The 144,179-nt window shown below is 38.5% G+C and overlaps 4 protein-coding genes across 6 annotated transcripts in view; 1 reads left to right on the top strand and 3 right to left on the bottom strand.

Annotated features, from left to right (window-relative positions):
- Positions 1–9,380, bottom strand: part of DDX46 (DEAD-box helicase 46) — a 70,767-nt gene extending 61,387 nt beyond the window's left edge. Inside the window, exons 1-3 of one of the 2 annotated variants that reach the window (XM_049649201.1) lie at positions 9,170–9,380; positions 4,830–5,015; positions 2,189–2,356 (exon numbers count right to left, since the gene is read on the bottom strand). In XM_049649201.1, coding sequence (XP_049505158.1) covers positions 2,189–2,356; positions 4,830–5,015; positions 9,170–9,186 — 371 coding nt within the window. In that variant the 5' untranslated portion in view covers positions 9,187–9,380. The remainder of the gene's footprint in view (positions 1–2,188; positions 2,357–4,829; positions 5,016–9,169) is intronic. The other variant, XM_049649202.1, reaches the window with a different exon arrangement.
- A 3,886-nt stretch (positions 9,381–13,266) lies between these two features.
- CAMLG (calcium modulating ligand) lies at positions 13,267–23,085 on the bottom strand. The gene is made up of 4 exons (XM_049649212.1): positions 22,816–23,085; positions 20,668–21,125; positions 18,954–19,019; positions 13,267–13,881 (listed from the first exon to the last, which is right to left on the bottom strand). The coding sequence occupies exons 1-4, from the start codon at positions 22,997–22,999 to the stop codon at positions 13,690–13,692; spliced, it is 900 nt and encodes a 299-aa protein (XP_049505169.1). The 5' UTR covers positions 23,000–23,085; the 3' UTR covers positions 13,267–13,689.
- A 5,946-nt stretch (positions 23,086–29,031) lies between these two features.
- On the bottom strand, positions 29,032–100,529 carry SEC24A (SEC24 homolog A, COPII coat complex component). Its single transcript, XM_049649200.1, has 23 exons — positions 100,094–100,529; positions 79,242–79,730; positions 73,539–73,709; positions 71,803–71,880; positions 71,055–71,215; positions 70,574–70,746; positions 69,124–69,226; positions 67,762–67,888; positions 66,031–66,140; positions 61,849–61,961; positions 59,274–59,392; positions 54,121–54,176; positions 52,816–53,022; positions 51,386–51,506; positions 50,910–51,068; positions 48,304–48,477; positions 46,741–46,851; positions 42,773–42,948; positions 39,844–39,981; positions 36,878–36,982; positions 36,229–36,321; positions 32,754–32,857; positions 29,032–32,309 (listed from the first exon to the last, which is right to left on the bottom strand). Exons 1-23 carry the CDS (start codon positions 100,188–100,190, stop codon positions 32,195–32,197), a joined length of 3,300 nt encoding a protein of 1,099 aa, XP_049505157.1. The 5' UTR covers positions 100,191–100,529; the 3' UTR covers positions 29,032–32,194.
- Positions 100,530–100,570: 41 nt separating this feature from the next.
- SAR1B (secretion associated Ras related GTPase 1B) lies at positions 100,571–137,396 on the top strand. Of its 2 annotated transcripts, XM_049649214.1 has the most exons (9): positions 100,590–100,786; positions 108,351–108,777; positions 108,889–109,178; positions 119,565–119,641; positions 123,710–123,829; positions 128,094–128,159; positions 129,655–129,758; positions 130,947–131,078; positions 132,164–137,396. In XM_049649214.1, the coding sequence occupies exons 4-9, from the start codon at positions 119,584–119,586 to the stop codon at positions 132,278–132,280; spliced, it is 597 nt and encodes a 198-aa protein (XP_049505171.1). In that variant the 5' UTR covers positions 100,590–100,786; positions 108,351–108,777; positions 108,889–109,178; positions 119,565–119,583; the 3' UTR covers positions 132,281–137,396. The 2 variants fall into 2 exon arrangements, with proteins under 2 accessions (XP_049505170.1, XP_049505171.1); XM_049649213.1 differs by having other exon boundaries at positions 100,571–100,717; positions 108,351–109,178.
- Positions 137,397–144,179: the final 6,783 nt, after the last annotated feature.

Here is a 144,179-nt window from a genome sequence, read left to right as displayed (position 1 = left end):
GAATGGGGGAGGGGCAGAGAGAGAGGGAGACACAGAATCGGAAACAGGCTCCAGGCTCCGAGCCATCAGTCCAGAGCCTGAAGCGGGGCTCGAACTCACGGACCGCGAGATCGTGACCTGGCTGAAGTCGGACACTTAACCGACTGCGCCACCCAGGCGCCCCTCCTATGAATCAATTTTTAAAGAAAGAACCCAACAAGAAAATAAGCAAAAAGATTTTTAACATACTTCAGAAAAGAAGAAATTCAAATGACAAGCAAGCATATGAAAAGATGTTCAACCTCACTGGTAGTCAGAGAAATACAAATTAAAACCACAATGATATTGGTATAACATATCTAACCAGTTAACAAAAATTAGAAGGACTGACAATACCAAATACTAGGAAGGGTATGAGACAATACAATTATCATAATGTTTGTGGGAGTAGAATTAGTATAACCCCTCTGGAAAGCATGTGGGATCACCTAGTAAAAATGAAGGTATGTTAATTTTTTTTTTTTTTTTTTGAAGCTATGTTAATTCTATGGCCATGTAATTTCATTCGTATATACAGACTAGGGAAACTCATGCACATGTACACTAGGAAACACACATACAAATGTTCACAGGGCACCTGGGTGGTTCAGTCAGTTGAGCATCTAACTTCGGCTCAGGTCATGATCTCACAGTTCACAAGTTCGAGCCCCAGATCGGGCTCTGTGCTGACAGCTTAGAGCCTGGAGCCTGCTTCAGATTCTTTCTGTGTCTCCCTCTCTCTCCACCCCTCCCTCACTTGCTCTCTTTCTCTCTCTCTCTCCCCAAAATAAATGTAATAAACTTAAAAAAAAAAAAACATTCACAAGCACCTAAAAGTTAAAACAACCCAAACACATACCTCAGTAAAATGGATATATAGTGGTATATTTATGCCACAGAATAGTATTCAGCAATGAAAACGACCTACTGTTATATGTAACACAGATGAGTCTCAAACAATCACCAACACAGATACAAAAGAATATGTGATTTATTCAGGTAAAGTTAAAAAACATAAAAATCTAAACTATTCTTTTTCCAGATCCAAACACAGATGATAAATAAATAGAAAGAAGTTACTAGTACAAAAGTCAGGAATGGTTTTATCTAGGGTAGTAAAGAGCTAGGTTAGAGAACAGACATGGATGGCTTCTGGAGATACTGACAATGTTGTATTTCTAAACCTTGGTGGTGTTTACATGAGTATTGCTTTATAATTACTTAATAAACTGCATATTTATACTTCATTCACTTTTCTGAATTTATATTTTAACTTAAAATAGTCCTAATGGGCATTATTATATGGACCTCAGTAAAATAAAAATAACAAAATTAATGACAGGAAAAAAATCCTCACGACTAATATGAAGAAGGTACAGAAAACAGACACAAATTCATGTATTGACTATCCTTTGACACCACTTTTACAAACAGGAAAAGAATGAACCATTGACAAGAGAAATATAAAGAATAAACATAAATGACACAGATAAAAAAGTAAACATATTATGTCTAAAAGACATAACCAATAACTCAAAATTGAATGGTACTGGCATCTTAAGGAAACATGTATATTTAACTTAACACAAGCAAAGTTCACACCCATCCTGAACAGCAATTCAGTAATACATGTCATGATTTAAAAACCGTCAAATGGGATGCTTGGGTGGCTCAGTTAACCATCTGACTCTCGATTTCAGCTCAGGTCACAATCTCAAGGTTCATGAGTTTGAGCCCCATATCTGGTCCTGAGCTGTTAGCACAGAGCCTGCTTAAGATTCTCTCTCTCCCACTCTCTCTTCCCCCGTTCTGCTTCCGCTCTCTCTCTGTCTCAAAAATAAACGTTAAAAAAAAAGTTATCTGTCAAATCAATGTTAAAAATGTTAAAAACATACCTCAAAAGAAAAACAGAGTTCCTAGGAAGATGTTTATATAATATATTCCTGACTATTAAAAGTAGATACTAAAGAGAACAATGTATTGAGTGTTAAAACTAATCGAATCTAGTATTTTCCAATAATTTACAAGCTTTATAACCTATTAAAATTCAACCAACAGTTCATCATAGAAGCCAAAATCAGTGGGAAAAAAAAAAGAGAAAGAGAGAAAAGGAATAGTGAAGAGTCAGTTCCCAACCTGCAAGACAGATACAGTCCAATGATAACATTACCTATTCTCAGCTTTCTTGCTTTTATTGCCAGGACTTGAGGATCTGGATCGCCGGCCTCGGCTTCTACTCCTGGAGCGTCTCCTGTCTCGACTTCGAGATCTTCTTCGCTCTCGACTTCGATCTCTCTCTCTACTTCTGGAACGCCTGAAAGGACACTTTCCATTCATTCTATGACCAATTAGAGATTCTTTCAGAAAATGTTTCTGTGCCATGTTGAAAGAGCTTCTTAATTATTACCATTACTAAAGGCTGAGATTTCAATTAACCATCAAATCAGATATAAATAGGGAACAACTGGGGCACCTAGGTGGTTCAGTTGGTTAAGCGTCTGCCTCTTGGTTTTGGCTCAGGTCATCTCACAGTTGGTGAGTTCAAGCCCTGCATCAGATTCTGCACTGACAGTGTGGAGCGTGCTTAGGATTCTCTCTCCCTCTCTCTCTTCCCCTCCCCAGCTCTCTCTTTCTCTCTCTCAAAATAAATAAATTTTAAAAATAAATAGATAGATAGGGAACAAGTGGGGCGCCTAGGTAGCTCAGTTTGTTAAGGGTCTGACTCTTGGTTTGGGCTCAGGTCATGGTATCTGGATTAATGAGTTCAAGTCCCTCAATGGGCTCTGCACTGACAGCATGACAGCATGGAGCCTACTTTCAATTCTTTCTCCATTCCCCTCCCCTGCTGGTTCTCTCTCTCAAAATAAATAAGTAAACTTTAGTAAATAAACAGGCAACAAGTAAAGCCAATTCTTACAAATGGTCAACAAAAAACTGATACTAATTCCAAAATGATATTTGTTGAAAAACATAGCAAATCTGTAATAATAGCTTTTTGAAATCTACAGCCTATAGTAGAAAATCTAAAACCCCAAATCAGCCAAAACCTAAGTATAAGGGTAGGCACAATGGGGCTATGGGAAGATCACAGACATGAAGAGTAGGAAACAAAAATTTCTATTCTACAGCTGGCAGTCACATGACATATGGCAGATCAACTCTGTGGCTCAGTTTCCTTATCTATATGATATGGAGACTTTACTTACATAATCTCAAAATCCTTCTTGCTCTAAAACCTCATGATTCTTGTTTTTATTTTAAGTTTATTTATTTTTGAAAGAGCAAGAAAAAAAAGCACAAGTCAGGGAGGGGCAGAGAGAGGGAGACAGAGGATCCAAAGCGGGCTCGGCACTGACAGCAGAGAGCCCTATGCAGGGTTCAAACTCATGAACTGTGAAATCATGACCCGAGCCAAAGTTGGACGCTTAACTGACGGAGCCACCCAGATGCCCCTAAAACCTCGTGATTCACTCTCAAAAGTTAAAGACATTATCTTAAGTAATCAATTTCACTTAACACATACTTGACTGAATTATATGAAACTGTTCCTGGGACCACATAATACAAAACTGAAGAAATTGGACTATATGCATTCTAAAAGATGAATATTCTCCCTGACTACCTTTGCTAGTTCTCCTTCTAATGTTTGGAAAAAAATAGGTTTTTTTTTCTGTGATTAGTTCATAACACCTATACAACCCTGTCTTCTTTCCTATTTTAATAAAAAACTTATCAGAAATATTTTTTTGGTGTGGTGAAGATTTTTATTTAAAGACAATGTCTTTCACCTCTAGGAAGGTTATAGCTGCTTGATTCGTGTCTAGGAAAATGCAAGCACGTAAAATAAAAATTAGGGTGTTCTTTTGTTTAAATCTAAAATGGTTTTTAAAAATTGTGTCAAATGGGAGCGCCTGGATGGCTCAGTCAGTAGAGCAATCAACTCATAATTTTGGGTAAGTTTGAGCCCCACAATGGGTGTAGGGATTACTTGAAAATACAAATCCTTAAATTTTTTAAAGTGACAAACAGCAAGTAGGGCTTAGGTAGCTCTGTCCTTTTTCCTTCTCCTATCAGCTTTAGTGGCTGCTCTGAACATAGTGGTCAGCGTTCTTGGGACAGAATTAGAACAGAACCCCCTTGACAGCATATTACCTCATCTTTTACTGGCTTTTATTTTTTTTTTTTTATTTTTTTTTTTTATTTTTGGGACAGAGAGAGACAGAGCATGAACGGGGGAGGGGCAGAGAGAGAGGGAGACACAGAATCGGAAACAGGCTCCAGGCTCCGAGCCATCAGCCCAGAGCCCGACGCGGGGCTCGAACTCACGGACCGCGAGATCGTGACCTGGCTGAAGTCGGACGCTTAACCGACTGCGCCACCCAGGCGCCCCCTTTTACTGGCTTTTAAAACCTCCCTCAGGGGGCTCTGAAGGTTCTCTTTGGTTTGGTTTTGGTTTTGGTTTTGGTTTTTAAGTAGGCTCCACACCCAACATAAGGGTAAAACTCATAAACCAGCAATCAAGAATTGTATGCTCTACCCACTAAGCCCAGCTGGACACTGCCCACCCTTTCTTAATTTTTATTTATTTGGTTTTCTTTGGATTACAGGAAATAGAGCCAAACGTTTCCAAACTTAAAATACTGTTTGAAAGTCTTTGTTCCAGGCAAGTCACTTCTTGACCTAATCAAACAAGCTGGAGTTAAAACAGAGTGCCTATAAAGGGGCCACTAAAATCCAGTCCAAGTCACACTTTTGAAGAAGCTGAATTTAGCTGACAGAGACCAATTTATCATGAATCTTTAAATTCTTACCTCAGGCGCTTCCGGTCTCTTGACCGAGATCTTCTTTTATCCCTGCTACGAGACCTCTCTCTCCTTCTATCTCTATCTCTGCTCCTAGACCGCCTGTCATCTCCACGTTTACTTCTTTTGTCAGGTGAGCGACTTCTAGATCGACTTCCAGATCGCCCCCTTGATGCTGACCGCTTCCGATAATGGCTAGAAAGTAAGGTCAAGATTAAGTTTAGGAAACGCAGCTAGCTTGTATGATATTTTATTTAATCACATTTTCCCAAAATATCTCAGCACACAAATTAAACCATGAAAGGACTTTATTATTTTTTTTTTTAATGTTTATTTATTTTTGACAGAGAGAGAGAGAAACAGAGCATGAGTGGGGGAGGGGCAGAGAGAGAGGGAGACACAGAATCCGAAGCTGGTTCCAGGCTCCGAGCTGTCAGCAAAGAGCCCAACGCGGGGCTCGAACTCACAGACCGCGAGATCATGACCTGAGCCAAAGTCGGACGCTCAACTGACTGAGCCACCCAGGCGCCCCAACAATGAAAGGACTTTGTACACATAAACTCTTTTTTTTTAAGTTTATTTATTTAAGTAATCTCCACAACCAACATGGGGCTTGAAATCACAACCCTGAGATCAAGAGTCACATGCTCTTCTCACTGAGCCAGCCAGGAACCCCTACAATTCTTAAAATCAGAGGGAAGTAATGATTCCTTCATTTATAGTCCATGTAGAGAGGGAAAAAAAAAAAACTATCTTAAAAGGGAAACAAGGACAGTAAAAAGAACAGATCAAACTCCTGCCTCTGGGTCCCAAGCAACTTGCATTCTGGTAAAAAAAAAAAAAAAAAAAAAAAAAAAAAAAGATGACCAGTTAAGTAAAGAAAAAAATAAACAATACATCACCATCACGTGGTACTATGGAGAAAAACAGATTAGAGTAGATGAAAGAGAGAGGATGGGAGGTAGAAGATTTGCTATTTTACACTAGGTGACTAGAGAAAAATGTGCTAAGAGACATTTCAGAAGTTTGAGAAAAGTAAAAAGAACCGTGTAGATATATCGGGGAGAAACTTTTCAGGCACCACAAGTGCAAAGACCCTGAAGACAAAGCTTGACTGGTGTGTCCAAGGAACAGCAAGGAAGGCAGATGTGGCTAGGGCTGAATGACCAAGAAAGAGTACCATGAAACGAGGTCAGAGATACCATAGCGCAGCCAAACATGCACAGATTTGTAGAGCCTTATAGATCTGAGTAAGTTGAGGTTACTGGAAAATTTTAAGCACAGGAGCAACGTTACCTCAGTTTTTAAAGCATTAGTCTGGAGGTACCTGGGTGGCTCAGTTGGCTAAGCATCCGACTCTTGATTTCAGCTCAGGTCATGACTTCATGATTCCTGGGTTAGAGCCCCCACATCAGGCTCTGCACCAATAGCACAGAGACTGCTTAGGATGCTCTCTCCCTCTCTCTCTGCCCCTCCCCAACGAATGCATATGTGCATGCCCTCTCAAAATAAATAAACTTAAAAAAAAAAAAAATCTGGCTGCTGAGGGAAGAACAAACTGAAGGAAGCCAAGTGCAGAAGCAAGGAAAACAGGTAGAATGCTATAGCAATCACTGAAGTAAGAGAGTAGTGGCATGGATCAGAATGTCAGGTTCAGAGTTGCCATAGGAAGGGTCAAAATGTAGATATCGTGGAGCTAGAGCTGATTGTATTTAAGGACTAATTCAATGTCAAGTGGGACAGCAAGGGAGAAGTCACGAGTGTTGCTGAGATACTTGCGTGGACCAAGGAGAAAGACAAAGTTGCTGCGTATTAAGATAGGAAGCTTGAGGAGGAGTAGATGTGGGGGGAGAGTGGGAAATCAGGATATTAGGCATTCATATGGAGATGTACAGGAGGTAGTTGAAAATATGAGTCCAGGGTTCACCAAGGGAGTCATCAGTGTACAAAGGCTACTTAAAGCGATAAACGTGGATAAGATGGCTAGGGAATGAGTATACCTCGTTATCCCTTAAGCACGTGAAATTAAATGTACAGAAACCCAAGCTTATTTTTTAATGTTTATTCATTTTTGAGAGAGACAGACAGATAGACAGCATGAGCAGGGGATGCTCAGAGAGAGAGGGAGACACAAAATCGTAAGTAGGCTCCAGGCTCTGAGCTGTCAGCACAGAGCCCGATGCAGGGCTCAAACCCACAGACCATGAGATCATCATGACCTGAGCTGAAGTTGGGACGCTTAACTGACTGAGCCACCCAGGTGCCCCTAGAAACTCAAACTTACTGCCTTTCCCTCCCCAAACCATTTGTCATCCCAACCTTCAGTCAGTAGGCTCAAAGTATCAATTATCTTCAATATCTCATTCTACACAACCAATAAAACACCAAATATCACCAATTTCACCCCTGTGATTCTTTTCAATTTTATCACCTCCTCAGAGTTCTGTCATGACTCCATATCAAAGTTATGTAGTTAGGGCATTTTAGAAGACCTTCAGAAATCTTGCTTCTACCCTCCTTTCCCTTAAATCTGTTTTACTCATTGCTGCTAAGGTAATCTTCATAAAGCAGAATTCTGACCACATTATAAACATACACACTCATTTCTTACTTAAAATCTTCAAAGGCTCTCAATTAAAATCTTAACTTCGAAACTAAATCTACAATCCACCCACATTCTGGACCCAACTCCATTTCAGAACCTACCTCCTACCACTTTTCTTCAACCTTTCATGACACCTACATATGCAGGCTAACTGAGCTCTTCACTTATTTCTCTAACACCTTGATTTTCCCATCTCTGAACCTTTCATCAGTCCCTAAACTAACCTAGAAAACAAGCCAGGGAAGAAGGCTAAAGGGCTGGAAGAGACTTAATTGTGAAGGGCCCTGAAGGCGGGCTGAAGAGTGTGACTTCATCTTGAAAGAACCAAAACAGACAAAAAGAGAGGAATGACATAATCTTTATTTAAGAAGTGTCACTCTGGCTGCAGTGTGAGGAATCTATTAGAAGGGCAAGATCACAGGAAAATAATCAATTTGAGGCAAGTGTAGCAGTCTGAGCACTAAATAATTAGGCCTGAATTAAGTCATAGAGAGCAGGAATGGAGAGAGGATATAGAATCGTATTGGGTTGAGACAGTTAAGAGAGAAAAATGAATCAAATAAGTACACTTGCAGGTTTCTGCTCTGGGTAGCCAAATGAACAGCCAATGCCTTCAAGAAGATTTAAAAGACGCCCCAGGAATTTTGTGCAGATATAGAAATATTCTTTATCTTTATCTGGGTGATGTTTCCACAGTTTATGGATTGCTAAATTTCAGCAAGCTCTACCCTTAAGCTTTGTCTATTTCCCTGAATGTTAATTATATGTCAATAAACTATTAAGGGTCAACTGGGTGGCTCAGTCAGTTAAGCCTCCAACTTCAGTTCAGGTCATCATCTCACAGTTCATGAGTTCCAGCCACGCAGTTGAGCTCTGTGCTGACAGTTCAGAGCCTGGAGCCTGCTTTGAGTTCTGTGTCTCCCTCCCTCTAGGCCCCTCCCCCACTTGCACTCTGTCTCTCTCTCTCTCAAAAAATGAATAAACATTAAACAATTTTAACAAAAAATAAATTATTTATTATTTATATCCCAGATAAAAAGGATCTTTTAGTAACTGCTAAATACAAAGCAAATAAATACTCATCGCTGAGATAAAAACCTCAAGGTCCCAAACCAGGTAACAATCTAAAGTTTTGAAGAGATATCCTAATTCTAGTAAGACCTCCCAATGCACAGCTTTAAAAGGACAGAAAAACACGTAACAAAGAAATATGAAATCTATCTGCAAAACAAATCTCCATGCAACAATTACTGTAGCCCACTAAAAGCCTAGTCATGTACAATGTTGTAGGTGATGTAAAAATATTGGTCTCCACGCTCCTTTCAACTGACTTGGGAAAATACCACACAAAGAACTAAAATAGGCAGCAACAGGCGCCAAGGAAACGTGGCAAATGCGAATTGCAAGAAATTCAACTGGGATCACTACTGCCAGAGCGATCACGGTGGGCTCCATGGAAATGGCGGGATGTGGTACCCAATCACTGACGCCCTGGAGGGGTGGTCCCACTCCAGGGGCTGGAACCGGCGAAGGCAGTGCTGGGAACCCCGTGGCCGTCACCGCCTCAAATACAGCCACTCCCTCGGCCGGGGTCCCCCAGCCCCTCTAGTGGCCGAGGTCAGCGCTGGCCGCACGTGGGGCCGCCCGGGGTCAGGCCTGGCCCCGCTGGCACCTCAACTCCCGCCTCTTTCCCCCACTTCAAGGAAACCGCCCGCCCGCTCGCCCTCTCAGCGCGCCGCCTCACCGTGACTCCCGGCCCATGCTGCCGGCCGCGGGAAAAGCGGCGCCCTTCGGGACAATGCGCAGGGTAACCGGACAAAAGAAGAGGCCGCACCGCCCTCAGCTAGCCGAGCGAGGTGCAGCACTAAGAGAGAGCAGCAGCTCCAGCGGTGGCAGCCATCCGAGAGCAGCCAACGAAAACAGGACGTGCTGGCGCCGGTGGCAGAGAGAAGGGGAAAAGCGGGCCGGAAGCTGCTATCTCTCCACAGCGACTCCTTTCGGCTGGAGGCCGCACAACGCTGGCCGCGCCGCAAGACGCGTCCTTTGCCGGGTTTTCCCTGCAAGCCTCGGAAAGTTCGTGAGGTGAAGGAAGGCTCCTTGGCTTTGCAGGCCCTGGGAGGGTCTTTCCTGCAAGGGCCACCGAGACGCCATAGTCATCCCCGAGTTGTCTCAGGACTTGTACTGCAGTCCCCCTTAATCTGCGCTAAATGATGGTACAAACATCTCCATTCACAGATTCATTTATACATTCATTTGTATGTATTGTTATGCGTGCTGTATGTCCTAGATCCGAGGAGCTTACAATATAGTGGATACAGACATAACTAAAACCACAAGTAGATGTAAGAAAGAGATTACAGCAAAGGAGAGGGGTTCAAAAAGAGATCCCTGAAGATGTGACCTTTGAAGTAAGATGTGAAGACTGAGGAGTTAAGTTGGTGGAGAAGAGGATGAGAGCTAAAAATCTATTTGTAAGATTATAGTGGTTCTCAATATCGCCTGAGCTTGGAAGTTTTAAAAAAATACATGAATGGGGCACCTGGGTGGCTCACTGGGTGGAGCATGTGGCTCTTGATCTCCAGGTTGTGACTTGGAGCCCATATTGGGCATAGAGATTACTTAAAAATAAAATCTTAATAAAAAAAAAAAAATACATGGATGCATGAATACCATACCTGAATTCTGATTTAATTGGTCTGGAGTGCTTCTTGTGCATTTTTGAGCTTCTTTAGTGATTCTGAAGCACGCTCAAGGTTGAGAATGACTCACCTAGCATAAGCACTGTTTTAGCAGAAAGCTGTAATGCTAAAGTTGGAGAGAGGCTCTCATAGTTTACATGCCTCTTTACTTTTCTACTTTCTTATACCTAAGGATGACAGAAAAATTCTAGATTGTGACTGTGGCTGTTGACGCATGGATGTATACATTTGTCAAAACTCATTGAACTGCAAACCTTACTTTTTATTTTATTTTAAAGTTTATTTATTTTGAGAGAGACAGAGACAGTGCGAGTGCAGGAGGAGCAGAGGGAGACAGAGAATCCCAAGCAGTCTCCACACTGCCAGTGCAGAGCCCAACGGGGGACTCAGTCCCACGAACCTGAGATCATGACTTGAGCCAAAATCAAGAGTCAGGTGCTTAACCGACTAAGCCACCCAGCCACCCTTATTTTATTTTAAAGAGAGAGCACACACGGGGAAGGGCAGAGAGAGGAAGACAGAGGATCTGAAGCAGGCTCCACATTGACAGCAGAGAGCTTGATGTGGGGCTCCAAGTCATGAACTGTGAGATCAGAAGCAGACACGACCGACTGAGCCACCCAAGCACCCCGGAACTGTAAACTTTAAACTCGCATATTTAGGTGCACCTGGGTGGCTCAGTCCATTAAGCATCCGACTCTTGGTTTCAGCAGGTATTCCAGCCACTCTACATTGCTTGTATGTGGGTAACAAGTGTGGGTTTCAGTCTAGGAAAAACAGAAAACCACTAGTGACTTAAACATGGAAACCCTGAGAAGGGGTCAGATCCTGGATGTATTTGAGGCAGCTCTCCAAACACTAACTGATAAAGTGGATGTGAACTGTGAGGGAAAGGAAGGCATAAAGAGGACTATCAGGAGGTGCCTAGGTGGCTCAGTCGGTTAAGTGTCCAACTCTTGATACCAGCTCAGGTCATGATCTCACACTTGGATGGAGTCCCATGATGGGCTCTGCACGAACATGGAACCTGCTTGGGATTCTCTCCTCCCCTCCTCTCTCAAAATAAAAATTAAAAAAAAAGAGGACTCTCGGGTTTTGAACAGAATTACTGTGGGTCGTGGTGAACTTATAGAAACAAGAAAGGCATGGAAGCAGATTTGGCAGGGGAAGGAGAGGAAATCAGTGGATCTGCTACAGTAACATGTTGTTGGAGATGCCTACTAGACATCCAGGAGGTAATGGCCACATTAGGGGATACATGACTGTAGAGTTCAAGGGAGAAATAGAGGTTGTCTGAGAGATAGGGGTCATAAGCATTTAATAATGTATTTGAAGCCATGAAACTGGATGAGGCCATGCAGAAGTTAATGTTACAGCTGGAACAGATTTTTTAAATCATATACTTGAATTTCTTGATTTTAAGTGAGAAAACAGAGACTCAGGAAACAAACTTAATCCTAGGTCACTAATCTTTTTGGAATCTAAACTGGAACCAGAACCCATGCATCTGATACCCAGCCCAGAGCTCTTTTCAAGATAATGCATTTCTAAATCCCCTTTAAGAGAATATAATCATGTGACAATTCTGATGGCCTTTTTAAGTTCACAATATGTTTACGTTAAGTTCAAAGCAATTCTATGTCCCAGAAAAAATTCTTTTAACTATTAGGACAGGTAAAATAAGTAATTATAGTCCAGTATGTCTCCAATACATCACTTTTAACAAAATGCCCTGGCTTCCCAAACAGATTTTGATTCTAAGTTCATTTTTTTAAGTATCGTAATAGTTTTAAGTAATCTCTACACCCAACATGGGGCTTGAACTCACAACCCCAAGACCATGAGTCACATGTTCCTCTGACTGAGCCAGCAGGCACACCTAATTAACCAGCTCTAAGTGTCTCATAACCCTCTTATTTTTAGGACCAATGGTGGTGACACACATCCATTTATACAACTAATCTGGTCGAAGATGTCACTTTTCCATCTAGTTTTTACTCATATACATTTCGAGTCCTTGAAATTTCTGAAGTAAAAAATTCTGTATGATTCCCAACACTAAGAAACTACCATTTCTGTTTGACACTACTCAACAAACTTAAGCAAATAGTAAGGGAGATGCCAACTGGCTGAATAAAAAAAAAATGGCACTAACAGACACAGACATCTTATAGCCAACTCTTCCCTCTGAAATAAATTTGATAATGATCTATAATTATTAAAGCTTGGCATGTGTCAACCGACTGAATGGGGCTTTTTTTTTTTTTTAAAGACACAAAAGAAGTTAACACATACGATTGAAGGCCACTAGTGTCTTCCTAGGGATTGGGAGGAAGATGACAAATCTGAGGATGCTTTTTAATCTTCTTGATTCTAGATTCATTATGGAATCAGGAAGAACATGTGCTCATCATCTTATCCTAAGTCAGGGGATACACTTAAATTACTATATTCTCTATTATTCTAGTTCAAAGTAAAATGACAAAAAATGAAGACTTTGGGAGTAATGAAAAAAAAAAAAAAAGGTGTATTTTTTAGCGGTGCCTGAATGAGTCAGAGGGGCATGCAACTCTTGATCTTGAAGTCATGAGCTCAAGCCCCACACTGGATATAGTGATTACTTAAATAAATAAAACTTTAAAAAAAAAAAAGATATATATGCTCTTAATTAATATATATCCTTTCACAAGGATTAATCAAATAGACCATACAAAAATCTTTAAGGAAATGTGATAACAAGCAAAATTAACACCTAATGTTTTATAACCTTCCAAATATGACAGTTACCAAGTTAGTTAAAAGGGTATCTATGATAGTGGGTTGCATACCGCAATTTTCAAATTTCATTTTTATATATACTAATCATGCTGTTCTAGTTTGCTTTAAAACCTTAGTTGTAGAAAATGAAAACTCAAAAGTGAAAATTTCCAATTCTGAGTTTGGTAATAAAAAAATTTTCATAAATAAAAATTAAAATAAATATCCTCATAAATACCTTCTAAGTTCACATGTATGAATGTTAATCACTTCATCTATTACTCCATATTTAGGCTGAAGTAAAAATTAAGATACTCAACAAGATAAAATTGGCTACCTTATTCAGCTCTTATAAGTTAAAACGTGCAGACTTAACATTAGACAATTCAGTTTCTTTCATTTTATTAAGACAGCTCCATTTCTCAGGACAGAACAACACAAATACAAGTCGCAGCCTTTGGGGCTGGCTGAGACCGTGTGCATCTGCTCTCCTAAAAGCAGTAGCTCGGCTCCCAAAAGAGGAATTACAAATCTTAGAAGTTAGGGAAAGGTACAGACTAGGGATTCTAATCAAACAAGAAAAGTCAATTAGTGACCATGGTAGTATATTCTTCACATCAGTATTAATACAAACTTAACACTTTTAAATCAGGGAACCTGCCATTCCATTCCTAATCAAATGATTTTACAACCCTATAAAGTAAAAGAATGACATAAAGGTGTAAACTGATTTGCCTCTTTTAGAGACACTGCAATATAGATGAGAAGTTGCTTTTTTATAAGCTTCTCCTTCTGTGTTCTCCAAGCTTCATGGTACTTCAGAGCCCCAGTAATTGAGGAGTTCATGACAAAAGATAAAAGTGAAAAAGTAGACACAGAGATCTGTGAAAACTTCTCCCATTTTACTATAGGTATCCATTGATCGATTTATCACTTCAGCAGGAATTCCAGATAACAGAAGTGCAGCTGTTAGTACTGTTGTCTTTATCTTCTTTTCACCCTGTACACAGAAAGATTTAAATAAATCTTACAGCTTTCAGAAGACTACTTAAGCTCTATACATACATGATCAGTGCTGCTATTTTTGCCGAAATGATTCAAAACTATTACTGAAGTTTCAATACATCAATCAGTAATATATCAACCAACATTTACTAAGCATATAATGTGTAAAGCAGCAAATCGCTAGGCAATAATGGGAAAGACACCATTCATGCTATCAAAAGTGGAAAAAAAAAGCCTTAGAGGCAAGGCAAAAATAACAATTTAAGATATATACAACCGCACAAGACAAAAACAGGAAAAACATTACTACACAGGACATAAATAACTGCTAAATGAATGGCATGGATAATATATAGCATAGTGGCTCAAAGAAGATAGAAATTAGTCCACGGTTATATGCATAAAGAAAGCACAGTGAAGATCTTATTTCAAAAGGAAGTAGAATTGGAAATTGAAAACAGGCCTTCAAGAATGAGCAAGATTTAGCTGGATAAAAATGAGAGGAGAAATCTCATTGTAAGGTAAGTCTCACAACAACAAAAGCCTGAAGAGTGACAGCCATACTAAAGGACAGAGTTATTCGTGACAGAATCATCACAACATTCTGTAGAGCCCTATCTGCCATGCAAAGGAATTCACACTTGTTACACATGCAGTAGGATATCATGGAACATGTATCCCCTGATAAAATTTTCTCATCTAATTTTTAGACAGATTCAAGGCTGAATTTTTTTTTTTAAAGAGTACTATTATCTTTTTTTTTTAATCTTAATTTTTGAGAGAGAGAGAGAGGTCAGGGGAGGAGCAGGGAGAGAAGGAGACATAGAATTCGAAGCAGACTCCAGGCTCTGCGCTGTCAGCACAAAGCCCGATGCAGGGCTCCAACTCACAAACCATGATATTATGACATGAGCCGAAGTCGGATGCTTAACCAACTGAGCCACCCAGACGACCCAAGGCTGAATTTTTATTTATCACTTTGGTTATCAACAAACCCAGTTACATGATTAAAAAACTTTTTAAATATAAAAAGCAAAGGTTACCCAAGAGAAAATAGAGCCTATGTCTACAAAAGGATTCATAGAAATTGTCAGCTGCTTTAGACATAATAACCAAAAATTGGAAACAAGCAAGATGACCATCAAGAGGAGATGAGATCAACAAATGCATACAGTCATACAATGGAATATTACTAAGAAAAAAAGGGGGGTGTGGATGGCCTGATACACTCAAAAACATGGATGAAACTCAAAATTATGCAGGATAAAAGAAGCCTTGCACAAAAAAGTATGTACAAGAATGATTCCACATATATGAAATACTAAAACAGGAGCAGCGGGCTGGCTCTTGATCTCGGGGTTTTGAGTTTGAGCCCCACGCTGGGTATAGAGATTACTTAAAAATAAAATACTTAGGGGCACCTGGGTGGCTCAGTCGGTTAAGCATCCGACTCTCGATCTCAGTGCAGGTCATGATCTCCTACTTCATAAGCTGGAGCCTCACATCAGGCTCTGCACTGATGAGGCAGAGCCTGCTTGGGATTCTGTGTCTCTCTTCTCTCTGCCCCTTCCCCACTTGTGCGCACTCTCTCTCTCAAAATAAATAAACAAAAAAAAAATTTTTTTAATAAATGAAATCTTAAAAAAAAAAGGAAAGAAAGAAGTACTAACATAGGCAAAAACTAATCTATGGTGGGAAAAAAACAATCAGACCCTCAGGGTGTAAGGGGCTGAAAGCTGACTGAAAAGGGACACAGTGAAAATTCCTAACAGTCATGTTCTAAACCTTTAAAGGATTTGGGACTCACAGGCTGACAAAACTCACTAAAGATTTGAGCATTTTACTGTGTGAAAATTTTACCTTAATGAAAACAAGGATAACCATAAACAACCACTGAATTGTAGTTAATGACACCTGACCAGAACGTGTAGGGGTAAAGCATACTGATGTCAACATCTACAACATACTTTGAAACTCATCAAGGAAAAAAAAAAAGATGGACTGAAAATGGATAAATTGCATAAATCATGATAATATAACAAAATGTTACTTGTAGAATTTAGGTAATAAGTAGAAATGGGCGCTCACTGTACAATTCTTTAAACATTTCTGTCTGTTTAAAAACTGTTCCAGGGGCGCCTGGATGGCTCAGTCGGTTGAGCATCTGACTTTGGCTCAGGTCATGATCTCACAGCTTGTTGAGTTCAAGCCCGGCGTTGGGCTCTGTGCTGACAGCTCAGAGCCCGGAACCTGCTTCAGATTCTGTGTCTCCCTCTCTCTCTGACCCAAACCACTCACATTCTGTCTCTGTCTCTCTCAAAAATAAACATTAAAAAAAGAATTTTTTCTTAAGTGTTCCTAGAAGGGGCACCTGGCTGGCTCAGTCGGTAGAGCATGTTATTCTGGATCTCGGGATTATAAATTCAAGCCCCATGCTGGGTGTAGAGGTTTCTTAAAAATAAAATCTCTAAAAAAAAAAGGTGCCTGGGTGGCTCAGTTGGTTAAGCTCTTGGTTTTAGCTCACATCATGATCTCATGGCTCGTGGTTTTGGCCCTGTGACAGGCTCTGCGCTGGCAGCATGGAGCTTGCTTGGGATTTTCTGTCTCCCTCTCTCTCTGCCCTTCCCCCACTCACTTCTGTTCACATGCACTCTCTCTTCTCAAAAATAAGTGATAAACATGTAAAAAAAAGAAGGAAGGAAGGAAGGAAGGAAGGAAGGAAGGAAGGAAGGAAGGAAAAAAAGAAAGAAAGAAAAAGAAAGAAAGAAGAGAGGGAAAGAAAATAAAATGAAACAAAGGGGTACCTGGCTGGCTCAGCTGCTAATGCATGTGACTCTAGATCTCAGGGTGGTAAGTTCAAGCCCCATGTAGGTGTGGAGATTACTTAAAAAAATTGTTTTTTATCTTAAAAAGAAAAGTTACAGGGGCACCTGGGTGGCTCAGTTGGTTAAGTGTCCAACTCTTGATTTCAGGATCTCATGGTTTATGAGATCGAGCCTGGAGTCGGGCTCTGCACTGACAGCTTGGAGCTGCTTGGGATTCTCTTTCTCTCTCTCTCTCAAAATAAATACACTTAAAAAAAAAAAAAGACACATCCATAAAAAAATGTTTTGTTGAGAGAAAAGTACAAAGTATACAGTAATCTCCCTTCCTTTTCTCTCCCCCATTTACCTAGTAACCCCCACACATTCCTATCACAAATAACTGCTGTTAATAGTTTCATGTAACATTTTTCCAGAGTTTATGGGATTCCTGGCTGGCTCAGATTGTGCGAATCTTGTTATCAGGGTTGTAAGTTTGAGCCCTATGTTGGGTATAGAGATTACTTAAAACTAAAATCTTAAAAAAAAAAAAAAAAATCACAAAACTTCCAGTTTTTTCACACATACACAAGCAAAATCAAATATATATTATTCTCCTTTTTACGAAAAAAGCAATATACTATAGATCCTATGCTGCATTTTGTTTTCTTCTCTTAGTATTTCTTGGCGAGCTTACTAATATCTATACATCAGAGCTTCATCATTCTGAATGGATATGCCATAATTTAGTGAGTCTTTTTTTTTTTTTTTAATATTTAAAACATTTTTGGGGTGCTTGGGTGGCTCAGTCAGTTGAGCGACCGACTTCAGCTCAGGCCATGATCTCACAGTTTGTGAGTTCAAGCCCCGCGTCGGGCTCTGTGCTGACAACTCAGAGCCTGGAGCCTGCTTGGGATTCTGTGCCTCCCTCTCTCTCTGCCCCTCCCCCACGCATGTTCTGTCTCTGTCTCAGAAATAAACATTAAAAAAAAATTTTTTTTTTAAAAGAACATTTTTATTTTAAGTAGACGCCACACCCAACATGAGGCTCAAACTCTCGGCCCAGAGATTAAGAGTCATATACTCTATTGACAGAGCCAGCCAGGCGTCCCAATAGGTCATTTATTAGTAGACATCTTCGTTGTTTCCAAACTTTGCTATTGTAAAACTATAATCAGTGTTTAAAGAATTAATTTCTAAACAGACACTTTAATTAATTACTTTTCTTGGGGGTGAGAGGTCAATAAATATACATCTATATAATCAAAAAAACTAAATAAATTTTAAAATAAAATAAAATTACATTTCTTTCTTCTCTCTCTTACTTTATATATATGGCCTATTTGACTCTTCATAAATATAAATGTTTCAAACCCCATTCAAAATACACATGAGAGGGTGCCTAGGTGACTCAGTTGGTTAAGCTACCAACTTCCGCTCAGGGCATGATCTCACATTTCGTTGAATTCCAGCCCCAAGTCAGGCTCTGTACTGACAGCTCAGAGCCTGGAGTCTGCTTTGGATTCTGTGTGTGTGTCTCTCTCTCCCCGCCTCCCCCACTCATGCTCTGTCTCTCTCTCTCTCTCAAAAAATAAACACAAATAATAATAAATAACTAAGCAAATGACCAAGTACCTGTTTTTCAGTAAAAAACTCATACAAAACTCAATCACATAAGTGAGGTTATTTTCTCCACCACTCAAGTCCCATAAAACTGTGTATACATTTGTAAGTAACCCAACTAGGTAAACACGGACACTCTACATGATTCTGTAATGCAGTTTTGGCCAAATATTTCTTGAAAATACCAGGCCCTTGACATTAAGATAAACAGCACTGCTGTTAAGCATCTAGAAAGGAGCACAGTAAGATAAATGGCCCCCTCTTAAAGTTAATTTCCTTTATTACAGACATGCATCACTACATTCACTAAGTAATTAAACTCAATACTTTCTCAGACAAGTACTATTCAAATTCTGTAGTTAAGTTTTTCCACCAGTCTATGGTAGATCGACATATTTGTAAAATATGATAAAAATGTTATGGCAATTTCAAATTGCTAACAAGTTTCTAATCACTCCCTCCTGAACTTAACTCATTATAAATAGAAATGAAAGTTTTAAGATCAGCATTGGTGGGACAATGACACTCTTAGTAACACTGATTCAGACCATGAGTATGACTAATTTTTTTTAAGCTCTTAGAATTATCTAATCATTAATCGGTCTAAACACATCACCCCAATTTAGAAAAAATTTTAATTTACCTTAGGAAAGTATTTGTATAGTCCCATGTATGCAAGTTGTAAAGTAAGAAACGGAGCAAATATGGACTGTGAAGACAGAAGATAAAGTTATGTATTTCCAACATTATCATTCAAATCACAACAAATCAAACTAAACTAACAGCAGCTGTAAAATTCCAAGCAAAAACATGGTAAAAAAAAAAAACCAACAACTTAATTTTAGTGGCTGAAAGTAGTCTTGTTTCTGCAGAAGGGTGAAAAAACTAAAGGGACTAGATTTCCTTATTATAAAACTTATAATTAAGTTTATAAATAAGTTTATAATTAAGCTTATAATTAAGTCCTTATTAAAAAACATGCTTCTCAAGTCACATTATTTTGATGTCCCCCAAAATGTCTTCTCTCACAAAAATTTACTCTTTAAATGATTTAGAGTATTCAATGGTGATAGATGTGTAACACATTATGCAGTAACATCTCTCTCACCGAGAAGTAACTAACTGACAATTTCGAAGCACACATAAAGGCCCAGTACTCAAAAGATAACATGCATTCCCAGACTCTGGGGCAAGAAGTTGACTTATTAACTCTATCTCTGGCATCCAAATGACAAGCTATTCTTGTTATAGATAAAATGGCATGGTTTTCTTGCTTCTCACACAATATAATCAGAAAGATCAAAACAATAATTAATTTACATTTATTCCTAAACGTAAAAATATTATGGAGTGAACGAGCAAACAAACATCACCAGATGGAAGTACTTAGAAATAGCAGCTGAAAATCTCATAGCAAAAAGCCCCAGAAAACCAAAAAAACCTCATACAAAAATGAGGCATAAAAATAGGACCTAACTTTCAAATCATAAAAACACAGAGCCCTCTCAATAAGAGAAAGCAGCTACACATCTCACTAAATGCTGAAAGCTAGGACAATTTAACATCAGAAAAAAGTCTGTACAACAGATTCTCACTTAAGAAAAAATGCATAAAACTGATTTTAAGAAAGGTTTTTGCCGAGAAACCTAAACTTTAATAATCTGAAAAATTTGCTTATGTACCTGGTAGATATTCTTTAAATGTCTAGTGAATGGAAATACTTCGAAGAGCAAGACACTAAACTATGAGCTATGTCTTTCTTCAATTCTCCCGGCACGTTCTGGTACAATAAAGAGGAACTGCCATTATGATGATACTACCACATTATAAAATGCTGAGGTGCTTTCTGAACGACAGGAAAATTATGTGGTTCAGGATTATATTAAATTAAAGCTCCTGTTCAGGACCACAGCAACTGCATTTTAAGGTTTCAAATTATTTGAAAAGTGGTGATTAATCTATAGTACATGTAGATACTTTACCCTTTGGCTTTGGAAAGCAACTGCCCAGCTGTCACTTAGCGATGTGACCTTGGGCAAATGACTTAACCCCTGAGGCTTCATTCCTTCATCTATAAAACACAGAGTCAAGTGATACCTAGTTCAGGAGGATGAGGTTAAATGAATTAATACATGTAAAGCGCTTAGAATGCTGCCTAGAATACAGAAAGAGTTAAGCAATTATTACTGGGCTCTGTATTTAACCAGGACATTTCATCTATATCTAGGTGAACAGCAGTTTATACTATATCCCCAAACAGCCACATGAATCTGGTAAACAGTAATATTGGCAATCAGTCCCACGGATTAATAGTCCTCATCACATAACCAATTTGCATTTTCCATTATATTTCTTACCAAGTACTTGCAAACAAAAGCTCTGACTCCAAAGGCAAGAAGAGCACATCCCACCAATCTAAATATTCGAAAAGAGTCAAATTCTTCTGCTGTATTTCCATCTTCTTGATTGGGTTTCTCACTAATCAGCTGTTTCCGTAGCTTCATTGCTTCTTCAAATCTGGAGAGGTACTGTTCGAGGCCATGGCGAGAACCCCTCTGGACAGTGTCTGCTGTCAGGTCCCCTCTGTTCCGCTGCCGGAGCTCAAGGTTTACATCATTATTGCACTCAGGTGGTTTAATGAAAGAGTCCAATCTGTCTCCCAGCTGAGTCCCCTTTACCTCGGCCACATCACTTTGCTGGTCAGTAGTTCCTGTACCAACCGAATCGCCCAGCACTACTCGCTTTGAAACTGAAGGGATGGTGAGAGAGTTCAGTTTGTCACTGTCCTGCTTTGATTTTGTTTGACCTTCTTCTTCTGAGAAGAGAAATTTAGAAGCCTTATGTAGTGTATACTGGCAAACACCTTTCACATTAAGATTAAAAAATATGCTGCTACTGGTAGAACTCTGCAGTCTCTGAATCTAAATACTGGTTCCGCATGAAAAAATAAACTAGTTCCTTCCTCTACACGCTCAAAATACATCACTCCAGAAGAGTTTTCCTGCAAAGGACATAATCCAAATTTGGGGAGTAGAAGATAAGACTAGCAGACAAATTGGGAAAGATGGTCACGGATGGAGCAAGCCAAAAAGACCAGGTTTTCATGGATAATGTATCCCAGAAGTATGACTGCACTGCCTGCTCTAGCCTATCTGGTTAAAAATATAAAATGATTAAAGCTCTTTAAAACCTGTATTTTAATATTACAATTCTGAATCCAGAGTCCTGTCAGCATAGGGTGTGGCATATCCTACAGCTACTGTTTACGTAATCCTCCCACTGTAGTGCTGGAGCCATTAGTAAGTACTTAAGCAGTTTTAGGATGCTTTTCGGGTTTAAATACAAAATAAAGCCTTTAGTGACAGAATGTTCAAAGCAAAAGAACAAAATACAGAATGTACCTAGAGAAGGATAACAAATACATGTCTTGGGAAAGAATAAATACCCTGCTTTTAATTATTAAAGGGAGAAATGTGTTTTCTAGCTGCTGTTCTAGATGAATTTGAAAAAGCGCTTCTTACCTTTCCTAGTAGTTCTGGCTGCAAACCTGTGAACTATCTAAAAGTTCAGAGCTGTCTATCTAAAGCCCCGCAGAAATCACAAAGATTTAAGTAGCTTTGGAACAGTGACTAAGCGTCAATTACTACAGGCACTGAATGGAAACTTAGAGAACACTAGTTCATATTAAGTGTTCCATAAATAATCACATGAAAAAAAATTTTTAGGAACTCATTGTACATGCATTGGGGGAGAAATGAGGAACTCTCTTTAGGGTTAAATGCAGTTCCTGACATCAATCTCAGCACACTAAGAGAGAAGACCTCTGGTGGGCACGTCCCACTTGTTAGGGTACAAAGAATGGTCGCTCCAAATTTATTCTCCTGTTGTAGAAAGCCTGCAGATGACAGTGTTGAGGGCACTGAACACAGACACTACGATATGACCGTAAGGGTCCTAGATCCACGTAGGAAGGACTAGGGGGGCAGTTCAGTAAGCACAAGCTCCCCTGTGCCGACAGAGTAACAGCGAAAAGCAAAAGAAGGAAGCTAGATACTAGGGAAGGCACTAGAAGGGAAAGCATCTGGAACGGAAAGAAAACCAAGTATTCTTCCTGAAGGGCACAAGAGAGCAATGTAACCGGGGCGGAAAATGTACGCCCTTCAAAAGAGGGGAGGGCGTGGGGAAAGAAGGGGAACAAGGGGCTGTCTAGCATTACTGGGCAGAGGGCACCATGCCATAGGGCTCAGGAGCCAAGGTTTCACAACCTGGGGCGGGAACAAGGAAAATCTGAGAGCGAAACCTACGGAAAACTGAAGACAGGTACTAGAAACGTCCAGAGATTAAGAAGTGAGAACTTGAGACATCACCTAAAAAGCAGGGACAGAGGGGAGGTCAGAGAGCAGAGCTTTGTCAAAAAGATCAGCGGGGCATTGGAGGGAAAGCAAGAACGATCCTCAAGACTCAAAAAGGTGGGCGGGAGCTGAAGGGAGATGGGAGGTTCTCACCTGCGCCACTCCCGGGCCTGTGAAAGCCCATGATCCGATTGATGCGCTGTTCCGAGTTCATAAGCAGCTTCCTCCGCCGCAGCTCGGCCCGACGCTGGGAAGCCGACAGGCCTGAGCCCGCTGGAGCCCCCGGCCGGTCCCCGCTATCTGTCGCTACGGTCACAGGCTCCATCTTCCCCTCCATAGGTAGGGAAGGATGAACGTGGTGCTGCAGGTAGCAGAGGCAGCGCAGATGACTTCAGGCCAGGCCGCAGGGCGCGAGCCGCCCCCCCCCCCCCCCGCCTTCCCCGCCGTAGGCCCGCCCCTCCAGAACGCCAAGCCGGAGAGGCTGGCTAAGCATGCGCGCCACCCGACCGGACAAAGAGCGAGGCTCGCGCCGCCATTTTGAATGAGGGCAGAGTGGGCTGCCCTAGTTCCTCCTGCCTGTGTTAACTATCAATGTTCCTCTCCTCCGTCGACAGGGTTCTCTGCCCTTCACGAGGACATGAAGAAAAGCGAACCCCCAAACTAACGAGAGGTAAAGGAATACAAATGAGGCCCGGACGTAGCTTGGGCTTGTGCCCAAAAGCAAAATGGAGGTTGATGCGGCAGGCACTTGTTTCCAATGACCTTCTGCGACCTCGCTTATAGATTACGGAAAGACGTAACTCGAGGAGCGACGCTTTGGGGAGAGTTGCTTTTAGGATTTGTTTTTGTGGTTGAGACTTTCTCCTTAATGGTATTTTCCCCCCAAGTATATACCTGTCGTGTTCCAGGCTTTGTTCACATCTTCCTTCAAGGCTTGCCTAGTGATGCTTGTCCTGTCCATTCTGTTTAAATTGCCACCCTTCTCACTCCATAACGTTCTCCTTATTGTTTTTTCTTAACATTTGTAACCGATTCGCAAGATAAATGTACTTACTTTGTTTATGTCTGTTTCTCACCAGCTAGAATGTAGGCTCCAGCATTGTATATTGTTCGCAACTGCAACTCCTGGAACAATGTGAGCGCTCAGCGGGGCCCACTTACCTTAAAGCAATGTTGAGGTCCACAATAGTATTAGGAGCCTGAGAAAATGTCTTAATTTTAATTTATTTTAAAGTCAGAATAAAAGCATAATAATTAATATATAATAATCTGACCTGGATTATAGTCATCTTTTGCTAACACAGTCCTAAAATACGATTTAATAATGCCTCTATGGAGGAAGGAGCCCATGAAAGAAAAGTGTGTAGGACACACAAAAGTCATAACGCAGCCCTGCATTTGGTATGCAGCTGTTAATCATAAAGATAAAGTGAATGAGTAAAAGAACGAAGGAATCGAATCATCCGTCAACGCTTGCTGAGAGGGCCTTGTGGCCGATTCACACCTGAAGCTCCAGAGGGTGAGGCTATCTAGTGGGTCCCCTGCAATGAAACCAGAATGAGTCAAACTCATAGTCAAAATTAGGAAGCAGGTGAAATCCTCCCTAAACAGAAAGTAATGAAATACTGTATTTAACCATTAGTCACCTGACTCTGTTCCAAACAGACAAGAAATTTAAGAAAAAAAGTGTAAAAAAAAAAAAATCTAACAATTTATCTTCTGGATTCAATAACATGAGGAGCTGAGGTATAAACACGGATTTTGGGGGGTGTTTAGGCAGCTGAGTGGGTTAAGCATAGGACTCTTTTGGTTTTTGTTTGCTTGTTTGTTTTTTGAGAGAGAGCGCAAGCGCTCAAGCCGGGAAGATAAGAGAAAGAAGGAGACAGAAACTGGAAACTGAAGCAGATTCCAGGCTCTAGAACTGTCAGCATAGAGCCCAACACAGGGCTCAAACTCAGGAAGCACAAAATCATGACCCGAGCCAAAGTTCTAGGCTTAACCAACTGAGCCACCCAGGTGCCCTAGGACTCTTGCTTTCGGCTCAAGTTGTGATCTCATGGTTCTGGAGATTGAACCCCTCCTTGGGCTCTGTGCTCACTTCACAAAGCCTGCTTGGGATTCTCTCTGTCCCTCTCTGCCCCTCCCCTGCTGGCATCCATGCTCTCTTTCTCTCTCAAAATAAATAAACATTTATTTATTTGTTTGTTTGTTTGTTTAGAAATAGGGGTGCCTGGGTGGCTTAGTCAGTTGAGCATCTGACTTCAGCTCAGGTCGTGATCTTGCGGTTCAAGAGTTCAAGCCTCACATTGGGCTCAGTGCTGTCAGTGCAGAACCTGCTTCAGATCCTCTGCTCACCCGCTCTCTTTGCCCCTCCCCCACTCACACTCTCTCAAAAATAAATAAACATTAAAAAATAAAAATATAAATAAATGCGGATGTTCTCCCTTGATGGAATGAAAGCTAAGTCCCAAGAACATGCCCTGGTTAATAATTATAAAGCATTAGAAATGGTTCCCCTGCCTTTGTGTACAGACCTATATTTGAGTCCCCAATAGTGTCTTTAAAAAATTCTAAAACCGAAGTAATTGTTAAGTATAATAAATGTGCAGAACTTAATGAAGTATAGTTCTGATAAATTGAAACCAAATACAATTCTAGGATAAACAATATTTTTTTCATTTAAGAAGGCCCATAGAAAGCCAAATAAAAAATTTGTCTCCTTAGATGCATGATGGCCCCTTTAGTTAGATAAGAATTAGAAATGTGAAGATTTTATGTCACTTTCTCATTCCTGAGGAACCATTTATCTATGGGTTTCTGCAGTTTATTTGTTAAACTTCCTAGTACTTGTCAGTGGTATAAGTGATTCTTTGACAAATGATGTGCATACTTAAGATTTTTTTTAATTTATTTATTCTTGAGACAGAGAGAGAGTGGGGGAATGGCAGAGAGCAAGGGAGACAGAATGCCAAGCAGGTTCCTTGCTGTCAGTGCAGAGCCTGACATGGAGGTTGAACCCAGGAATGCAGAGATCATGACCCGAGCTGAAATCAAAAGTCAGAAACAGGGTACCTAGATGGCTCAGTGCCTGGGTGGCTCAGCCAGTTAAGCTTCTGACTTCAGCTCAGGTCATGATCTCATGCCTCATGAGTTCAAGCCCCACATTGGGCTCTCTGCTGTCAGGGCAGAGCCCCTTTGGATCCTTCTCCCTCTCTCTGCCCCTCCTATTTCATGCCCTCTCTCTCAGAAATGAATAAAAAAAATGTTTAAAAAAAAAAAAGAGTGGGACACTTAACCGACTGAGCCACCCACGTGCCTCACATACTTAAGATTCTTATATTAATTTCTATCTCCCTCACTATGGACTTTGCAAGGGCAAATCCATTCTTTAAAACTTTGCCATTTTGGGCGCTTTGGGTGACTGGGTTAAGCGTCTGCCTTGATTTTTTTCAGTGTTTGTGGATTGCAGCCCCATGTCGGGCTCTGTGCTGACAGCAAAGAGCCTGCTTGGGACTCTGTCTCTCCCTCTCTATGCCCCTCCTCCCACAATAATAAATTAACTTTAAAAAACTTACCACTTTGCCACAAATCTAGCACTGACAGCACTAGATTACACTTACGTGAATAGTTGCAGAAATTTTTCTTTTAGAGGAAGTGTCAAAAGAAGGCATTTAAAAAAATTTTTTTTTTAATCTTTATTTATTTTTGAGAGAGAGTGTGTGTGTGTGTGTCTGTGTGTGTGTCTGTGTGACTGGGGGAGGAACAGAGAGGGAGACACAGAATCTGAAGCAGGCTCCAGGCTCTGAGCTGTCAGCACAGAGCCCGATGTGGGGCTCGAACTCAAGCACCGAGAGTTCATGACCTGAGCTGAAGTCAGATGCTTAACCGACTGAGCCACCCAAGTGCCCCAAAACATGCCATTTTCAATGAGTCTTATGTATAATTTTTATTTGATGCTAGAAGCATTGTTTAGGCAGGCTACTAATAATACTTGATTGATAAAATGTAGATACACAGCTGAAAAGATTGAGTCATAAGTGATAAAACTTATTCAGTTTTATCTGAATAAGTTTCCGGAATTCAGTTTCCGGGGGATAAATTTAGGCAGTAAGTTGATCCTTGGACTCCTCTCTACTCCACACAGAAATAACAGCTAAAAATGTCAAGGGAGAAAAACAAATAACTAGACTCAAAAACAAGAGAAACAGGGGCACCTGGGTGGCTCAGTTGGTTGAGCGTCTGACTTCAGCTCAGGTCATGATCTCACAGCTCGTGAGTTCGAGCCCTGCGTCGGGCTCTGTGCTGACAGCTCAGAGCCTGGAGCCTGCTTCTGCTTCTGTATCTCCCTCTCTCTCTGCCCCTAACCCACTTGCATTCTGTCTCTGTCTCTGTCAAAAATAAATAAACATTAAAAAAAAAAAAAAACACAAGAGAAACAGCAGACCAAAATGCAACATTGCAGAGCTAACATTGGGCCTGTTGGGCAGCAGGTCCATGAGCAGGCAACGGTAGCACATCCTATGGGCTAAAAAGCACTGCAAGTGCTCCACATAACAAACACATAGGGACAAACAGGACTCACTGCTTGAGGTAAGCTTTCCCTCCAAAAATTATTCAAAATATCATTTGCTATTGACCCACATAGCCTTGAACTTGAGCTTTTAAGTTCAGCAGAAGAGAGGACAACAACTAGTCTTCCCACTGCTGGTGGGCGATAGCCCCAAATCATTGCAGGACACTACCATGACCCCTAGTCTTGGGGAAGGGGCCAGAAAATTCAACTAAAAAACCCCTTAGATGGGCAGGAAGGGATGGAGAACTTGGACAGAGATAAGCTAAAACAAAAACAAAAATTCTCCCACTCCAGTAACCTACAAACTCAAATTCTAACAAACATGAATAAATACTACATTTAAATTCTGCCAGCCAGGGGCACCTGGGTGGCTCAGTCAGTTACATGTCCAACTCAATCTTGGCTCAGATCACGATCTCACAGTTTGAAGGTTTGAGCCCCATGTTGGGCTCTGCGCTGATAGTGCAGAACCTTTTTCGGATTATCTCCCTCTCTTTTTGCTCCTCCTCTGCTCTCTCTCCCTCTCTCTCAAAATACATGAATTAATGAAAAAAATAAATTCTACCAACCAAATAAAAAATTGGAATTTGTGGGGGGTGAGGGTATAGGTGAAATAGGTGATGGGGACAAGGAGTGCACTTGTTGAGGGGCACCTGGCTGGCTCAGTCGGAAGAACATGGGACTCTCGATCTTGGGGTCTTGAGATGAAGCTCCACACTGGGGGCAGAGATTACTTAAAAAAATACTAATAAAAAATACTTTTTTAAAAAAAAAGGAGAAAAAGGAAGAGAAAGAGGAGGAGGAGAAGAGGAAGAGGAGGAAAAGGAGGGCACTTGTGATGAGCACTGGGTGATGTATGTAATTGTTGAATCACTGTATGGTGCACCTGAAACTAATATTATACTGTATGTTAAATAACTGGAATTAAAACTTAAAAAATTGCGAATTTCCCCAGAAAGAATTTTATAGAACAGTCTGAATACATTACTGAGCAAAAACAGGGAGAAACCAACCAAAACCATACGGGTATTAAAAAAATTAATCTTAGAAATGAAAAATACAGGTATGCAGATATAATATTCATGAGATGAGATGAAAAGTCCAACCTGGACATAGTCAAAAGAGGAATTAGTGAAAATATACATCTTGTATGAATTCTGAAGTAAAAAAGAATAGAGAAAATGACAAGCATATTTTTAAAAGAAAATAGCTTTATATGTCAATCATACCTCAATTAAAGAAATAGAGAATTTTTCATAAATCAAGATATACAAAGATTTTCAAATTAAAATGTGCTCTGAAAAATTAGCAAGATAAACAATACACTCAGAGTAGCCAAACTGAGGAATATTAAGGATAAAAGAAAAATCATGAAAGCTAACACTATCTTCAAAGTAACAATTAGACTGACAGTGGGCATTTTACTGATAACCAAAGGATCCAGAAGTCAATGGAGTAGTACTTGAAACCTGTCAAGAATTAAAAAAAAAAACAACACCAACTTTAAATCTATGAAGAGTGAGCATCAAGAATTAAGTTTATGGGGCGCCTGGGTGGCTCAGTTGGTTGAGCAGCCAACTTCGGCTCAGGTCATGATCTTGCACTCCGTGAGTTTGAGCCCCGCGTCGGGCTCTGTGCTGACAGCTCAGAGCCTGGAGCCTGTTTCAGATTCTGTGTCTCCCTCTCTCTCTGACCCTCCCCCGTTCATGCTCTGTCTCTCTCTGTCTCAAAAAAAATAAATAAACGTTAAAAAAAAAAAAGAATTAAGTTTATGACCACTCTATAATTTCTTTTTTAGTTTTTATTTATTTTTGAGAGAGACAGAGACAGAGCAAGCAGGGGAGGGGCAGAAATAGAGTGGGACACAGAATTGGAAACAGGCTCCAGGCTCTCACGACCTGAGCTGAGGTTGGTCACTTAACCAACTGAGACACCTGTTGGCTGCCCCTGGCTTATGACCACTGTAACACCAGATTAGATTCAAACCACTTTCAGCCATAGCCTTCCAATGACTTGGGGGTACAACATAACACAATTCAGTAACTGGCAAGTTATCCATATCCCTTTAAATGACGAGTCACTATATATAAGCTTTTTCAATAACTTTATTGAATAGCCAAATTGATAAGTTAGCACATTTCAAATGATTATTTGCATGGGTTACAAATGACTTTTTTTTTTTACAGGAATAAAACAGTGAAAATTACAAACTGTAAAAAGGAAGACAAATCTTGTCTCTAATATTTAAGAGATGCAAGATTTAACACAGCACATTGAAGATCAATACATATGTGAATTTGAGAACAAGAATTTAATGTTACAATATTATACACTACTTTACAAAATTAAAATTTCTATAGAAGGATTTTATTTGAAATAGTTAACAAAATCTTGAAATCACATTTGATGGTCCCCTAGATAATAGCTGTTATGCATCTTTAATTAGAAGAAATAAATCTTTAATTCTAATTATTGTAAAACAGTCTGTTAGACTCAATACATTACATTAAATTAAAACAATGAAATATATGCAAACTAAAATGGTACAGCTTGAGCGAATATTAGTATGTCATGTACAGAAATGTTATTTTAAAAATCCTAGAAATTAGAAAAATAGAGTACTTTTTGTGGTAGAATTGCCATGCTCAGATTTAAATACCAAGATTGCCCTTGTCTGTTACTTTAGTAGTTGTAGATCTGTAGAAAATTCAAGGATCTTTCATAATTTACAACTACAATAAAAAAAATATGGCATAGTGTAAATATTAGTTGCTTTACATCAAAAAGTAATACAAGATGAGATAGCAGGTACTGCTCTACTGCCAAAAAAAAAAAAAAAAATCAAACACATTCAGTACAGCAAAAAATAATTGCTTAAAATCAATATCTCCAAAAGGCTCATTCATTCCCTCATTATCCAGAGAACAAATATTGTGAATCTTAACTAAAGTTATGTTTTTATGACCTGCCTATTATAAAATTATTCTGGATTGCACATATTACACACTATCTAAAATAATTTTTAAAGTAAAATTTAAAAAGTAAATTTGTGAAATATACTAACAAAGCATGTGGCAATAACAAGTCATACCCACTTAGGGATGAAGTGAGGCACAAGGAAGATTACTGTCCCTAGAAGCACAAACTTTTCCCTCTGGAAGATTCTTCACTACTCTTAAGAAAGGACCTACAAATATCAACATTTACAATTCACATTAAGAAGAGAATTTTAGTTATTTTAAGAAACATCAGTGCACAAGGATGACTCTGTTTCTTGAAAAGAGGGGAAAATATAAATTTATCATAATTTGCTACAACATGACACTTGCTTCCTAATACATGAAGCAGTTTTTAAGAAAATTTCCAGTTCAATGTACCACTTGCATATTGAAGATAAACCTTAATACTGCTTAAGGGAGAGGATATTTTTATAAAACCCAATTACTCTGATCCAGCAGGCAAGCCGTAGTATATACTCTAATGGGGACCTGCTTCTTCCCTATCCCTTTAACTGAGTTAAAGTCAGCTCATACTGATGTAAACCTGAAAGTTACTATTTCATTGGTGATCATGAGACCAAGATTGTAAACACATTTTTCTAACCCATTAAAACAAAGAAACAAAAATCTTTTCATCAAGTATTACACATGAAGAACTTTTACTTTAAGAGGTTCATACAAGACAAGGTGAATCAGTGAAAAATGGGCCAAATCTTTTAAAGACATCCTATCACAGCACTTTAAATATACAAATGTATAATTTACCTATTTGTAAACAAAATTCACTTAATGGTTTTGACTATAATATTTCTCTGGCTCAATCAAAAAAGCAGTCTCTTGAGCATGTTGAGAAATCAAGTTTCTACCATAACTTCAATGTAGTGAATTTGTGTAATCTTAATATCCACCAAATCAAACAGCAGCATTCATGCTTTTAATAAGTTTTAATATCCAAGAATAAATATCTTACGAGCGGCTTCCAATTTAATTAAACTCCTTAGAAAAATGTTACTTAAGCATTTGAGACAGAATTTTTAAAAACCTTTAATTTCTTTTAATTCATCATTTCACCAATATAACACTTCTATTATACATCAGAGCAGAAATGTACCAAACAAAGCCTACTTAAAGGATCAAGACAACCAAAGTTTCTCATCTCCCTATTATCATTGTCAGTTTCAGTGTATTTATGAAGACAGCTGATTCTTTTCACTGCAGAATAGGATAGTGTGTCCACCCAAGTCTTCTGCAGTCAAATCGGAAAACCACTTAATTATAGATTTCACCTCAAAGTGACTTTGTTCTTCAAGCATAGAGAATACTGACAGATTTTAAAGCCTGACTGTATTATTTCATATTTTTTTCTCAAACTAGACTGGAGTTAGTTCACTCTAGTTTTACTTAACATGATGATCCTTTTTCTTCCTTTAAAAAAAAACAAAACAAAACAGGTGTGGGGATGGGTTCTAGTTCTATGTAGTATTTACTTCTGAAAAATTTTTTTGATGTTAAAAAGATCATTATCAATGGATTTATAATGTCCCTGCAACACTTAGTCTTGTGAAATTTTAAATGTAGCAGCCAAAATTTCAGGAAAAAATGAGAAAAATGTATTTGAAACACAGAAGTCTTTATTTTACAAAATTTACTTTACCTCTGCAATATTGTCTCATCTTATTTCAATCCACAACAACTCAAACATTATTGGCAGCAAAGGAAAAAAGTATCCAATCAAATATACGTAGATATATTTTGATTTGAAAAATACAGTATGTCAGAGTTGCATGTTTGATTCTCTGCTGTGGTCCTTTATTTTGCTATAGTTGGTTGAAATCACAGTGAGAACATATAATCATCACATTAGTCCACAAACCTAATAGAAAAGGAAGGTATTACACATTCTCAGGTGTTTGGCATTATCATGAATTTCCTTAAAAATAAGTCAAATATCTTCATTTGTTCATTTATTTACTTGTTGTTGTATATGCAAGAGGAATTCATAATATGATAATGCAGATTCTGTTCTGTCTTCTACCATGTTTTGAAGGAAGTTTGCTTTCATTGGACTCTCATCCCTTAGGAATAAAAGACAAAAATATATACATTAGATAAAATGTAATAGTAAAATAAACAGTGGATTTGTCGTGAGGCTTTTAACATACTTTTTAAAAAAAATATATTTATTTTAAAGAGTGAGAGCACGAGTGGGGGAGGGGCAGAGAGCCCAATGTGGGGCTCGAACGCACGAGCCTGAGCTCAGGATTCAGGTCCTAAGATCGTGACCTGAGCTGAAGTCAGACACTTAACCAACTTAACCAACTGAAACACCCAGGTGCCTCTTAACATACTTTTACTAGTAACTGGATATAAAGCATAATTTAGTAATATTTATTGAAAATTCTTTTTCTTTTCTAAAGGGTTTGCATAAGCAATAGGTCACATTTAACTATGATTCAAGACAGGTCCTTGCAAAGCTAAACACATTGTTTCACTATTAGTAAATGAAAAATTCAACTTACCTTATCACATAAAGTATGGGGAAAAATGGTCTCTGCTCTCTAAGCCAAGAGATGAATGCTATTATTCTGGCAGATTCTGGTGTATCAAGCTCCGGAAGGTCTGTCTATTAAACAAAAATCAGCAATATACAGTTTACTTGAGTCATATATCTAATGCATCTCAAAGTTTATCATGTATATGAATCACCTGTGCTGAATGGCACATATTGATTTAGGAAGTCTCAGGGAAGGGGTCTGGGAGTGTGTATACCACAATTTTCTAGTAGGAGCTAGGCAAACTTCTTTTTTTTTTCTTTTTTGTATTCTCATTTATTTTTTTAAAATTTACATCCAAGTGAGTTAGCATATAGTGCAACAATGATTTCAGGAGTAGATTCCTTAATGCCCCTTATCCATTTAGCCCATCCCCCCTCCCACAACCCCTCCAGTAGCCCTCTGTTTGTTCTCCATATTTAAGAATCTTTTATGTTTTGTCCCCCTCCCTGTTTTTATATTATTTTTGCTTCCCTTCCCTTATGTTCATCTGTTTTGTCTCTTAAAGTCTTCATATGAGTGAAGTCATATGATAGTTGTCTTTCTCTAATTTCGCTTAGCATAATACCCTCTAGTTCCATCCACGTAGTTGCAAATGGCAAGATTTCATTCTTTTTGATTGCCGAGTAATACTCCATTGTATAGATATACCACATCTTCTTTATCCATTCATCCATCCATGGACATTTGGGATCTTTCCATACTTTGGCTATTGTCGATAGTGCTGCTATAAACCTTGGGGTGCATGTGCCCCTTCGAAACAGCATACCTGTATCTCTTGGATACATACCTAGTAGTGCAATTGCTAGGTTGTAGGGTAGTTCTAATTTTAATTTTTTGAGGAAACTCCATACTGTTTTCCAGAGTGGCTGCATCGGCTTGCATTGCCACCAACAATGCAAAGAGATCCTCTTTCTCCTCATCCTCGCCAACATCTGTTGTTGCCTGAGTTGTTGATGTTAGCCATTCTGACAGGTGTGAGGTGGTATCTCATTGTGGTTTTGATTTGTATTTCAAAATGATGAGTGATGTTGAGCATTTTTTCACGTGTCGGTTGGCCATCTGGATGTCTTCTTTGGAGAAGTGTCTATTCATGTCTTTTGCCCATTTCTTCACTCGATTATTTGTTTTTTGGGTGTTGAGTTTGAGAAGTTCTTTACGGATGTTGGATACTAACCCTTTATCTAATAATGTTGTTTGCAAATATCTTTTCCCATTCCGTCAGTTGCTTTTTCGTTTTGCTGATTGTTTCCTTTGTGGTGTAGGAGCTTTTTATTTTGATGAGGTCCCAATAGTTCATGTTTGCTTTTGTTTCCCTTGCCTCCAGAGATGTGTTGAGTAAGAAGTTGCTGAGGCCGAGGTCAAAGAGGTTTTTGCCTGCTTTCTCCTCGAGGATTTTGATGGCTTCCTGCCTTACATTTAGTTCTTTCATCCATTTTGAGTTTATTTTTGTGTATGGTGTAAGGAAATGGCCCAGGTTCATTTTTCTGCATGTCGCTGTCCAGTTTTCCCAGCACCACTTGCTGAAGAGACTGTCTTTATTCCATTGGATATTCTTTCCTGCTTTGTCAAAGATGAGTTGGCCATACGTTTGTGGGTCCATTTCTGGGTTCTCTATTCTGTTCCATTGATCTGAGGGTCTGTTTTTGTGCCAGTACCATACTGTCTTGATGATTACAGCTTTCTAATACAGCTTGAAGTCCGGGATTGTGATGCTTCCTGCTTTGGTTTTCTTTTCGAAGATTGTTTTTGCTATTTGGGGTCTTTTCTGATTCCGCAAACTTTTTTTAATGTTTGTTTATTTTTTGAGAGAGAGAGACAGAGTCTAAACTGGGGAGGGGCAGAGAGAGAGGTACACACAAAATCCAAAGCAGGCTCCAGGTTCTGAGCTGTCAGCACAGAGTCTGATGTGGGGCTTTAACTCACAAACCGTGAGATCATGACCTGAGCTGAATTGGATGCTTAACTGACTGAGCACCCAGGCTCCCCTAGGGGTACACAAACTTCTTAAAGGGTCAGACAATAAATACTTTTGGCTTGCAGGTCATTTGGTCTCTTTTGCAATACACAACCCTACCAATGTTCCACTAAGTAGCCACAGACCATACATAAGTGAATGGACATAGCTATGTTCCAGTAAAACAAGAACAGGTGGCAGGCCCTCTTCGGCACACTTTATTGAGCCCTGATCCAGAAGAACATCCTACGTCCTCTCTTCATTTTATTATGGCATCTAGAATTAATTGATTCATTCAGGAGTTATTACAAATATGAAAATTTCTTTTTTTGTCAATGTTTTTTCTTTTTTTTTTTAATTGTGCCACCCAGGTGCCCCAATTTCTTATCTCTTCATTACCTAAAATGCCTAATCAACCAGAGCAGTAATTTTATTTAAAGCCTGAAAGCTAGAGCTTATCCCAGCATTAATTCTGAGAGATATTATCTTTTATTTTTTTTAATGTTTATTTATTTTTGAGAGAGAGCGCAACAGGGGAGGGGCAGAGAGAAAGGGGGGCAGAAGATTTGAAGCAGGCTCCGTGCTATCAGCACAGAACCCAATGTGGCGCTCAAATTCTCAAACCTCAAGATCATGACCTGAGCCGACGTCAGACACTTAACTGACTGAGCCACCTAGGCGCCCCAGACAGGTCTTTTAAATACATGAATCTCCCGATGACTTCTGTGAATGGAGTTAAACCCATAAATATGAAAAAGCACTGACATAAAATACATATTCCAAAGTTGGGACAAACAGATAGTAGGGTCTGAAAAATATGACACTAAATAATACCATGTTATGATTAATTCTAACTTTAAAACTGAAACTTATCCAAATGCTTTATAGCTTAACAAATGCTTTCTCATGGATCATTTCAGTTACTCCTCTATAGGCAACAATATTCTTACTTTACAGATAAGGCTGTTAGTGACTTGTCCAAGGTGACAGAGCTATTGACAGAGTTTATTGTTATTTTCTTCAATAGTAAATATTAATCCAACTGACACTGATCACAAGTTATTTGCTTGTGTGGCAATTAGATCAGTTCTTACTCTAAAGCAGCAGTTAAAAGGACCTTGTCATAGATCAATGAAATCACTTGCCAAAAACACAAAAACACAAAAACTACAACATTAACACTAATTCTAGAAAACTATTTCTTTTTTTTGGGGGGGGGGGGCATTAACTAAATTCATTACTTTCTTCCTAAAATAGTCTATTGTCATAGACACATAAGAACAACTAAGTCATTGATGCAAAATAATCCAAAGAATGTCTTTAAAACATAAAATGACTATTTTATGTTCCCAATTAGAAGGGAAACATAATCTGTGGCAGCATTTTATTTTCTGGAAAAACTTTGATTTAAAATGGGATGTTCATGATTTTGCCACATTTGAAATGCCCTTTAAGTCTACTATAATCACTCTAATAAATTCTTACCATAGTTGGTGGAATTAATGCATAGTTTTGAACTCCTAGAACTCGGCTGAGAAAATTTTGTCCACAATTTTTTCCAACCCAAAGCATCAATACCTGGGGACAGGAAGAAAATTATTTTGAGATGTGCATTTAACAGTCTGCTGCTGACTAACCTTTACCACTGAGTATACTTTTGTGTTTTTTTTTAAGTTTATTTATATATTTTGAGAGCAAGAGAGCATGAGCAGGGGAGGGACAGAGAGAGAGGGAGACAGAGAATCCTAAGCAGACTCTGTAGTCAGCACAGAGCCAGATGTGGGGCTGGAACTCAGGGAACTGTGAGATCATGACCTGAGCCAAAACCAAGCGTTGGAGGCTCAACCGACTGAGCCACCCAGGCACTCCCAGCACTGAGTATGATTTAAAAGATCAAAATAATAAATATGGTTAGTGAAATTGTACTGACTTCAAATGAACTAATAATAATCAGTTTTAAGCATGATGAGACATTTTATGGTTGGCATGAAAAGAGGCTATGAAGGGAGAATGTGGCTCACACAAAAATAGAGATTAAATAGCATATAATCTGCCCCCAAAAAGAAGATATTACAGGGAATGAATGTGTACTAGTACATGGAGGGAATGATCCAGATCAGTCAGACTAACTCACAGAGCCTGCATCCATGAGGAAAGCTCCATCCCTGCTCAGCTTCTCCACGGAAAGCTGAAGAATAGGCGGCTGAGGTATGGTGCGATCATTGATGTTGAGTGCTCCCTGAGAAATTAGACAGAAAAGTTAAAGCTTTTATTTTTTATTATTTAAAAGACTATTTTTTTACCATTTATTTATTTTTGAAAGAGAGAGAGAGAGAGAACGAGCAGAGGAGGGGCAGAGAAAGAGACACAGAATCCCAAGCGGGCTCCAGGCTCTGAGCTGGCAGCACAGAGCCCCATACGGGGCTTGAACTCTAGAGCCATGAGATCATGATCTGAGCCGACGTCAGATGCTTAACCAAATGAGCACCCCAGGTGCCCCCAAAAGTTAAAGCTTTTACTAAATAATAATTGAGAACAAAATACCCCAATAATTAGACAACGGCTAACAGACAAGATGGGTTCCTTCATGTCAAAGGAGAATAGCTAAAATTTTATTTTGTTTTATTAAAGTTTATTTATTTTGAGGGAGAGAGAGCACACAAAACCAAGAATCAGACACTTAACCGAATGAGCCACCCAAGCATCCCAGAAAAGCTAAAATTTTTATCAGGCCAAATGATCATTGAGGAACAAAACTAGTCAACACAGCCTGAGTTGACAAGCCCACATAAAATTCAGGAAAATTTGCTGACCCTGCCACAAATGTTATCACACCCTCCAGCAGCTGCCATATCCTGAAGCTGCTACCAGAAACACTAAATTGTATCCTGCTTGTCAACCTGCTCCTGAAGTCGCAGTTTGGGACCTCAGTCTGACCAACTCCTAATAAGAACCCAGAACTTGCAGTTTGTGCCTACGTAACCCTGAGCTGAAATCCTTCCTCCTTCAGAGTGTACTTCTGTTTGGAAGGCTGCATCTCCTGGTTTGTAAAGTGTTTAACACTAAAGCTTTCCCTGGCCTCTGACCAAACCTTTGAATTCCAAAAATTTTTGTTGACATGGTAATCTGGAGTCACAATTAAAATTTTAATTCCAATGTTAATTCCAAGACTTTGAAACTTACTTAGGTAAATCAGTTATTCGTATTTAAATATAAAGAAGATGAAGAAATATTTATCACTTATCTAAAAAAACCCCATTGTGAATTCCAATAAAACCAAATTAACTTCTGATTTTAACTATTATAAAATACAATAAATGCAACTAATATCTATGTATAATTAGTTAATAATAATGGCTGATTGTGTGGCTTAAGTCATGTGTACATAATGAGGGAGGATTAAAAGCCCAATGCAAATGATATCTTAATAGTTCTTTTCAGTTTGACATATCTTTTATTTATTAAGGCCAGAAATGGAAGTTTCTCATTTCTAATAGACATACTGTTATCTGAAAACACAAACACACCTTTAAATATTCATAACTTAATTTTTGACCCAAAAATTTTTAACCATTTAATCTAGGTACTTGATTAAACCTTAGAAGGAGGAAGTAAATAAAATACTGACCTACCAAGAGGTATTTCCCCTCTAGCCATGAGGCTTTAATTCTAACAGGGACTATTAACCATATTACCTTAAGACTTCTTGCCTTAGGGCATGTGAAAAGCAGGAGAAAGACCATGCACTGCCTCAATACAGCTTTTTAGAAATTTCTAGAGGTTTTCAAATATGAAAGAAAAAAATAATCTTGACTTTTTTCTGGTGGGAAAGAAAAGAAGCTATCAGTGGCTCTGTTTTCTAGTCTTCTAAGTAAAGGCCCATATAAAAGAATGAGGCAATGCAAAGACTCCTCAAATTTCATATGCAATTTGTCCTTTATATATGCAAGATCGTAAATTCTTTAAGCTTTGAAAGGTTTTTAACCAAAATATTGCTTCCTATACACACACACACACACACACATATACATATATATATACATGTATATACATATGTATATGTGTGTGTGTGTGTGTGTACATATATATATCCTAACTTGATCACAATTTTATTTATTTATTTTTTTAATTTTTTTTTCAACGTTTTTTATTTATTTTTGGGACAGAGAGAGACAGAGCATGAACGGGGGAGGGGCAGAGAGAGAGGGAGACACAGAATCGGAAACAGGCTCCAGGCTCCGAGTCATCAGCCCAGAGCCTGACGCGGGGCTCGAACTCACAGACCGCGAGATCGTGACCTGGCTGAAGTCGGACGCTTAATCGACTGCGCCACCCAGGCGCCCCGATCACAATTTTAGAAAGAAAGATTATGATTTGATATTTTCATGCATCTGACTTTAACTCAGGTAAATAATAATATCTCAGTGGGAACTTCAAAAGAAAGAAAGGGGAAAAAAAAGGACAAATAATGTTACAACTTAAATATTTTTTAAATCAATAATATTGCTGCACTAAACACTGACCTGGGGTTTTCAGATATAATTTTGCCCTCAGGACACTCCCTTCAGATCAATTTGTTTAAATAAGTAAATTAGATAGGCTTTACATTTAGAAGATTCGCTTTAGAGATTTGTCTTTTTTTTTTTTTAATTTTTAATGTTTATTTATTTTTGAGAGATAGAGCAGGAGGTGGAGAGGGGGGAGGGGGAGACAGCGAACAGAGAGAGAGGGAGACACAGACACAGAATCTGAAGCACACTCCAGGCTTCAAACTGTCAGCACAGAGCCCGACATGGGACTTGAAGTAAGGAACCGCAAGATCCTGACCTGAGCTGAAGTTTGACACTTAACCGACTTGAGCCACCCTGATGCCCCTTTACAGATTTGTCTTAAACAAACTTAAGGAAATTTATTACTTCAATATCTTAAATAATAATTTAGTAAGAAAAGAGATACTATCTCATGAGCTTCCCCAAACCAAAATTTCCTTACAAAGACTTAGCGAAGGAATAAAAACTTTCCTCATTTCTACAATGGACTCAATATAATTAGGCTTATAAACCTCCAAGAAAAAGCCACTAAAAAAGTAATCAATCTTACCTCATCTGAAAGATTGTCAACTCTATACAAACTGGGATGAGTTGTGAGCATAAGGTAGACCAATGGCTGATTTTTCACTTGACACATGGCAAAAATGCGTTCATCTAGACGTGCGTTTGTCCCAGTCTGAAACGATTTCTGTAACAAGAAACCACCCCCCATCCAAAAAATGGGTATTTAACAACAAATATAAACAAAGCTTTCCAACTCAGATGTTAAAAGAGTATCTTCAGACAGAATTAGCAAATTTACTGTTAATTATTCTTTTAAAAGTATCTTTTTTAATTTTTTTTTTTAACGTTTATTTATTTTTGAGACAGAGAGAGACAGAGTATGAACGGGGAGGGGCAGAGAGAGCGGGAGACACAGAATCGGAAGCAGGCTCCAGGCTCTGAGCCATCAGCCCAGAGCCCGATGCGGGGCTCGAACTCACGGACTCACAGACCGTGAGATCGTGACCTGAGCTGAAGTCGGACGCTTAACCGACTGAGCCACCCTGGCGCCCCTAAAAGTATCTTTTAAGAAGTCACGCAAATCTATTAAATTGTGGTTATAGCCCCACCTGGAAGAAATTAATTACCTGACCATGGCAAAGTCACTGGATCTCTCTGTTTCCTAATCAGTGAAATGGATCTAAACACTCTACCATAGAATGATGGTGACATAAAAATCTAAATAATACCATGAGAAGGGTAAGGTTATATTGCAGATGAAAAAATGAAAACACAAATGAAGGACCAAAGACCTGTGTTTTATAAATGCTGGGTGATGACTAATGGTGGTTAACTATCCTTGTTTCTCCTTCAGTTATATAAACAATACAATAAAGCTTACAAATCAATTAGGAAAAATAATAATACAATAATGCAAATGAGGACAGTTACTTAGCAAAATAAAGTTAATAAGTAATGAGTTTTAACTGTTTTTTGTTTTTGTTTTTTCCCACAGGTGATTTTATTAAAGCACGGGGACATGATCCATGGGCAGGAAGAACTGCTGAGTTGTAACTGGTTTTTATTGTAGTGAATTGTAACTGATCTATTAGCTTCATAGAGAATACTAAAAGTTTCGAGGTAAAGTTTTAAGCATTCCTGGGGTACCTGGCTGACTCAGTCAGTAGGAGCATGCAACTCTTGATCTCAGGATTCTAATTTCAAGCCCCAAATTGGGTGTAGCCATTACTTAAAAAAAATAAAATGTTTAAAAAAAAAAAAAAGGTTTTAAGCATTCCTATTGATGGAAAGTAGTAGAAAGAGGCAGAGAGCTAGGAGCAATGAGATTATGCCTTAAAACAAGTGTACTAACTATAAACAAAGGAAGCTGAAGATCAGAAAGGCTCTTAAGGCTTTTTGTTGTTGTTGTTGTTTAAGTAATCTCTACACCCAAAGTGTGTCTTCAACTCACAACCCCAAGATCAAAAGTCACATGCTCTACTGATCGAGCCAGCCTAGGCACTCCAAGGCTCTTAAGATTTTTTAAAGTAAGCTCTGTGTCCACTGTGGGGCTCATATCCATGAGACCAAGAGTTGCATACTCCGCCAACTAAGCCAGCCAGGCGCCTCAAGATTTTTTAAATTAGTATGTTGATAGTCACTAAGAAAGAAAAAAGAATATTATGGGAAATGGAAGAAGGAAATTTCATTTATTGATTCAATAACTACTGAGAGCCTGTTATGTACTAAGAACTGTTGTTCTAAGTGCTGAAACAAAGTGGTAAACTTTTCAAAAAAGATAAAAATCCCTGTCCTTATAACTAAAAAATCCTAGTAAGAGAAGAGTAAATAATAAATAAGCAAAATACTGATATGTCAGTGTTAAATGCTTTAGAGGAAAAATAAGGGAGGGAAGACAGATAAAGAATGTAGGTTAGAATGGTAACAGAGTGTTGCACACTAAATGGGGAGGTAAGGGAAGGCAGGCCTCAGCGAAAGGACAGCATTAAGGAAAGACCTGAAGAGGGAAAAGCTCAGATTTTTAAATGTTAAAATTTAAGTATTTATGTAATTTCTATGTATTTACATTATATTCAGAAGTAGAAATGCATAATTTGAGTTAAAGAAACTAGAAGCTGATCCAAAAGCCATCCTATTAGGGTAAGTGGGTTACCCTTCTCACCTAAGAAGAGATGACATACACCAGACAGGTAGATCCTGGAGTTCAGAAAAGTATACAAATTGACAAGATCCACAGTAGTTTTGATCAGTTTTGAAATCTGGGATGTAACCCTAAGTGATTTATTAACATGAGCTTTTTAATAAAACTTACAAGGGAAAGTTACAGGAAGTACATAAGCTTGGACATTGGATTTTGTACCCTGGAAAAATAAGTCTCCTCCACCAGCCCAGAGTTTCCTTTCTTTTTTGGAGAGCGGGGCAGGGGGAGCCAGTGGTATGGGTAAAGGGCAGGCAGGGGAGATCACTAAATAACAATATCAAATGAAAAACTCTACAGGACCATAGAAGGAAAGGCAACTGCTAGAGAGATAACATTTGAGCTCAAACACAGTAAGAGGAAAGTGCAATGCAGCCCATGGCACAGGTATGAGAAGGCATAGCTAAGATTTAGTAGTATGTGGCTGAGATACTGTAGGGAGCAAGAAAAAGCCAAAAGAAGAGTTTCATGTGTGACTTCTTGCTCTAGCAATAAAAGATTGTTTCGGAAAACTGATCATTACTTACATCACTTACATCTTTGATAACTTAAGTGAATACCTTGTGAACATCTCTTACAAATAAGGCACACCCTTTAAATCAGTATTTTTAAACTTTTTTGGGTTACAAATTTTTTCAAGGTTCCAATAAAAGCCAGGATCCCTGTGCTTAGAAAACTTAACTGGCTTAAAGTTATACATACAATGTTTAGTGGTTCACAGGATAAAAACTTGGGCTAATGACATTATTGTGTTAGTTTCTGGGTTTAACTCTCTTACCTGTTTAAGGAGAGCCAACACAAAGAGTGGGAAAAGCCGCAAAGAAAAAGGAACCATGAGTCCAGGCTGCTGGTTACTTAGGACTGAAGAACGATAAGCTGAAAGAGAGTCTATGACGGCATTCACTAGGGCATCCCGAGCATCACTCAGACTGGCAGTCACAGACCTGTCAACAGCTAACAGATGGAAGGCAGGAACAAACAAGAGAGAAGATAGAAGTTTAGCTATCCCATTTCTATCCCACTGTTACAGAAAGAAGAGATGTTTTTTTTTTTTTTATTATACAAATTCCCTCTCCAATGTATCACATACACAAGGAGACAAGCATAGTAGCTCAAAGCACATCGTCTGAAGAGTCAAATCAAAGTTGGCTGAAATGCTTCTCTATTTCCTAACTGTAAGACAAAATGGCAAAGAATCTAACCCTCATGAGTATGTTTCCTTACCTGTAAAATGGCAAAACTGTTCTTTGTTCAATCTAAGATGTTATTTTGAAATATTCTTTCTAAATAAGTTCTACTCACAATGTGGGGCTTGAACTCATAACCTGGAGATCAAGGGTTACAAACTCAACCAAGTGAGCCACCCAGGTACCCCAAATCTAAGATGTTATTAGTAGTAATCCACCATTTTATTTACCTACTACAGAAAAAGAAAAAAGTCTGCAACTAAAGCACATGCTTTCTTCACAGAGAATTTTACCCTATATTTATTGCAAGAGCTCTTAGCTACTTAGATGCCTCTCATCACCTGTCATGCCACTCTGTTTACATGCATTTCAGCATACTGGAAAAAAAATTTTTCCCCTGAAGAAAAATTTAAACACTAAAAGCACATAATTGTTTTAGAGAGTTCTTAAACTACAACTAAACTAAATTCATGGGGCACCTGGGTGGCTCAGTCAGTTAAATATCCGACTTCGGCTCAGGTCATGATCTCACGGCTGTGAGTTTGAGCCCTGCATCAGGCTCTGTGCTGACAGCTTGAAGTATGCTTCAGATTCTGGGCCTCCCTCTCTCTCTCTCTGCCCCTCCCCTGCTCATGTTCTGGCTCTCTCTCTCTCTCTGTCTCAAAAATAAACATTAAAAAAAGTTAAGGGGCATGTGGGTGGCTCAGTCGGTTGAGCGTCCAACTTCAGCTCAAGTCATGATCTTGTGGTCCCTGTGTCTGAAACCTGCATGAGGTTCTGTGCTGTTAGCTTGGGGCCTGGAGCCTGCTTTGGATTCTGTGTTTCCCTTTTTCTCTGCCCTTACCCTACTTACACTCTGTCTCTCTCAAAATTAAGTAAATAAACATTAAAAAATAATAAATTAATTAACTAACTAACTAACTAACTAAATTTATGTTGGGGCACCTGGGTGGATCAGTCGGTTAAGCATCTGACTCCTGATTTCGGCTTATGTCATGATCTCACGGTTCTTAAGATTGAGCCCTGCGTGGGGCTCTGTGCTGATGGCATGGAGCCTGCTTGGGATCCTCTCTTTCCCTCTCTCTCTCTCCCCCTACTCCTTGAGCTCTCTCTCCCTCAAAATAAATAAGCTTAAAAAAAAACACCTCAATTCATGTGATATCAAAAATACAATCAATACTGGGGTGTCTGGGTGGCTCAATTGGTTAAGCGTCCAACTTTGGCTCAGATCATGATCTCACGGTTCGTGGGTTCAAGCCCCACATCGGGCTCTGCCCTGACAGCAGAGAGCCTGCTTGGGATTCTTTCTCTACCTCTCTCTCTCTCTCTGCCCCTCCCCACTCCTGGCCTCTCTCCCTCTCTCTCAAAAATAAACATTAAAATACAATCAATAAAGTGATGTTATTAACTGCTATAACCAAATTTGTATATAGCCAAGAAAGAATAAAGACCACTGTCACCTGATCAACAGTTAACTCTTAAGACTTCAATTGAAGACATCCTGATTTTAAAGATTTTGATAAAATCTTTATCAAATGTGAAAAAAATTTATAAATTTTTTTAAAAAAATTTATAAAATGTGAAAAAATGTCCATAATGCTATCAACCAAATTTAGTAACAAAACCAATACTTTTTGTGAAGCAAACCATTGTGCAGATTTTTTCAAACCTACAAATACCACCTAATATATAGTTCTTGCTGATGATAATAAAGATAATACTGGTCATACTGTTAGTAAAAAGTATTAGTTGAACAAAATATAAAGGCAATGACCCTCAAATTCTTAGGTCACAATCTTTTAACTTTTTTTTTTTTTTTTTTAACGTTTATTTATTTTTGAGACAGAGAGAGACAGAGCATGAACGGGGGAGGGGCAGAGAGGGAGGGAGACACAGAATCGGAAGCAGGCTCCAGGCTCCGAGCCATCAGCCCAGAACCCGACGCGGGGCTCCAACTCATGGACCGCGAGATCATGACCTGAGCTGAAGTCGGATGCCCAACCGAATGAGCCACCCAGGCGCCCCCACAATCTTTAACTTTCAACAGCATATGAGACTAACTAAAATGGGGTTGGCCTTCATCAGGCTTCGTTAAAGAAAAAATTTGCTGGGGCACCTGGGTGGCTCAATCAGTTAAGCATACAATTCTTGATTTTGGCTCAGGTCATGATCTCACGGTTCATGAGCTAGAACCGTAAGATGGGCTCCTTGATAATGGTGTGGAGCCTGCTTGGGATTCTCTCTCCCTCTCTCTCTGCCCTTCCCTTGCTCATGCGTGCTCACTCTCTCTCTCTCAAAATAAACTTAAAAAAAAAAAAAAAGAATTTACCAATAGGAAATTAAAAAAAAAAGTAATCACCCTTATCATAGACAGATTTGAGTTTGAAGTAAATGGACCAAACGACATCTTTCCTCAAGGAGAAAAAAAGCAAAAACAACAACAAAAAATCAAGGAGGCAACTAAACTATGTCTGAGACAGAAGTAAAGAACTGAAGGTATGAATAAATAAATTCTAGCTCAGGTGATCTGGCCAAGAATGCAAACTTATGTGTGAAAAGTAAACTGGTTTTCAATCTCAAATTCCATGACTCCAAGAATAATGATCTTTACATAACTTCACTGTCTCTTGCAATCCAAGTTACAGACCTCATAAGAAAGCTATTAACCTTTAGTATTGAACATTTAGTAAAATATGGTTATTTAAATTCACCACAAGCAGATTATAAAACAGGAAGCAGTTTAGTAGTTGCCTAAAGCTGGTGAGGGATAAAAAGAGGATTATCAGCCATACTGCTGATGGGCATGAGGTTCTTTTTGGGATAAAAATGTTCTAAAATTAGATTGAGGTGATGGCCATACAATTCAGTAAATATATCATAGATAATAGAGTTACAGACTTAAAATAGGTTAAGCGATATGGCACATAAATTATATCTTAATAAAGCTGCTTAAATAAAAGAAAAAAAAAGTTCCTTTCATTCAAGTAGTTACTTAGGAGGCATACATAGAATCCAAAACAATGAAACCTTTAAAGTTAAGTATTTATTTTTTAATGTTTATTTATTTTTGAGAGAGAGACAAAGAGCATGAGCAGGGAAGGGGCAGAAAGAGAGGGAGGCACAGAATCCCAAGCAGGCTCCAGACTCTAAGTTGTCAGCACAGAGCCTGACGTAGGGCTTAAAGTCACTAGGCAGGAGATCATGACCTGAGCCGAAGTCGGACACTTAACTGACTGAGCCACACAGATGCCCCTAAAGCTAATTATTTCAAGAAAAATAAGGGGTGCCTGGGTGGCTTAGTCGGTTCAGCATCTGAATGCTGATTTTGACTCAAGTCATGACCCCAGGGTCATGAGATGAGCGCTGCACAGGGCTCCCTGCTGACTGTGGGGCCTGCTTGGGATTCTCTCTCTCTCCCTCTGTCACTCTCCACCACTTACGCTCACTCTCTCTCTCTAAAGGTAAATTTAAGAAAAAATTTAAAGCAAAATAAAACTCTCCAGATTTTTCTAATGTTATTATCTGTGAAGTATTTACAATAGGTGATAACAATTCTTACCCATATTGGCCAATAACCCTGCAATTGCTTGAACATCAGCTCCAAGAAACACTTCATTCAGAGTTGAAACTACAGGCAAACACAAAGTATGAACACGAATTCTTCTTTCACCTTTGGGGAAAACATATAAATGACAGTAAGGGACAACTTATATTTAAAAACTTGTATGCAAGTCTCTTGGAAAAATCACTTCTTTTCAATTTAGAACCAAAAAGATTATTTAATAAGCAGAAATAGTTTCAAAGCCTTAATGAGTAAAAACTCTATTAACTTTTATTTCTTTCATTTTTTGACTATAAAATTCTTTTTGTTCCAGTTATTACTGAAAAGGAACCATAAATTATGGTAACATGTTCGCTTCTTAAAAATTTCTTTTCTAAACCTTTTAGTTACTTTCTTTCTTTTTTTTTTTTAAGTTTATTTATTTTGAGAGAGAGAGCACAAGTGGGGAAGGGGCAGAGAGAGAGAGAGAGAGAGAGAGAGAGAGAGAGAATCCCAAGCAGGTTCCTCTCTGCCAGTGCAGAGCCCACTTCAGATTCTCTGTCCCCCCTTCATTTTTGCTCATGCTCTCTCTCTCTCTCTCTCTCCCAAAAATAAACTTAAAAAACACTACCTTCCACATGTATTCTAGAGTCTGTTTTGATATTTAAAGCCTAGAGAAATCTTATACTTTCCTCTTTAACCACAGAAAAAAATTTAAAAGAAATCGACTAATATATTTTTTTTTGGTAATTATTACCCACAATAATAAAAATCAATAAATACAGAAATAAAAATGAAAACCTTTTGGGAAGCATCAAATATCAAGCTAATTTTTAAAAATTTTCTAATCAGCAAGATCTGGAACACTAAAGTAAAAGAACAAATAAAAAAACTAGAGATGATATCCATATTACAGCCTATATGGACACATGAAGACCAATGAACAGGTACATATAAGGAGCTCATACAAATTACTTTTAGAAAGAAGAACTATCTGCAATAAAGGGTAACACTGTTTAGATTTTCTATTCTAGACCAGAATAATGATAGCCAAAAGAAAACATATAATGTTTAGCCTATCATATCAGCAACAATAACTAAACACACACACACCACACACACACACAAAGGCTAAAATGAAAAGGGCACTTGGTAAGACCACAGATTGGTAACATCTTTCTGAAAAGCAACGTGGAAATACCAAGATTTTTTCTAAACAGTAAGCCTTACACTAAGTAGACTCTCAATAAATATCTGTTAAATACGATTGGTTAAGGAAAATAAAAATCACACATCTTGGCTTTACCAAGGATAGCAACAAATCTCTTAAGATCAGAAATATATTCTTTTGGTTTAAGAGAAATGAGTACCTCCAAAAGTAAGGGAGATTATTCTAAGCCAATGAATATGTGACCAAATTTTAAAAATTTCCCTTTGCTGTAACACATTGTATTTATAGTTAACAATACTGGATTGTAGACCTAAAAATCTCTTAAAACATAGATCTCATGTTATATGCCTTTGCCACAAAAACAACAACAACAATCCACACCTCCCCCCACTCAAAACACCCCACCTTACCTTTGCTGGATGTATACAAGAGTGCAGACTGAAAGGAAACCAACTGAGTGTCAGTAAGACTCTCTTCCACTGACATCTGTACTGCATACCCAGCATCTGGGTTTACATTAGGCAAAGACAGTAAGTCTGTTGACCGAACAAAGAAGTTCCCATGGAAGGTATGAATGGAAAGACCTAGAAGAGAAAACTTTATCAAAATCGTTTATATATTTTCATTTTATCCCTGTCACTTATCAGACTGGCAGAGAGTAAATCTAAAGGTTTAGATGTGATACTGTGATTTATGATAAGAATATATACTTGATCTTTACCCATTTCTGGCAGAGAGCTCCTAAACTCTTAGAATTTCCTAAGTGGTGAGAGTCACAAAGGTGTCTCTTGCTATGTTGATGGAGTGACTTTTGGCAAGAACCTAGGTAACCTAAGGATGGGGGCTGGTTACCAGAGGATCCAACCATGTGATTAGAAAGCTGGAACTTTAAGTTCAACCCCTACCCCACCAACATCCTTCAGGGAGGGGAGAGGACCTAGAGGACGATACAGTCACCAACCGCCAATAAGCTAAGCAATCATGACTATGTAAATAAGCCTTCATAAAAACTCAAAAGGATGGGGTCCTTCGGAGAGCATCTGGATTGGTGCCCACATGGAGATCTGGGAGGAGTGGAACACTCAGAACATGGAAGCTGCAGAAGCTTCATGCCCTTTGCCTTCTCCATACCTTGCCCTGCACATCTCTTCCATTTGGCTGTTCCTGAGTTATATCCTTTTATAAAAAACCAGCAATCAAGTAAATAAAATGTTTCTCTGAGTTCTGTAAGCTGCTCTGTAGCAAATAAATTGAACCCAAAGAGAGGGTTTTAGGAACCTCCAATCTATAGCCAGCCAATCAGAGCACAAAAATAAACAGAAACCCAAAGAAGCTACTGTGGTAACTAACTGGTTATGAGTGACACTAATAGCTGAGTTGTTTGAAGACGTGTCAGCCTTATACAAGTGTTATTTGATACTTTACTTAAGATGTTACATATGTTTTATTACCAGTTGTTTCACTCAATCATTTTTTCTTTTTATTACAATGATAATAGAGAACTCCATTTGGCAAATGGTTTGACCAACAGATTTCAGTATCTATCTAGTGGACAGGTTGTGGATCTTTATCTTTTGATATCTTTTTTTTTTTCTTTTTGGCTACATATTTCATATAATCTTTCCACTGCAAAAAAAAAAAAAAAAAAAAAGATTGAGTCCAGGGTGACTCAGTCAGTTAAGCGTCTGACTCTGGTTCAGGTCATGATCAGGCTCTGTGCTGACAGCTCAGAGGCTGGAACCCGGTTTGGATTCTGTGTTTCTCTCTCTCTCTGCACCTCCCCCACTCACACTCTGTCTCTCTCTCTCAAAAATAAATAAACATTAAAAAAAATAAGTTAAAAAAATGATTGCTTCACACCTCTTAAAGAACAACATTATTTTAAAATTTGAATGAAAGATTAGAACCAGGTTGATAATGTGAAGGAATAAAATATCTGGAGTTATTTCCCATTTTCCTAAGAGAATAGGTATTATCATTTAGCAGCCACAGGCATTTATCCTGAAAAATACACTGGATTAAAGCATTCTGAAACTTGCAGACTATTTCCAAAGCAACACTGAGGCAAGGTTAGTAGCAGTGCAGATAGAGAAGAGCACAAATAAAAAGATCTCCTATTTGTAAGATCAATGGTGGGGATGGTGGCACAATAATGAAAATGTACTTCAAAACAAAACAAAACAAAACAAAACAACAAAAAAAGAAAATGTACTTAATGCCATTCAACTGTATACTTTTAAATGGTTAAATAATAAATTTTGTTATGAATATTTACTGTAATTAAAAAAATAATTGTTTTATTAAAAAAAACACCTTTCACTACTACTGTTTCTGTTCAAGACATGGAATAAAAATCCACGCCTATTTTTGGTGGGGCGTGGGGGAGAGGAGGGATATGATTTTTAAAAATTAGATATAATTCACATACCATAAAAATTACACATAGGGGTGCCTGGATGGCTTAAGATGGTTAAACCTCTAACTTCAGCTCATGTCATGATCTCACGCATTGTGAGTTTGAGCCCCACCTTGGGCTCTGTGCTAACAGCTCAGAGCCTGGAGCATGCTTCAGATTCTGTGTCTCCCTCTCTCTCTGCCCCTCTCCTACTCACAATCTCTCCCTCTCTCTCTCTCTCCCTCCCTCCCTCCCTCTCTCTCTCTCTCTCAAAAACAAACACTAAAAAATTTATAAAAATTACACATAAAGTGTACAATTCAGTGGCTTTTGGTATATTCAAAAGAGTCTCCATTTTATAATGTTTCTTCTCCATTCTTTTTTTTTTCACCTAGGTTCCACATCCAATGTTGGCTTGAATTCACAACCATGAGATCAAGAGTCTCATGGTCTACCAACTGAACAAGCAAGGCACCCCTTATCTGTTATTAACTGCATATTCCATCAGTGTAAGTAAAATATCTTAGAAGAGCAAACATGAAATAAGACTAGCTGAAAATGTGTATTTACTGGTATCAAAAGCAACATTTCTATGCATATGTTAAAAAATAAAAGTCCCACCTTTCGTGCACCGAATCCTCATGACTGCCTCAAAGCCAATCTTTCGAGTGAGGTATCTCTGTAGTTCCTTCTGTAATTTCTGTACTTGTACTGGGTTCTGCTGATGGTGGTAAGAGGGATAGTAATAGACACTACCTGCTGAATACCGAGAAATACAACCTGGAAGAGAACACACACTTTTAAAAAATCCTGCCATTAAGTGCTACGATTGCACCAAAAAAACTACTGGTATTTGAATCAATTCTTCCTTAGCCTTCCAAAGTATTATCAGAAAAGAAAATTTCATTCTTTTAAATAGTATAAAAACGTCTCTATTATAAATATTTAGAGTAGAAGACCAAAAGGTTTATAGTAGACTGATTAACTCTCCCAAAGGAATAAAAATCCCTTCACTTTGTCCTCTATTTGGAATATCATCATATAAATACCATTTTCACATTCATTTGAAAAAAAAATAGTCATGAGGAAGAACTTACCCAGAGAAGCCAAATCAGAATACTGTCCACTAAGAAGGAATAAGTCAACGGCTACCTGCTGACCAGAACAATCCAAGGCTAATTTCTTATAGAAGTCAGTGGATGGTGTCAAGTGAATTTCCTATTAATAATAAATTATATAAAGAAAAATTTTAAATTAAATTGTCATAAAATTTTTATGTTTTTTAAAACTTTATTTATTCATTTATTTTGAAAGGGAGAGCTCAAGGGAGCAGGGGAGGGGCAGAGAGAGAGGGACAGAGAATTCCAAGCAGGCTGCACAAGGTCAGCACAGAACCCAATGTGGGGCTTGAACCCACGCACAAACTGTGAGATCATGACCTAAGCTGAAATCAAGAGTAGGACACTTAACTGAATGAGCCACTCAGGTGCCTCTAAATTGTCATAAAATTTTAAAATCTATCTATATATACCAAGATGTTAACAGGTAGCCTTGGGGGTAGTCTAAAAAAATCCTTTATTTTTGTAATACTTTTTCACTTTTTCAGTAAAAAAACATGTACTGCTTAACTATTTTCTACTTTGTTTTACCTTTATTTTTTATCTTTTGAGAGAGAGCAAGTAAGCGAGCGAAAGTGAGCTGGGGAGGGGCAGAAAGAGAGGAGAGAGAAGATGGAAGTGGGCTCTATGCTGATAACGGAGAGCCCAACGCAGAGCTCGAACTCATAAACTATGAGATCATGACAGAGCTGAAGTCAGAAGCTTAACTGAGCCACCCAGGTGCCCCTATTTTGTTTTACTTTTAAAAAGAAATATACCTATTATGCTAATTTCGGTAATCGATTTAATGTTTACTATGCTGGAAACTGTTCTAAACAATTCATGTGTATTATCCATTCAGCCTTTTGAACTACTATAAGAAGCAGGTAACTACCATTATTTTCAATTTATAAATAAACATAAGGAAAGAGAAGGGCAAAGAAATTAACTACTCAAGTTCATACATCTAAAAAGCAGAATTTAGGGAGACAGACTCCAGGACTGACACCATAATTGTAGCACATGGCAACTCTCATCATCTTTTGAAAAATACTCATCTCAAATTAAGTTTATACATACAAGGTGTTAAAAGCAATTCTATGGCAATCAGTATACCAAACTATGACTACATTTTAGTGTTTATCCATGTTCTACTTTGTCCCTAGAAGGCATATTCCTTAGCTGCCAGACTTTCTCATCAAAGGCAGGCTGCATTGTGAGTAGCATGCTAAAGATCCAACAGTAAAGAGTCAATCAGGTAGAAAATGTAATAAAATGGAAATTATGACATAAAAGAGAAATGCTTTATCTATTTCCTTATACTCCCTACTCTCCACAACTGAAAAGTAAATGAGAAACAAGCTTTGTGGTCAAAGGGACAGAGCAGAACACCACCATGTACAGTAACATACATGTGATGACACCCTCACCTTAGCAGAAGACCTTTGGTTGGGCTCCTCTCGCGGTCTCAGGGCTCCCACTCCAAGAGTAGGAAGTTGTGTTTGAAAGACAGACATTCGACCACCAGTTGGGGACATCAGCTTAAAGGCAGCCTGAAGTGCAGGACCCAAGGCACTCTGCGTTTCCAGGGTCTTGGTGAACATTTGTGGCAAAGTTTTCAGTAAATCTTGAACAAGCTTGTAAAATAAAGCAAGAAAACTCAAAGGTGTTACAAGTAAAATTTTTTTCCACAAAAAATCAGTAACTAATACAGTAGACAAGACACCGAGTTGTGATGATGGTCAGAGAATCTACAGACAGTACAGTAAACAATGAAGTTGGTCAAATGACAAGAAAGCCATTTTAAGTCAACATTATAAATTGGCAAGCAAGACAAATCAAAATTGGGGCCTTACAGTTCTTGCACATGCAGTAGTCCAGCAAGACTATAAGTCCAAAATGTATCCAAAAGAACCATCACAGGTTAGAGATTTGTTTTATTTTAATGCCATGAAACATGGCCTTCTCAATCACCTCTACACACATTATTCTTTGCAGTTCCAAAGCAAGTTTAACTCTTCCCTATTGAAAAGTCTAAGATAGCCAGTAAATTTGCCAACTAGTAATACCACTACAAAAGAAAAACAAAATGAAAAACAACTACCTATTCAGGTTTATTGTACAAATAAGGAGAGTCAAAGGGAAAAAATGTACTTCACACTATGGTGAAGTCACTGTTGCCAACAGCTAAGACCATAGACTTGCTAGTTAAAATGTTACCCCTACGGCATATATGCATGTACAGGGTAGACAACATCCCCCCTTCAGACACATTCTGTTCACCTCTCACTGTATTATGTCATGGCAATTTCCAGGCAGGTAATAAGTTTCTTCTGAACTGACCCCAATGACACTCTGTGAATCAGAAAAGCAAAGGGCACTGAAAGCAGCCTAGCTAAAGTGCTTCTATGTAGTGACCAGAAGCTTATCTGAGCAACCCTCCCAATTTCCCAAATGGCTGGCAAGGCAGGTTTCCTTCAGGTTTTCTTCCTATATGCAATAGGCTTATCTTCTACCCTATTACAAGCATCTTGCTATATTAGACTTAAAAGCCATCAGTTCAAGGGTAAACTCAAGAGCTGTTCATCTGATGAATTTTAACTAACAGCAAATATAAAATGTTACACATCTTAAAAATACCTCAGAAACAAACAAAACTTTACTTAAAGTTCATTTTGAAAATATAATCCTTCAATATTATAATTAAGTATGTCAGATAGGAAAATGTGCCTTACCTCTTTACTTTCATTTAAATTTACTAATAAGTTCTCTGGCATAGGTATAAAAACATCTGAAAAATAAATAAATATTTCTTTTAAACAAAACTTAATTGTTAAAGATGTTCCAAATACTTAACACTGATACAATTAACTGTCCCCATATTTAAAGAAAAGCCACCTTCTCTACTATTACATATACAGCAGTGTCTACCCATGTTCAAAAAGCCACCAAAGTAGCATTTATTTAGGTATTTACTGCAACTTATCTGTTACCATGTATAAGGTAAATAGCCTCCTAGAAAATATTAGATCATATTAGATCATATTAGAAAATATTGATCTATAAGCACTCAGTAAGGGTTTGCAGAAGTGCTCTGCTTCTTAGGTGAAAGACACAGTTTAGAATGCTACTTTACATTCTTGCTTAGACCTGGAAGCCAGCATTCTTATCATTAAAAAAAAAAAAATGTTGAATAAGATGACATACAAGAAAGCTGTCTTTACAAAGAAGTAACATAGCCCACCAACTGCTCTGTCATACAAAAAGGAGATACTCTCATAAATGAGGCCCCCACCAGTGCCTACACTTCTGAAACTACAAAATCAATTACATCAGAAGATAGGCTAACTGACCACATCAGATGAGCTCCTCAGGATTGAAATTTATTGTTACTTAGGAATTAAATTCTCTTCCTTAAAAATGGAGCAAATGGGGAAGGGAAATGTCGGTGGTGGTGACGGATTATGAGAAGTCTCACTTTCTATATTTTGGTACTGTTTGTGATTTTTTAAAAAAAGGCTCATTACAATCTTTGTAAAAAGTAATATCAAAAAAATAATGTGAAACATTATTTACTTGACCTGTCACATAAAAATTCTGTTTAGATTTCTTCTTTTTTCTTTAGAACTAAAAAACGTTTAATAAAAATTTTACAGAGATACAATTCACAAAACATGGGGGCGCCTGGGTGGCTCAGTTGGTTGAGTGTGCAACTTTGGCTCAGGTCATGATCTCACAGTTCGTGAGTGTGAGCCCCGCGTCGGGCTCTGTACTGACAGCTCAGAGCCTGGAGCCTTCTTCAGATTCTGTGTCTGCCTCTCTCTGCCCCTCCCCCCACTTGCGCTATGTCTCTCTCTGCCTCTCAAAAATAAAGAAATGTAATATAAAAAAAAAAAAACAATTCATAAAACATAGAATTCACCCTCGTAGAAGATACAATTCAGTAATTTTTTAATATGTTCACAAAATTACACAACCATCACCAGTAATTCTGGATCCTTCCCATCATCCCGAAAAGAAATGCCACATGAATTAGCCGCCATTCTTCATGACCCTGACAACTCTCACAGCACTAGGCAGCTGCCAGTCTGTTTCTGGATGTGCGTACGCTGGACACATCGTACTAACAAAGTCACACTATGAGGTCCTTTGTGACTGGCTTCTTACACAACAAAATGTTTTCAAGGCTCGCCCATGTGGTAGCATCTATCAGTACTTTATTCTCTTTCATTGACAAATATTTCATTGTATAGATACATTTTTTTGTTTACACATTCATCAACTAATGGGTATTAGGGTTGTTTCTCCTTTTTTGGCTATGTTGCTATGAACATTCACATGCACATAGTCTTAATTTTCTTGAGTATATAAATATTGAGTAGAATTGCTGGATCATATGGTAACTCTATGTTTAACTTCTGGAGGAAGTGACAGACTGTTTTCTGTAGTGGCTGCAACATTTTCCGTTCCAAACAGCAGTATATGAGAGTTGTAATTTCTCCACTTTCTTGAAAATACTTTGTTACTGTCTTTTTTTAAATCCCTGCTATGTGACATAGAGCAAGGGACATCCCATCTATCAGCTTATGTATAAAATTGAGAGGCTGGACCACATCACTGAATTCACAATTTGGCCCATCATCAGAATCACCTGTTCAGCGAACAATGAAGTAAGTATCTGGGTAAACAGGTTAGGAAATAAAGCTGATTTTTTGTGAGATTTAAAATAACCAAGACAGAAGGGAGCTCTCCTCAACTACTACCTTTTAAAGATGTACAGTGAATCCTCACTATTCGTGGATTCTATATTTGCCAATTTGCCTACTCAGTAAAATTTATTTGTAACCACAAAACCAATACTCATGATGCTTCTATGGACATTCATAGACATGCTAACAGCAGCAAAAAAAAATTGAGTTCTGAATGTCCTAGTCAGTGTAAGGTAGCATTTCATTGTGGTTTTCATTTGTATTTCCTTGATAATTTAGGATATGGAGCATCTTTTCAAGTGCTTATTGGCCATTGAACACTGTGTATTGAATAGAGACAGGTCTATTCAAATATTTTGCTCACTTTTTAATCAAGATGTCCTTTACAGGTTATGTTGTAGGGCTTCTTTACATAATCTCGATATAAATTCCTGATCAGACATACGATTTGCAAATATTTTCTCATATTGTGGACAGTCTTTTCACTTTCTTGATGGTATCCTTTGAAACACAAAGTTTCTGAAGAAATCAAATTTATCCTTTTCTCTCTTTTTTCAAACTAATCTCTACATCCAATGTGAGGCTCAAACTCATGACCCTGAGATCAAGAGTTGAATGCTCTACCGACTGAGCCAGCCAGCCTATTTTTTCTATTTTTCTATTTTTTGTTGTTTGTGCTTTTGGTGTTATATCTAGGAAATCAACCAATCCAAAGTCACAAAGATTTACTTCTGTTTTCTTCTATTTTAATCTCATACTCAAAGGGCGCCTAGGTGGCCCAGTCAGTTAAGCATCTGACTTCTGCTCAGGTCATGATCTCACAGTTCATGAGTTCAAGTCCCACGTCGGGCTCTGTGCTGACAGCTCAGAGCCTGGAGCCTGCTTCAGATTCTGTGTCTCCCTCTCTGTCTGCTCCTCCCCGCTCATGCCCTCTGTCTCTCAAAAATAAATAAACATTAAAAAAAAAATTTAATCTCACACTCCAGTCTATGAGTTTTGAGTTAATTTTTCTTAACTGTGGTTATGAAATATACACAATATGTGGGATCAAGAGTCACATGCCCTACCAAGTGAGCCGGCCAAGCATCCCTCACCTTAACCATTTTTAAGTGTACAATTTTTAAGTGTACATACATTCGCAATGTTGTATAGCCATCACCATTATGTATTTTCAGAATGTTTTCATCATCGCAAACTCTGTACTCACTGAATAGTAACTCCTTAACCCCTGGTAACCTGTATTCTACTTTCTATCTCCATGAATGTGCCTATTCTCAGTATCTCATATAAGCAGAATCATACGATCCTTGTGCTTTTGCATCTAACTTATTTTACTTTGCATGTTTTCAAAGTTCATCCGTGTTATAGCATGCAAAAGAATTTCATTCTTGAGTATATGTATATACCACACTGTTTATCCATTCATCTGTTGATGGATACTTGAATTCTTTACATATTTGGCTACTGTGAATAATGTTGCTATGAACCTTGGTATGAGTATTGGTTTGAGCCTGCTTTCAATTATTTTAGGTATATACTGGGAGTAGAACTGCTAGATCATAATGACAACTATGTGTTTAACTTTTTTGAGGAATTGCCAAACTGTTTTCCATAGCACTGTACCATTTTACATTCCCATCAGTAATGCATGACAGTTCCAGTGTTTCCACATCTTTGTCAAAACTTATCATGTCCTATTTTTTTGATAATAGCCACTGTAATGGATGTGAAATTGTATCTCACTGTGGTTGTGATTCGTGTTTTTTTTTTTTCCTTTTGGTTTTGAGAGGTTTGTTTATTTATTTAATGTTACTTGGTTAACACAGTGCGATATTGGTTTTAGGAGAATTTATTGACTTGTCACTTTACATACAACACCTAGTGCTCATCACAACAGGTGCCCTCCTCAGTACCCATCACCCACCTAGCCAATCACCCACCCACTTCCCTCTGTCAACCCATAGTTTGTATTCTGTCATTAAGAGAAGGTTTGTCTCCCTCTCTTCTCTTCCCCCCATTCCCGTATGTTCATCTGTTTTGTTTCTAAATTCCCACGAGTGAAATCATAAGGTATTTGTCTTTCTCTGATTTATTTTGCTTAGCATCACACATTCTAGCTCCATTCATGTCATTGCAAATGGAAAGATTTCATTCTTTTTGATGGATAATAATATTCCACTGTATATACATTGCACATCTTCCTTATCCATTTAGCAGTCAATGGACATTTGGGCTCTCCGTAGTTTGGCTATTGCTGAGAAGCATATCTCTAATGACTAATGATGTTGAGTATTTTTCTTTTCATGTGCTTATTGACCATTCATGTATCTTCTTTGGGGAAATGTCCATTTAAGTCCTTTGCCCATTTTTGAATTGTGCCATTTTTTTTAATCATTGAGTTGAGGAGTTCTTTACATGTTCTAGATATTGATCCTGCATCATTCGTATGATCTGCATATATTTTTGCCAATTTTGTGAGTCATCTTTTCACTCTTTTGAAAATGTTCTTTGATGTACAAAAGGTCTTAGTGTTCATGAAGTCCAATTTATTGTTACCTCTACTTTTGATGTATACCCAGGTAATCACTACCAAACCCAATGTTATAAAGATTTTCCTCTGTTTTCTTTTAAGGGTTTTATAGTTTTAGCCCTTGAGTTTAGATCTTTGATCCTTTTTTTTTATATGTTTTAAGTAAGGGTCCAACTTCATTCTTTTGCATGCTCATTTTCCTCCGAATCATTTGTTGAAAAGACAGTTTTTTCCCCATTGAATGGCCTTGGTTTCCATGTCAAAAATCGATTCACCATATATGTGAGGGTTTATTCCTGGGCCCTCTATTCTATTCCATTACTCTTATATGTCTATTCTCAAATACTTTTTGAATGAACGAATGAATGAATGAATGAGGGAAAAAGAAACCTACATTTAATCTGAGTTTGAACATTAACTTGTTTTTGTTGCCTTGTCCAGAATTCACTTTACCTCTATTACTGTTTCCTCTTCTGTAAATGAGGGATTAGACTGAAGGACTCTTACAATTCCAACAAGCTTATCATTTTATACTCCAGGTCTTTTCCCTCAATATAATAGAGTCATATCGTATACACTATATAACATGATATTTCTAAAACTGAAAATTCCTAAGACATTTCAATAATTTAAAGTGTATAATATATACCTTCAATATCTGAAACTATTAGCATCTGAGGTTGAGAGAGACCTTCTTGAAGACTGTAGAAGTGGATTGTACTATCAAACGTAATGAAGCCAATTTTTGTCCTAGTATTGCCAGGAAGCCTATAAACAAATTCAGAAGAGGATTTCATCAAGTTTTCCCATATAAATATATATATATATATAATATCTGTGAAGAGTTAACATGCAAATAACTACTTTGGTATTATGGGAAGTGTCCCAACATAAATGTTCAACCCATTCAATGTTTAATTAGCATGAAAACATACCCTGCACAAAGTGAAAACACTGCAGAAGCCAAACAATCAACAAAACCAAGCAATAATAAAGCAATCCAAAACTCATTACACCTATATGAAGCTAAATAAGTCACACAGGAAATGGCAGATAAAAAATACTTGAAAGTGTATACAAAACTTTTCATGTTCCTGTAGTGAAAACTTTGTAGATGATTTTAATTTATCAAAAATAATTTTAAAAAATTACCATAAATGGTAATTCCAAAATATAAATTAAGTAGTGCACTTCTTTTAAAAGTTTACCCAAGGACTCTTGGGTGGCTCAGCTGGTTAAGCGTCCGACTTTGGCTCAGGTCATGATCTCACAGCTCATGAGTTCAAGCCCCACGTCAGGCTCTGGGCTGACAGCTCAGAGCCTGGACCCTGCTTCATATTCTGTGTCTCCCTCTCTCTCTGCCTGTCCCCCACTTGCACTCTGTCTGTCTCTCTCTCAAAAATAATAAAAACACTAAAAAAAATTTTTAAAGGTTACCTAAATCTCTTCTTATGTTGTTTGTCTTAAGAAGAGCAGTAAGGAGCACCTCACTAGCTCAGTCTGTTGAGTGTCTGACTTCAGCTAAGGTCATGATCTCACGGTTCTTGAGTTCAAGCCCTGCATCAGGCTTGCTGCTGTAGGCACCGAGCCCACTTCAGATTCTCTATCCCCTACTCTCTCTGTCCCTCCCCTGTTCACTCTCTCTCAAAAGTAAATAAACCTTGGGGCGCCTGGGTGGCTCAGTCGGTTAAGCGTCTGACTTCAGCTCAGGTCACGATCTCGTGGTCCGTGAGTTCGAGCCCCGCGTCGAGCCTGGAGCCTGCTTCCAATTCTGTGTCTCCCTCTCTCTCTGCCCCTCCCCCGTTCATGCTCTGTCTCTCTCTGTCTCAAAAATAAATAAAACCTTAAAAAAAATTAAAAAAAAAAAAAAGTAAATAAACCTCAAAAAAAAAAAAAAAAGAGCAACAGGAGGATTTGTCTTAAAGAACTTAAATGTGTTGACCTATAGTTTCTTAAGGAGAGGGACAAACTAGTTTTCATTCTTGTTGCTCATGCTTAGATGAGTCAGTGGAGTTTCACATCAACAGACAATCCCCATATACAATCTAAATTAAAAATATAAATACTGGGTATACGGGGTGGCTCAGTCAGTTAAGCATTCAACTCTCGATTTCAGCTCCAGTCATGATCCCAGGGTCATGGGATCAGGCCCCACATGGGGCTCTGGGCTGACAGCCAAGAGCCTGCTTGAGATTCTCTCGCTCCTTCTCTGTGTGCCCCTTCTGCACATGCTCCTGCATACACTCTCTCTCTCAAAACAAGTAAATAAACTTAAAAAAAAAAAAAATTCCAGAAAGAACAAGGAGGCTCCTTTCACCAAGGTGAAGGACTTACTAGTCCACTTCTGATATGATTTGGTACTTCACATTCTTCCACACAACACAAGAGCACTATGTTTCATTACACTGAAAAGTCATACTAGCTTTTATGGGTTACACTAAGTATCTAAGGAACCATTTAACATACAGATATTTTAAGAGACTTAAGAGATAGGATAATGAAATGCCACTTGTACACACTGTTTGTATTCTTATTTCAACAAACTTACAGTAAAAAGACATTTCTGAGACAACCAAAACCAAAACTAGAACCAGGTATTAAATCACATTATGGAACTATTGCTAATTTTGTGTAGTGTAATACTTGAATCTTAGGGTTAAAAATAATTCTAAGTACTTATAGTTAAAAGGATACGCTGACTATGGTTTGAGTAAAAATACTCAAGGGGAAAAAAGTGTTTATGTATGGGAGGAATTAGATGAAGCAACAACAGATGAACGCTAAAAATATTGAAGGTGAGGGATAAGTACCTGGAAGTTCACTACATTCTTTCTATTTACTACATGTTTGAAATTTTTTCATTTAAAAAAAGTAAGGGGCACCTGGGTGGCTCAGTCGGTTGAGGGTTTGACTTCAGCTCAGGTCGTGATCTCATGATTTGTGGGTTTCAGCCACACACCAGGCTTGCTGCTGTCAGCGCAGAACCAGCTTTGGGTCCTCTGTCCCCTCTCTCTCTCCCCCTCCCCCACTCACACTCTCTCTCAAAATGAATAAATATTTTTTTTTAAGTTAAAATAAATTTATGTTTCTCAGAGAAAGTGAGATCTAAAGTTAACGAATCAATTTTATGGAGTTTTAGAACACAATTATATAGCATTTTTTCTATTTTCACACTACTTATTCATTTTGCTAGTTTCAAATTTAAGATGAATTAAGATACTTACAAATCCAGATTGTCTAACAAACTCTGGCAAACTGTATTCAAGTATCCAGTTTCAACGGCATTGTGAGATACATCAAACACAAAGAGATACACTGGAGGTTGAGGTGGTCGTAACTGAAGAAAAGAAAGATCTCAATAAATCATTTCAAAAGATTAAATCTAAACTTATCTGTCTGGCCCACTTACAGCAAAACAACAAACATTATCTATAGATTAAGACAATTATAAACAATAATGGATTGAGAAAACAATAAAAAAATAACAAGAATTTTAAAAACAGGCAAAACTTTATTTTTTTGAGACACATACTTAGAAAACACAAAATGAAGATGTGATTGCCCTTAGTCAGAAGAGTTTTTCTCTAGGACAGGAAGAAAAGAAAATGTGATCAGAAGGCATTCTGGGAGTACTGGCAATGCTCAATTCTGACTTAGGTGGTACTAACACAGGTGTTTATTATTTGGTAAACTACACACTTATGTTTTACAGACTTTTCCATATGTACACAATATTTCACAATATAGGGAAATTATAGCTGTGACTTGATTTCTCAAGGTAGCCTGAGCTGGTTCCTTAACCAATGCATTTCAGCTAAAATCCATAAAAAAGTAGAACTATATTTTGAAATTCCAAATTTAGGGGTGCCTGAGTGGCACAGTTGGTTAAACATCTGACTCTTGATTTTAGCTCAGGTCATGATCTCACAGTGAGATCAAGCACCGCTTGAAATTCTCTCTCTCCCTCTCCCTGTGCCCCTCTCCTGCTCGTGTGTGCCATCTCTCAAAAATAAACAAACATTTAAAATAGAATAGAATAGAATAAAATAAAAAATTCCAAGGTTAAAGATTTGTTTTCAATTCACTAAAAAGCATCAAAAAACCACAATGAGAACTGGGCATGTGGTATACTAACTTTTATATTTTTATGCAAAGATCACTTGCCAAATTCATATGCTAGCATCTCTCACCTATGAGATAAGTGACGAAGGAGCAAAACATCTTACAATAAGCAAGTTTACAAATTTAAAGGAAGCCACTTTTGTAAAACCTGGGAGATAAAAGAGCCCTAGGGAGGGCAATTCAAAAGAACAGAGGCTTCTGATTTTTTGGCTTTAATTCAACAGACACAGCTACACTACAGAAAACTATTACCATTTATTTTTTATTTCTTAACTTTTTTAATGTTTATTTTATTTTTGAGAGAGAGACAGAGCATGAGCAGGGGAGGGGCAGAGACAGAGACAGAGACAGAGAGAGAGAGAGAGAGAGAGAGAGAGAGAATCTGAAGCAGGTTTCAGGCTCCTAGCTGTCAGCACAGAGCCCAATGCAGGGCTCGAATTCACAAACCGCAAGATGATGACCTGAGCCAAAGTTGGTGTTCCACCAAGTGAGCCACCTAGGCACCCCATTACCGACCATTTAAATGTCACAAAACTGTCTTCTACACTGAACTTTTCTGTGATGAAAAGAAAATGCACCCTCATAATTTCTATACCAAAATGGCGTCCACTGCCCAAATAGAGGGAGATTACCCTACAAAAATATAACAAGGTAAAATAAAATACTAAAAGTTCATGTTAAGTCTTATCTTCATATTCCCTTTATTTAGAGAAAATTATGGCATGGTGAAATAGTAACCAAATCAAAGCCATGGATTTTTATGCAAGCTCTCCCACTTACTTAAATGATATTTAGCAAGTCACTTAACTGAACTTTGTTTTCCTACCTTACAGACAGGAACAACATTCACCTAGCTTATTTCAGACTGTTGTTTGTGATGATCAAAAATACCTAAGTGCTGGGGCGCCTAGGTGGCTCAGTTGGTTAAGCGACCGACTTTGGCTCAGGCCATGATCTCGCGGTTTGTGAATTCGGGCCCCGCATCAGGCTCTGCGCTGACAGCTCAGAGCCTGGAGCCTGCTTCAGATTCTGTGTCTCCCCGTCTCTCTACCCCTCCCCTGCTCACACTCTGTGTCTCTCTGTCTCTCAATAATAAATAAACGTTAAAAAAATTTTTTTAAATGCGTAAGCGCTAAGGCGCCTGATGGCTGAGTCCACTGGACGTCCAACTACGGCTCAGGTCATGATCTCACTGTTTGTGGGTTCGAGCCCTGCTTCAGGCTCTGTGCTGACAGCTCAGAGCCTGGAGCCAGCTTCAGATTCTGTTTCCCTCTCTTTCTGCCCCTCCCCTGCTAGCACTCTGTCTCTTTTAAAAATAAATAAAACACTAAAGAAATTGTTTTTAAATGTAAGTATTTTGTAAAATGTAAAGTGCTAATTTAACCTTGGGCATAATTATTATTTTAAAAATGCAAGACCTTAGATATTCATACAAATGTATAATAGTACTTGCGAAAGAGTGTTTATCATGGCATTATTAGTAAAAAGTTGGAAGTGACTTAAAAGTAAACATGATCCCAATATTATATTGTAAATTTCTGGATTGATGCACAAGAAATATAAGTGAAACTTTACACTTTTACTTTTCAAATTTACCCCTGTATACTTAACTACATTTATAATGAACAAGTATAACATATAAAATTTAAAAGCATACAATTTTGGTAAAAGATGACACAGTGTTTTATTTAAAATCTAGTACTAAGTAATATACTATATAAAATATATTATTTATATAATTTTATACAATAACATATAAAAAATGAAAGCAGGGTTGGGAATGCAAGCTGGTGCAGCCACTCTGGAAAACAATATGGAGGTTCCTCAAAAAACTAAAAATAGAACTACTCTACGACCCAGTAATTGCACTACTAGGCATTTACCCAAGGGATACAGGTGTGCTGTTTCGAAGGGACACATGCCCCACAATGTTTACAGCAGCACTATCGACAATAGCCAAAGTATGGAAAGAGCCCCAAATGTCCATCGATGGATGAATGGGTAAAGAAGATGTGGTATGTATATGTGTGTGTGTGTGTGTGTGTGTGTGTGTGTGTGTGTGGGTGTATATATATATATTATATATATATATATAATATAATATATATATATAATATATATATATAATAGAGTATTACTTGGCAATCAAAAAGAATGAAATCTTGCCATGTGCCACTATATAGATGGAACTGGAGGGTATTATGCTAAGTGAAATTAGTCAGTCAGAGAAAGACAAAAATCATGACTTCACTCATATGAGGACTTTAAGAGACAAAACAGATGAACATAAGGGAAACAAAAACAATATAAAAAGAGGGAGGGGGACAAAACAGAAGAGACTCATAAATACAGAGAGGGGCGCCTGGGTGGCTCACTCGGTTAAGTATCCGACTTCGGCTCAGGTCATGATCTCACGGTCCGTGAGTTCAAGACCCGCGTCAGGCTCTGTGCTGACAACTCAGAGCCTGGAGCCTGTTTCAGATTCTGTGTCTCCCTCTCTCTCTGACCCTCCCCCGTTCATGCTGTCTCTCCCTGTCTCAAAAATAAATAAACGTTAAAAAAAAAAAAATTTTTTTTTAAATACAGAAAACAGGGGTGCCTGGGTGGCTCAGTCGGTTAAGCGGCCGACTTCACCTCATGTCATGATCTCGCGCTCCGTGAGTTCGAGCCCCCATCGGGCTCTGTGCTGACAGCTCAGAGCCTGGAGCCTGTTTCAGATTCTGTGTCTCCCTCTCTCTGACCCTCCCCCGTTCATGCTCTGTCTCTCTCTGTCTCAAAAATAAATAAATGTTAAAAAATAATAATAATAATAATAAATAAATAAATAAATAAATAAATAAAATAAAATAAAATAAAATACAGAGAACAAACTGAGGGTTACTGTAGGGGTTGTGGGAGGGGGGATGGGCTAAATGGGTAAGAGGCACTAAGGAATCTACTCCTGAAATCATTGTTGCACTAGATGCTAACTAATTTGGATATAAATTTTAAAAAATAAAAAATAAAATTAAAAAAAAAAACCTGCAAAGTTAAAAAAAAAAAAAATGAAAGCGGGGTGCCTGGGCGGCTCAGTTGGTTAAGCGTCCTACTCTTGGTTTTGGCTCAGGTCATGATTTCATGGTTTGTGAGATCAAGCCCCACGTTGGGCTCTGCACTGACAGTGTGGAGTCTGCTTGGGATTCTCTCTCCCTCTCTCTCTGTCCCTCCCACCGTGTGCGCAATAGCTTTCTCTCTCTCAAAAAATAAGAAAGGAAGGAAGCAAGCAAGCAAGCAAGCTAGCTTACCATGTATTCTGAAGGAGCCATAAACTCAATAGTAGCATTCTGAACTTCAGGTCTTCTGTGAGGTTCTCCATAGACTCTGGTCAAAGGGTTGTACATGAATTCTTCAGGAACTATGTAAGTTAACAACATACAATGATAGAACTGAAAGGATTAAGGTCAATTTACCTTGTATTTAGCTGTTTTCTTATTTTGAAGATTTATAAATAAGCCAATATGGACTAAAAATTAAAGGATAAATACACTTTGTTTTTGACTTCTATTCAAGTTTCCCCCATACTTAATAGTACTAAGTATGATTTTACAGCTACTATCACTGTGATTTTTCTTTTCCTACCTTCTAATTTACACTTTGTCTCAATTCTCGCTAAAGCTGCTTTCCTAAAACAGCTTAAAAGAATGATAAATATTGAATGAATACTAATTATTATCTTACATGTGAGACAAAATCTTGTGTTAAATTTCATAACCATATGCGAGTATTAACACTGACATGAAATGTACAGCCTCTGGCTGCCCCATAGCTTTCAGCTGCCCCTTGAAAACTATGGCACAAATACCTGAGAGGCTAAAGCTAAATGAAGGCTAACAGTTCGGTCATTTCCATTAATTAATGACGCCTTTATGGAACATCAGTTGCCTATACACTAGGGCTCAAAGAATATTTTCTAAATTATCATTGCACCTGTCTTCCCATTAACTGTTTAGAAACTCAAATTCCTACATATGTTAAAGGGTAAGCCATAGTTCATGAAATGGTCTGGGCTGCATACTAAAGTAACTTCTACCGTTATTATAATTTTATTTCACATAATGAAGCCCATATACATAAGATTTTAAAGACATACTAAACACTATAAATACATTTTCTGAATTATTAGAGAATAAAAATAACGTTCTTACACTATCCTCCCTTTACTCTTAAATAATATAAACAATAAAAATGGTTTTAAAAAATCTCTTAAATTCTCCATTTGTCAATACTTAATGAAATTTCCTTCCAGAGACCTAATTTTCTTTTTTTTACTTTTACTTTTTTTTTTTTTTTTTTTTGAGTAAGCTCTATGCCCAACATGGGGCTTGTACTCACGACCCTGAGATCAAGAGTCACATGCTCTACTGACTCAGCCAGCCAGGTACACCAGAGACCTAATTTTCAATGTGGATAGCAGCATACCCTTTTTCTTCTCTAATCCTAATAAAATGTTACTGGTTAGATGAAATTCCTTAAATATAAACTGTAAACAGCTTCTGAAAGAGATCTCCTCTTCCTCAATTACTGAAAAAACTACATTCAACTAACCTTCTAGCACTGCCCACCTCCCTCCTGACTGCAGTGAATGAAGCTAATGGCAGCTATTCTGTGAACTTATTTCTTTCACCCTAGAGAAAAGGCATGGGACAGTTTCTAAATAAAAATATTTCTTAAATTATAGGCTTAAAATACCATGAAATATGCCATTTATTATATACCCAATATAATAAATGTAAAAAAAAGGTATCAGAATATTATCACACTTTTTGTTCAAAAAGTATACAATTTTTTATATATAAGTATAAATGCACAGAAAAAAGTTAATGGAAGTTATCTCTGAGTGGAAGGATTACAGGTAAGTAAGAAGGGTTTGGGGTTGTGTTTTTGTTTTTTTTTAACTTTACATTTGTCTTATTGGCTTTCCCTACAATGCAAGGAGAAATTTGAAAAAGTTTCAAAAAAAAAAAGCCAGAACATACCATCATTGACTCGGTAACATAAGTTACACTTCCATCTCCTTTGATCAAGAAAGCTGACAAAAGGGTTGATGTACGTCCTGCACGAGCGGCATCTCACAATTGTACTGGAGGTAACCACAGGCAATTGCTAGAAAAACAAAACAAATTTTTTAAAGGGAGTGATCATTACGTCTAAAGGCCAAACATTAATCCATACCTTCCAGGTAACTTCTGGAATACTATAATTTTGGAGAAAAAAACAAAGGTAAAAAGAAGTATTCAAACTGCCACACAAAAAATTATGTAGATGAAATGTACTAATTTTAAAAACTACTGTTTTGCTCCAGCAGCATTCTCATTAAATTCTGCCTTTAACAAGTATTTATTTTGGGGTGTCTGGATGGCTCAGTCAGTTAAGCATCATCAGGTCATAATGTCGCAGGTGGTGAGTTTAAGCCCCATGTCAGGCTCTGTGCTGACAGCTCAGAGCCTGAAGTCTGGAGCCTGTATCAGATTCTGTGTCTCCTGTTCTCCCTCTGCCCCTCCCCTGCTCGCTCTCTGTCTCTCTCTCTCTCAAAAATATATAAACATTAAAAAAATTTTTAAGTATTTATTTTCTCATTAGGTATTTATATTATAAATCAAACATAGTAAATACCCAGTGTATTTTTCACATGGATGGTAAAGCAAGGATCAACATTCTAAGATCAATGAAATGACCAAGGAAATTATTAGGATTTCTTCATATTACATTAAGAGGCTTACCAAGTTCTCATAAAATTACTGTGACAAAGTAAGGTAAGAGTAAATTATATTTAAATACTCAAACTCTCCAATTATGCTCCTATTTAAAGTTTATCCTACATATTAAAAGTTCTAAAGCCTGAATATAAGTTTGTTTTGGGAAAGTTACTTCACTTATGTATTAATCCTCTGAAAAACGTCAAGGTCCATATGTCAAGGTCTCAGAGCCTTAGGATAAAAGTGGACATCTTCTTTGTTTTTCCCTTTTAGCAGAGGGAACAGCTTCCTCAAGTAACAAATTTACTCCCAGAATGGCAGAACTGAAAGACTGGGTAAAGTATTTTAAATGGGCAAATAATTTACAACTTTTTAAAATAGCATGGTTGATTTATTTATTTTCTTTTAGTACTTCTATTCAGTTCCTCTTGAATTTTTTTAAAATTCAACTTATTTTACCTCATTTTCAAGTGTTTGGTAATAAAAGTGCTGGTTGAATTACAAATAAAAGAACCTGTCAGTGGTCAAATTCCTAAAGATAGCTCAAATAAATTCTACAAGTGATTCTTGCGTTACTGTAGAAAATTCCTCACCATCAAGTTAATTTCCCATAAAACATTTACTTTCACTAGTGAAACATACCACTAGGTCTTTGAAAGGATGAAGCAGCAGTCCCAAAGGAAGTTTGGCTTTATTCAATAAGGCCTGAGTCTGAGGAATGCTAGTCAGCGTGCATCGAAATAACCTGTATCAAAGTAAAAATCATGTGTCAGTTGTTGTTATGATTATTTTTGGACAAAAAAAAACAACTCCAAAAGGTACATTTAACACTGGATCAAATTACAAAAAACACTTCAATAGGTCCTCTCAAATGTTGTCCCATTTAAATATTTAAGTCCTATTCAGAAAGAGAGGGTAGAAAATTACAACTATTATATAACTAAAATAAAGTCTCTTTTTGGCTTGGCTTGTGCATAAGACAGTTCAGACTAACAGATGACTTATTTTCCTTTATATAAATCTATATTACACTGGAATTACAAGGTGATGACCCAAATATGCAAATGCAAACTTAAATTTATTACTGAAAAGACCTGTTTTGTTGAACGTTCTAAAAAGACTATTTAAAAATAACAAAATTTGGGGCGCCTGGGTGGCTCAGTCGGTTAAGCCTCTGACTTCAGCTGGGGTCATGATCTCGCGGTTCGTGAGTTCGAGCCCCGCATTGGGCTCTGTGCTCATAGCTCAGAGCCTGGAGCCTGCTTCGGATTCTGTGTCTCCCTCTCTCTCTGCCCCTCCCCCACTTGTGCTCTGTCTCTCAAACGTGAATAAATTAAAAAAAAAAAAATTCGTGGGGTGCCTGGGTGGCTCAGTCGATTACACGTCTAACTTCCGCTCAGGTCGTGCTCTCACAGTCTGTGGATTTGAGCCCAGAACCAGGCTCTGTGCTGACAACTCAGGGCCTGGAGCCTGCTTTGGATTCTGTGTCTCCCTCTCTCTCTGCCCCTCCCGTGTGTGTGCACGCATGCACTCTCTTACTCTCTCTCAAAAATAAATACATTAAAAAAATTTTTTTAATATGACAAAATTCGGCAGCTCTTTCTGTCCATGAGTCCTGGCCCTAGGCTTTAATAAAAACACCTTAAATAAAAAAAATAATAGAAATAACAAAATTCAATTTATCAGAAAGTTGTTACCATATACATTTAAACTAATGATCCATTTGAAGGGAGAAAAGAGTATCATAATTCTGTTTGCTATAAAAAAACAATTTAAGATGAGAGCAAATGAAGGATTATGTAGAATCAAATCCCCATACTTTGGACTTGTTCACCACAATGATAATGAGTATCAGAGTCCCAGTAGAGCAGATAAGAGCAGTAATCAGCTTGTAAGTTACAACTCCATTTCTTGAGTTAGAACATTTCAGATATCAATTAAAGTAAGCAATTTCCTAAGGTTTTTTCTGTATGCAAAACTATTTTCAAAAATTAACATTTATACAATGTTTATAATACATGAAACTCCAAAAAAATCTTAAACTTCTAGAATAAATGTCATATTTAATAAGAAATGCTATCTGAAGCCTTACTCTGGGTTACAATTGAGTTTCTGGATATCTTCATGCAAATTTGGAACAGGAGGCTGCAAAGGTGTTGATGGAAGCATGTTTCTTTCTTGAAGAAGATTGATAACTCTTAGCCCTTCTGGATGGAGACTTAATCCACTCATGCTTGTAGTTAAATGATTAGCACCTAAGGGAGTCTAAAGATAATATAATTTCAAAGTAAACAGCCTTTATAATGTCTTCAGTTGAAAACAGAAGTGTATAAGGACTTGGTTACTTAATTTCACTCTAAATAACAAAACTATAATCTAGATTTCCTGGTCAATATTTTGGTTCTGGAAATATATAATATAACATGAGTCTTATGAAATATCCATTATTCCAATTGGTTAAAATATTCATTACACCTTCCTAAAACTTTTTTATGTCTACACAATTTAAATCAAAAGATGGAAAAATGGTAAAAACAAAAACAAAAGCAAAAACAAAACACCAAAAAGTTTACCTGATTAAAGCCCTGTGGCCCACTTGGGTAATTCAAGGAAGAAGGTGGCATTGCAGTTGTACTAGGTGGTGCTGTGTTCTGATAACCAGGTGGTAAGGAGGGATATGAATACCCAACACTTCGGTTCATTGTGGGATTCTTATTAGTATGCTGTGGTGTTGCTAGAAACAAGGTAACTTTTAAGTTCTGTTTTATATTCCAGAATACTTTAAATACACACATCCACCCACTGAATTATAACTCTAAAATCCACTGGGTAATTTAATACTTTCATTCATCAATTTTGCAAAGTAAGACAAATAAACATTGCTAACAAACACTGCTAACAAAGCAACTGCAATGATTAAAATCAAGTTAATGTAGACTATATAAGCTTGGTATGATTAATTTACTTCCGTATCATTTCCAAAACTTTATATTCAGACTAAAATTCTAATTCAAAACAATTTCAATGAAAAGATATTAAATGTTAAACTGGTTAAATACATTTGAGTAGATCTAATTGATACAAATACTCTATAGCTGTAACATAATAATAAAGCCCATGATCCCAATTCTGAAAGGAAAAAAAAACTAACAAAAAATCTAAAGGTATGGAGACCAAAAATGCTAACATGAGGTACTGTTGTGTGACATGATTATCAAGTTTTCTCCACTGTTTCCTATAATGAACACATACTAAAATAAAAAAAAAAAACAAAGCAAAGCAAAGGAAAACAAAACAAAAACAACTTTCATAGCATCTCACCTGAAAAGCCACCACCTTCAATTTCATCATAACTATTGTGAACCACCATAGATCCATTATTGGTATTTGGTGTAATACCTAAAAAAGGAAGTTTATTAATAATATTCAAACTAGAACAATCATTACAATTTCTGAAAAATTTGAGCTGATATCTGAAATTTAAGGTAACTTTCCAAATACTTTAATCCACAGCCCAGGAAAAATGTCAAATGTTGAAATAAAAATTTCATATAATGCAAGTTTTTAAATATACAGAACACATCTAAGTTTCAAATACTTTTATGAACTTCTAAAATGAATGGTCCTTTGTGCACGTTATAAAATTATATACTATCTGAGATTTCAGAAGTCAAGAGCAGCATTAAAAACCTCTAAAGAGCAGTACACACTGAAAAAAAAATCACCCAAATCAATACTATTTAAAGAAAATTTAAATTATGAGGATAAAAAACCTTTTTTTTTTCAAAGTATGGAACAAAATGGAATCTAGAATTAATTTCAAGGTGACATAAATTAATTTAAAGAATGAATGCTTTAGTCTAGAGAACAATCACTAAAATAAAATAAAAATCTTAGTTTGTCCCTCCCCGCCCCCCAGTTTAAAGACTTAAAAGATAAATGCCAGGGACATCTGCTTATGAAGAATTAAAATCTATTTCTAGGTGCCTCTGCTATTTATGAACTCTAACTCAGGTATAGAAGAAGCTAAAATTAATGAATAGTATCAACCTCTAGCTTCTAAGTACAAAGGTACTAACTTTAATAATCATTTTAACACCAGATAGGTAAGTTTAATAGTTTCAATAAAATTAGTTAACTTCTTTCCAGTTCTGAAGGCCACCATGAGTTTAGCCATGAGTTGATACTGAAAACCTTGGGAAAAGTGTTTGTAAAAATAAACAAAAACATTTGGCATATTTTTAGTTGGTTAAAATTTTAAATACTTATTGTAGCTCAATTTTAAAAGTTATAATGAGGCAAACAGTGGGACATTATCATTTTGTTACTCATTGTTAACACTATTCTTTTCAAAATATTCACAGGTCAGTCTTTTCCCTACCTATAGTAATAAAAAAGGAAATGCTACAAGAAAAAACAAAAATGATAACATTAATTGTATTCAGTAGTCGGGTATAGTCAACAATTATTCCCCTCTTCTTGTTTTCCCATTTCCACATGTTGCTATTAATGGTTAGGTTATTGCTAAAATCAATTTTCTTACTTGCCAAAATATATTGTTTAAACTAATAACTGAAAATAATGCTTTAAAACACTTTACTATTTATATAAAACTTCAAAATGCTTGCATATTTTACTTTTTATTTAGGTTCATAAATATTTGTTAATACTTAATAGCAGAAATCAAAATATTGCTTCCATGGAAAAAAGCCAATATATTAAAAGAATCATTCTAACACCATGCCCAGAAAAGTGAAAGTTCTCTTCTCGCCTTCCTCTTCCAAAAGGCACCTAACTTTTTAGCCATGATTATTAAAATCTGCATGGCAACAAAAAGGTTAACAGCAGTGGTTCTCAAATGCTAGGCAACAGCCCAGCACAGGGTAGTAGAATTCTAAGGAGCCCTTTTTAAACCCTAAATTCCTGAAGGCCGTCCCTGACCAAAATAACTAGATTTTCTGGAAAAAATATTATCTGAATGCACAGAATTCAAAAAAACATTCACCCTTCCAACCTAAGTCAAAACTTTAGGACTTGACTTGGTTTGCCTTGCTTACCTTCTTGGTTGACAGCTGAATTAAATGAGGGCTGGGGTACACCTCTATGTGATGATTTCTGAGGAGTGAGCACCCTCAATGGAGGTGGTCCTCCAGTTGGAGGGGGCCCAAGAGGAGCTCCTGGTTGAAAAGTGGTAGGCAGAGGTGGATTCACTAAGGGGGGTGCAGAACCTATAGAAATATTGTTTTTTCACAAGTCACTTACGTACTTAAGAAAAAGGGCAAAACAGCCTTTTACCAAATTTGAGTAACTTCTAAATTTACATTTTAATTAAAATCAGTACCAAATTACCAGAAATAGGTTACCTGCTCAGGCTTATGAATTCTTAATTTATATGCATGCTTTACACATTTCCAAGTCTCTTTCACATGCTTCTTAATTTATCAATTATTAAAGTAGTATAAATATAAAATAAGCATCAAATCACTTCAATGCCCTGTTTAATTTTTTATAACCTGGTCATAGAGCTTCAACAAGGTCATGTCAAACATTCTGATAGAAATTAACATGAATAAAATTTTATTAATAACCTATTAATATAGGCCATTCAGTTAATTCAATTAGGTTGACAGCTTTCTAAAACTATAAACTATTGTGGTTATTCTAAATTCTGCAAGTTTTATTTCATTTTGCTTCATTTTAATTGGGCCATAACCTTTCAGAATGGGATTACAAATTTGTACCTTGTTCAATGTTTAGCTAATAATAATAAAAAGTAGTTTGCTTTTGGGGCACCCGGGTGGCTCAGTCAGTTGAGCGTCTGACTCTTGATTCTGGCTAAGGTAATGATCTCACAGTTCACTCGGATCGAGTCCCACACTGACAGCATGGAGACTGCTTAGGATTCTTTCTTTCCTTCTCTCTAACTCTTCTCTGCTCTTTCTCTCCCTCTCTCTCTCAAAATAAATATATATTTTTAAAAAAGTAGTTTAGTTTCAATGATGGTTGAAATATACTGTATTAAGAACATTCCCTAGGCTTAAAAATCAGGAAACGATACAAAGGTTATGTATATGCTTTATAAAACACTAATATCCAAGAGGTTTAAAAGTACTCATCAAACTAGGGCCACCTGGGTGCCTCAGTCGGTTAAGTGTCCAGCTTCAGCTCAGGTCATGATCTCACAGTTTGTGAGTTCCAGCCCCATGTCAGGCTCTGTGCTGACAGCTTGGAGCCTGAAGCCTGCTTCGGATTCTGTGTCTCCCTCTCACTCTGTCCCTCACCCATCCAGGTTCTGTCTCTCTCTGTCTCAAAAATAAATAAAAACATTAAAAAAAAGAAAAAAGTACTCATCAAACAAAACTAAGAATAACATGGTATTTGTTCTTGTATCTCCTTGTATCTCCCTGCCTTGATTTTACCAGTTTTCTATCAGGACAGTAAGTTTTGATAAGTGTAAAAACACTGTCAGTTACTTTTGGGGAAACTCTTCTCCATGATATCAAAAGTTCCATGGGGCGCCTGGGTGGCTCAGTTGGTTAAGCGTCCAACTTCGGCTCAGGTCATGATCTCGCGGTCCGTGAGTTCGAGCCCCGGGTCAGGCTATGTTGCTGACAGCTCAGAGCCTGGAGCCTGTTTCAGATTCTGTGTCTCCCTCTCTCTCTGACCCTCCCCTGTTCATGTTCTGTCTCTCTCTGTCTCAAAAATAAATAAACGTTAAAAAAAAATTTGTTTTTAAAGTTCCAAAACTCATACCACCTGTTCATTCAAGTCAACAACATTGTTCCCACCTGCTCATTTACCAGAGGAGGAACAAAGTCTACAAAGAAGATGAAATATGGCTGGTAAGAATATGATTTAATTTTTTCATTCTAGGACTTTTTTTAATCCTCTGAATTTGTAAGTGAAATAGGTAATAAATTTTTGCTAATATTCTACCTGTATTTTGTAAAACCTTGTATTTTTTAACGAGAATAAAGATACCCAGATATGAAAATTTCCTTTGTATTCTTTTTTTTAATTATTTTGAACATGTATTCATTTTTGAGAAACAGAGACAGAGAGAGAGCACAAGCAGGGAAGGGGCAGAGAGAGAGAGAAAGACACAGAATCCGAAGCAGGCTCCAGGCTCTCAGCTGTCAGCACAGAGCCCAATGAGGGGCTTGAACCCACAAATGTGAGGTCATGACCTGAGCCAAAGTCGGACACTTAACTGATTGAGCCACCCAGGCGCCCCCAAATATGAAAATTTTCAACGGTTCTTCAATATTGTTCAAATCTTCAGAGCCAAATGAAAAATGATCGTATTATTGAACCTTGTAGCCCCAACAAGATGAATCAGTGCCCTGCTGACAAGGGAAGACAAAGATTACTGCCATATAACTCCCTTATCAAAGCAACACTGACACATATCCAAGGCAATACAGACAAGTCAAAGGAACAAAAGGACAAGGTACACTACCAACTCAGCATGAGCAAGAATGTATGATATATCTGACCACAAAGGGGTAACAAACTAATGTTTAACAAAATACTAGTAAGCGTAGAGATTTTTCATACCTTTAAGGAAAAAAAATTGAAACCACAATATGCTACATTTCATAAAACAGATATTTTGTCAAGCTGAATAATTTTTTAAAGATTTTAAGTAATCTCTAAACCCAATATGGGGCTCAAACTCAGAAACCTGAGATAAGAGTTGCATACTCCACTGATTGAGCCAGCCAGGCGCCCTTAAACTGAGTAATTATTTTTTTCTTTTAAAGTTTATTCATTTATTTTGACACTGGGGAGGGGAGAGGGAGACAGAACCCCAAGCAGGCCCCACACTGTGAGCACAAAGCCTAATGTGGTGCTTGAATCCACAAACCATGAGATCATGATCTGACCCAAAACCAAGGGTCGGACACTCAAATGACTGAGCTATCCAGGTGCCTGACAAACTGAATAATTTTTATTTGTAACACTAATAGCTAGAGTTTTAAAACCTGCCCTTTGAGATCCCTAAAGTTAATGTAAGGATGTTAAAACATAGCCTATTAGAAAAAAAAAAAGTCAGAGAAATTTAGTATGTGGGCTAGAAACAATATAACCTAGCCAGAGTTTTGAGATCAGATAATCAGGCACCTATTGCCAATGATGTGTTGAAAAAACAAAGGTAAAAAATGAGGAATTCTTTAGAAATATCTTAAAAAAAAAGAGAGTAGTAATACATTTAAGGTTAATATTCTTAGCTTATATATCCTTCTTTCATTTTATATATATATTTATTTAATTTTATGTTTATTTATTTATTATTACTGATTTTTTTAAGTTTATTTATTTTTGAGAGACAGAGACAGAGCATGAGCATGGGAGGAGGAGAGCGAGAGGGAGACAAAGAATCTCAGCACAGAGTCCAACATGGGGCTCAAACTCACGAGCCGTGAGATCATGACCTGAGCTAAAGCCGGATTATTAACCAAACTGAGCCACCCTGGCACCCCATAAAGTTTATTTATTATTTTGTGAGAAAGAGAGCACATGGGAACAGGGAACACGGGCAGAGAGAACAGGGAAGGGGCAGAGAGAGAGAGAATTTCAAGCAGGCTCCAAGTTATCAGTGCAGAGCCCCATGCAGGGTTCGAATTCATGAACTTTAAGATCATGACCTGAGCCAAAATCAGAAGTCAGACATTTAACTGACTGAGCCACTCAGACACCCATTTTCCTTCTCTTATATGGGAACCTTCATAAGTTTTGACACTTGCTTATGTCTCCTTCACCACATCTGTGGTGTAGCCCTCTACCTGAGGACTTCTGTTATAGACAAAAAAATTTCAGATTATTGATGATGTCCTTTTTAATGAAAAGCTACACGTACTCTTAAATAGTTATCTTTTTTCTTAATTTTTAAAAATGTATTTATTAATTTTGAGAGCAAGAGTGCAAGTGGGGAAGGGGCAAAGAGAGGAGAGAGAACCCCAAGCCGGCTCCACACAGTCAGTACAGAGCCTGACAGGGGGCTCAAACTCATGATCTGCAAGATCATGACCTGAGCCGAAGTCAGAAGGTTAACCGACTGAGCCACCCAGGTGCCCCTTTAACAGGTTTTAAACAATATCCCTTCCCAAACTATTTTCTTGTGGCTTTGGGCAAAGTATGCAAGCCTCACATTTCTTATCTGTAAAAGAGACTGTGTGAAGATTAAATAAGATACCACATATAAAAGTTTGGTAAAGTGCTGGAAAATAATAAATATTCAATAAATGTTTTTAGAATTACCAATAAGGTGAAAATTCATTAATTTCAAGTGACTGACCCTCACTTATGGTACCAAATGAGTAAGAATAAAAGCAACCAGAAAGATTTGAGTTTTAACAGCAGATCAGATTTCTACAAAGAAACTAATTTCCTAGAAGCAGCTTTCACCTTGATAGGCCAAAATGCAAAATGAGTTCATTGGGGCTGATGACTGACGAGAGGCTAAGAAAAATATTTCCAGGAGCCTGATGAAATGTATGTAGTATACAGACCCAGAAATACATATACAAGGTAATTATTGATATCCCTATCAAAAATCCAGCTGTCTTTTTTGCAAAAATTGACAAGCTAATACTAAAACTCTTATGGAAATGCCAAGGGACGCAGAACAGCCAAAACAGTCTTTAAAAAAAAAAAAAAAAAAAAACAAAGTTAGAGGAGTCATACCTGCCAAATTCAAGGCTTACTATAAAACTATAGTAATCAAATTGATACTGGTATAAAGATAGACATAGATCAACAGAATAGAAATCAGAGTCTAGAAATAAATCTTTACATTTATGATCAATTGATTTTCAATAAGGGGGCCAACAACATTCATTGGAAGAAACAACATTCCTTCCATCAAATAGACCTGGGTTAAATGCAAACCCAGAGGCACAAGAATGAAGTTGAATCCCTACCTAACACCATACACAAAAATTAACTACCAAATTGATCAAAGACCTAAATATAAGGACTAAAACTATAAAACTTTTACAAGAAAACATAGATATAAATCTCTGCCCACTGATTTCTAAAACTGCAGTTCTGCTCAATAACACTCCTCACTAGAAAAGCTACTGTCTGTTCTCACCTACCCCTACAGGATACTACAGTTTCTGGGGACCAAAACTATCTAAGCTACAACAAAAAGATAATCCAAGCTTCTTCAGATCAAGACCAAAGACAGATCAGAGGGATTGAGCTTCCTACACTACAAGATGGAACCCAGTTAATAAAAGTAATGGCAATGGAGTGCCTGGGTGGCTCAGTCAGTTTAGTGTCCGACTTTGGCTCAGGTTATGATCTCACGGCTCGTGAGTTTCAAGTTCCACATTGGGCTCTGTGCTGACAGCTAAGAGCCTGGAGCCTGCTTCAAGCTCTGGGTCTCCCTCCTTCTCTCTCTCTGCCCCTTCCCTGCTCACACTCTGTCTCTCTCTCTCTCTCAAAAATAAATAAAAACATTAAAAAAAAAAAAGTAATGGCAAGTCCTTAAGAAAGTGGTTCTGTATGCATATCTGATTCCCTGAAATATCATGGCTGAAAGAAACACAGAGCATACTTTCAAAGGAAGGAAGCAAATCCATGATTTTAAGTTAACTCAAAGTTTAGAAAAGTAATTTCTTTAAAGATTAACAATGATTTAAAAAACCAATAGTTCTCCATATGGTTTCAGGGCTTGAAATGTTAATTAAAACATCTAAACAAGCAAAATTTTCCCATTTCTACATATGAAGCACTCCTATTAAGAACTTTACCTGATTTTATGAAGCTGTTTTGAAGTGAAGGATCCCCAGAAGAAACATATTGATGAGTTGTCAAATTTGTATTCCCAGACATAGATTGGGATGATGCACGAGGACAATGGTCTGTCTGGGATCCTGTGGATGGATAGTTATATTGCCAATTTGAAGGTGGTTGTACACTGGCTCCAGGAAGAAAGCTACCAGAAGGCATTGATGTAGCAGCTGCATTCTGAGAAGTAGGTAGTGGCATTCGGGGAACAGAACCACTGTGGAGTGAAGTTGTCACTGGATTAGAAGCCACAAGTGGTCTATAAAGAGTCTGCCCAGGTCCCTGATAATTACTTAAGGGAGAAACAGTCTGAGAACCACCATAGTTAGACTGTCCAGAGACGGGATTCAGAGTCTTTGCTGGTATTAGATGAGGGTAGGATCCTGGAAGCTGAGAATTATATCCTTGGCTCACTGATACTTGTGAAGACATCAGTGTATTTTGGACAGGACCTTCCAATAAGAAGAGAAAAAAATTAGTCTTGCAAACAAAGCAATAAAAATACTTCTAAAAATACAGTGCAACATGTGGTACTCGTACAATTCAACAATAAAAAGACATACAACTCAATTAAAAATGAGCAAAGGATTTAGACATTCAAATATATTTCTAAAGAGATATACAAATGGCCAGTAAGTACATGCAAAAAACACTCAACATTATTAGTCACTAGCGAAATAGAAATCAAAACCACAACAGGATGGCACTGACACCAAGTAAGATGACTAAAATGAAAAGACAGTAAACATTTTAGTGTTAACAAGAATGCAGAGAAAGTGGAAGCCTCATACATTGCTAGTGGAAGTGTAAAATGGTGCAACTACAGCAGAAAACATCTTGGCAGTTCCTCAAAGTATTAAACAGTTAATGTATAATCCAGCAATTCCACTCCTACCCTGCATAAAAACTCATACACAAATGTTCATAACACCATTATTCACAATTGCCAAAAAGTAGAAACAACCCAAATGTTCAGCAACTGATGAACAGATAAACAAAAGGGGTGTATCTATACAATGGAATATTATTTGATCATAAAAGGAATGAAATATTGATGACATTTTTTAACACAGATAAACCTTGAAAACATTAGCTAAGTGAAAGATGCTGGTCACAAAAGGGCTTACATACAATGTATGATTCATTTGCATGAAATGTCCAGAATAGGAGAATTCACAGACACAGAGACAGATTTGCGGTTCCCCTGGCTGGGTGGAGGGGGGAATGGGGAATAACTGCTAATGGGAATAAAGTTTCTTTTGAGAATTATAAAATATATTATAAAACTGATAGTACTGATGGAAGCAAAACTCTGTGAATACACTAAAAACCATTGAACTGTACACTTTAAGGATGTTATATTAAAAAAAAAAATCCTGAGAATTATTTCTCCTACCCAGGAATAAACTGTTATTTCTATCCCTAAAATTAGACAATAAAAGGAAATAAGAAAGTTGGCTGCCATGCTGCTTTTCTGCCTGAGCTGTGGGAATGGGATGATCACGGAGGAGGGACAGCGCTGCTAGCACTTTGCCTGCAACACCTGCTGCTACATGTGCAACATCACTCACAAGGTAACAAATCCGAAGTTACTGAGTTCGAGTCCCTCATCGGGCTCTGTGCTGATAGCACGGAGCCTGTTTGGGTTTCTCCCTTTCTCTCTCTCTTTGCCCCTCCTTTGCTCACCTGCTCTCTCTCTCTCTCTCAAAATAAAGAAATAAACTTAAAAAAAATTTAAGTTTAAAAAAGAATATTAAGAGAAAAAGGAAGTTATAAAAAAAAAGGTAAGATACCTTCTTATAAACCTTTTTATTATGAAAATTTTCAAACATACACAAAAATGTAACACCCTTTATGCAGATTCCTACAAATACAAAATAAAATGACTAGAATCACATTTGATGTATGTATTAGTTTTAGATAGCTTGATATTGTTATGATAGAAAGTTTTTCCATTTACAAACATGGTATATCTCTACATTTATTCAAACATGTATCTTCCAACTATATTTCATGTTTTTTTCATAAAGATGTTGTAACTTATTTAAACTAAACCTAGTTAGGGGCACCTGGGTGGTTCAGTTAGTTAAGCATTGGACTCTTGATTTCAGCTCATTCATGATCTCACTGTCATGAGATCGAGCCCTGCATCACCTCCACACTGAGCATGGAGCCTGCTTAAGAGTCTCTCTCTCTCCCTCTGTCCCTCCCCCATGTGCACACGCATGCACTCTATCTCCACTCCCAAAAAAAGAGGAAAAAAAAAGAAACTAAATTTAGCTAATTTGCTACTAAATATTTTTTACCTCGTAAATAGTTATGATAGAATATTTAATTTTCTTATTAGTTAAAATGCTATTGATTTTTCAAAGTACCATAAACACCCAATTATAAGGTGAGATTTTTCCTTAAAACTTATTTCTCAAAACAGAAGTCATCTTATATGAGTCTCTACAAAGGTTCTCATTGTACAAAAATGTTTTATCCTAATGGATTAATACTATTTATCAAACTGTGAGTAGCAATATATTAAATGACTTATAAAATCAAAGAGTTACAAACTATCCTTTTTGTCATCAAACAGAAGACATTAGTTAAGAATGGCAAATATAGGGGCGCCTGGGTGGCTTAGTCAGTTGAGCATCTGACTCTTGGTTTCAGCTCGGGTCATGATCTCACAGTTTCACGAGTTCAGACCCCATATCAAGCTCTGTGCTGGCAGCTGGGAGCCTGCTGGAATTCTCCCTTTCCCTTTCCCTCTCTCTCTGTCTCTCCCCCACTCACGCTGTCTCTGTCTCTCTCAAAATAAATAAATAAACTTAAAAAAAAAAGAATGGCAAACATCACAGTACATTACATGTAATTAAAGACAAATGTTGTGGTTTCATTTATATATATATATATATATGGTCACTACTTAAAATGTATTTTTTTATTGCAGATCACAGTTAAAGTCTGAAAAGCACTTGACCAACTGATACTTTTGCAGCAACGCTTATCCCTCTATAATTTATTCCCTGCACATCGTATTACCTTTTTAAAACATGGATCGTATCAACTTCCCTGCTCAAAACTTCCAAAGTCCTTATCTTAGCTTGTTGGACCTTCTATGTCCCTGGCTTCCTTTCTGGTCTCATTTCCTATTTCCTTTTTTAAAAAATACTGGAGATTGATTTTATTTTAATAAAACACTGCCAGGATAATACATATGTTCTTTCTGATCTGGAAGTAAAGTATCCTGTATCCCTTTGATTCTGTTTGTTTCTTACTTGCTCTCTAAGCAAATTTTAACATAAAGTTCAATTTTTCTGTAAGGTTAGGTTTAACATAAAGTATGCCAACTCAGACAAGAAAGTCTTGAGCCACAGACAAGTGGCTTGAGCCACAGATTCACTACATCCATATTTGTTATGTTAATCAAGTATGGTTCTTCTCTCATTAAGGCCCTTCCACTCCCAAATTGATTTTACTATTAGTTAATAATATTTGTTTATCTATATAGGCCAAGGAGTCTTTTTATCTGATATCTCTAACTCAGAAGAGGTGGCTATGTATGTTGTTCTTAACAACTTGGAGCAGATTAGCGGTTGCAAACATATGCCTTTACAATTCTACCCTGTAACAGTTTACCATACAATATAAAATGGCTTAATGAATAATTTTCAGTAAAGACTGAAAGTTCCTCTTTAAATATGCATTTACAATGAAAATCCTCATCTTTGAGTCTAATAAATGCATATGGTAAAGTCACTCTGTCAGCTGACTTCAATTAACACATTTAATAGCCAAAGACCATTAGTCTCAAAATAATAAATATTTTAAATAAATAAACAAACAAATAAACCGTACATATGCAGAGCACCCGGCTGGCTCAGTCAGTAGAGCATGTGACTCTTGATCTCAGGATCGTGAGTTTGTGTTCCACACTGGGCACAGAGATTATTTTAAAAATAAATAAATAAACTGTGCATATGTGTTTTATATAAAGTGTAAGTGTGTTTCACAATAAGCATTTTAAAATCAAAAAGTGCATTAAAGGGGTGCCTGGGTGACTCAGTTGGTTGAGCATCCAACACTTGATTTTGGCTCGGCTCATGATCCAAGGGTCATGTGATCAAGCCCCTCATTGAGCTCCGTGCTGAGCAGGGAGCGTGCTTGAGATTCTCTCTCTCTCTCTCTCTCTCTCTGCTCCTCTCACCCACTCATGCTCTCTTTCTAAAATAAACAAACAAAAAAAGCCTTTAAAAAAAGTGCATTAAAGATTTTAAATAAAATGATTTCATAAGTATAGAAGGAAAAAATGAATGTTTCTAATATATAGTATTTAACTTTTTTCCTTACATATATCTTTTTTTAATGTTTATTTATGAGAGTGCGCATGCACATGTGTGCAAGAGTGGGGGAGGGGCAGAGAGAGAGGGAGATAGAGGATCAGAGTCCCAATATGGGGCTTGAATCCACGAACCATGAAATCATGACCTGAGCCAAAGTCAGATAGATGCTGAACAGACTGAGCCACCCAGGTGCCCCTCCTTACATATACAGTAAAACCATAATTCATTCCAGAAACATGCTTGTAATCCAAAGCACTTGTATATCAAAGCAAATTTCCTCATAAGAAATCATGGAAACTCACATGAATTGTTCCACAACCCAAAAATATTCACATAAAAATGATTACAATACTGTAATATGATACAAAATAATAAATTCAAAATATAAAGAAAAATAAACAAATTAACCTGCACTTACCTTTGAAAACCTTCGTGGCTGGTGTGAGGGAGACAAGAGAGAGGAGGAGAGTTATTGTGTAGGATGACTTTCACTATCACTAATGGAATCACTGCTGTCTACTGGTAATTCAATGTAATCTTTTTCATTTTGTGCAACTTTAACAAGGAACCTATCCAATGACATTTGCTTTTGCCTCCTTTTGAGAATTTTATGGAAATGTGACATTGCATCGATGATCATCCACTCCCACAGCAAGAGAGATAGAGAGGGGGAACCATTGGCTCAGTTGTGATCATGTGACATTTGGTGTCTTGTACCACTAGTATTGCAAGACATCACTCGTTTATCAAGTTACAATTTATCAGAAATGTTTGCTCATCTTGTGGAACACTCGCTCACAGAACAAGCTACTCGCAATCCAAGGTTTTACTGTATATCTTTTAAATACAAAGTTTAAAGATGCATATGTTAATAAAACACCAAATACCACAAATAGTCATTTGTTTATTTCATACATACCCCTAGAATTTCATACTTCAAAGTGAGCTGAAGAAAAATGAAGAGGGGAAAATTTTCTCATTGGGAAAATGGAGAATTGCCTTTTCGGAGGATCACTTTATATTTAAGCATATATATAACATTTCATACCATAGGATACCAAATAGATTAAATTTTATTGTCAAAATATCATCTTAACTTCTTTGAACACAAAACTAAATCTGTCACCCTGCACAGTGTGGCACCATTCTGACTCAAATATGTGATTTGGTTCCCTTTTACTTAACTGCTAAATTACAAGGTAGGGGATTTAGGAGATCAGAAAATCCAAAACCATCACAATCATAGTCATCTTTCCAAATAAGAAAACAAAACAAAAGAAACAAAAACACTGGGACCAGAAGGAACAGTTAAACCAATCCATTTAGTCCTGGCTCTTATCAGGGCACTGTCTCCAATAAGAACATTTCTGGTTAATTTCTGGACCTTTCTATTTACATTTAGGGTTTTTGTTTTGTTTTTTTTACTGATCTCTATATTAAGACCCCAAAGAAAGCAACAGACTTATAAATGTGCATATGCCATGGTAATCCAATGCAAAAGTACTTAAAGTATTCAAATGGTGACCTTTTAGGCCTGGAATCATTTTAAGATAAGACAAAAAAAAAAAAAATTGGCCATAGGGGAAAGGCCACGGTTCAATGGTACCACCAATGAGAAGTCACCAATGGGAATGCTAAATATATTCATGAAAAGCAGCTAAATATGTTACTTATCTGATTATTTACACAGGTTTTAAAAGGTTTCATTTTCCTGAATTTTATCCCCTTAATGTTTATAGAACCCATTTATATAGCCATCTTGAATGCTTCTTGAACAACACATGAGGTAAGGGAAGAGTGAAAAGTATAAATAAGCAACTTATCTCTGGCTGATCTCTGAAACATCAAAACAGAGAAGTATGTTGTGGGAAATTAACTAGTTTGATTTCTAAGAATACTATGCTTATATATACATGATTTATCAAACACTAATAAATGAATTACAGAATGTACGTATTCCATTTTAAAAATATTTACTTACTTACATATTTAATTATTTATTTACTTACTTACTTACTTATGTAATCTCTACACCCAACGTGGGACTGGAACTCATGATCCTGAGATCAAGAGTCACATGTTCTCCAGACTGAGCCAGCCCCTCCTTTTTAACTATTTATTTTAGGGGGCACCTGAGTGGCTCAGTTCAGCTGAATGTCTGACTCTTGATTTCAGCTCTGTTCATGATCCCAGGGTCCTGGGATCAAGTCCCACATTGGGCTCCGCACTGAGCATAGAGCCTGCTTAGGATTCTCTCTCTCTCTGCCTGCCTCTCCCCCACCTCAAATAATTAAATAAATAAAAGTTATGTATTTTAGAACGTGCATATTCCAAAGGACTCTCAAGATTCTGGACCCTGAAAAACTTCGGGCTAAGAGCAGCAAAGTAACCTGTCCCAAATCACACCAAAAGTCCACACAGTTCACTGAAGCCCTAGTCATTTTCTATATAGTCTAACTCCACAGTGTAGTGCATATTCAATCTCTAAGATATAAAAAACTATCTAAAAAAATGTTATAACTCCTACACAATCAACTTCCTGATAGTACAAGGTCACTCTATATGAAATGTATATGGAAAGAGGCATTATAAAGTAGTAATTAAGAGCACAAACTGGGAAAAAATGTCCAAGAGTAAATTCTGGCCTTGACTTTTACTAAGTGTCCTTGAGCAAGAAATTTTTTTTTTTTTAACGTTTATTTATTTTTGAGACAGAGAGAGACAGAGCATGAACAGGGGAGGAGCAGACAGAGAGGGAGACACAGGATCTGAAACAGGCTCCAGGCTCTGAGCTGTCAGCACAGAGCCCAACACGGGGCTCGAACTCACGGACCGTGAGATCATGACCTGAGCCAAAGTCGGACGCTTAACTGACCAAGCCACCCAGGCGCCCCGCAAGATATTTATTTAACCTTTCTAGACTTACTTTCCTCATCTATAAAACAGGAAGAGTAAAAGCAGCTAAATTATAGCATTCATGTGTATAGTAGGAAGAAAAATGACCCCCCAAATATGTCTATATCATAATCCCTAGGATGTGTAAATAGGTTACATGCCAAAAAACAATTTAAGATAGGAGACAGAATTAAGGTTGCTAAGCAGCGGCTGGGTGGCTCAGCTGGTGAAGCATCAGACTCTGGGTTTTACCTCAGGTCATCATGATCTCATGGTTCATGAGTTTGAACCCGGCATCTGGCTCTATGCTGACAGTGTGGAGACTGCTTGGGGTTCTCTCTCTCTCTCCCTCCCTCTCTGTCCCCCCCCTGCTCATATGCTCCCCGTATCTCTCTCAAAATAAATAAATAAACTTTAAAGAAAAGAAAAGAACTAAGGCTGCTGATCAAGTGACCTTGAGATAGGAAGATTATTTGAGACTATTTGGGTGGCCCCAATGTAATCACAAGGGTGAAAGAGGAAGGCAGGAGTCAGGGTCAGAATGATACTATATGGAGAAAGACTTGACAGGGCATCAGTGGCTTTAAAGATGCTAGGGGGCATGAGTCAAGGATCAAGGACAGCCTCCAGAAGTTGGAAAAGACAAAACATTTTCTGATAAGGAATGCAGCCCTGATGTACTACTTCAGGTTTCTGACCTTCACAACTATGACAATTTTGTGTTGTTTTAAGCCACCAAATTTGTGGTAATGTTACAGCAACAATAAAATTTAATACAATGTAAGAATGAGATTTCTATGAAACATTTATGATGTTTCTCATACAATTAGTATAAAATAAATGCTTGCTCTTTTCATTTAAGAAACATGTATTTGTGTCCTTAACGCTGCAGCACTCACCTTAAGTCTGTTACCAATAAACCAAATAGTTTCATCTAAACTAATCTTGTTTTTCCAGTCTTTCATTTAAAGACTGATGCTATACTTAGGCTAATTATTCATTTTATGTCAAATGGTTAACAATATTCTATTAATTCCCTCATTGAAAAGACATATTTTACCAAATATCTTTGGAGGAAACAAAGGTAAGGTCCACTCCAACCCTGCCCTCAAGGAGCTCACCATCCACATTGGAAGACAAAGAACCAGGCAAGGGCAACAGAAAATGATGTGATAGTGGCAACTTCAGGACACTATGAGAGCACAAGGAAGCAGCGCTTGGGCTAAACTGAAGGCAGAAAGGTAACAAAGATGGTTTCCTGAGGAAGACAAGTTTCAGCTAAGATCTTTTTTTTTTTTTTAATTTTTTTTAACATTTATTTATTATTGAGAGACAGAGAGAGAGAGCATGAGCATGGGAGGAGCAGAGAGGAGACACAGAATACAAAGCAGGCTCCAGGCTCTGAGCTGTCAGCACAGAGCCCGATGCAGGGCTTGAACTCACAAACTGCGAGATCATGACCTGAGTCTTAGTCGGACGCTTAACCAACTGAGCCACCCAGGCGCCCCTCAGCTAAGATCTTAAGAGATCATCGAAGTTAGTTCCAGGAAAAAGAGTGCCAAGAGTGTTTCCAGAGGGACTCCTGGGCGGCCCAGTAGGTGAAGCATCCAACTTTAGCTCAGGTCATGATCTCATGGTTCATGAGTTTGAGCCCTGTGTCAGGCTCTGCGCTGACACTGCAGAGCCTGCTAAGGATTCTTTCTCTCTCCCTCTCCCTGCCCCTCTCGTCACTCCTCCCCGCCCCCCGCCTTCTCAATAATTAATCAACTAAGTAAATAAATAAATAAATAAAATAATTTTTAGAAAATAGTGTTTCCAGAAAAGGGAGCAACATGTGTAACAGCCTGTGGTCATGAAAGGGCATTGTGAAAGAAGTTCAGTCTGCCAGAACAAAAGTCAAGTGACTGAGTCAAATGTCTAAAGTGAAACAGGAGTTTAAACTACACCCTCAAAGAGTTTGGATTTGAGCCTAAAGGCAATGGGGAGCTTTGGAAAGGCTACCAGTGGGACAGTATAAATGTGCACATAAAAGAACCTCTTGGAGATTAGAGGAGAAATAAGAGATTGAAAGGAGTCTACAGCTGTAGTCCAGGCAAGAAATGATTGACTAAACAGCAGCAGTGGGAATACAGAGATGTTTGACTCAATAAAAACATTTGTAAAAAGTTAATTCATAAGCACATTGTGGGTCATGCGAATAGAAACAGACATCTCACAGCCTAGTCTTATCACAAGATTTCATGGCCCACTTCATATTTTTATTTACTGTTTTATCATCGGCTAATGTTGAAAGGCCTTTAAGGCAAGTAAAAGCCATGCATCATCAAAATGCACAAAATAAGGGGGGCCTGGGTGGCTCAGTTAGAAGAGCATGTGACTTTTGATCTTGGGGTTGTGAGTTCAAGCCCCCCTCTGGGCCTAGAGCTTACTTAAAAGGATTTAAGCCAGTTAAGCATCTGACTTCCACTCAGGTCATGATCTCACGGGTTAGTGAGTTCAAGTCCCGCATCGAGTGAGCTCCTGCCCACTTAAGGTGAGCCCCACTTCTCTCTCTGCCTCTCATGAGATTCTCTCTCCATCCATGCTCACTTGTGCCCTCTCCTCAATTAAAAAAAAAAAGGATTTTAATATTTTAATTCTGAAGTCATTAATAAACTAACCCATCAAAATAATAGATTAGGGATTATGAATGGGTCCAGAACACCCCACTGTGGCATACAAGTTATTTTGAGCAAAGGGCATGAGTTGCTGAAATCTTTTTTTTAATGTTTTTAAAAACATTTTTTTAATATTTGTTTTAGTTTTCAGAGAAAGAGCACAAGCGGGGGAGGGGCACAGAGAGAAGGAGACACAGAATCCAAAGCAGACTCCAGGCTCTATACTGTCAGCACAAAACCTGACACGGGGCTTAAACCCACAAACTCCGAAATCATGACCTGAAGTCAGATGCTCAACAGAGTCACCCAGGTGCCCCAATGTTTGCTTATTTTTGAGAAAGATAGAATATGAATGAGGAAGGGGCAGAGAGAGAGGGAGACAGAGATTCTGAACTGGGCTCTGTGCTGACAGCAGAGAGCCGGACTCAAGACTGGAACTTGCGGCAAGATCATGACCTGAGCTGAAGATGGATGTTTAACCGAGTGAGCCACCCAGGCGCCCCTTCCTGAAATCTCTTATTCACCTAAATGCAGAGTCTCCCAAAAGAACTCTAAGGAATTCAATTATCATAAATCTCCAACCCAGGAACAACCAGAAATGATGGACTCTTATCACATGATGAGAAGTCTCCACACCACCCCTAAACATGCATTGTCACAGAACTACCAAATTTCCCATGTATTCTACTAAGGTCCCATTTATCTTTCCTAAAATCATTTGTGTTCCCATAAGCACCCTTCTCTCTCTCCCCTTCCCCTATTAAGATGATACATAAGTCCTAAAGTCTATTTATTTGCCTCCTTGAGTCACATTTTTGTAAACTCTCATGATACATATGAAAATTATGTCTCTTCTCTTGTTGATCTGTCTCTTGCCACTTTAATTCACAGGCCCCCAAACACCAAAACTAACAGGGTAGAAAGAAAATTCTTCCTCACTGACAAGTGAAAATAAGTCTCATCTTTAAAAAGGAAAAAGAGGGGTGCCTGGGTGGCTCAGTCAGTTAAGTGTCTGACTTCAGCTCAGGTCATGATTTCATGGTTTGTGGGTTAGAAGTGCATGGGGCTCTGGGCTCACAGCTCAAAGCCTGGACCTTGCTTCGGATTGTGTCTCCCTCTCTCTCTGCCCCTTCCCCACTCGTGCTCTCTCTCTCTCAAAAATAAATAAACCTTAAAAACATTAAAAAACAAAAAGTAAATGAAAGAAAAGAAAAAGAGAAAAACAGTGACTATGATAATCATGCAAATGATGTTCCAACATGTTCAAAATAAAAACAATCCAATCAATTTTGGCTTCAGTCAAACATAACCCATCACATTACTTAATGTTTTAACTTTGAACTGTACTGCTTTTGTAGATGTTTTTATTTTAATTTGTTTAGGTTTTACATTGCACTCCAGCTATTAACATATGAAATTTATGGCTAGTTTTGTGTTTGCATATACATTTTATAAAAAATAATTTAACATTTGGGCTACAAAGAAATGTTTAATACCTGTACATTACTTAAGTTTTAAAAAACTGAAGAAATAGAACTGATAGGATTTGACGTGGAACTGAATACGTGAACTGATGTGAACTGAAAAGGGGAAGCAATCAAGGTTAACTCTCCAGATTCTAACCTGAACAACTCCGTGGATGACAGTGCCATTCACTGGATAGAAGGAGAAGAAAAGAATTGGAGAAGGCAGAGAATAGCAAAAGGAAGAGGGGCTGGAAAATTAAACATACTTGCTGAGAATGCAAGCTGGTGCAGCCACTCTGGAAAACAATATGGAGGTTCCTCAAAAAATTAAAAATAGAAGTACCCTATGACCCAGCAATTGCACTACTAGGTATTTATCCAAGGGATACAGGTGTGCTGTTTCGAAGGGACACATGCACCCCAATGTTTATAGCAGCACTATCAACAATAGCCAAAGTATGGAAAGAACCCCAACTGTCCATTGATGGCTGAACGGATAAAGAAGATGTGGTATATCTATACAATGGGGTATTACTCGGCAATAAAAAGGAATGAAATCTTGCCATTTGCAACTACGTGAATGGAACTGGAGGGTATTATGCTAAGTGAAATTAGTCAGAGAAAGACAAATATTAATGACTTCACTCATGAGCACTTTCAAAGACAAAACAAGTGAACACAAGGAAAGGGAAACAAAAATAATATAAAAACAGGGAGGGGGACAAAGCATAAGAGACTCTTAAATATGGAGAACAGAGGGTTACTGGAGGGGGTTGGTATGGGGGATGGGCTAAATGGGTAAGGGGCATAATCCATGAAATCCATGAAATCATTGTTGCACTATATGCTAACTAATTTGGATATAAATTAAAAAAAATAAAATTAAAAAAAATAATAAATAAATAAAAACATACTTTCAGTTGGTACCAAGAAATCCAAGCACAGAGGTACAACAGAAAGACAGCTATTTGCAGCCAAAGAGATGGGTTTCAGCTTATGATATAACTTTGGTAATCACTGGCATATGCATAACATTTGATACCATGGGAATTAATGATATCCAGAGAGTATATATAGAGTAAGGAAAGAAGAAACCCAGCCACAGAAATTATGTGAAATAATATTTGTTATTTTCTTGAAGACTTTAAGTTCATTTATTTACTTTTTTAGCATAATCTCTACACTGAACGTAGGGCTCAAACTCAAAACTCTGAGATCAAAAGTCACATGCTGTACTGAATCACCCAGGCACCCTTATTGTTATATATTTTTAAAAAGCAAGAAAGAAAAAGAAGAGAACCAGGTCAGAACCCTGAGGAACACCAACATTTAAGAAAGAGAAGAGGGGCACCTGAGTGGTTCAGGTGGTTAGGTATCTGACTCCTGATTTTAGCTCAGATCATGCTCTCATGGTTCTTGAGATGAGCCCCTCAACAACTCGCTGACAGCACGGAGCCTACTTTGCATTCTCTCTCCTCTCTGCCCCTCCCCACCCACATGTGTGCTTTCTCTCTCTCAAAATATGTAAACTTAAAAAATTAAAAAAAAAAAAGAGAGACCGAAGGAAAAGGCAATCAAAAAAGGTAGAAATATTGAGAATATTACTGTTAAAAAAGTAGCAAACAAACCAGAAGGGTCTGAAATGAAAACAAGTAGTGGTAAAGGTTATCAGTTGCTGCTTGAAAAATACAATGAGAATTGAAAAAACATTTTTTGTACTTAGTAACCAAAAAGTCCTTTGTGGCCTTGTTTAGGGTTGTTTTGGGATGCGTGTGGAAGTAGAAGCCAAATTCAGAGAGGGTAAACAGGCAAAGAACCAAACAAGAGATTAAAACAAAACCAGATGAGAGGCGCCTGGGTGGCTCAGTCGGTTAAGCGTCCAGCTTCAGCTCAGGTCATGATCTTGCAGTCCATGCGTTCGAGCCCCACGTCAGGCCCTGTGCTGACAGCTTGGAGCCTGAAGCCTGCTTCGGATTCTGTGTCTCCTCTCTCTGTCCCTCCCCCACTCAGGCTCTGTCTCTATCTCAAAAATAAATAAAAACATTAAAAAAAAAAGTACTCATCAAACAAAACTAAGAATAACATGGTATTTGTTCTTGTATCTCCCAGTATCTCCCTGCCCTGATTTTACCAGTTTTCTATCAGGACACTAAGTTTTGATAAGTGTAAAAACACTGTCAGTTACTTTTGGGGAAACTCTTCTCCATGATATCAAAAGTTCCATGGGGTGCCTGGGTGGCTCAGTTGGTTAAGCATCCAACTTCGGCTCAGGTTATGATCTCGCGGTCCGTGAGTTCGAGCCCCGTGTCGGGCTCTGTGGTGACAGATCAGAGCCTGAAGCCTGTTTCAGATTTTGTGTCTCCCTCTCTCTCTGTCCCTCCCCCACTCATGCTCTGTCTCTCTCACTCTCAAAAATGAATAAATGTTAAAAAAAAAAAAAAAGAATAAAATAAAAGCAAATGACCACTTCTCAATTACCCAAACAGCAGCTTCAGAATCAAAGTGATCATAGGTTCCACCTTTATAAATTCCTACTGTACTCAATGGGATCCCAGAATCTGCATTAGTAAAACTTCCATGTAGTCATGGTTCTCAGGTACTTCAGAATGAAACTTTATATAGTTTAAAAACCACTGATTTGAAAAATTATTGATACATGATTATTCGTGAAATCTAGCATGCAAAAACTGAGATACTTCTGCATACTATCCCAATGAATGTTAAGCAAATTATGATTTTAAAAGTTTCTTCAAGAAAGCCTACTCAACAGTCACAAAAGCACACTGAATAAACTACCCCTTTCATGCAAATTTAATAGTAAGAGGAAGAGATGTAGTCCGGCATGGTTTCCCCTCAAATTTCAGGTAAGAAAAAGACTTACGATCTTTGTATTCTTAAGCAATTCATTCATTAATCCATTCAGTAAATACATATGGAGCTAATATTTACCAAGGACAGTTTATACTTTCCACCTATCATACATGAATCCAACTTAATGACCAATTCAAATTATTTCATGTAAGTATAAAAAAAAGAGAAAATTAACCAAGTATTCAAAAATATCACATTTTAGTGGGGCCTGAATAGCTCAGTCAATTGAGCGTCCAACTCCTGATTTCAGCTCAGGTCATGATCCCAGGGTCGTGGAATTGAGCCTTGCCTTGGGCTCTGTACTGAGCATGGAGCCTTAAGATTCTCATTCTCTCTCCCTCTCTCTCTGTGTCCCGCTCCGGCACTCACTCTCACTTGCATCTCTAAAATTAAAAAAAAGAGGGGGTGTCTGAGTGGCTCAGTCGGTTAAGCATCTGACTTTGGCTCAGGTCATGATCTCATGGTTTGTGGGTTCAAACCCCGCATTGGGCTCTGTGCCGATAGCTTTGGATTCTGTGTCTCCCTCTCTCTCTGCCCCTCCCCCACTCACACTGTCTCTCTCTTGCTCTCTCTCTCTCAATGTTAAAAAAAAAAATTTAAACAAAAAATAAAACTAAATTTTAAAAATCATTAAAAAAATCACATTTTAGATAGCAATACATTTCTTAAACCTTGAAAAGTTCCTTTTTTGTGTGTATGTGTTTTTTTTTTTTTAGACTATATTTATCTATTTTGAGAAAGAGAGTGCACAAGCAGGGGGAGGAACAGAGAAAGAGGGAGAGAGAATCACAAGCAGTCTCAGCCCTGTCGGCACAGAGTTTGATGCAGGGCTTGAACTCACGAATAGTGATATCACGACCCGAGCCATAATCAAGAGTCAAATGCTTAACTAAATGAGCCACCCAGGTGTCCCAGGTGTATATGCTTTTAAATACAACAGGTTTGAAGGGAAAATTTTTTTGATTCATCACGTCACCCCACACATCAGAATATATTCTGATCACTTAAAGAGCTGACCAACTGAAACTACAAGTGCAACAAATGGATGCCATTGAATGAATACAACTTGTGGGTCAGTCACTAAAAATAAGGGCTTTAAGGAAACAATGGAAAGAGAAAAGCAAATGCAAGGAATTTAAGCGGGGGGAGGCTCAATTTCAGGATCTAGAAGACATTTATGAAATGTGATGCTGAAATAGTCAAAGAAATTGACTATATACTAACAAAAGGTAAGGGTCAGGTCATATATTAATTATAATCCAAAAGAAAATAAACTAGGTGGAAGGTTTAAAAAATATCAGCAAATACTTACTACAATTATATGCATCCACCTACACCAAGAAATACAAGAAAATGTTCTGATCCTTGATTGAGAATCTAATTCAAGATGCTAGGTCCTGGGATTCAGAGATAACAAACCAGATAAACTGAGTAACAGTAGTTAAATGAGACCTCCTAGGTTTGAAGCTAGGATCCACAATTTATTATCTGTGTGACTTTGAACTAGTTCCTTGCCCACTCATTACAGTTTCCTCGTCAGTACATAACAGTTCTTACTCCATAGGGCTGTTGTGAGGATTAAATGAGATGATGCAGATAATGCAACCTAGCACTGGGCATGGAGTAAGTAAACAATAAATGTTAATTCTTATGGTTACAATTGTCTTTCAGGAACTTCCAGTCCATCAGCAGAGAAAAACAAGAAGTTCAACACCTTAAGTTTTCATAGACATATACAAAGACTTTATGGAAGTCCAAAGTTACTGCCCCCCACTGAAAACATGAAAGGGCCACAACAATCATTGCTACAGACCACATACCAATTTTATTCATAGCATGGTTTAATCATGACTAAAGACTTCTTATATCAAGTACACAGGCATAAACATGGTTTACATCATAGTGAAACTAAAAAACATCTACATTTCCATCATGCCTACAATACAGATAGGAGCACAAGTCTTAGCATTTAAATTGATGACCAAACAATACCAGCCCCGCCCCAGCAAAATTCTATTATTTTAACTGCTAATGTTGTATTAAAAAAAAAAAAAAAAAAATCCATGGAAAAATTCACCAGAAAAGGAGTTGGAATTAAGCTCTAATCTTATACTAAGTGAATACGGATTTAGTGACTTAAATTGCAAAATACCCAATTCTAAAACTTTCATTCAATAAAACTGGTTAATTTCTAATATGCTAGACACCATGTGGAGAGCTAGAGAAAGGATGATGTGCAAAAGCAGATAAATATCCTTGTTATCACAGGATTCACAGTCTAGCAGGCAGACAGATGTTATTTTATAAAATAACAATACAACAGGAAAATCTGGGTGGGACAGAGAAGGGCAAATATCCTTCTCACCTTTAATCTACATGGGAAAAAGTGATTATTACATAAATATTGCAACACATAAAATTAATAAAACTGCATAAAATTAATAAAACTTGCTTGCCTTAGCAAGCTGACCCAAATAGTCAATTAAACTGCTAATTAAAAGTGGGAGTCAGGGGCGCCTAAGTGCATTGGTGAGTTAAGCGTTGGACTCTTGGTTTTGGCTCAGGTCATGATCTCACAGTTTGTGAGTTAGAGCCCCACATCCGGTTTCAAGCTGACAGTGCAGAGCCTGCTTGGGATTCTCTCCCCCATCTCTCTCCTCTTCCCCAGCTTGCACGCGTGCACACGCACTCTCTAAATAAATAAACGAACAAACAAACAAACAAACTAAAAAAAAAGTGGGGGTGCCTGGGTGGCTCAGTCGGTTGAGCGTCCATGATCTCACAGTTCCTGAGTTCGAGCCCCACATAGGGCTTGCTGCTGTCAGCATGGAGCCTGCTTTAAATCCTGTCTACCTCCGTACCCCCCGCACCTCCCCAGCTAGTGCTGTCTCTCTCAAAAATAAACATTAAAAACAAAAAAAGTAGGAGTCATGAGGAGCACCTGTCTGCCTTAGTCCATGGAGCATGTAACCCTTGATCTCAGGGTTGCGAGTTCAAGCCTCACACTGGATACAGACATTACTTAAAAAAATATATATATATATATATATTTTTTTTTTAATTTTTTTAATGTTTATTTTTGAGAGACACAGAGACAGAGACAAAGACAAAGACAAAGACAGAGACAGAGACAGAGCATGGATGGAGGAGGGGCAGACAGACAGAGGGAGACACAGAATCTGAAGCAGGCTCCAGGCTCTGAGCTGTCAACATAGAGCCTGAAACAGGGCTCGAACCCACGAAATGCAAGTTCATGACCTGGACCAAAGTTGGACACTTAACCGACTGAGCCACCCAGGTACCCCCAAAAATATTATCTTAAAAAAAAAAAAGGTGGGAGGCATGATTTGCCTTTAGCCTTATTACATACTAATGAGATGAAGATATGCCAGTTCAAATAGTCTTACAGTTTCACTGTCAATTTTTGCAAAGGAAATATGTGTACACAAATCTATACAGGCTCAAAAAACCTGTCTAGACAACCTTTAGATTGTAATGTCATGTAACAATCCACTACAGAAAAAAAATGTCTTGTGTGTGAGGAATTATGTAATATAATGACACCATAGGGGTGCCTGCATGGCTCAGTCAGTTAAGCATCTGACTCTTGATTTTGGCTCTTGATGGCACAGTTATGGGATCAAGCCCCAGGCAGGGCTCCATGCTGAGTGTGGGGCCTGCTTAAGATTCTCTCTCTCCCCCTGCCCCTCTCCCCCAAGTTTAATCTCTCTAAAATAAAAAATAATAATAATAATGGGGCACCTGGGTGGCTCAGTTAAGCATCTGACTTCGGCTTAGGTCATGATCTCACAGCTCATGGGTTTGAGCCCCACACCAGGCTCTGTGCTGACAGATCAGCTTCAAGTTCTGTGTCTCAGTCTCTCTCTGCTCCTCCCCTACTAGCACTCTGTCACACTCTCTCTTTCAAAAATGAACATTAAAAAAAAAATTTAATAAAAAAATAATGACACTATAAAATATGATACGAAGTTACAGAAAAATGAAAAACTATTCAGTCTTTTGACTATCTAAAAAATATCTGAATATTCAACTGAACTGTAATATGTAATTTAAGAAAGCTACCTTAGGAGGTACAGGCTTTCATCTATGGAATAAGCTATGGTGATCAAAGGTACAGCATAGAAAATACAGTCAGTGGTGTTGTAATAGGGTTGTATGGTGAGAGATGGTAGCTATACTGGTGGTGAGAGCAGCCTGAGACATAGAAAAGTCCAATCAGAATGTTGCACACCTCAAACTAATGTAACATTATGTGTCAACCACGGTTTTAAAAAGTTACATTAAATCTAAAGCATAAAAATATTCAAAAGAGGGGCGCCTGGGTGGCTCAGTCGGTTGGGCGGCCGACTTCGGCTCAGGTCATGATCTCGCGGTCTGTGAGTTCGAGCCCCGCGACAGGCTCTGTGCTGACAGCTCTGAGCCTGGAGCCTGTTTCAGATTCTGTGTCTCCCTCTCTCTCTGTGCCCCTCCCCCGTTCATGCTCTGTCTCTCTCTGTCTCAAAAAATAAATAAACGTTAAAAAAAAATATATATATATTCAAAAGAATATTTAAGCACCAATAACTGCCTTGAAAGAGTTAACCAATAAAATTAGATTCCAGCACTGAACTTTTTTCTTTCACCTTCTAGAGAAAAGCCTTCTCCAATTCTCTATCACATCCCTACTGACTTTATTATTAGTGGGATGAACAAAGAAACCCAATACGGGTCATTAGCCACTTTACTAGATTAATTCTACAAAAAAATTTTAGAAATGGAGATTATAAAGGCTTTCGAAATTGTATCTTTAAAAAGTGTATGTATTTGCAGTCCTATGATTTCCTTTCCTAAGTGAATCCCTAATTGGTCCTGGGCAACCTGTGTACAGGGACTGTTTTCTTATTCTCTTTTATAGTCCCAAGGACAGAACTTAAGAGATGTGTAACAAATGTCCGTGGATAGGAATAAATCATCATAGTGACAACATCTTTTATACTACACATTGCAGTGGCTAAATTCCTTTAATGTTTCAAAATTATCACAATTACATATAAACTTACACGCATATTTGCAGGATTTGCCATTTAAAACTCATGTAAAATTGCAATTTATGGAATGTAAGAAAAAGCCACAGCCACAGGACATTTTGCTTAAGCTTTTTTTTTTAACCTTAAAGTGAAAGTCTTAAAATGATTTCATCCCCACCGTAAATGTTACTAAGTAGCCTAGAATAAAACGTAGTTTACTTAATCTGTTACCACAAATATGAGAAAGAACAATTCATTCAATTTAACACCATTACAGTACTTATACTTATTCCTGCTTCTGCCTAAAAACCTGCCTACTCATAGACATTTTTAAAAGTCTTTTAGAGCCTTCTTTGTAAAGAAAACAGTAGTCTTCTCTAAACATAATGTAAATTAGCTAATATAATCACTGGCTATTTTCCAGAACTTCACAACAATCTTAGTTAACAATGAGCAATTTATTTTAGTTTTATTCTATTAGTTTTCTTTCCACAAGTCAAAGATTTATAAGTAAATCAGTAATTTGGCAAAATCAGATGTTGGCAAAAAAATCTTTCTTTCTCTACTATAATTATAGTAAGCTTAGCAAATCACAATGTAGGACAATGTAAAGAATCTCAGAAGAAGCATAAAACTATACAACTCTCACACCAAATGACAAATTGTAGTGCCACATTGTACGCTGTGGAAGGGAGGTTCAGAGGTGTATCTAACCACTTTTTTCAAGTGAGGTAAAGACCTCTGTAAATCAAACTAGAGATTTAATATTTCATTCCTCCAAAACTGGAAAACTGAACACGTGGCCTATGTACAATTTGGGTAAAATTTTGGAAGAGATGAGCAGGCCTTAAAAGAGGACTCCCAAGGGGTGCCTGGGTGGCTCAGTCGGTTAAGCGTCCGACTTTGGCTCAGGTCATGATCTCACGGTTGATGAGTTCGAACCCCATGTCAGGCTCTGTGCTGACAGCTCAGAGCCCGGAGCCTGCTTCGGATTCTGTGTCTCCTTCTCTCTCTGCCCCTCCCCTGCTCATGCTCTCTCTTTCTGTCTCAAAAATAAATAAAAACATTAATAGAGAGAGAGACAGGAATCCCCAAAACACCATCATTCATTCATCTCCTCCAATTCCGCCTAAGACCCCCACCCCACTGTAGGCACTGCGGAATTGAAAAGAATCAGCCCCCGATCTCTGCTCTCTGGAAGACAGGGTGAAGTGGCATGGAGGAAGAAAGCACATAAACAGGCACTATGAGTCTTGTATGCGAGTTCTGAGGTATGCATCGAATCTGTATTTTTCACCTATGTATACGCAGGGTGTTACATACAGCAAGTGGTCATTAATTGTTCAGCGAACGAATGAATAAACATGAAACATCAACAAGAGCCCCGGGTTGCGGCTGCATATTCACCGCCGTCTCCTTGGCCTAGCCGCCCACCATCACCCGCTCATTCCCCCGGCCGGGAGGTTACCCTCTCCTCCGGTTGCCACAGGCAGCTGCAGTAACCAAAGGTCAGCTTGAACTCGGACCCAGGCTGCGCCAGCCGCCCGCCCCAGGGCTGTACTTACCGTTGGTGTAAAGAGACCCCGAGGCCGAGGCGGCCCCGTTCTGGGCCTGGAGGCCGGCTGGGGCGCCGCCGGAGATCGGTATCCCCGGCTGGGACATGACGACGGTGCGTATCGGGGTTGGAAGGGGCTGGTCGGGGTCTGCGACAGCGCCAAACCAAAGAGGTGAAAGACCACTTCTGGAAGCGGAGGGAAGGCGCTAACGACTCGACTGTAGCGAGGAGGAGAAAGGGCGGTGCATCAAGTGTTTAGGTACAGCACGGCATTCTTCCCAGCCCGCCAGCGGCCACGGCTTGGCCTGCGAGCTGAGGCTTGGGAGTCAGACCGGAGAAGCCGAGAACACCCGGCTGAAAGGCGGCAGCCTAACGAGAAGAGGCCCCGGCCGGAAGTGGCTGTCAGCCGGGAGCCGCGCAGGCGCAATAGGGACACGTGGCACTTCCGGCTCCGGGCTCGCAGTTGCTGCTGATGTCGGTGCGCAGTCTTCTCCCCTCGGGGCTGCCCAGAAGCCACCTGACAGCTCCGGGTGTCCCAGTCCGAAGTACCGTGCTAGACTTCGCCAGCCACGTCACTGAGTCTCACCGTCGGCCGGAAGTGGCGTGTGTCACCTCTACGGAAATCCCCGCCGTGGTAAACGTCATCTCGCCCGCAGTGCCGGGATCTGAGAGCAGTCAGGGCTTCAGTAGCTGCTTTCCAGGGGTAGGACTGACACTGCCTCTCCTCTTGCTTTTGTGAAAATTACCAGAGACGACAGACGTCAAAGTCCTCTGTTGAGACAATACCTCTGGTAGCCGAACCGACTAATATTCATTGCAGTATTTCATTTCACATTTCATCATCATATTACAGGTGTAAATTTAAAGGAGTGTTTTTTTTTAAGGGAGTAGCTAATTATGTACGTGTGTTAAAAATGTAATCAAATCGGTAGCAGGGGTAGCTGAGTGGGCTCAGGTCATGATCTCGCTGTCCTGAAATGGAGCCTGTAGGGGCCTCTGCACTGACAGTGTGTGGAGCCTGTTTGGGTTTCTCTCTTTCCCTTTCTCTCTGCCCCTCCCCCTGCTCTCGCTCGCTCGCGTTTTCTCTCTCTCTCTCTCAAAATAAAAAAAAAATAAAAAGATTTGTGTCCTTTAAAAAAAAAGTATAATCAGGGCGACTGGGTGGCTTGGCTCAAGTCATCATCATCTGCTGGTTTATGAGTTGCGGCGCTGCATCAGGCTCTGCTGACAGCTCAGAGCCTGGAGCCTGCTTCAGTTTCTGCCTCCCTCTCTCTCTGCCCCTCCCCCGCTCAAGCTCTGTCTCTTTCTCTCTCTCTCTCAAAAATAAACATTTAAAAAAGTGTAATCAAATCAAGGAGGAAGCCTTTGTTTTTTGACTAGAGGACACCAACTCATTTTAATTTTGAAACTCACTGATTCATAGCAGAGTCATGCGAAAGTTCATTAACAGCACATTTAAATGGCAGTTTTATTTCCTCTTCTAGGAGTTTACAGTAAGGTAAAACATTCAAACCCCCTTTTGTGGCAAGTAGACTTTTTTTTTTTTTTTTTAACTTTTGAGGCCAAAGGGAGGTAGAAACCAGAGTGACTGGATAATACAGTTAATTGATGATCTTGGTAATCATTTTAGCTGCCTTCATTCTAGTTAGATTTTTCCTGCTCTGAGCTGATGATAAAGCTCTTCTTTAAATTATAGATTTGTACTGTTGATTAAAATGTCATGCCAAGGGTTTTGCAATCCGTGAAGGGAGAAGTACATCTTATTTAATTCATTTAATATTAAATGCCTGCTCTGAAATACACTTACATTGTATAATGTTAAATTACATACAAAATAAGCAAGAGTTAAACCACTGTGTCAGGCCTGGAAAGTAAACCGTAAGAATTCAAATAATAAAGCGTTAAATTTATCCTAACCCTGTTTTTATCATTTGCCTCAGTACCTGGCTAAAAATGTTACTTGCTATGTGTGAAATTAAACAAGATACAAACAAGTACAAAGATTTCTTTCGGATGAAGATGAAACTTTTGGTCAAACTGTATTGCTTTGTCTTCAAAGGGACAAATGCTTAGACCTGGTCTCAAACTTGCAGTAGTTTGAGCCTGGTGGCTCAGTTGCTTAAGTGTCCGACTTCAGCTCAGGTCATGATCTCAGGGTTCGTGAGTTTGAGCTGCACATCAGGCCCTGTGCTGACAGCCTGGAGCCTGCCTCAGATTCTGTGCCTCCCTCTCTGCCCCTACACCATTCTGCCCTCCTGACATTCTGCTCCCCTCTCTCTCTCAAAAATAAGTAAACATTTAAAAAAACACTTGCAGTAGTTTAATTTTTTTCTTTTTTTTTTAATGCAACTTCTTAAATGGTTTATTGACCTTGGCACAGGAGTTTGATTTGGTTAAATCAAGCTTTCTTTGGACTTTGTTCTGTTTAAGCAATATCTTTGTGTTCAGAGGGGGGGCGGAAACGGTAGAGAGGATTAACCATTTTAAGACATAAATCATGGCTGGTTAAATCAGGTTAAACGCACATAATATGTTAGTGCGTTTTCTAAAATTTGTTCCACCTGTGTTGTTATTCTACAAAAAACTGGTTAAGTCTTTCAAATGTTTTTTACATGTTCAATGTAGTCAATTTTAAAATACTGAGAAGAAAAGCAACATTTGTCATCCGCCTACCCTCAGGGACAATAGGAAGTTAAGTTTAAGGAATTGAGGTAAGAGAGCATAACTTAAAAAGTTAAGTAAATCATCCACACATTGTCAGATCATTCTCTGTTTTTTTTCTCTCTGACTTCTTAAAGCGTAGGTACATAAACATGAAGCAAAAATTATTAGTGCTATTACCAGTTGTTAAGGTTATTGTTTTTATTTTGTTTTGGTCAACTACCTGTACCTACCCTACAGTACTGTATGTTTTTCTAAACTGATGTCAGTAACATATTCTACCTCTTCATCCTTGTTTTCCAGAACAACAGGACCCTTCTGCCACGTATATACCATTCATATGTATATGAATCAGATTTTCTGCACATAATTTTCAAAGCCTTCAACCCTACTTTAGATTATAAACAAAAAAATAAGTGACACTAAAGAGTCTCAGCAAGGAGACAGCACTATACAAAGAATATTCCATTAAAGTTGATTATTTATTTAGACCCAAAAGAGGTAGACAGCATTCCTAATAAAATTTGCAAGCATGCAGAAGTGGACTCCAGCTCACACACTAGGGCCCCTTTGCCTGCCTGCTCATCACTGTTGAATTGTCAGCTGATAAATAGGAACAATTCTGTTTACTTTTCAGAATAGGGAGAATTCTTTTAGGTCCTTTAATTATTTAAAAATTGGTCCTATTTCAAACAAACAAAAAATGGTTTCAATTACAAACAACAGGTTTGTTCTGAAACTCTCTTGTGACTCCATTTTAAGAACAGTTCCTTTACCCTCATTTGCCTATGACAGGACATCTGTTTGTCTCTAAAGTCAGTAGCTCTGAAGCTACATCACAAGAACACTCATCTCATCCTATACCAAGCCAGCAAATCCCATTGATTTCTTTAAAAACTTTTCATCTTTATGTGGTTCTTGCCATTCTCACTGCCCACAGATTAATTTTCATCATCTTGCACTGGAACTATTAGGATAGCTTTTCCAGTTTCCCTCCCTGCAATCCATCCTACATGTTGAATTGAGCTCCTCAATACTGATTCTGTCTTTATTTTCCTGTACCCCAATACCTGTAATGCTCCCTGTGCCTGTTCCATCAAGTTTCTCTGCATGGCTTTTCTCATCTTGCACTCAGTAAAATCCAAAGTCCGACTCAGCCTTCAGGGTCTCACATGACCTGGCCCTGCTAACTCTCTGTCTTCTTCCACATCCTCTCTCACTCACTCCATTGCAAACACCCTTGCTATTTCTCTAGCTACTCGAGCACAAGCCTTCCTTTTATACTTATATCCATTACTTTGGGTGGTCTTGCCCAAGATACACATTGTGGCTCAACTTCTCACCCTTTCAGCCTTTATTCAAATGTTACCTTATTGTTCAGCCCTTCTCTGAGCACCTCAGCATACCCTTCCCGCTCACTCTATCCCACCCTACTTTTTTTTTTTTTTTTTCATTGCACTTCTCTCCTCAGTGTTAAATACTTGGGTCTATGTTTGTCTTTCTTCAGTGGAATAAAACTCTGTACATATCCTGCCCATTCTAATGTAATTTTGATTTCATATCTGTCTTCTTGTTTAGAGTGTCAGAGGGACCAAAGACTGTGTCCTTTTCACCTCTGTATTCTCAGCACTTCGCTTGGGGCCTCACCCTAAACAGGTGTCCATTAAATGTTTTTGAATGAATAAATTTAAAGTGTCATTTTTTCCCATCTTATGACTGTTTTGCCCCTCATTAATTCACTACAAGTTCATATTTCACATATTGCCTAAACCACATTACTAGCACTTGTTTCTAAATTATGTGGTCTTTAATTCTTTTAAGTTATAACTTAAATTCTTAAATTCTTTTTTAAAGAATATTTTTAAGTTCATTTATTTTGAGAGAGAGAGAACAAGCAGGGGAGAGGCAGAGAGATAGAGAGAGAGAGAGAGAGAGAGAGAGAGAATCCCAAGCAAGCTCCACACTGTCATCACGGAGTTCAATGTGGGCTTGAACTCATGAACTGCGAGATCATGACCTGAGCCGAGACCAAGAGTATGACTGTTAACTGACTGAGCCACTTAGGTACCCCTAATTCTTTTAGGTTCTTAACTATTATACTACATTGTGCCCCATCTAATACAGTCTTAATAGTATAACTGGTCAGGCCCCATCTTCCCAGGCAACACTGGAAGTACAATATCAAATCCCAATTTGTTTTCCTTTTCTAACTCCAAATACATCCCTCTGTCCCTACACCCTCTACAATACCCTCACACCACAGTATCAGAGATCTGAAATGCAACTTGCCCTCTAAAACCGATCTTTTCATCATACTTTCTGCTAAATGACCTCACCAGCTCCTTCATTCATTGCTTAATTAATTCATTCAACAAATATTGATTAAATGTCTTCCATATGCCAGGCACTTGCTAAGCACCAAGCAAAAACAGAACAGGACAGACAAGGTCTCTTCCTACTGTAAATTTTACAATGGAGGAAACAGAAAAGAAAAATGTATATAAATATATGTTTTTAAGAGTACAATTTGGTGAGTGCTATTCAGATATCGATACTGAGACAGAGAATAACAAGTAGAAGCCTGATTTGGATAGGAGGTGACATTTAAGATGTGATCTAAAGGATGAGAAATCTAGCTATGCAAAGAGAAAATGGGAAGAAGAAGGGCTCTGGCAAAAGGGAAGAGCACCTACAAAAGCACAGAGGCAGGAATGAGCTTGCTGTGGTGAGCAAGGCAGAATGGCAAGAGACAAGATTAGAGGAGTAGAAGGGGCCAGAGCCACAAGCAACTTACAAGGCATTGTAAGGAATTTATTGGCTTTGGGAAGCAGTTGAAGAATTGTAAACAGGGGAGTAATTTGATCCAATTCATGCTTTCAAAAGAATGCATTAAAAAGAAAATCCAGGGCACCTGGCTGGCTCATTTGGTGGAATATTGACTCTTGATCTGGAGGTGGTGAATTTGAGCCCCACATTGGACCTAAAGATTACTTTAAAAAAATCCAGGGGTGCCTGGGTGGCTCAGTTAAGCATCTGACTTTGATTTTGGCTCAGGTCATGATCTCAGGATTTATGAGACGGAGCCCCACATCGGGCTCTGAGCTGAGCATGAAGCCTGCTTGGGATTCTCTCTCTCTCCTTCTCTTTCTGCCCCTCCCCTGCACATACACACATACTCTCCCTCTCTCTCTCTGAAATAAGTAAATATTTAAAAGTTAAAAAAAAAATCCAACAGCTGTGATGATAATTGATTTTAGGGAAAAGAATGTAGTTTTTGCAGTAAATCAGGCCAAGGATGCTGGCTGTCTCAGTGAGGTAGTTATAGAGGAAAGAGAAGTAATCTATGTTAAAATTTTGGACTTTTATATCTCCGCACTTTTTGCTACTAACATGCAATCAATACCGAAATCTTATAGGTTCCAACCTTTACAGATTCTCACACACAATTCCCTATTTCTCTGTTCCCACTGACCAACCCAGGCTTTTGTTACCTTTCACCCGCATGATTATAGCAATCTCATTACTGATCTCAGTTTTCAGTCAACCCGTTCCAATACAACACACACACTACTGCCAGAGCAAACTTTCTTTTTTTTTTTTTTTTTTTTTTTTAATTTTTTTTTTTAACATTTATTTATTTTTGAGACAGAGAGAGACAGAGCATGAACAGGGGAGGGGCAGAGAGAGAGGGAGACACAGAATCGGAAGCAGGCTCCAGGCTCTGGGCCATCAGCCCAGAGCCCGACGCGGGGCTCGAACTCACGGACCGCAAGATCGTGACCTGAGCCGAAGTCGGACACCCAACCGACTGAGCCACCCAGGCGCCCCCAGAGCAAACTTTCAACAACAGCTCTGACCATGTTCCTTCTGTACTCAAAACCCTCAAAAGGCTCTATAGTTTGGGAGCCAAGGTCCCCAATAGTCCAGCCCAAATCTACCCAGTCAGATCAAAATACTTGCCTGATGCTTTTCCCATTTGTCTTCCTTTTTGTATGTTATTCTCTCTCATATCATCTCTTCTGGATATTAATCCCCATTTTATATATACATGAACTTTATTGGCTAGTGATGTTAGAAGCTAGAGGTTGTGCTCTTTTATACTCTATTATACTCTATTAAAATGCATCCATTGGGGTGCCTGGGTGGCTCAGTCGGTTGAGTGCGCAGTCTTGGTTTCAGCTCAGGTCATGATCTCACTGTCATGAGATGGAGCCCTGCGGGGGCTCTGCACTGACAGTGTGGAGCCTGCTTGGGATTCTCCCTTTCCCTCCATCTGTACCCCTCCCCCACTCACACTGTCTCTCTCAAAATACACTGTAAAAATGTTTTTTAATTAAAAAAAATAAAGTCAATTATCCTACCAGAAAAAAAAGAAAAGATCGGGGCGCCTAGGTGGCTCAGTCGGTTGAGCATCCAACTTCGGCTCAGGTCATGATCTCACTGTTCGTGGATTCAAGCCCCACGTCGGGCTCTGTGCTGACAGCTCAGAGCCTGGGGCCTGCTTCAGATTCTGTGTCTCCCTCTCTTTCTGCCCCTCCCCCACTCATTCTCTGTCTCTCTCAGAAATACAACATTAAAAAAAAGAAAGAAAGAAAAAAAGAATTTATTCTGGAATAGCAGAGAATTTCATTTCCAGACACAACCTAGGGCTTTGCAAGTCTAGAGAACAAAGGAGGACCCCTCTTTAGAGAAGAATGGCAAAGTCGAGAGGTGGCTGTTATAAACAAAAAGCCCATTGGAATAAACTGGGAGTTCTAACTGTAGTGGCTTTTCATTGGCTGAGTTGTGACAGTCTCTCATTGGCTGGACTATTGCTGAACAAAGAAAAATTCTTCCCCCCTCCAGCTGTGGTAGTAAAATATATGCTTTTTCCTGTTGGGAATGCAAGGTAAGTCTCTTCCTGCAACTGAGGAAAAGTGGTAGGGTATGAGAGCTCTCCCTTCTGGCCTCCTGATTCCATTTTAAATGGGGTTTCCTTTTCTTAATTTTCACAAATCAAACTGAATTCAAGAGTAGATAAGTGGAAAGGAGAGTAGCCTGAAACAACAGGTTTCTCTAGCTCACATCAATGGACTTTAGGGAAAATTTTCAATCTCTTGAGGATAAAAATGTACCTAGAATCCTTCATGTTATGAATGAATCACTAACTCATATGAATTGAGTACCTATTGTATGCCAGGCCCTGAAAATAGGTTCAAGAGAGGAAAAGGCAGATATGAGGAAAAGCTCAGGAAGCTTACAGAATGTCTGTTGGGGAGACTTTTCAAAAATAATCATGCATATTTACTTGTACAATTATAAGGTAACTTGAATGTAAGGCGAATTGTACAGTTGCTGGGGAAACCTGTTAAGAGAGAGATTAACCAAGTCTGTGAGGGAGGTTCTGACCAGAGAGGGCTAAAGATTGTAAATAACGCAGCTAGGTGGGAAGGAGAAGTTTGGACAATTTGTTCTGACAGAAGAAATGACAAATATGAAGGAAAAACACATGGGCTGAGCCATTTCCTGAGGCTGTATCAGAAAGGGGGACATCCAGTTATAGATTTTGTTGGGAATTTATCGAATAACCCATTCTTTAACCGCCATCTCCTGTTCCCCTCTCCTAGAATCCTGGCTCAAGAGCAATCTTGAGAGCATCACACTTCCGTTCAAGGCACGCAAGTATTTTTATTTAAACATATTTAAGGGTGGTAACGTTAACCCATTAGTGAAGAACAGCCGAGTCAAGACAGTCTTACTTAAAGCTCAATACCTAGCATCTAGCACATTATCTGATACATAATAAGCTTTGTAAATTACTTGTGAATTCAAGAAACTCGTGTACTTTTTTTTTTTTTTTTTAATGTTTATTTTTGAGACAAAGAGAGCGCCCCCGCGAGAGCAGGGGAGGAGCAGAGAGAGAGAGAGAGACAGAGAGAGAGAGGAGACAGAGAACCCCAAACTGGCTCCGAGCAGTCAGCGCACAGCCCTATGCGGGCTCCAAATCACAAACTGTGAGATCAGGACTTGAGCCACCCAGGCGCCCCTAAACAGGTATACTAAACAGGTATACTTTAAAAAGGTACTTTAAAAGTCTATTTTTGAAAAACGATTGTCATGGATAATTTTCCCAAGCTAGAGACTCGCGTTTCTTTCTCTGCCTAGGCCCTCAGGCCTCTGAAGCCCTTTCGGGCGGAAGTGGGGAGACCAGGTTGCGGGAAGGCTGGCCCCAACCACCAGGCTCGCTCAGCTTGGGGACTGGCGGCGGAACCGCGCGAAGGCGGAACTTTGGACGGGTGGAACTGCAATCCTGCGGACCGTCGGGAGTGAAACACCCCCCGGCCCGGAAGGACCTGACGCGAGCTGGGACTTCGGCAGCCATCGCGCTTTGCAGTTCGAACTAAGAGGGTGTGGAATCGACGCCAAGCGAGGAATTGCGATCTCTCTAGTAGCAGGTGAGTGGCGGTCTCTTCTCCCGGTAGAACCGACAGGCGGCTGGCCGCTGTGGACCCCGGGGAAAGCGCACTTTTCGGGCCTGGGCCCACTGGGGCCCCTGCTTGTGGCCAGGCAAGAAAGGGTTGCCTGTTTTCCTCTCCGGAATCTGCCGGCACTGAGGCGGAGGGGTTCCTTTGCTGCTCCGCAGGGGCCGCCCTGATGGTACGCTGCACAGCACACCTGCTGCTGTCAAACGGTGCGTTATTTCAGGAAAGAACGAGGGGACTCTACCGTAGGCAAGCCCTTCTTTCCCCTCCGCCTCGGTGTCCTCACCTGGTAAGGTGAAGGCTGCAGGGATCACTGACAGCTCAAAACCCTGTGACGTCGTGTGTTTTCAGTTCTCCCAATTCGTGTGGGGGCAAAGTGAAAATCCTTACGAGTGCAAGTTAACGTTTGTTCATAGTCCAAGTCCCAGTTGCGTGGGGGGAAAGATACACAGTTGGGTGAAAACTGTAATGATTTATAGATTGTTCCAAGATTTTCCAACTTAGAAATTTGTTTTGACAACAGCTAAAACCGTGACCTCGTTGGCTGAAAGAACCAAACTCATTAGGAACGTAAGGTATTTGGTACATTGGGCAAAACGAGGTGAAGGAATACTTTTAACTTTATAAATTAAACCTAATATCATTTGCATATTCATCTATCAAGCTCACTATTACCACGTGTCCTACTCTGAAGAATATCCTATGTTCACTGTTAAAATACCGGTTAAGAGTATGCCGCCCTGAAGCAAATGAAAGAGAAGGAAACATTTACTGACTTTCCTATGAATGTGGCGCTAGTCACAACAATCCACTAAGGAAGGTAATGGTATTATCTCCGGTTTACAGATGAGGAATAAAGGAAGATTTACAATTTGTTAAAAATTAGTGGTGCTGGTATGTCAAAGCAAACTGTGTATCTAATATTGCTTTAATGATTTACATTCATCACCAAAATACTTTGAACTTTAACAACTAAGCTTATAGTTCATTGGCATTTCCTGAGTTTGCAGAAAAGGAATGTTTTGCTTTTATTTTAGAACTGTTAGACAAGCATTGTTAGTAATTAGGAAGATTAGTATTTCAAAAAAAAGTACGCTTTAACTATCTTTCCTTTCACTTCAAGCAGGAATTGAGACAAAAGATTAGGCTATCAGAAATGAAAATCACTGCCACAGTATTTGAAACTTATAAATCAGAATTCTGTAGTAATGAGTCATTATTTCTTCACCCTTTTCTTTAAGCATACTTGGCTGATACTTTAATGATTTCTCTGCAGAACATTACTAAGCAAATACCTTTAAAATCACGCTGTTGAAAAAATTTTCTTGTGTTTAGCTTTTAGAACAGTTTCAGTTAAAAGTATTTTAAGAGGGTGCCTGGCTGGCTCAGTCGGTGGGGCATGAAACTCTTGATCTTGGGGTGGTGAGTTCAAGCTCCATGTTGGGCCTAGAGCTTTCTTTAAAAAAAGGATTTTAAGGACTGAATTTGTCACTAGTATCAATTTTTACTTTCTTAATTCAGTATAGGCAAGTTCAGTACTCAGACTCACAAACTTTATTTGTAATACAGTGTTCTTTCCCCCTTTTAGCACTTAAAAAAAATCCTTTTCATATTTGATACAGGTTTAACCTTTCAGTGAGTGTCATTTTTCCCTAAAGGAGACTTGAGTTTATACTTACTGTTGATTACATGAATGAAAAAGCCTAATTCCATTATTATGATTGCTATGCATTTAATCCTAAATTTTTTTGAGTTTTCTATTTATATCACTGTTTCAAAACTTTAAAGGCTATGGAAAGAAAACCTAACAGTTTTAGGGGAAAGTATTTATAGGGCAACATTGTCTTGAAACATTCAATATTGTTCCTGTCCATCCTTAATAATGCACAGAGCCTTTCTGAAATTCTTTAAAACATAGTCAAGCAGAGTTTGGCCTTCTTTATATTTCTGCTACTATCTGAATTCAAAAGAGAAGGGTGCATAATTCCTAAATTAGCTTACAGATAGTTTACTGATCTTAAGGAATTTGTACACGTTTTCATCATAAACCCGATGGAGTTGGGTAGAAATTTATGATTAATTTTTTTCTAGTAAATATCTTTACCTAGAATTGGAGGAAATTATTCTAGTACCTTTTCTGGTTACTGTCAGTGATGTTGTCATTAATATTTAAAGTAAAATCACGGGCACCTGGGTGGCTCAGTCGGTTAAGCGACCGACTTCGGCTCAGGTCATGATCTCGAAGTCCGTGAGTTCGAGCCCCGCGTCAGGCTCTGTGCTGACAGCTCAGAGCCTGGAGCCTGTTTCAGATTCTGTGTCTCCCTCTCTCTGACCCTCCCCTGTTCATGCTCTGTCTCTCCCTGTCTCAAAAATAAATAAAACGTTAAAAAAAATAATAAAATAAAAAAAATAAAGTAAAATCAGTCATTAAAAATATTAAAACTTGGGGACCTAGGCTCAGTCAGTTGAGCCTCTGACTCCTGGTTTTGGCTCAGGTCATGATCTCAGAGTTAGTGAGTTCAAGCCTCTCATGGGGACACTGTCCATGCGGATCCCTCTTGGGATTCTCTCTGCCTCTTCCTCTATGCCCCCCCCCCCCCCCAATAAATAAATAAACTTAAAAAAAACTGTTGGAGTGCCTGAGTGGCTCAGTCAAGTGAGTGTCCAACTTGGGCTCAGGTCATGATCTCCCAGTTCGTGGGTTTAAGTGCACTGGGCTCTGCACTGACAGTTCAACAGTGGGAAAGAGCCTGCTTGGGATTCTCTCTCCTTCTTTCTCTATGCCCTTCTCCCACTAGTGTGCACTTGCTTACTTGCACTCTCTCAAAATAAACTTTATAAAAATAAAAATTAATGAATTAAAACTTTTTCAAAGTTTGTATTTTGAAAGGGTACTTGGCTGGCTCGGTTGGTAGAAAATGTTTATCTCAGGGTTGTGAGTTTCAGCCCCATGCTGGTGTAGATTACTTAAAAAAAATAAAATCTTTAAAAATAAAGTTTGCGATTTGAATTTCAATTAATTTAGTCTGAATGAGTTAATACTACCTTATATTGTGTAGTTTTCAAAAATGTTTTTTGGGTACATTATCATAATTAGTCATTCTTAAAACTCTTTGAGGCAGATGGCATTCCTGTTATATATAAGAAGAAACTGGAGCTCAGAAAGATTGGCTTTCCCAGAATGAAATAATAGTATTTCAGAAGATGCATATTAAATCCAGATTTTTTAAATTCTAAGATAGGTACTCACTCTAACCATAGCTCTACCATCCTTTGCTTCCCAAAGTTATTAATGTATTATCTCTATAATCCTACGCTGGTGTTATAGTTGTCTTTTTAGACTACAGGAGCTTTCATTTTTATTTCTTTATTTTTAAAAAACTAGCTTTATTTAAAGACCATTCACATACCATAAAATTTATCCTCTTAAAGTATGCAATTTAATGTTTTTAGTATATTCACAAGGTTATGCAACCATCACTTTATTCCAGAACATTTTCGTCACCCAAAAAGAAACCAAGTACCAGTACCTATTAGCAGTCACTCCCAGTTTCCCCTTACCTCCCCTGTCTGACAACCACTAAACTGTTCTGAGAACTTACATGTTTAGGATGTTTCATATAAATGGAATCATCCATATACGTTTAATGGGACAAGGCTTAAGAAGTTATTTGTAACCTTGAGGTTCTGCTTCATTACACTCTTTGTACTGATTTTTATGTTACTGGAGTAGATCACTTTTCTAATCTGCACAGGCCTCTTTCCTGTTTGTTGTTCATGCAATAAATAAATCTGCTGACGTGTATATGTTTCCTTATTCTTGACCTTTGCTCTTCACATGTCTTAATAGTGTGTTCGTGGTGTTGTGTAACCTGTTCTCTGGGCTCAGGTATCTGTTTGTGGCTAAATAACTTTTATTCTTAGTTGGGCATTTTTACTTCTACTTTAAAATGACTGACTCTTAGCCTGTTTTAAAGTTCTTAGAAACCCACGACTTTATGCAAATATAAATATCTCATTATCTTCTAAAGCAGAGTTTCCCCATATATGTTATTAAATTATTTCTCTAGGGACAAATTTTACAATAGCAAATTTGGACCATCCTTATTGAAAAAATCGTTTTTCCCTCAAGGTTTACCTCATTCTCCCCTGTCCCCCCCCCCCCCACCAATCTCAGAGCTTTCACCTTACAACAGTCATCTTGGGTGAGCTGCCCCCCCCCCTTTTTTTTTTTTTTTAGTAATCTCTACACCCATTGTGGGGCTTGAACTCAGGACCCCGAGATAAAGAGTCGTATGCTCTACTGGGGCGCCTGGGTGGCTCAGTCGGTTAAGCGTCCGACTTCGGCTCAGGTCATGATCTCTCAGTCTGTGAGTTCGAGCCCCGCGTCGGGCTCTGTGCTGACAGCTCAGAGCCTGGAGCCTGTTTCAGATTCTGTGTTTCCCTCTCTCTGACCCTCCCCCATTCATGCTCTGTCTCTCTCTGTCTCAAAAATAAATAAACGTTTAAAAAAAAAAAAAAAAGAGTCGTATGCTGTACCGAGTCAGCCAGGCTCCCCTTCATTGAGGGCTTTGTCACTTGATTCACAGGCTTGCTCTCTATAGCCATTCTTCTAGGTGATTGGGCAGTCAGTGTGGACTGTAGACCATATAGCTCCAGCCTGGCTTCTCACAGCTTCCACTCAGTTCTTCGCTCAGGCTTTTCAGCTCTCTATGCCAGAGCCAGGCCTTGGAACTTAACCACCACGCAGACCTGATCCTCATGAGTTTTTGAACCTTGAGCTCTCCTCCACTTTGGTGACGACATAATTCTGGTCCACCTTTCACTTGTCTCATACTATGACTATGTCTACATTTGCTTTTCAACCAGATATTTTCCCCCGTTCTCTCTTTTCTGTGAGAAGCCTGCCTTTGCTCCCCTACTTTATCCCCATATATTAGTTGCCTTTGTACCGTTAGCCACTCAGCCTGAACTTTTGATCACACCACTTCAACCTCTCACTAGTACTCTCAAATTCCAGTTCCCCTTGTCTTTTTTCACTTCTAAGCCCTATTCATTCCGTGTTCTCTAAAGCTGACACTCACTGGGAAGGTAGGGTGGCAGGGAGAGGGGAAAATTAGAAATCCCTGCAGATGGGCAGTGCTGTGAATGTTTTTCAGCCCCAGCCAAGCACTTGGCTCTTGTTAGCACTCTTTTAATTTGATCTTTTCCCCACAGTAGGTAGCTATCTATTCTAATCCTCACTCTGCTCCTCAGAAAATTCTCTATCAGACTTCCTCACTTTTGGATTCAGATTCCTGCTACTTCCAGTGTACATTTTCTGGCCCTTCTTACTTCTACTCTTAGAGGAGGAGATGCACTCTCATCCCTGGCTCCTCTTGAGACTTTGCCCCTTTTGGTTAATTCCTTCCTTCTCTTTTTCTTTTATCTTTAATTTCTCCCTTTCTGCTAGCTCCTTCTTATCAACATACTCGAGCCTTACCCTCCTTAAGGCTTAAGAAGAAAGAAGACTTCTTAAGAAGAAACTCCCATTTCCCTCATTCCATTTCAAACTCTTTGAAAGAGGAATCTTTCCTTACTCCCTCCACCTATTGACCCTCTATCCAATTTGTTTCTCAGTAATAACAGCAACCAGGTATTAAGTACTTATTTTGTGCATTTTATCTCATTTGATCTTTACAACACTCAGAGATTTTGCAGAAGGAACTTGTCACACAGGTCATGACTCTAGAGACCAGCTCTGGTGCTTTAAGTACTGGCCACAGGCTCTCCTGTATTTTTGTTCCATGCAGGCTCCTCATGCTCTCAGCATTTGTCTCCTTGCCACAAAGCAAGCTGTGACATCTCTGCAGCTGGACTTCTTGGGACTAACTCCTTTCCACTTGTGCCATCACCTCTTCTAATTCTTCTCCCCTTACTGGGTTCTGTCAGTTCTTCCACCCCCATCTGTCCCTTAAAGTCCATCTCCAGTGAAAACTCATTTCTTCTGTAGCATTTGGCTCATGCTTGAGGCAGGAGATCTTTAGGCAGACCTGGTGGGGGAAATTCTGATGTTGGGAAGGAGAATGAGCAGAAGTTTTAAGATGGTTAAGTTCAGGTCACCAGCAGTGAGTGCGAAGTGGTTTACTTTGGTTCAGGGAAAGCTATAAATGGAGGATATGTATTAAGCTTGTAAAGGTGGCCAAAAGGTTTATAGTCGAAGTTCTGGAATACTGGACTAGGAGTTTGAATCATTTTTCATCTCACAGACCTCCAATGGCTCTCTATCCACAGGTATAGGGTGACCATATAAATTTCACACTTCATCAGGATGCTTTTGAGAATGAAAGGACGCACTATTGATAATTATACCGAGATAACTTTGCTGAGACTGTCCCCAGCAAACGAGGAGTTATAGTCACCCTGACTATGCAACAAGTCAAATCTAAGATGACATTTTCATAAAGCCACTCTGGAGGGCATGTACAGATTGGTACAGACAAAATATGAGGTTAAGATGGTAGTTCAGGAATGTGATTTAAGGTTCATCACAAAGTAGCTCCTGTAGGAATCAAAAGAATGCTGAGACTACAGAAATTGATAGAGCTTGGAAATAAGCAACTGGATGGGGGATAAGAGGGAGAGAGAGGAATTACATGTCAGAGTCATAAGGTGGAGTGATTCAAAAAATGGTACATAATCATTTAAACAAATATAAACCTTTAAAATTTTGTTACAAAGCTACTGCAATGTAGGAGAAAGGGCGTGGACCTGGAAGTCAGAAAGACCCAGGTTTGGTACTTAGATGTGCCAATCATTAAGACTTGAGTTTTAGCTATTGCAACTTCAGTTTCTTCGTCTGTAAAGTGGGGACAATAATGTATTTATTTTGGGATGCCTGGCTGGCTCACTTTGGTAGAGCATGTGACTCTTGATCTCAGGGTTGAGTTCAAGCCCCACGCTGGACACAGAGCTTAAAAAAAAAAAAACCAGTATTGGGGCGCCTGGGTGGTTCAGTTGGTTAAGTGTCAGACGTCAGCTCAGGTCATGATCTCATAGTTCGTGAGTTCGAGCCCCGCATTGGGTTCTGTGCTGACAGCTCAGAGCCTGGAGCCTGCTTTGGATTCTGGGTCTCCTTCTCTTTCTGCCCTTCCCCTGCTCGCTTGCTCTCTCTCTCCCCCAAAAGTAAGTAGGCATTTAAAAACAAACAGTATTTATTTTGAAAGGTTGTTGGGGTGCTTAGTGGTCACATAAAGTGCCCGGTATATTAGGTCATATAAGTAGAAGAAATAATAGTAACAGCAGCTAACATTGAATGCTTAACTCTGTGCTATATACTTTGTGTGTCGTAATTGATTTAGTCTTCACAACCATCTCAGATAGCTACTATTACTCCCATTTTACAGGTAAGGATATTAAAGTAACTTGGCTAAGGTAAATGGTAAGTGGTAAAGTCCTGGCTCCATAGCTTCTGTTTTTAACCTCTTGACAAATCATAGTGCTCATAGGGATAACTGCTATTTTTTGTTTGCTTTGCTTTATTAAATTGAAAGACCGAATAAGTATTGTTTCTTATGTCCGTATGTTATAGGTAGCAAACATGGAAGACCAAATGCCTAAATTTAGTCTCATATTTCTTTCTCATTCTGACTCCTGCCTCCCTTGTTAGCATCTGTTGAGTGACTCAGTTTGTGGCCCCCTAACCAGTCACATCGTCTCACAGTACCTGATTTTTTGCTGTTCCCACTTAGTTTCACACCACTGCACACAGTATAGCCCTCATAACCACTTAGCAAACTCTTATTTAATCTTCAAGATTCAGGCTGAACATCACCCAAGAAACCTTTCCTTACCTACAACTTGTGGCCGTTGTAGAAGTGTGCAAGGAAGACTGTTTTTCTCTTTTCTTATACAGAATACAAAGTATATTTGTGAGGGTACCATACCCTTTCCTGTTGTATTGCTTATTTTTATTCTGATTTTATGTTGTTATGATCATTAATCCCCTCAGAGCTTATGGTTTACAGTATGGGCATTTTTTTTCTTTGTGTTTATATAAGTCTTGAAATTCTATAGATTAAGTTGTTACCATCCTAGGTACTATCCTATTCAGTTTTAACTTTTTTCAGTTAAATTACATTTGTATAGCTAACCTACCTCTCTAGACTATAACCTTTTCAAGAGAAGAAGCCATGTTTATCACTAGTATTTGTATCCTCTGTGGTGTCTAGCTTAGGGCCTTGGACATAATATGAATTTAGTAATCATTATTGAATTAAAATATCTCAGTAAACCATTGCTTTGATTCTTTACAGTGAAAATTATGATATATCTTAAAAATCTTCAGAAAAGATAAACCACTTGTATATATTTTTTGTGACTACAAGTTTCAATTTCTGCATAACCTAGAATAATAATAGAACAAGATGTAATTTTCAGCTTCAGTAAAATAAGAACTTGTAACAATGGATTCTTGTGTGTATATATAAGTTGCTCTTCTAGTTTTTATTCTTGTGATACTGACACATGAAACTTCGTTATTTGTGAGTCACTCTCAGTCAGGAATGGACTGGTTTCAAGAGCAAAATTCTTCTCTTGCTAGTTCAAGTAAGGAATTGAAAGAGAGGAGAGGCTATTGCCTGGATCCAGGGAATCCCCTAGTAAATACTGGCAGGCCTCCTATAAACTGGAGGTAGGTTGACTCTCACTCTCAAGGCAATGTAATCTCTTACACACCTTATCCTCAAGGAATTCTGAGTTTGGTGGGCCTGTCTGGGTCACAGTTGGCAGCCCACTGGACTGAGAGGTGGTTAAAGAAAGCAGTGCTGTGTGTCACACTTTGTCTAAAGAACGTCAAAGATAGCAGAATCCTTCAAATTGTTCGGACTTTGCCCAAATCTGGGGCCTGGATTTTGTTTACCTCTAGAAAATGAACTTTGTTGATCTGAAAGTATACTTTTGTATATTCTTTCATTTCTCAAGAAGTTTTTTTCCCCTCTTCTTTCCATATTAACTTTATTAGTTATCAAGAACATGTCAAAGAAATGCTAAATTGAACTATACTCTGTATTTTCTACTGTGATTTAAAAAAATGTTTTTTAACATTCGGTAATATTAAAATTTGAAAAATGCACTAAGATTACAAGCCCAGAAATTGACCACCTGATATCATTTGCTACAAAAGACCAAAAATAATGGAAAAGGGGGTTTTACTCCACATAGGTATAATCAGACTTTAAAACTTACTTCATTATCATAAATTTCCTTTCCTCTCTTTCTCCTTGCTTTTTCTTCCTCCACTCCAAGGTTTTGGTAAGTATTTCATAGGCCATATATACCTTAACTTACTCTTGAATATAGATTATTTCCAAAAATTTTCTTACATAACACTTTGATGCACATCTTGATACATAAAGATTGTTTATATTTAGGACATTTTCTAAAAGTAGAATTCTTGGGTCAGATGGTATAACATACAGATTACTGCCAAATTAGTTGTTAAAAAGATTTGTAACAATTTCTACTGCCACTAACTGCATCTTGTACCACATCTTTTCTAGTTCCAGCTATTACAGTTCATTTTCAGGTTTGCCACTGTGGTTGGTAAAGAATGGTCTCTAGTTCATATTTCTATTTTAATTAAAAAATTTTTTTGTTGTTTTTTAAAAATAGAGGCCTTTTTTCCCCTTTCTTTTTAAAGTAAGCTCTACACCCAGTATGGGGCTTGAACTCATAACCCTGAGATCAAGAGTCGCATGTTCTACCAACTGAGCCCCACTAGTTTGTATTTTAATAGCATTTTGTGTTTTATGTATCAGTAGGTATCTGATTAGATCACCTTGGATAAGAATAGCTAACTCTTGGGGCACCTGGGTGGCTCCATCAGTTAAGTGTCTAACTTTGGCTCAGATCATGAGATCACGGTTAGTGAGTTTGAGCCCTGCATTAGGCTCTCTGCTGTCAGCACAGAGCTCGCTTCAGATCCTCTGTCCCCCTCTTTCTCTGCCCCTTCCCCACTTGTGCGTTCACTCTTACATACTTTCTCTCAAATAAACATTAAAAAAAGGGGGGGAGCACCTGGGTGGCTCAGTCACTTGAGCCTCCAACTTCGGCTCAGGTCATGATCTTGTGGTTCTGTGAGTTCAAGCCCCACATTGGGCTCTCCGCTGTCTGCATGAGCCCGTTTTGGATCTTCTATCTCCCTCTCTCTGCCTTTCACCTACTGTGTGCTCTCTTTCTCAAAAATAAATAAACAACAACAAAAAAGAATGGTTAAACTCTTTATAGGAAGGTTGTTATAGGATTGTTTACTCAGAGTTCATGTTTAATGTTGTTGGTGTTTAATGTCAACTACTGAATTCAAAACACTTTCTTTTCCAGACTCTATAAGGATTTGGATATGTCCTTCATATTTGACTGGATTTACAGTGGTTTCAGCAGTGTGCTACAGTTTTTAGGTAATGTTGGCCCTTTGTTCTCTATTGTTATCCCATTTAATCCTACTTAAATAAAAGTGCTTATTTGTCTAGAGCCTCTTTATGTATAATCCACTAGTTGTGAATGTGAATTTTGAAATCATACTAATGTGTTCAAATTACTCATTGTATATCTCTTATAAATTATGTAATCTTGGGCAAATTACTTTCTTTACCTTAGCCTTAGTCTCCTTATCTGTAAATTAACAGTAATTCCTACCTCTTTTAAGGTTGTTGATAGGAATATTATTTACAGGAGTAGCTACCTGTGATTAGCCAGTTTACCTAAAAAGTTTCTGAGTGCTTTAGATACTTTATCTCATTTAATCCTCACAGAAACTCACTGCATTATTTTTGTTATTATAAATTTATGTTCCATCAAGTGCCTTGTAAATGGCAGCATAAAATCTGCTAAATGAGACTTGTATACCCAGCAATTCTGAATAGTGATTTTCCTTTCTTTATAGATATTAAAGAGGAAAAATCATAGCATCTCATTCTCTTACTGACATTCTTAACTTCTCACGTTTTCCAGTGAAACAAGCTTTTGATTGACTTTTATGTTACCATGTATACAACTTTATTATTGTAGTAATTAATGAAGATGTTCTGATCTCCTGTTTTCGAATCTTACCCTAAGTTTAGTCTCCATGTAATCATCATCTTGAACTGGCACAAAGAGAAGCATTTCATGTAATTACAGAGTTGTCAACGTAACTCCTAACTGGCCACAACTGTACTTATGAATTGTTATCTCCTATATAAATATTTTTTCTTCCACAAACATAATCTTAACCAAGGAAATAAATTTTGTTTGGAAAATACACATCTTGTTTGACACTATATATTAAAAGGATAAAAATTTAAGATCAAATTTTATCAGTCTATTTTTATTTCTTATATGGACCTCAATATTTGCAAATTTTTAAAAACCAGTTTTCTTTTTTTTTAATTTTTATTTATTTATTTTTGAGAGAGAAAGAGAGCATGAGTCGGGGAGAAGCAGAGAGAGGGGGAGAGAGAGGATCCCAAGCAGGCTTCTCACTGTCAGCACAGAGCCCAATGTGGGGCTCAAACTCACAAACCTTGAGACCATGACCTGAGCCAAAATCAAGAGTCGGTCACTTAACCGACTAAACCACCCATGTGCTCCTTTTTTTTCCTTTTTAAAATAAAATCTCTCACATTATCTTATACTGTCACTCTGCTACAGGTCAAATATCAGATCTTCCATACTACCTCCTCAAGAATTCTTACATATTTTTATCAGACTGAAATATTTTGTTACATATGTACAAAAACTGGGTCAGAAATAAATGTTTTCAACTTCATTATACTGGGATAACCTGGGTTGTGATGGGTATCTATGTCTCAGTTGATAGAAAAATGATTTAATGCGGAACTACATTGTAAAGGCAAAATAGATTGACTCCTAAGCAGGAGCAAGAGGTTAATAGGGCTAACAGTAGGAGGCAGTGTAGAGAAATGGAAATGAACCAAAGCTTTTGCATCAAAGATGGGTTCTATCTCAGATCTGACCTCAGCATTTGAGCAAGTTAACTTTGAGCCTTTGTTCCCCTCTGTAAGAAAGAGAATAATGTGTACTTCAAAGAGTATTTTGAAGATTAAATGAAGTAATGTATAATGCTTAACAGTGCTTATCACAAAATAAGGATTTAGTCCAACCTACTTTCAAGATTAAAGTTTAAATGTCCTAGGTGTTCCCTTTTGGATTCTTACCCAGTGCACTGTTACTACTTAAAAGGTAGGAAAGATTGTGATTGCACTGATTAGAAACCACCTGTGTAGAAACATTTTAAGAAATAGAAGTGTTTAAAAAATTATTAGTCACAGTTCATGATTAAATGAGAAATATAGTATTTCAGCTCAAATAAATATGGAAGACAATCTTCCCTTAGGATCAGAACTGTTGGGCACTGAGTGATCAAAACATTAGGACTTCAAACAATTTACTTTTTAAGCATCAATGTGGAGAAAGACTTAGGTATTATTTTGGCGTGGACTTATTAAAAAATGAGTAACCTGAATTAGCATTGGCTAATGTCTTCAAAAGTTCATTTTTTTTTTTTTAATTTTTTTTTTTTTTTCAACGTTTATTTATTTTTGGGACAGAGAGAGACAGAGCATGAACGGGGGAGGGGCAGAGAGAGAGGGAGACACAGAATCGGAAACAGGCTCCAGGCTCCGAGCCATCAGCCCAGAGCCTGACGCGGGGCTCGAACTCACGGACCGTGAGATCGTGACCTGGATGAAGTTGGACGCCTACCCGACTGCGCCACCCAGGCGCCCCCAAAAGTTCATTTTTTTGATTGAGTAAACATATTTTTGAGTTGCTACTATGTCCCCTGTCCTCATGTAATTCCATAGGTGTTAGACAATTAAATATGGAAAATAAAATTCATTATTGCTACATACCTATAAGAGTGTCCAAAATCTGGACAATGACAACACCAAATGCTGGTGAGGATGTGGAGCAGCAAGAACTTTCATTCACTGCTTGGAATGAAAAATGGTACAGCCACTTTGGAGGACAATTTGGTGGTTTCTTACAAACCTAGACATACTCTTACCATACAATCCAACACTTGTGCTCCTTGGCATTTACCCAAAAGAGCTGAAAACTTAGGGCCACATACGAACCTGCACAAAGATTTTATAGCAGCTTCATTTATAATTGCCAAAACTTAGAAGGAACCAAAATATCCTTCAGTAGGTGAATGGATAAATAAACTGGTTTATCCAGATAATGGAATACTACTAAGCACTAAGGAATTTTGCTTAATGGAATACTACTAAGCTCAAAGAAATGAGCTATCAAGGCATGAAAAGACATGGAGGAACTTTAAATGCATATTACTAAGTGAAAGTCGTCAATCTCAATTGACTGTATGATTACAATTATGTGTCATATGCAACTATATGACATTCTGGAAAGGCAAAAATACAGAGACAATAAAAAGAGCAGTGGTTGCTGGGCAGGGCGGGTAGGGTGGATGAATAGGCAGAGCATATAGGATTTTTAGGGCAGCGAAACTACTTTGTATATTATAATCATGGATATATGTCCTTATATGTTTGTCAAAATACAGAATATACTCTACTAAGAGTAAGCCCTAAGGAAACTCTGGGTGACTATGATCGATCAATGTAGGTTCACTGTTGGTTAAAAATGTACCATTTTCGTGAGTGATGTTAATAATAGGAGAGGCTATATATATGTGTGGGGACAGGGAGTATATTGGAAATCTCTGTACCATCCTGTCAGTTTTGATGTAAACCTAAAGCTGAAAAAAAGCCTTTAGAAAAAAAAAACTCAATATGGAATTTCTCAACAAATGCCAATCTATAAACTGGTCAATGCTCTCTTTTTTCTATTACTTCATCTATCAGTACTTGGTTGATACACTTAAAAAATTACGTGCTTGGTTTTTTTGTTGTTGCTTTAGTTTTATGCAATCCTATGAATAGTTCAACCTTATTGTCTCAGGGAAATTTGACGATGACCTAAACTTTCTATTGCAAGAACTCACTATGATTTTTATTGTCAAAACTACTTAATTTATTTTCATCCATGGATATCTCTTTAATTTCCCTTTTTGTCTCGTTTCATAAATACATGATCTCAAGCATTTTTTGTTTCTCTAGTAGTGGACATAGATATTTATTCCCAAATTGTCAAGGGAATCAGCATTTTGGCACTACAGATAAGTTTGGATAATACACATTCATTGATTGGGACAAAGTTTAGGTTTAAAATGATCTGAATTTGCAAATCATGATAGATTTAAAATAGCTCTTCAAAACTGAAATTAGACTAGAAATCCAACTTTATTCAAGCAAATTTATAAAATCTTACAAGTTCAAAAGGTTAATAGGTGTTTCTTTATAAAACATCTAGAGTAATTAGGGAAAGTATCCAAATAACTAAACTGTAAATAATTATATTTATATTATACTTTTATTTGAAGTCATTTTACTTGAATCTGTCAGATAGCACTTTGACTAATCATAGGTCTTATTACTCTGCAGGATTATATAAGAAAACTGGTAAATTGGTATTTCTTGGATTGGATAATGCAGGAAAAACAACATTGCTACACATGCTAAAAGATGACAGACTTGGACAGCATGTCCCGACGTTACATCCCAGTAAGTATGTTCCCCCATGCAACAAACTACTTTATTAAGTGATAATAATTCATAGGCACTAACCAAAAGTTTTTTGGGTTTTGGTGGATAATTGTGATCAGGTGATTTGACCTATTAAAATAATACAGTAAATAATAGCTGACCCACTCCCAGGGTGTATATTTAGATCTTGAAATAATACTCCTATCTTCTTACCAGTTTGTACACCCTTCTCCAGATAGAGGAATTAAGGTTACTTTCTCAGGGATTATAACATGATTGAGGTCTATCCAACCAGATACTGCTTAGGCTATAAATAGTCACCATTACCTTGTTTATTTATTTATTTTGAGTAGGCTTCATGCCCATTGCAGAGCCCAGCATGGGGCTTGAACTGAGGACCGTGAGATTAAGAGTCAGACACTTAACTGACTGGGCCACCCAGGCGCCCCCACCATTACCTTGTCTAGATAACCTAATTTCTTTCACATTTTAAAACTACTATTTTAATCCTTTTTCAGTGTGGACAGATTATAGTCATATTATACTTTGTTAGTTACTCTCAACTTATTACCCAGTTATTTTTCTAGTCTGAGAAACCTCAACAGTATCTAATATAAAGACCATAGAATTATTCCAAAAAACAGGGCACATATTGATACATTTATACAAAGTTTTAAAACAGTTTAAAAAAATAATTTACTGTGGTTTCTTTAAGACAGACTACCCTGAAAGACATTAACAATGATTCTGTAAATCACTTAATACATAACATCCTTTATATAATACATACTATCCTTTATATAAAGTAAACATTAAAGTGACAAAATTATTAGAACATACGCCTTATAAATATCTGTGACCTTGCTTTTACTGTTGAAAAGTCTATGAATCAAGTCGACATAGAGTAAAATGAATTTTAATAGTTGTATTGAGTGCCTGGGTGGCTCAATTGGTTAATAGTCCAACTCTTGGTTTTAGCTCCGGTCATGATCTCACAGTTCATGAGATCAAGCCCTACACTGGGCTCTGCACTCACCGTGTGGAGCCTGCTTGGGATTCTCTCTCTCTCCCTCTCTCACTGCCCCTCCCTGCTCACTTTGACTCACTCACTATCAAAATAAATATACTTAAAAAAATAAAAATAAAAGGGATGCCTATGTGGCTCAGTCAGTTAAGCGTCCAACTTTGGCTCAGGTCATGATCTCAGAGTTTGTGAGTTCAAGACTCACATCAGGCTCTATGCTGACACCTTGGAGCCTGGAGCCTGCTTCAGATTTTGTGTCTACCTCTCTCTCTGCCCCTCCCCCACTCATGCTTTGTCTCTCAAAAATGAATAAATGTTAAAAAAATTTTTAATAAAAATGAGAATAGAATTGAGAACTGGGCCAAAAAGTGGATAATATGATAGTTATTTAATTCAGTAAATATTCAGAGAACAAGGACAGAGAACAATGACAAAAAGTACCATTTTATCAATGAAATTAATAGTGAAGTTGGAAAAGGAAAACTTCATAAAATTTTTTTATATTGGGAAAAGAGTGGGGCTAAGATCTTATTTTTAAGTTATCTCTATACCCAATGTGGGGCTCAGACATACAGTGTACGCTCTACTGACTGAACCAGCCAGGTGCCCCCATTTTTAAATTTTTTGATATTGCTCTCATTTATTCAACAAATATTTATTGAGTACCTACTTTATGTCACACATTATTCTAAGTACCAGGACTAAAAGCAGTGGCACAAAATAGTTGCCATCTCAACTTTCCTACAGCTCACATTCATTTTATCTTACATTTTGCATTAATCAAAAGCATATGTGAAAAGGTAACATGTATCTACCCTATGATCTGACAGTTCCATTGCTAAGTGTGTATCAAGGAGAAATGAAAACATATTTTTACCAAAATCTTTGTACAACAGTGTTTATGCCAGCATTATTTGTAATATCCCCCAACTGCCCCCAACAGCTCAAATAGCCATAAAAATTTAAAAAAAGAAAAAAAAAAAGGATAAACAGTGAAATTCTATTCAATAAGAAAGAGGAATAAACTGTTACATATGGTGCATATTCTGCATGGAAGAAACTGGTCACAAAAAGTTACATACATTATGGTATCATTTATATGAAATTGTAGAATATGCACAACAAACCTGTGGTGCTGGAATTATTGCTTCTGGGAGTGGACATTGACTGGGAAGGGGAAGACTTCCTGAGATATTAAGAGTTTTCTGTGTCTTAATTAAACTGGGACTTTTTATAAAGTAGGGAGTCTTTTAAGGATTGTAACCATAAAGGTGGTTTCCCAGCTACATCCAAGCATTATATTTTCCTTGTGGAAAGAAACACACTTTGAACACAAACTGTATTGATTATTCATTCACTTAGGAGTCTACATAAATAATTTTTTAACAAGAAAGTACCCTGGGGCCTCAGCAGGTGTAATGAAGAGTTAAAATTACACTGAGCCTTTTCATTATGATCATAGGGACTTCTGCTTTTGGCTCTGATGGAGTAAGAGTGTCTGGCATTACCCTCCACTGTAAGCAGCTAGAAAACTGGACAAAAATATATACAAGTGTTTTCAGAACTGGACAATATCTAGCAGAGGACTATGGTTCCTTAGAGATGGAAAACCTTTCTGTATCCAAGCTTTATCACAGAGATCCTTTTCAGACCATGGTGCAGGGAGAGGAAACCCAAACAAAACACAGTAGTCTTGCTGAGTTGAGGAGACAGAGACCAGAATATGGGGATGCTGAGGTGATGAGAATTTGCTTGGCATAGTACCAGAGGAAGGAGCTCTGCAGAGAAAGAAGTCCAGCAATGTTTGTGGCTAAATACCAATTTGTGTGCACAGGGTAAAACTCCCCATGGCCAGTCACAGAAAAATTTCTGGAGAAAGAATAACTGTAGCAGGGCTGTTAACCAAATAATTCTCAGAGCTCATATGGGGCCAGGAATCACTCATGTTCCCACCAGCCAGAAGGCAGAAACCTGGTTGAATACACAGGGCATTCCAAAAGAGACTTCAGAAGAATCATACCTTAGTAAGGGGGCTGAAGTAGCTGTAAAGTAAAGACTACTTTAACCCAACAAAACTTAAAAAGTGATCTGCAAGCAGTTTTCCTGCCAGAATAAAGTTCACATTGCTTCAAAAGAATACAACAATGTCTAGCATCCAATAAAAAATTGCTAGACATGCAAAGAAGCAGGAAAGTGAGATCCACAACTAAGAGAAAAATTAATCAGTAGAGACAGACCCAGAAGTGACTAAGATGATGGAATTAACAGATAAGGATGTTGAAACAGCTGCGAAGAATGTGCTTAAGGATTTAAGGAAAATGTGAACAGAATGAGGAAAGAAATGGAAGATATAAGACAGAACCAAGTAGAACTTCTAGAAATGAAAACTTAATACCTGAAATGAAATTTTTACTAGACAAGGCTAATAGTAAATTAGTGCCAGTACTGCAGAAGGAAAGACTTGTGAACTTAAGTCAACACCAAACAAACTATGTAAAATGAAGCACAGAGAGAAAAATGAAAAGAAAATGAACACTCAGTGACTTGTGGGACAATACCAAGCAGTCTAGCAAACTTACACTTGAAGTCCCAGAAGAAGGGAGAGAACAGAAAACAGTTTGAAGAAATAATGGTGAGAATGTTTATTAAAGTTGTGTTTATCATTAAAGACTGTCACTTGCATAATATGAGAGCTACAAGGGAAAATTATTTCCCTGGTAGCATCTAAAATGAATTACAGGAAAAATTATTAGGTTGAAACAGTTACTTGAATTCACAGCAAATAATTATCTGAATAGTTAATATTTTCAGCAGGAAAAATAGAGAAGGAAAAACAAAAGTGTTGGATTTGTGGTGGGTAGTGAATACTAGATTATTACCATTACTTGTATTAAACTGTCAATATAAACTGGAGTATATCTAATTACAACAAATTCTTTTTTTTTTTTATGTTTTTTTTGAGAGAGATAAAGAGAATACAAGTTGGGGAGGAACAGAGAAAGGCAGGGAGAGAGAAATCCCAAGCAGGCTCAGCACAGAGCCTAATGTGGGGCTTGAGCCCACAAACCGTGAGACCATGACCTGAGCCGAAATTGAGACACTTAACTGACTGAGCCACCAAGGCGCCCCAACAAATTATTTTATCAATTCCTAAATGTTTGATTTGAACTTATTTGCAGTTAAAATAAACCAAAGTAGCAGTATATACCATGAATGGAATCTGATTTTCTTGTAAAAATATTTTGTATTATTATTTAGCTTCAGAAGAACTAACTATTGCTGGCATGACCTTTACAACTTTTGATCTGGGTGGACATGTTCAAGGTAAGATTCTATGACTCTTATAAATAACTTTATTTTATTTTAACATAATAAAAATGTAGCCATTATTTTCCTGTGCATGAAATCTCATTCTATTCAAGAAAGGCCAGAGTAGACTTAAAATTTAAAAATTATTATCCCCAGATAAGCTTTAAAGCAAAGTGTGATTTTTATGATACCCCTGGTCAATTTAAATCTGAATTGCTTTTGGTGTAAAGTGTGTAAGCAAAATTGAGGTTCTCTTCTCTGTTCCAATCCATATCTCACTGATGGTCACAATTACATTATGATGATGTTACTGCTATGCATTAAAAACCTTCAATGGCTGACCTACAAATAAAACCAAACTCCTTGACTTGGCATTGAGGATCTCTGCAATCTGATCCCACTTTATTTTTTGTCTTTATTTTCCACTGTTCCCTTTCCTATTCTCTGTACTCTAACCAAACCAAACCCCTTGGTGTTCTCTCACCTTTGTGTTTTTAATGCATGCCACCCCCATCTGCACATGAGTAACCCACCTTCAGGGCCCAGTGTAATTGTGGCTACTGCCCCTGAGAAGCCACTCTCACCTATGAGTGCTCTCAACTGTACTTCTGTGGTGTTTAGTGCATCTGTGTAAACGTCTGCAAGTTTGGAAAAGACTGTGTTGTCTCTTCTACTAAACTTTCTGGAACTAGAATCCGTTTTTTATGTCCCTCAAAAGACATGGCAGTACCCAGCACATAGTAATTCATAAATAATGAATATTACAAAGTTTGTGGGCATTGTAAAAACCTCTTATGACAAACAGTTGAAAAGATTTTAAGAGGCTGTGGCTAGTGAATGCACATTTGGAGACATAATAATTGTTTGAAATATATATGAAGTACTTTCCAGAATATAATGGTTAGAGAGAATTGGAACCTAAGGGAGTTTGTCTGAGACTTAATGTCTGTATTGTTTTTAAGATATGTCATAAAACTGAAGTCAGAAAAAAGTTGCTTACCCATAAGGCAGCCCTAAAACTTTCCTTTAAAAACCGTCATGGAAAATATTACCTGAATGGTTTCGTTGACTTTAGTTAATTTCTGTTACACAGTTAGCTTTTGTTTTAACAAATCTGTACCCAGTACTGACTTCCTTCTGTCACTGACTACAAATTTATCAGTGGCCAAAAAAACTGATAAACTAGAAATGTCAAAAAATGAATACCGCATATAAAAAATAGCAGTCATCCAATGAACTTAATGTGCATCATTGTCCATTGGTAGCAAATATTAATTCCACTTCTAACATGGGAAAACTGGGACAGAGTGAAGTATTTGACTTGCTCACATCAAGGAAAGCCTTCCTTGTTCTTCTGGAAAGATTTAGCAATACCAGGTTAAAGATAAACTTGAGTGAAGTAGTAGCATCTAAGGGATAATTACACTTGAAATCTTGTTGGACTCTTCCATCAAACCATCTGCTAGGTTTGACCAGCAAATAAAATCTAACTCCTGATTGTTTTTGTTAGCTCGAAGAGTGTGGAAAAACTACCTTCCTGCTATCAATGGCATTGTATTTCTGGTGGATTGTGCAGACCATGAAAGGCTGTTAGAATCAAAAGAAGAACTTGATGTAAGTTAACTAAAACTAAACATAGTTGAATCGTTCTGGTAAGCTTGAGGAAATAGGTTGGAGATCTAAGTATCAGAGTGCAGCTTTTGTGCAGCCTCTGATATAACTCCTGGCGGTTTGTGGAGCTCAGTGATTATTCTGCTAGGAATGCAGAGACAGTAGCTTAGAATAATTGTAGCTATGGAGGAAGTGCTAACACAGACTTTCTTCCTGAAGACCTAAGCTCACTCTGTGCAGCGTGCCTTGTATTTTATTTCATGTCTGCAACATACCTGGAGTGGTTTGGTCTTGAGTCCCTGATCATCCTAGGATGCCATTTTCTTCGGGAGTTGTCTGGAACCTGGAAATGGTATAACATACTATCTTTGTCACCACTTCCAGGAGTGAGCAGGTCACGTGTAGCCACTTCTCCCCTCTCCCAGGTCAGCTGCTTCGTAAAGGGATTCAGAACAGCAGGGAAGGCCAGGGTTAGATCTGGGACCACAGAGAAAGAAATTGCATGATTTGACCTGACCATGTGTCTTCCTATAGCAGGCAAGTAAATAATTGTTCATGTGGAAAAGTCCAGGTAGGTTCTGTGGTCATGGAACAGGGTCAGGGAATTCCTGACTACTTACTTTGTGCCAGGCACATGTATATTAACTCATTTAATTCTCAAATCAACTCCATAAGGTAGGTGCTACTATTCTAAATTCTCTTTGAACTTCAATGAGGCTTATTTATCCAAGATCTCACAATTCATAAGCAGCAGAACTAGAATTGAAACCAGTTCTGCCCACCTTCAAGGTGTTCATTTTAGTACCTTAGTGATTCAGAGTGAGTAGAGTTGAGCATTTATAGAAGGAACTTTAGGGAAACAGAAGAATTGAGCTAATGGTTTCATTGAGCTCACTTTATTTTTGTTATTTTTTATTTTTTAAGATTTTATTTTTTTTAAGTAATTTCCACACCCAAGGTGTGGCTCGAACTCAAAATCCCGAGATCAAGAGTCACATGCTCTACTGACTGAGCCAGCCAGTCGCCTCTGAGCTTACTCAAATGTGGGAAAAGTTTGCCAAAGATAGTTTGCAAAACTGACATGATATGATAGAGTATGAGTCTTTGATACTCATTTGGGGTCTTGTCGTAACGAGCCTTTTAGATGGTTTCATATCAACATCTTGTCTTTCATTTTTTGTTTTATTTCAGTCACTAATGACAGATGAAACCATTGCTAATGTGCCTATATTGATTCTTGGGAATAAGATTGACAGACCTGAAGCCATCAGTGAAGAGAGGTTGCGAGAGATGTTTGGTTTATATGGTCAGACAACAGGAAAGGTAAATAATTTTTTTGGACAAGTGTGACTATTTCATTTGACAGTATAAGTGTCTTTTAATTTAATGTTTTATTTATGTTTATCTTCTGAAATACTGTATTCCAATACTAGTGCTAATAGTAATCATGGTTATTATTAGCCCAACTGGTGGTCTGCCTTTTTATTGTTGTTGTTGTCGGGTATAATTGACCTGTAACATTAGTTTCAAGTGTACAACCAAATGTCTTTTAAATTTTTTTTTTTTTTCCCTTAAAAACTGTCCTTTCTACATTTCGGTCTTTTTTAATGTCCGCATGGGTTATATTTCTACCACTGAATGAAACCTTTTCTTGGTGATAACAAACATATCAAAGCTCATGCTTATGGGAAACTAAATTAAAGCTTCCAGAGTTTTATTCATCATAGATTTTCAGAATTAGCCACTAAAGAATGTACTTGAACGTTTAAGTATTCTAGTCGTGTATTTAGGCCCTGAGTTCATCAGAGATCAACATAAAATGTAAAGTTGAACACAGGAGTGTTTGGGGGATTTTGTAAACATAATACTTTATAATAAGCTTCAAGACACATTATTTTTGCATGCATTTCTACTAGTATTTATTTGGGGGAGGGACCTTAGTATTGGAAAATCTCAGAGTTCACAAAATTTCCTTGGTTATATTTATTCTTTCAGAGTAGAGACATACTACAGTCTTTGGAAGGAGACTCCTATGTTAGGGTAGACTTTGGTCTGTTTTCTGTGTCTTCTTTTCAGTAAGTCAACTCCCCATTTTTAGGAGATGGCCTTGTTTAGTCATAAACGTACTCAGAAAATGTTTGTCTTTAATATTAGCGAAGCCAGGTTGGGTCATTTTTTTTTTTTTTCAAGTCAAAGATTATTTTCATTCTTGTGTGCCTCACAAGCTCACCTCTTCCCCACTGAGAAGAGAGAGGTTTCCTGTGTGTCTAGGGGACTTGTATGCCCAACACCCATGGCTTAGCACAGTCACCCTTTGTTCTAAGATGTATAAGCTGCAATTCTGCTGTAAAGTGGAGCTTTTATTTCCTAAAGGAGTCATCCATCATAATGTCTGTCTTCCCTTCTAGGGCAGCGTATCACTGAAAGAACTGAATGCCCGACCCTTAGAAGTTTTCATGTGCAGCGTGCTGAAAAGGCAAGGTTACGGGGAAGGTTTCCGCTGGATGGCACAGTACATTGATTAACAACAACCTGCATCAGTTCCAGGTCTCACCATTCAGGCCTACTCAGAGATTTGATCACTCAACATGCATAACTTGAATTCAATAGACTTTTGTTGGTTAGAAAACAGATGTTTTTTAGATTAATATTATATCAACTTAATTTGAGTGCAAATTTAAAACTAATTCAATGTAAGTTTGAATATCACAATGTTAGGTTTCTAATTCCATAAAAATAATTAGTTTTTACAGTTTATAATCTGACATTACCCCCAGCGCCATTTGTAAAGAACAACTTTCCAGCAGTACATTTGAAGCACTTTTTAACAACGTGAAATTACAAATGTAAACCATATTTAAAAGCTCATCATGTTAAATTTTTATGTACTATTTTGGAAATAGTTTTAAAATTTTAGATTATATGCCCACCTATCTTAAGTGTACAGTTAATAATTAGCTTATTGATGATTGCATGATGCCTTACAGTTTTCAATATTTTTTCTTATGCAAACGTCATGCAATAAAACAAACCCTAATGTTTGGCATCTTTGTTGGGCAGATGTTTCATTTTAATGTGTCGTATCTAGCTAGTATGCTCTAAAATTTTGAGTAACATCATACGTATGAGGAGGTTGTGGGGAAAGGAGAAGGCTTCAGAATTTTTAGAATAATGTTTAAGTCCCTAGAGGCTTTTGCGTTTACCAGGAGACAAGTTGTGTTCAGTTGCAGCTTATACCACATTTATCTCTGAATCGTGTATTTTTAACAGTAATGCTACCGTTAGTAGTGCTGATGGGGTCCATGTCCTTGTTGCTGTGGGATCGGCCTTCTGAAGAAAAGCACATCTTTTGGTACAACACAAGGTTAATCTGGGATAGGTTCTAAAGCTCCATTCTAGTCTAATTCTGAAGCGTTCCAAACTTATTGGTGCCCAATTTGTTAATTTGTGCCTTTTGACCAAAAGTAGTGACAGGCACCAGGCTCCCCACGTTTAGAGGTACTCCCCACTCCCTTTTACATAATGGTACTCCCAGGGTGGGGGACAAGCAGGATCTTGTGCCTAGTTTCATTGTGGAGGCCTGTATGTGTGAGGAAAAAGAAAGCCTCTTCCGCTCCAGTTGTCAGATATGGGTGAGGATTCTGGTCCTATCTATAGCTCTTCTGCATTGTTTGGCACATTTTATTTCTTGGTAGAAATAAATGAATACTTGTATTTCATTTTCTTTTTTCTTAATTGTTCTCAGCTCTTACTTTATAGTACAAAGGCTTTTTTTTTTTTAAACTAATTTTATTATTTTTTAATTTACATCCAAATTAGTTAGCATATAGTGCAACATTCATTTCAGGAGTAGATCCTTAATGCCCCTTACCCATTTATCCCATCCCCCCTCCCACAAAGGCTTTTTTGAAAAATTTTTTTAATGTTTTATTTATTTTTGACAGAGAGAGACCGAGCATGAGCGGGGGAGGGTCAGAGAGAGAGGGAGACACAGACTCTGAAGCAGGCTCCAGGCTCTGAGCCGTCAGCACAGAGCCCAACACGGGGCTCGAACTCACAGACCGCGAGATCCTGACCTGAGCTGAAGTCAGACACTCAACCGACTGAGCCACCCAGGCGCCCGAAGGTTTTTGTTTTAGATGTAATGCCTGTGGTGTGATAGTGTCTGCAAGCCTGATAGACTTACTAACAAAATTTTAGTTTTTTAAATCACTTCAATTTTCTAAGAAACTGAGGGGTTTTTTTTTTCCCATGTCAGAGATTCTCATAATTACTCAAATAAGCTGAAAGTGCCAAATATGTATTTTTAAAGACTCTCAAACTTAAGATAGTTCTTTCTTGGTTATAAACTAAGATTTTATAGTGTATGTAACCAATTCCTTTGAGAATAGATTGCTCCACTTCCATCAAGAATAATTTTAATATCAGAATTAGTGTTTTCTGTAGCTGTTTTCCAAACCATGTATTAGAGTCCTTTCTGTCATCAATGAGGTAAGATACGAGGTAGATAGATAAGGATTGATGAATATGACTGGAAGGAATTACCAGTAGCCAAACCAATAAGGTCATTTCACATTTGGTTTTAGTAATTTGGCTCTTCTATTTCACTTTAAGCTTCCTTCCAAATGAAAAATATGAGCTTCCTCCCTGCTTAGAATCCTCAGTGGCACCGTGGGACAAGTACAAAATGATGTATCAACCTCCTGGCTTATTTTGCCACCTGTGCTTAAAGTACTTCTAGGGGCGCCTGGCTGGCTCATTCAGTAGAGCATGTGACTCTTGATCTCAGGGTTGTGGGTTCAAGCCCCGTGTTGGGTATAGAGCTTACTTAAATAAAGTACTCATTTCAAGTGTCCTGACTAAACAGAACTAGGCCTTATTAAAGGTACCTGCCTCTCATTTTTGGTATCTGTCTTGAGCACCAACAAGGACACACCTTTTCTTCAACTATCTCCTTATGTTGTGATATTGAAAAGTCAGTTACCTGTATCATAAACTGGTATAAAGGAAAAAGCTTACTAGTTTGTCTAAAGAGGAAAAATGCTTTCTGGTACCAAATATCTTGCTCCAGAGTTCCCATTCTAGTTCTAACATTGGGATCAAAGAAACAAAGTCACTTTGTGGACCACAGCTAAACTGTGGATATTTTTCCAGTGATGTAAGATTCTTACAGTCTGAACATCCAGAAATGACGTTGCACTTAACAGCACCTGGCTTTCCCGCAGCTCGAGAGAGATGGGCCTGCAGAGTCCCCAAGCCATTGGGCTTACCATCTTGCTCTTCCAGCTTCTCAGAGTCCATACACTGAGTCACTGCTCCCCTTGAAGAGCAGCAAATTAAGAGAATGGCAAAAAACAGTAGAAGCACACGGGGAAAACATACTGTGTATGTGTCTGTGCAAGTAGGTCCACCTGCAGAGTATTCTGGGGATAAATGGTAGCATTGGGTACATAGGTTAATTTTGTACCTTACACTGTAAGGTGTGAAATGTAGTTGTTAACACTGCTGTATACAAGATTGGATTCCATATATATCAGGCACTGCTCAAAAGATGTCTTAAAATCTTAAGTCTAAAACTCTAAAAGACTAAGTCTCAGCCCACTTTTTCATTTTTAATGAAATTCTTAACCCCATGCCTGTTTCAGGGACTGCTGTTAATTATGCTTTCGGATAATTTTTTAAATTGATTCCAGTTTGTCTTTATCTCAGTTAATTTTTAGAATGGAGATCACAGCATTTTTAAAAATTGGGGCAAGACATTTTGTAAAGTATATGAAAAAATACTCTTCACCATTGGCTTGGTTGACCCAGTATGTTTGAGTGCCAAAGATGTATGAATTCAGATATTGCCTACATAGATGTCAATTTTAGTTTTGTGTGCCTATGTATATGTACAAATTTAATGTTGTTTACAATGGTGTTTGTTAGTTTCCAGCGGGCTCACACTTTATAGTGTTTTCCAGAACACCATCTACTTGTAAGTCATTAAAATAGGGTAATAGCTGTGATAATAGTGTTTATTGCCTTCCGCAAAATGATTTTATCAGCCACATTCAAAACCCATCATTTTCACAAGTTCCATCATTAAAAGAAGTAGAATTCTAGTTGGCATGATTTGAGAGTTTCAGGAGAAAGGTTTATGTGTTCTGAAACTGTATTGGTTGTGACTCACTGTGGCATTTCAGTCGTTAGTCACATGATGAAAATATGCAAGGCTTCATTGCCAAATATATTTTGACCAGAGTACAGTGAGAATAGCTAATGTAAAGTGAACTCTTTCAAGGTGTCTTGTACTCATTTTATTTAGAATATACTGTTTGGATCATTTACACCTAGGTAAAAGTTGATGAAGCTTCAAAAAATCTCCAAGAAAGCATGAAAAAATAGAGATCAGTAAATATAAATTCCTGAATGCAAAATCAATAAGGAATTAAATGTTTTCTATAAACTAATTTTTTGGCTGTAAATGTAAGTGTTTGAAGAACGGTCTATCTTCATTTAAGGTCTGAATTCTCAAAACTACATGGTGATGCTTCCATCCCTGTTCTTTTGAAATGCAAATTAGTGCTTTTTAACAAAAAAAGAAAGAGCTAACAGGTCTTAGAATATGGGACTGTGCCTCTGTGTAAAGTGATTGGGATTTTGTTAAAACCATGTTTCCACTCCTGAATCCTGGAACCATCCTCCCTCACACACCCCCACACCATACCTCGATAAAAAAGTATGAAGGGAATCTACAGAATCTATCGAAGATGCAGTTCTGAACGAACTAATTTGTTCTCATAATTTAGAACATTAAATAACTAGTGCATTTTAATACCACTGATATACTGTTCAGGGCTTTGACCACATTTTTAAATAGAATCAAAAGTAATTCGAGTAGGCAAATTTATCCAAAGTAAACTTTGTTTCAGGAGTGTCCCCAACCAAATGGATTTTAGTGCAGAATTTTGAGTGATTTCACACAGAATTATTTTAGAAAAGCTGCACGAGTGGATGAATTCTTCAGCATACATCTTAATGGGGAAGGGAGGATTCAATTTAATTTCAGTTTTAAATATTTTGGGGTACAGGGGGGTGATAATCCTACAGCTTTTGACATATAAGTTGCCTTTTGAATTGTGATCGTTATCAAGTGTGAAGATTCACATCAGAACGGCCAACTTCACATGGGTTTCTCTATTCCCTGGTGCTGCTCCTAAGCTGAACTTGCAGTCAGTTGCCATGCTGAGGCGAGAGCACTCAGGGTTAATGCAGTCATGTTCCTTAAAAGTGATCAAAGTGTTTTCCATGGTGAGGCCTTCAGTATTTGACTGAATGCAGAGTTTGTTGAAGTGGTAAGTCAGTGATAAGTTTTTCATCACTAACCTTGTTTGCACTTTTGTACACCACTGCTTGCACTAGCATCTCAGTGTGAATTTTAACAATGGTTTTATAGTGTATACAGATTGTTAAGTATAATTTATATAAAGATGTTTCTGTTTACCTTTATGTATTTTACAAAGAACAGCTACAGTAGATAGTTAAATGTTCTTGAATTGTGTTTGTATGTTATTTTGATTATGTTCTATTATCATTCACCCCCTATGAATTTGAGTGTTGGGAATAGAAAAATAAAATGCCAGCCTGGTCTTTGAAAAACTCGAGTGTCAAGTTCCATTTTTATCATCCAGCTGTAATTTTCATTTTGCTCATTAGAAATTTCTTGGACTTGAAATTATGAAGATAATAGAACATTCCCTTTATACAAAGATTCTCAAGAATCTGCTTAAGTACCAAGGCCTAATTTGCCTGAAAACAACTTCTGGGCAAACTGGAGTAGGACTGTTACAATGTTGACCCCACTGAAGTGTGAAAAATAGGGCAATCAGTTGGTTTTATCAACATCAAGGTGCCCTAGTTTATTTATTTTTTTAAGTAAACTCTGCCCCCAATGTGAGGCTCAAACCCATGACCCCAAGATCAAGAGTTCCATGCTCGGGGTGCCTGGGTGGCTCAGTCGGTTAAGCCTCTGACTCTTTGGTTCAGGTCACGATCCCATAGTGTGAACTAGCCCTGCGTTGGGCTCTGTGCTGACAGTGGGAAGCCTGCTTGGGATTCTCTCCACCTTCCTCTCTGTCCCTCCCCAGCTCGCATGCATGCATGCATGCATTCTCAAGCCCTCTCAAATAAACTTAAAAAAAAAAAAAAAAAAAAGGTAAGACATTGCTTAAAAACCTGGTAACTAAAAATAAGTCCTAAAGCTGTAAAACAAAGGTCCCAAGAAAAGGCCCTGTTTCTGTGGCATCCCTTATACCAGGTTCAACTGGAATTCAGTTCATTAACCATGGTCAGGGCCTATATTTACAAAGCCTCTTACCTCAATTTAACATTAGACATCAGAGATGCCTAGGTGGCTCAGTGGGTTCAGTGCCTGACTTTTGATTTCTGCTCAGGTCATGATCTCATGGTTTGTGAGATGGATCCCCGTGTGGAGCCTGCTTGAGAGTCTCTCTGCCCCTTCCCTATGTATGCACACATGTGCACACTCTCGCTCTCTAAATAAACTTAAAAAAAAAAAATTAGGGGTGCCTGGGTGGCTCAGTCAGTTAAGCGTCCGACTTCGGCTCAGGTCATGATCTCACGGTCCGTGAGTTGCAGCCCCGTGTTGGGCCTGGAGCCTGCTTCAGATTCTGTGTCTCCCTCTCTCTGACCCTCCCCAATTCATGCTCTGTCTCTGTCTCAAAAATAAATAAACATTAAAAAAAAGAAATTAAAAAAAATTAGACATGAAGGGGGCACCTGGCTGGTTCAAAGAGCATGTGATTCTTGATCTCGAGGTTGTAAGTTCAAGCCCCATGTTGTGTACAGAGATTACTTAAACTTTAAAAAAATAAAGAGGGGCACCTAGGTGGCTCAGTCGGTTAGGCAACAGGCTCTTGGTTTCGGCTCAGGTCATGATCTCAAGGTTCATGGATTTGAGCCCCATGCCAGGCTGAGCATGGAGCATGCATGGGATTCTCTCTTCCTCTCTTTCAAAATAAGTAAATTAAAAAGAAAGAAAGAAAAAATTAGACCTCAGGGATCAATAATTTTCTGGCTGTTACTTGATAAACAAAGTAACCCTTGCTTTAGAATGTGGATTTTGATGTGGGGCATCATAACAAATAACTTAAAATGTTTATTAAAGTCACTGATTTCAATGATGGCAATATGCCACTAAAAACAAGCTCTTTACGTTGCAAAAAAGGAAGTGAAGGGCTTTCCTTCTTGACTGTATTGCAAGGGCTTGGGTTAATGGGTGAAACATTCCTCTAGTCAAAAACATTTCATGGCTGTAAAAGTAAAAAAGAGGAAGAAATCATTAGAGGTGAAGTACAGGAGGACAGGGAGAGAGCAAAAAAGGAACTAAAGGTGAACTCAGTAGTGGAATTATAGTCCCATTTCATCTGGGATTAGCAAAATTTCAGAAACTCCAGAGATTACAAACATTACTAAGTGACAGAACCATTTTTAGGGTTCTCCTAGCCTTTGGGTTGGGGTTGAAGTCTGTCTAGACCTATATCTTGATCGGGAAGCCATCCCAGATTGACTGCAGTTTGGAGAAAAGCAAGGTGACTTTTGTCTATTCTAGGCACTTCACTTAAAAAAAAAAAAAAAAAATTGGGGGCACCTGGGTGGCTTAGTCGGTTTAGCCTCCTACTTCGGCTCAGGTCATGATCTCAATTTGTGGGTTCAAACCCCACATCGGGCTCGCTGCTGGCAGCAAACAGCCTGCTTCTGATCCTCTGTCCCCTCTTCCTGCCCCTCCCCCACTTGCACTCTCAAAAATAAACATTTAATGAACAAAATGGAAGTACAGTTGACACAGGATGTGATATTAGTTTCAGGTGTACAAGATACTGATTTGACAATTCTATACATTACTTCATGCTCCCCACAGTTTAGTCACCATCTGTCACCATACATTATTATGATATTATTTACTATATTCTCCATGCTGTACTTTTCATCTCTGTGATTTAATTATTATATAATTGGAAGTTTGTACCTCTTAATCCACTTTATGCCCCACACCTGGCCTCCCTCCGGCCTACATTCCTTTCACTTGGAGTGACACACTTGCCTTATCCCAATTCTTCACCTTCAAGACCCAAATAAAATTCTGTCACCTCTGAGACACGTCTGTGACACCTCTGTAAAAATAAATTCCTGGACTCGGAAGACATTGCCTCTAGCCACCCTGTTTTGTTATAAAGATTCTCTAGACTAAGTAAATTAGTGTAATTTACAAGAAGACCGAAAACATTTAACTTCAGCTGATGAAGCACATTTTGTTAAGACAGTTTGCACAGGAAGGGGTTTAGACATCACAGGGTAACAGGACTAGTGCCTTACTTGTGAATAACTGCATGATGAACCATGGTTAGCTTTGGGAGTGGGTCCTATGCTTCGGATTGATTGATCGAGAATAGTTGATGCACAATGTTAGGTTAGTTTCAGGTGTACAACACACTGATTCAACAACTCTATACCCACAATAGTAGCTACCATCTGATATGCTTCAGTTGTGTTGCAACAGAAAGAGGAAAGTCAAACACTTGTCCTCTCTCAATATGGGAGGAATAGAGAAAGGCCTAAATTTTATTCCTGGGATCTGAATTTTAACACCATTAATTCTCTTTTTAGCATTAACAAATGACTTAACTTTTTTAATTCCAGGTGGAGATTACAATTCCCACCTCCAGAGGTTGTTAGAAGGATAAATTAAGAAAATGTACTGCAAAAATGGAGCACCTGAGGGGTTAAGCATTTGCCTTTGGCTCAGGTATCTCATGGCTCATGAGTTCTCATGGTTTGTGAGTTTGAAGGCCACCTTAGGCTCTGTGCTGACAGCTCAGAGCCTGGAGCCTACTTCAGATTCTGTGTCTCCCTCTCTCTGCCACTCCTCTACTTGGGCACTGTCTCTCAAAAGTAAATATACATTTCAAAAAATTAAGAAAATGTACTGCAAAAATGTACTAAACACTCAACAAATGGTAGCCATATATTTAATAATGTACGTTTACATACAAAATATAGCCCCTGGCTTATGCCCAAAAAGGCAAAAGTGTTCGGGGCAGGCTAGGTCTTTTTATTTTTTGATTGAGAGAGAGAGAGAGAGAGAGAGAGAGAGAGAGAGAGAAAGGGGAGGCACAGAATCTAAAGCAGGCTCTAAGCTCTGAGAGAACCGACCCGGCTTTGAACTTACTGGGAAATCATGACCTGAGGTGCGGGGCTTGAACTCACTAACTGTGAAATTATGACCTGAGCCGAAGTTGGAGCTTAACCGACTGAGCCACCCAGGCGCCTCAAGTCCTAACATGGGGTTGCTGACTTACCAGAATGAGCTGAACCTCTTGAAATTTGATGCAGAACCTCGTGCTGAATTGTGTGGGCATATTCTTCTGCGAAAACGATAGTTTGCATCAGGGTCTCAAATAAGTTCGTGAACCAAAATAGGCGAGGAACCACTAGGGCAGTTAAGGCTTTGATTTAGGGACAAGGAATTGGGGGATGTCCTAAGAAAAGGCGTCAGGCTACCTGAGGGGACGTACAAATCTGTTCTGTGTGGGTCTCGGCCTGCTGCCCTTCCCTCTGGAGGTCTCACTAGGGAGCACACGCACGTTGGCTCTTTTCTCTGTCGCCTGGGCCCGGCGAGGCGGCCAAAAGTCCCTCTACCTAAAGAAGTCCGCGCCGTGGGCGGAAATGAGCAGCTACGAAGCGTCGCACAAAACAAGCCACCCGGCAAGGAGGAGACGGGTGGTGTGGATGAAGACTCTTTAAATGGACGCAGGGGCGGGACCAGTGCGCGGAGCGGGACTGTGGGGAGAGCTCCGGCCTATGAGGGAGCCGCGTTCAGGCGGCGGGGGCCGGGCACCTCGGATAGCTCTGGCCTATGAGGGAGAGGCGTTCGAGCGGCAGGGGCGGGGCGGCGGGCAGCCCTCAGAGCCTAGGAGAGAGGGACATTGGGGTGGCGGGGAGCGCGTAGGATGCGGGGACTTCACTTTCGAGAACATCTGCTAGCACGACTGGGTAAGGGGCTGAGCTGGAGAGCTCTAGCGCCAGAGAAGCAAAGTAGGTAGGATCTTGTTTGTAGGATTTTTGCACAAGGACACAGCTCTGACAGCTCCTGCAGGAAACTGCAATGATGTTTTCTTTCCTGACTGCCTGGCAGCAGATGGCAGGAGCACGAAGCTATTTAGAGAACAGCCCGAGTTTTCCTCCACCTCAGTTTCTATATGGGGCCAGGCTCAGAATCATCAGTCTTGGGGCACCTTGATGACTCAGTCTGTAAAGCATCGGACTCTTGATCTCAGCCTAGGTCCTGATCTCGGAGTTCGTAAGTTCGTGTCCCAGTGTCTGGCTCTGTGCTGACGGTGCAGAGCCTACTTGGGATTCTCTCTCCCCCTTCTCTGTGTCCCTATCCCACCTGTGCTCTGTCACTCAATCAATACATACATACATACATACATACATACACTAACTAAAAAAAAAAAAAAAGTATCCTCAGTCCTCTGGAAGTTGGGTGGCAGTGGGGCCCCTCTTGGATTCTCTAGGGCCTCATTTTGCCACCCTCCTTGGAGAAGCAATGCTCTGACCCTTTCGATTACCTGATGATTGGACAGCCTTTGCCTACCATTCCATGTGCCAGTGCTGGGCTGGGCAAAATAGGGAGGGTCCCTACTAGGGTTCTCTCACTCTTTTTTTTTTTTTTTTTTTTTTTGTCCCTCTCACACACAAAGCTTTACATATGGGAAACCATTACTTATCACCAGGCACTTGCCAAGTATTGTGCTGGTGTTAGATTGGGTGCTTAGCCCCACTTCCTGTCTGCCTTTCCTTTAGTCAGCAGGCATTTCCTGAACACCTGCCTGCTGGCACCTGGCTTCACATACATACCCAAGACATGGTGGGAGGCCAAAGGAAAAGGCCCTCAAACATTACAAAGAAGGTTTCTAGAAAGCAGGCACCACCAGAAGGAGTACAAACTGGTTAGCCGGAGGAGTGAGAGAGGATGTGCCAAGTAGGTACCCAACAAATACAAGGGCATGGCAGTAAAGGCCACATTGTAATTTTGGGGACTGGTGACCCCTGAAGGGGACTGTGTGTAGAATGTATTAGGAGAAGGCAAGAGTGGAGGGAAAGACTGGAGAGCATGAAGCCTGACCTGAGGAGGAAGCAGGAAAATAGGGCTGCCTGTTTCCCATCTTCCGACCTGTTTCTCACCTGTAATGATAAGTATGTTATTTCTAACACCAGTTCCAAAACCCAATATTGTATGATGTATGACCATGTTTTCTAACCCACAGTAGGAGCTAGTGATCCACCAGGATAGCCTGCTCTTGGGGCCATCAAATCAGGATCAGGACATGCTATTTGAAGTTGGGACCAGCTGGATAGATGTGTCCTTCTTCAAATGCCACACTGATTGTTGAACACGTGTACGGGAGTGTGTGGCACTGACAACAGGGAAGATGCTGATTTGAGGTAAAACTGAAAAACAAGCTTGAAGCTGTTAAGACAGCAGAGATTGCCAGCCTATAAAACACCTGACTGAGCCCTGGTATCAATTGCTGAGGATACTGCTGGCAGTGGGTGGGGGTGGGGGTGGGGGTGGAGATGAGACAGGATTTGTCCCATCTGACCCTTCTCTCTGCAAACCTCTGACCCGGGACTGGTTTTGCTTGAAAAGTGTGGGGATCTGGTGGCTCCATCTATCAAGCAATACAACTGTCATTGTAGGGGTAAGGAGGAGCATACCCCCCATTCTAATCCCCTGGGAAAGTACTGAACTCAAAGAAGTGTCAGATGGGCATGATAACTTAATCAAATAGCCCAAAGGGCTATCTAGTGAACACTGGACTATACCTGATCTCTGTGGCTCCAGTGCTCAGGGGGACCTGTGAATTGGAACATCAAGTTTCAAGGACAGAATTATAGTTGAATTTAAGGAAGACTTTCTTAGCACTGATGATTTAGCACTTGGTTGCTTTTATTTTATTATTTTATTTCATTTCATTTCATTTTATTTATGAGAGAGTGTGAGTGAGGGAGGGGCAGAGTGAGGGAGAATCCCAGAGTGGGGCTCAATCTCGCCCAATATGGGGCTCAAACTCACAAACAGTAAGATCATGACCTGACCCGAAGTCAGATGTTTAGCTGACTGAGCCACCCAGGTACCCCAGCACTGGGTTGCTTTTTAAATTTTTTTTTTTTCAACGTTTTTAATTTATTTTTGGGACAGAGAGAGACAGAGCATGAACGGGGGAGGGGCAGAGAGAGAGGGAGACACAGAATCCGAAACAGGCTCCAGGCTCCGAGCCATCAGCCCAGAGCCTGACACGGGGCTCGAACTCACAGACCGCAAGATCGTGACCTGGCTGAAGTCGGACGCTTAACCGA

The sequence above is a fragment of the Panthera uncia genome (assembly GCF_023721935.1).
Source record: "Panthera uncia isolate 11264 chromosome A1 unlocalized genomic scaffold, Puncia_PCG_1.0 HiC_scaffold_17, whole genome shotgun sequence".
Lineage (NCBI taxonomy): Eukaryota > Metazoa > Chordata > Mammalia > Carnivora > Felidae > Panthera > Panthera uncia.
Note: the sequence above shows the minus strand (reverse complement) of the source record. Positions and strands in the feature narration are given on the sequence as shown.

Coding starts and splice junctions, on each gene's coding strand:
- CAMLG (XM_049649212.1), bottom strand. CDS start 22,999: ATGGAGGGGAAGATGGAGCCTGTGACCGTAGCGACAGATAGCGGGGAC. Junction 21,126..22,815: donor CAGGCCCGGGAGTGGCGCAG/GTGAGAACCTCC, acceptor TTCTCTTCTCAG/AAGAAGAAGGTCAAACAAAA. Junction 13,882..18,953: donor TATACAAATACTTTCCTAAG/GTAAATTAAAAT, acceptor TTCTGTGTACAG/GGTGAAAAGAAGATAAAGAC.
- SEC24A (XM_049649200.1), bottom strand. CDS start 100,190: ATGTCCCAGCCGGGGATACCGATCTCCGGCGGCGCCCCAGCCGGCCTC. Junction 70,747..71,054: donor GGCCACAGGGCTTTAATCAG/GTAAACTTTTTG, acceptor TATTATCTTTAG/ACTCCCTTAGGTGCTAATCA. Junction 59,393..61,848: donor TTGTTAGACAATCTGGATTT/GTAAGTATCTTA, acceptor ATTTGTTTATAG/GCTTCCTGGCAATACTAGGA.
- SAR1B (XM_049649213.1), top strand. CDS start 119,584: ATGTCCTTCATATTTGACTGGATTTACAGTGGTTTCAGCAGTGTGCTA. Junction 119,642..123,709: donor CAGTGTGCTACAGTTTTTAG/GTAATGTTGGCC, acceptor ATTACTCTGCAG/GATTATATAAGAAAACTGGT. Junction 131,079..132,163: donor ATGGTCAGACAACAGGAAAG/GTAAATAATTTT, acceptor CTTCCCTTCTAG/GGCAGCGTATCACTGAAAGA.